General features: G+C 34.7%; 1 protein-coding gene and 1 pseudogene across 1 annotated transcript; one reads left to right on the top strand and one right to left on the bottom strand.

Annotated features, from left to right (window-relative positions):
* Positions 1-55111: 55111 nt before the first annotated feature.
* On the bottom strand, positions 55112-55225 carry LOC116523101 (annotated as a pseudogene).
* Positions 55226-63212: 7987 nt separating this feature from the next.
* On the top strand, positions 63213-117036 carry MEOX2 (mesenchyme homeobox 2). The gene is made up of 3 exons (XM_032237656.1): positions 63213-63973; positions 98367-98539; positions 115778-117036. Exons 1-3 carry the CDS (start codon positions 63439-63441, stop codon positions 116000-116002), a joined length of 933 nt encoding a protein of 310 aa, XP_032093547.1. The 5' UTR covers positions 63213-63438; the 3' UTR covers positions 116003-117036.
* Positions 117037-117480: the final 444 nt, after the last annotated feature.

Here is a 117480-nt window from a genome sequence, read left to right as displayed (position 1 = left end):
CTGCAACATTCTGCCAATGAAAATGCCACCTGCGGCCTCCCTAGCTCCATTTTCACTGGCAGAGGCATTGCGGGTCAGTCCTTTGCTGTTTCCAGGATGGCCCTGCGGGCCAGTTCTAAGTATCCCGGGGCCAGATCTGGCCCCTGGGCCTTGAACTTGACACTCCCTGGACTAGAAGAATAATGGTATGATAGGTCAGGATTAGTGGCTTATGTTTCTATTACAAGAAAGCATTTTTCTGGGGGCTCCCCACAGGTTTCCCCATTTCTTAGGGGAGAAATGATGATGAAACCATACTGGTGGAAATAATATCTGGTGATCCTAACCTCAAGTCTAAGGAGCAGCTAGAATCAGAAGGAATCTTTGCTACTGGTTTAAATATCTAAACTAAAATACAGATTTAAATTATACAACAATAGTTATGGGTTTGACTTTGTTAAAAATGAATTGGAAAGCTTATTGTGTGATAGTGATGAATATATTATCACGATTGAACTTAAATTTGGAAAGTGAACATGGAAAGCATTGTATAATTCAATGGGCAAGGAACTATGGATATAATGTAATGCCTGAACAATGGGAGAACATATGAAAGAAAAGTTTAAATTACAATTTAAAAGAAAAATTTTATAATATGATGTATCATTGGTATTTAACTTCAGACAAGTTATTGAGAATGTATAAAGGTATTTCAAATGAATGTTGGAAATGTAAATGTAAAGAAGGAACTTTTTATCATTAATGGGGGACATGCGATAAAGCAAAGAAATACATGGCACGACAAAACCGCGGTCCACTAAAGTGCGCCCGATTAAAGCGTGTACCTGATGTCATCAGCAGCGCGACAAATACGACCGCGGAGAAAAAAGGGCGCTTTAAAAAGCGCTTTTAAAGCAAGCTGATTCACGTAAAGGTAAGGGTTAGGTTTAGGGTTAGGGTTAGGGTTAGGGTTAGGGTTAGGGTTAGGTTAAGGGTTAGGGTTAGGGTTACGTTAAGCGTTAGGGTTAGTTTTAGGGTTAGGTTAAGGGTTAGCGTTAGGTTTAGCATTAGGTTAAGGGTTAGGGTTAGGGTTAGGGTTAGGGTTAGGTTAAGGGTTAGGTTTAGGGTTAGGTTTAGAGTTAGGTTTGGGGGGGTTAGGGTAAGGTTTTCGCGTTAATTTTAACTTTACCACTCACAGCGTGATGTTTTCGTCGCGCTGTGATGACGTCAGGTACGCGCTTTTGTCGAGCGCGCTTTAGTCTACCGCGGTTTTGTGGTGGAACCAAGAAATATTGTAGTAGGATTCATATACTAATAAGAACATTCTTAAAGTAAATATAAAGATAAAATCAGAGACTTTTCTTTTGCACTTAATGGAAAAAGATTTGGATTTTTTTTTAAAATTTTGATGCTTAATATGTTGATAGGCAGCAAGATTACTTTATGCTCAAAAATGAAAGGACACTTTGACCCAGACAATGGACAAATGGTTTGGAAAGTTAATGGAGTTAGCAGAGATGGATAAATGGACTTCTTTGATCACGGAAAAAAACGAAAAAAATGTTTCTACCTGGAAACCACTTCAGTATTTTGTGTAGAAAAATATGTAAATATACTTTGATTTTGGGCTTTACCGAGTAGATAGATATGTGTTACGGAAATAGCTAGTTTAAACTATAATGTAAAAGTAAAAAATTGTGGTTTGAAGCTATTATCCTATTATACGGCACCAAAGGGAGTCGGAAGTCAATACTTTTTCTTTTGCCCCTTTCCTCTTTTCCTTTCCTTTTCCTATTTCTTCTTTTTGCTTTTGTATTTTTTTGTATATTATATCATAAATTAATAAAATTGTTACAAATAAAAGTATTTTTTTAAAAAGAGTCTAATGCATTTCCTTTTGATGATTGCAGCATTTGTTGCAAACATCTTTCTGAATATTTTAATATGCATAATGTCATTTCATCCAGTTCTACCTATGCGGGAGGGGATTGAGATTTTTCCTCCCCCTCTCTCTTTCTTTCTCTTTCTCTCTCTGAGACAATGACTTTCCTTAATTTTTTAATTTTAGTTTTTGCTGACTAGAATTAGAGAATGCACTCAGTCAGAGAAGCTTTTGGGGCATGAGTGACAGTTCCTTTTCCGAGCGGGGTCCTTCACATTTATCATGTCTCTTCCATGTCTCTTTTGCCATATTCTTCAGAATGCAGAAAGCCTGATCCTGAAACTGAATCCCTGATTTTGGAAAGGAATGTGCTTGGAAGGACTCTTTTGTTAGCCAATCTCTCCCCTTCACGAGTACCATAAATCTCCATCCCCCCATCCACTGCCTTGCCGTGAATCTATGGCATTCAGTCAAGGGGCTCCCTTCAACAGTGTGGAATGTCTGTAAAGCAGCAGCTATACCATCTCAGCCCCATTGTCAGGGTTCCAAGTAACACCCCTAATGAAAGAATACTCTGATACTTAAAGTTCCTCAAAGTTACTTCTCCATTTGCTGGGAGAAAGTGGCAAGAAGGTGACAAGCAAGAGGGAGAAAGCAGAACTATTTAACTCACTTTTTTGCAGCTGTTTTTACACAAAGGGAAAAAAACAGTCCAACCTATCAAAAACAGCCCCACAAAAATCAGATTAGGAACACAAGTTGAAATAGGGAAGAAAATGATAAGTGAGCACCTGCCTACCCTAGATAAGTTAAAATCACCAGGACCGGATGAATTACATCCTAGGATTCTGAAGGAACTGGTGTACGAGATCTCAGAACCGCTGAACTATATCTTTCAGAGATCCTGGAGCACCAGGGGACTATCAGAGGATTGGAAAAGAGCTGATGTGGTTCCCATCTTCAAAAAAAGGGAAAAAAATATATCCAGGAAACTATAGAACTATCACCCTGACCTCAATACCAGGGAAGATTCTGGAAAAGATAATCAAGCAACGAATTAGTGAACACCTAGAAGTAAACAAAGTAATAGTCAAAAGCCAACATGGGCTTGTCAAAAACAGATTATGCCAGACTAATTTTATTGCATTCTTCGACAAAGTGACAAAATTAGTCGACCATAGGAATGCCATTGATATAATTTACTTGGACTTCAGTAAGGCATTTGATAAAGTAGACCATAACCTACTACTGGAAAAATATGAGAAAAATATTAGGCAGCATCACCACCAGATGGATTCGTAACTGGCTGACCAACCACGTTCAATGTGTAGTCCTCAATGGAACTGTATCTACATGGAGGGAAGTATACAGTGGAGTACCCCAAGGCTCTGTTTTAGACCCAGTACTCTTCAACATCTTCATCAATGATTTGGATAAGGGCATAAATGGGGAACATCAAATTTGCAGATAACACCAAGCTGGCAGGAATAGCCAACACTCCAGAAGACAGGCTTAAGATACAGAAGGATCTTGACAAACCTGAACTTGGGCACTATCTAACAAAATGAAATTCAATGGTGAAAAAGGTAAGGTTCTACATTTAGGCAAGAAAAACAAAATGCTCAGGTACAGTATAGATGGCACCTTGCGCAATAGTAGTAACTATGAGAGGGATCTTGGAATCCTAGTGGACAACCATTTAAATATGAACCAGCAGTGTGCAACAGCTACCAAAAAAACCAACACAGTTCTAGGCTGCATACACAGAGGGATAGAATCAAGATCATGTGAAGTGTTAATACCATTTTATAATGCCTTGGAAGGCCTCACTTGGAATGCTGCATTCAGTTTTGATCGCCATGATGTAAAAAAGATGTGGAAACTCTAGAAAGAGTGCAGAGAAGAGCAACAGAGATGATTAGAAGACTGGAGGCTGAAACATATAAAGAATGGTTGCAGGAACTGGGTATGTCTAGTTTAATGAAAAGAAGAACCAAGGGAGATAGCAATAGCAATAGCAGTAGACTTATATACCGCTTCATAGGCCTTTCAGGCCTCTCTAAGCGGTTTACAGAGAGTCAGCATATTGCCCCCAACAATCTGGGTCCTCATTTTACCCACCTCGGAAGGATGGAAGGCTGAGTCAACCCTGAGCCGGTGAGATTTGAACCGCTGACCTGCTGATCTAGCAGTAGCCTGCAGTGCTGCATTTAACCACTGCGCCACCTTGGCCACCTTGATAGCAGTGTTCCAATATCTCAGGACTTGCCACAAAGAAGAGGCAGTCAAACTATTCTCCAAAGCACCTGAGGATATAACAAGAAGCAATGGGTGGAAACTAATCAAGGACAGAAACAACTTAGAACTGAGGAGAAATTGGATAGCTATCTGTCTTAAACAATATAGGGTTTCCTGCCTAGGCAGGGGTTGGACTAGAAGACCATCAAGGTCCCTTCCAACTCTGCTATTGTATTGTATTAAAGTTCCATTTTATTAGAGATGTCATATTGGCACTTCTGGAAAAAACTGAATCTGAAAGTTCCAGGTTTTCCTCACCCAAAAGAAAGTCAAAGATCCATCCCTTGCACCCACAAGTCATCACATGGGCCAATGAATTCATTGTCCCAACTGGAGACAACCCCCAGTCACTCCCATCCAGGTTCAGGCCAAATGCCCTTGACTCCCAGTAAAAGGAATGTTGTTATGGCCAATCCTCCATATCTTCTCACAATTCCCCCTCCCATTTTCCCAGGCACTAAATGTGGCAGCCCTGAGGGTCCAATGAAAAAGATGGCTTCCAGAGCTGACACCCCTATGTGCACACAATAAGCAGTGGATTATATTATTCTGCTGCTTGCCAGGGGAAGCAACACATTTGTATCCCTTCCCCACTCTTTCTATGGGAAGCAATGGCTCAGTGGCTAAGACGCTGAGTTTGTTGATCAGAAAGGTCAGTAGTTCAAATCCCTACTGCTGTGTAACAGAATGAGCTCCTGTTACTGGTCCCAGCTTCTGCTAACTTAGCAGTTTGAAAGCATGTAAAAATGCAAGTAGAAAAATAGGAACCACCTTTGATGGAAAGGTAACAGTGTTCCATGCGCCTTCGGTGTTTAGTCATGCTGGCCACATGACCACAGAGATGTCTTTGGACAGTGCTGGCTCTTCGGCTTAGAAACAGAGATAAGCACTATCCCCTAGAGTTGGGAATGATTAGCACGTATTGCGAGGGGAACCTTTACCCAATTCTTTCCAGTTCCCAGTTCAGGAAGGGAGTAAAAAAGGGGCTGCTTCTAATAGGAAGGCAGAGCCAGGAAGCATGGATACTTATCCTACACTATGCATTGGTCAAAAACAAGTATCCTTGGAAAATTGCCCTGGAGGACTACCAGTCAACCATTGGTAGAGAAGAGTACTGGCAAAGAGCCAGTTGAGGATAAATGTCTGTGATGGGTCAGCTGTGGTGGGGCTCCCGCAATGAAGTGGACACAACATGTGCCCATGATTAATTGTACTAAACCCTATTAGAGTATCATGATCCAGGGAAGTTCATAAGAGGTGTAACATCCTACCTGGGAGATGCAACCTCGGCTATTGTTTCGACCTAATGTGTAAATCCAAGACAATTCTCAAGTGATGAATCACATTTTCTTTGGGATGAGGGGAAAATGTCTGGAGTAGCTACAGGAGATGGTGTTTCTAGAATGTTCAAGTGTCTACTCACATACAATTAGCCTTTCTACGATTTAATCTGAACTTTTTGAGTGGAGTACATTAGAGTAGTAATTTACTATCAAGATGCAGCTTTTTATAGTGCACGAAATCCATTCAGAAAGGTTTCTGGTTTCTTTGAGAGTGGTTTCTAGAGCAGAACAGGAAACTGAATGGATAGTAAATAAGTCATTTTAATGCTTAAGAGATCGTTTCCATTTTGTAGAATTTAACATTTTGTGCAAGAATGAAAGTATAAATAATGTCTTTGTATTATTGCTAGTTAAATAAATTACTTCCTTTTTATGAAGGGTGCATGACCAGTTTCTTTATTCTTATTGTACAGTGGGATATTTCAACAGAATTATTTTTTAAAAAGGTTAGGTCTCTGATGATCATTGTTATAATTGCTATCATCATCATTAAAATTGCTGGCTCTTTCATAAGTACTATTTTGAGTACCAAAGTTATATATTCTTTTCTTTGTTCATATGATGTGTGTCTTCCTGATTTTCAGCAGACCAAAAAAAAAAAAAAGCATCTTGAGAAATCCTGGAAACCAAGAGAAGAACAAACTGTATAACTAGAAAAACTAGGACAAAGGAAAACAATAGAACAGACACACTTTTCTCCTGCCTTTCCCTGCAGGGAGTTGTTTTTCATTCATGGTTTAAAATATTTCTTTGATTAAGAATTGTAAAGGTTGTGGGTCCCCAATAGCATTCTCTGATTCTTGCCAAAATTCTTACGTTCCAGGAGTTAGAGTTTCACACCTACTGAATATTGTTTTTCTTTAGGCCTTAAACTTTTAAAAAAACAAAGGAAATTAAATGACAAAAACAAGCTAAAATAACTCTGAAATTTCTGCTGTGAAATTTTCTTCCTTTCACCTAAATAATGTAATCCATATGGTCTTTCATTCAACCTAGCACCAGAATCTCAGCTTTTTTCAATGCCTGGCAATAGCCCCAGATTTGAATTTCCTTATGATATGGATTTGGACTCATTATATTGTCACTTAAAATGCACCTTTGAATTATGCAGAGACAATGAGAATAGGGCTTCCTAGTAAATTATCTTGCATTGAGAGATGCCAAAAATAGAAGCCTAGAAAGAATACCTCTACTTCTGATTCTCCAAGCTGTCTGTCAACAGCTCTCCAAGAATTCACAAAGGTTTCTTTTTTGGGTTCTACATGAAAAACTGAGATGGAACATATATTCTATTCTTTAACTACAGCCTTTCTCTTACTTACAGCATTTATTTCAGAGAGGTAGAATGGATTTTCAACAGTATAATGCTACAATTGTACTGATTTTTCTTTTGATTGATAGCACCTGGCAATGAAGTGATAAATAATTGACTAAAACTGAGACATATTTCAGAACAAGGAAAACTGTTTCAGAGTTCTATGATTGGTCGCACCATCGCTGTATAGAAACATTATTTTGATTTTTTTTAAAAAAAAAATCTAATTCAGTTGAATGGAAAACAAATTACATTGGTTTTGTTTAGCAAAATATAGGGAAAGAAATGCTTCAATAAACATGGTTAGCATAATAACAAGACAATTGAGGGATGTGTAGTTACATTCCCAATAAGTTTTTCATTTGTTGGCAGCTAAACTGGTTTTAAAACTTGAAGTTAAACATACTTGTTTAATGTAGTTATGGTTATTTTAGATCAGGAAATGGAGGCCATTCAGTATGCTATATAGAGGGGTGGAGCAAACTCTGATCAAAAAAGACAAATAAAGCCTACACCTCCTTTGGAATTATATATTAAGTACAAAAACATTCCCAAACAAAAATATAAAGAAATTATAAAGTACACTGGGGAAGAACTGTATGAAAATTGGACCAAATATTTCAGCTCACTAACATAATCCATATGGTAGCAGCACTCTTAAAATATCTTGCCAATGAGACATTTGACACAATTTAACTCTCTAGCTGATGTTAGTGGATAGAATAACAAAACTGACCTTTCTCCTTGGTTTGACTTAGAACAATGCTGATTTCCTGAGTTATCCACATGACTATCAAAGAAGCAAAGGAATGCATTGGTGGTCCTTCCCCTAATAGATCCTGTCCTCATGTTCATAGCTCATCCATACAGTCATAATGTTCATGTTCATACATTGCATACAGATTATATATATAATCCATATTCTTTTCACCCTTGTATGCAAAGAATCCTGCCTATTCCTTGTTCAAATATCTAGCATTAACTCTTAGTGAATAGAGATGTTGACCAAAAGCTATTATGATTTTTCATATAGATCATTTTTATGTTAGGGCTTTATGAATGAAGCTTTGGTCTGGAGATAATTCAAAATTGACCTCTCTTCATTATCTAAGTCTAGGTTGAAAATGTTCTCATTTTCAACTTCACTGATTAGAAAATAGCATATATGAATGGCAAGATTCGGGCTTTCATATTTAGAGTAATACAGCTTTAGAATGTGTTCTCCATATATTTTCCATATGGTTCACTTCTGCACAAATATACAAGCAGTATAGGCATACTTGCACTTAAAAATAACTTTACAGCATTAAAAATATGGTTTCCACATGGATGAAGAAAATACTTCTATCCTCTAAACAGCTTGCATGCCACATTTGACATAGAAGAAAATGAACTTGGAGGAGATGCTGTGGGTGAATCAACACCTGCTTTACATCTTTTACAAAGTCAGCAACTTTACATTTTTACTATAAAAATTCATGCCAAGAGATAATCAATATCTCCAGGACCACACATGAAATCATGAGCACAATATTTGACATGATGTAAATATTTTTACTTGTTTTCTTTTCATCAGGGAAAAACCTACAAATTAAGATAATCACATTACAAGGAGTATCAAATAAAAAGAGAAAGGATGGAAATATTAAATGAATTCTTAAAAAATATTGACAGTACTATATAGTATTGGGTTAATAATCTAAAAATTATTTTGGAAAGTATCTGCTATTTGAATACTGAATTAAAATCCTTATTTCATTAATATTCAATTATGCAGAAATATGTTTCTTAAAACATTTTCAGGGCTACTTATGAAAAATGTTTCTTTAATCATAAAGAAATGTAGCCTCAATTTTATATTGCAACTCCTTGTCTTGTTGCCCTGCCTGCTACCATAGTATAACATCAATTTCCTGGTCTTAGCTAGGCTTGTGATATGCATGTGATAATAGTAGCCACCTATAGAGGACAGAAGAAATGGCCTTGTGGAATAGGAGGAAATGTTGTTATCAAGGAATAGTCAAATAAAAGAGTCTAGAGCAAGAATGTAGTGTGAATTAATTCCCCAGTACCCACCATGGTTCTCATGAACATAACAAAAGCAAGGTAGGAAGCTGTAATGGGATTGAGAACAGCCTTGGGAAACAGAAGGTAGAGCTGCAGCCTAGAAATTAGTCTGGTAAATGAAATCTGACTCCAATTGAGGAATGAGAATAAAGAAAATATATTAGAAGGGATCTGCCCTGGTTTTCTAGAGAGTAAAAACAGAGAAAGGGAGAGGCACTTTCAAGTTTGGTCTGGACTACCTCAAAGAGCTGACATCAATCTCTCAAGACAAAGTCTTTTATCCCTTCCAGACTTCCAAAGCTCACATCTAAATCCTAGTGGATCAGAGTTATTTTCCAGCAAATTTCTTACAGTGAAAAATTATACCCATACTTGCCTAACATGATCTGGATTCTGTTCAAAAGAGACTCTGGATAGTAAATTGTGAATGAAGAAGGTGCATAGAAATACTGATATTTTGCCACTTTTATGACCATGATATATATCTAAATATAGTCCATTATCTTGTTCAGTCTTATTTACAGTATCTATGCTTTAGGCATATATTGATTCACTTCATTTTTCAGAACAACTCAGAACAACCACAAAGCCTATCTCCCACATTTGAGGAATCAGGAGAAGTCATTCAGACAGAATTTTGTTTGTTGATGCTGTTCCATCTGCCCCTCCCTCCCTACACTGACTCCAGATAAGGCCTTAACAGAATTGTCTACAATAACTTCATAAATTTCTCAATTTATTATGATTATTATATTAGATTTCTCATTGGTTTGATATAACAGTTCTTTAGTTCTCTTGCAAATAAAACCCTTCAACACACAGTGTATTCAGATACTTTCCAAATGCTGTATTGTGTCTGGAATTTCATCCTACAGTCGTTTGTTCCAATCCATTGGTGTTTGTCTTGTGATCTTCTTTTTTATGTTCATCTTGTTTTGACATGGTGCTAACACAATATCCTGAAGATGGACGAAAATATCAAAGAGTGTCCAGAAACCTTTTATTGTTTAAGTATTTGGAGCCCAATCTAAACTCATCTGATAACTGAACTCTTTCTTTTTTTGTGATTTTTGGAGCAGATAGGCTTTTTATCCAAACTATTTATCCTAATCAGCAGTTGGAAAAGAAGAACGTTAAATAAACTATTTGATTCAGGTTTTTTTTTTCCTGGATGTTTACCCGGCTGTTGACAAAAGCCAGAGTATAGTTAATGACTTGCTGGAGTTATTTGAGACGGAAGTGGAGAATCTTTCTGATATGTTTCATTTGCTGATGTTAACAGATGGAGGAAAACCAAAATGATGACAGGTTTCCTCTTGATACCCAGTTTGATTAGCAAAATATATCATGTACCCTGTTAAAAGTTCAAATCTCCCATATTCAAATGTATAAATATTTGTATGAAAGCCAGATAAGAAATTTCTCCCAAGAATGCATCGGATTCTGTGCTTGTAACAAAGAGGGGAGAGGAGGGAATCCAAATTTAAAAGTGTATGAGGTGGGGAAAACCTGATGCACTTTAACTTTTTTTTTTTTGCATTTCCAGAATTCTCTAACTATTACCATATTTTTCTTTCTCTATATTTGGAGAGGGGAAATATATAAACTATTCATGCATAAAGTGTAAAATGTGTTTAACATGTTTTTAACCCCACCAATAACCCATAAAACCCCAGAGGCAAAAAATCTTGTTCTTGCCCCTGCTCCCATTTTACTTCTTCACCTAACTCACTCTGTATATTCCAGACTGATAAATGCAACCACCTAGCATTCAAGAATTTGCTTTTTCCTGTTATAAATTTACCAATGTAAGCAGGTAAAACATGACTTATGACTGGTTATTTAGAGACTGATCAGTGTTACAACAGACGTCCCCAGGGATAACTTACAACCTGGTTCCAAAATTACAATGGCTGCCCTCCTCACCCTCAGATGAGATGTTTGGAAATTTGCCCATATTTATAGCCATTTGCAGTGTCTCGCAGTTGTATGATCATTTTTTATAATATTTTTGCCCCGAACTATCATTTATACTTTCAGTTTTTGGCAAAACTGGGCCATTAGAAAATAATTGGTTGGATTAACAGCTGGCATTTTCATAATGACCACAGCATTTGCTTAATAACTGCTGTAAAAGATCAGTTGGGTCACCTAGGTCACCTTATCATGCAGGGCATAGACAAAAAGAGGAGAAGATCAAAGGACACGAGGCAGATGCAGAAGAAGATGGAGAGACAACATCAAACACAGACTACAATAACATCAATTGACAATGGTTGAGACCACTGGAAGAACAAGAGCCAAAACTTCATATTTCTTTCAATGTTCAAAGCAGTAAAAGTGCTAAAATAAGAAAAAGAAGGAAGAGGAGGAGGACTGAAGACAGATATTGGGCAAGTAAACTTTTTAAAAAGTTTTTTAATTTTTAATTTAAAACAAATACAACATTCTTCTTTACATGCTATAGAAAGTGTATCAGTTGGTTACAGATAGACTTTTGCGCATCTCTTCCACAGTCAAGAAACCTAGTTCATGTTAACTCGAGCATTTTAACTGAAATATTCATACATGTCACCATCATCATATATCCATTTTCATTTGACTATAATTATTATTTTAAAAAAAAGATAATGATAATAATTTTTGTTTCTTAAACAATACATGCCCACACCAGTAGGGAAAGAAAAAATCGAAGAAAAAGAAAAAAAAACAAAAAAGACAAAAAGAACAAAACAAAAAACAAAAGAAAAACCAAAAAAAAGGTATATATATATATAAAAAAAAGTATATCAGCTGGTTACAACATGTTTTGGTGCATCTCTTCCATTAATTCATATTATAATTAATTCATATTATAATTCATATTAATTCAAATATCTTAACTCATATGTTTACCATATTGACATCATTATACCTCCACTTTTAGTTGACTAGTTATTTAAACATCCTTCATCCTTAACTATGCCAAAGGTTTAGTCCATAACCACATGCTGACATCTCATTTACTTGTTTGTAAAATCCTCTATTAACATCAAATCCTCATATCCTGTTTTAGCTGAACATCCATAATATTTAATACCAAAAATTCCATCTTCCATGCAATGTAGTTTATTATCATTCTCCCTTCTTTATGTAATTATATCGTATATCGTAACATTTTCCCCATATTAGTTAACATTTAACTGTATATATTTTATTTTATTTTTTAATAGTAACAATTATTGTGATTAATAACCTTTGTATATGGTCCAAAAATATTTCCAACCTTCCCTTCTCATATCCAATTATTATTTATCATATCAACTCCACATTATATACATTACTATCAATATCAATTATTATTCAGCTATATCTATTACAAATAAGAGTAATTAGATTTAGCTAATTTCAAATTGTATTCTTCCATCTATCAGCCTATGTCTCTCCAATAACAAAACCTTCTTAATCCTATTGCCATTCGTAGAACAGATTTACCAAATGTTTTTATAAGCAAGTCCAAACAGGGATATCTTCGCACCTTTTTAGGCAAGTAAACTTAATGCATTCAAACTTTAGAATCTTCAAGGAATCCTGAACCTTTGTGGTTTCCTATTCCTTCCTCTCCAAAATGCTGATAAAAACTAAACAAAAGGAAATGAAACAATACTTCCAGTCAACTGAATTCTAATGACAAAGGTAGAAAATGTTACAAAAAAGAAGAAAATTGAGTCTATAAAAAACATATAGAATTTAATATATTTTTTATATTTAAGATCAATAACTTAGAAAGGTTATCATTTTGAGACAGACTTTGAAAAACAGGGACCATTAGGTTTTGGAAACTTGAAAATACTTGAGGCTTTGGAGGTCCAATATGGACTATGCTTTTTTGGAGGTGTAATATGGACTTGCATGACTTCAGTTATTCAGTAAGTAGAGTTATAAGAACCTAAATACTGCAAAAGCTATCATTAGTCTCCAAAGAGAACTCTTTCCAGGACAAAAAAAATCAACTAAGCACTTATCCAAGGATATTTCAGCACGCTGGAAATAGGAAAAAACATTACAATATTTTTATGCGTTTGCTCCATCATGGCAGCATCTAGCTAAATTTGAGAATCTAAGTTGAATTAAACCTGGCTAATACTTGGATGGACCTCAACATGAAATCCCATGGTTGTAGACTCTACTGACAATTACTTTTCAAAAATATCCTAGAAGAAGGCAATGGCAAACTTTTTTCACATGTTGCCAATGCAACTTGAAAATGCCTATACAATCTCCAAGAGATGACCTTGATTGGATTACCTTTATTTAATAACTAAATATTATTTAAATTATATGTTTTGTATTAATTATTTGATTATTATAAGGCATATGTGAACTTGCAGAAATGGTCAACACATGGTAATAGAAGAAAATGCTACAAAACTCATACTGCTATGGAGCTCATAATAGGCTATCCTTTAAACATATTCCAGCAAAACCAAGACAGAGAACTTCCTAGCCATGGTTGGTGTGGTTAAATAGTGGTGGAAAAATCAACACAAGCAAAATATTTTTCAGCCTATAAACAGTTCTGAACATCATCCAATCCTTAGCTCTGCTCACTGGATAAGCTTACACTCATTTTTACACCCCACATTTAAGCAATGAAGCCTGAGATATCCCTCCATAATGACTTGAGACAGAGACAGCTTGAGACAGAGTCAGGATGCCTGCTGGACTTGAAAAAACGCCAGAAATTTCTGTGTTCAAATACATATAATTATACAAAGTACTATAAAGATTAACATTCAACTGAAACCAAAGGTTTTCTTTCCAGTAGACTTTGAATTACTCAAGTACCATAAAATACTATTTTTATATTATTACTACATGTGAAAATGGAAGGATTCACAATGGAGGAATGAATGGTGAGGATGATGGAAATAGCAAAAGTAATAAAATTAACCTAATTTATTAGTGATTGGAAACCCCTTATGGATTTGTTGCTAAAAAAAGAGGGAAAGGAACTTATGATTTATGGGAAGAGTAGAAAAGGTAGACTACTGCATGTATAGGCTTTGAAGTATAGTTTACTTTAATAGTATAATTTTTAAAGTATATTTATATTTGTGTGTGTGTGTGTATGCATGTGTGTGTGTGTGCAGGTCTTGAGTATTCGGGTCTTTTCCCATGTAAGATTGACAGTATCTTGGTGACGTTTTGATGAGGTCACACTTGTCATTTTCAGGCTGGTGCCTTTGGCTTCATGCTTGTGCGAGCAAAGCGTGATCGGAGCTGCCGTTTTTCTATAAATATAGGTGGGTGGGTGTGGAATGTTGGCTTTGTTGCTTTAAACAGATTGGTTGGCTGTGTTGTCACATCTTGATTGGTTGATGGAATTGATGTTTGGTGAGGGCAATTGGTGATGGTGTCCTGTGTTGTTCTGGGTCCTGTGTTGGTTTTTGTGGCTGGAACTCATTTATTGACTAGAGGTAGTTTCCAGATGTCTGAAATCTGGAATCTACGAAAACAAATACATACTGTACATACATACATATATACACACATATATACATACACAGAGAGAGAGAGACAGAGAGAGACAGAGAAAGAGACAGAGACAAAGAACACACCATTCTTACAATTGACAAAGGAAAACTGATAGACATAAAGAGGATTTTGTTTTCCAAAGTTCTCATGCTTTGTGAGGTTTAATGCTATGCCAGCAAAAAAGATGATATAAGTGAAAAGGTTTCTATTAAAATCAATGTGGTCTCGTGAGAACAAAAGGGTTGGGAATCCATTTCTCTTTAATGTTGTCAGAACTATTTTGCAGCTGATACTGTTGCATAGAAACCATTGCTGACTTTTGTTCTTATTCTGCTTGTGATACTTACTTGTCCTATTAATTTCTATTTCACTAATTCTTACTTAGATTGAACATATGCCTCTTGATTGCACAGAACAAGTTGGAATTTTTATACATCCCTCTTATGGAAGTTGATGAACTGAAGGCTCAACTTCAACACTCACAATCTTCACTGTCTTCAAGGGCAGAAAGGTAGTTTAATTGATGCTTTAGGGATTTAGTTTTCTGCTCAACTAGTCTACTAACCTCCCAACATTTACACACACACCCCAGGCAAAAACAACATTATATACCTTTTTTCTCAAGGAGTTCCAACATCTCTAAAAAAATTGAAACATAATTCTCTTGTTTTGTGCTTTCCGATTAAGGTAGAGGATTCCCATAGCGCTTTCTTTAGTACATTTCCTGTTACCTGAAGCAAATGATTCCATTTTTATTGCTTGCAATCTCTCTCTCTCTCTCTCTCTCTCTCTCTCTCTCTCTCTCTCTCTCTCACACACACACACACACACACACACACACACACACACACACACACACAGCATAATTAATCTGTACAATTTACTTAATTTGTGTTTGGAACATTAATTTTTAAGACATGGGCCTACAGTGGTTGAACTTTTCTCATGATTCCCATACTACTCATATGTCACTATTGGCCTTTGGGTTACGTATATAGGCAACCTTCAATTAGCTGGCTGATTGAGAAGGAATGGAAAGCTTTTCCTTTTTTGAATTTCCCTTTCTGGGTCTTGTCAGGATTTTACTGAATTTTCTACTATTGTGCTTTTGCTGCCAGACAGTTTGCATTAAGGGAAAATGATGGTGTTTGTGGTATCCATATGGATTGGTGCTTTCTATGCTTGGGTAATGTTAATTGTGCTTGGTAAAGAAATTTACCTATAGTTACTAAATTGCTAGGGATGCTGCACAAATATTTATTTGGTTTGCTGCATTGTTTCTACAGCAGTTTTCATTGTTTCTTAAGAATGTATAGAATGATACCATGTTACACTTGCATTAATCCTAATAATATGACCATCAGTCTTGCCTGCCCAAGAAAGAAATTGAGACATTATCAATAAATAACCAAAAGCAAGTTAAACAAATATCGGCTTAAAGGGAACATATGAAAGACTGAATTGCTGGGCTTTTAAAATTCATACAAAGGAACAATGGGATAATTAAGATAGCCCTTCTTATTACAGCCTGAGAATGTATAAATGTTTAGTTTTGACATTTTTGCTAACCAAAGGCTTTGCTATTTCATAATCAACCATTAAGCATATTGGTAATACCTCTAAAATCTCACAGGTTTGCTTTTGCCAGTATGATTTGGAGTTATTATTTTATTTTATTTTTTAAATCCCCACTGCTTTTCTAGAAAATGAAATCTATTTTAATTGAAGCAGTATGCGTGTGTGTGGTCTGGATCTGAACTTGGTAGAACAATGGCTTTAATAATTGTGCCAAACTCTTAACTTTTTTGGTGGTCTGATAATATGGATTGTTTCTGTTTTGTTGTTTCATGACAACTGTTTTTCTTTAGCATCTCAAACCTGGCAGTTATTACTGTTTATAATTGAACTGCCCAGGAATCAAGACCGAGCAACACATTTGGCACACATGATTAACCAGAATGAATTAATATTGTTAATAATGTGAGTGGAATTTATGTATTATGAAAAAAAAAACCTTCTCTGTCTGACAACTATTCAATGGTCCCTAAAATTGCATGTATTTCTCAGTCATCACCACAAGCCTCAAAGTCAGCCGGTTTCCCTTAAATGCTATGTTAAGCTTAATTTCATATGTCTTTCATAGATTGCCCCATTTGTGCTGTGGGGCCAGTTGCATTACAAAGAGCTCTTCTGAAGAAATTAATAAGATAAAGTGCCTGAGGGTAATGAAGCAAAAGGCAATACTTCTCTCCTTCCATATAATGGCTCATTTTTTAGATGTTTACCTATCCTGAATTCAAAGAAAGCAAAATGTTCCATTGCCTAATTTTCTCTTCAATTCTTTTCATTAGCCTCATAAAAAGTAAAAGAAAAAAAGAAAATAAGGATCCCGCTTTTTCCCCAAAAAAATATTCTGTTCAGATAATAGTGCATAACCAGCATCATGTGGTACTAAACACTGCATGATGTTTTATAAAAATATTGTCATGTCAGCAACACTATAAGTGGCATGGAGTGATTCTGACATTTAAAGTTGGCCTTTGATTATAAATAAAATTGAACCAATGCCGGTGTTCTGTTTATCAGGAGTGCTGATGCTGCATTGGTTAGAATGCACAATTGCAGGTAAACTCTGCCCACAGCCTGGAATTCAATCCTGATTGGTTCAAAGTTGATATAGTCTTCCACCCATCTGTAAAATGAGAACCCAGATTGTTGTGGGTGGGATATGCAGATAATGCTGACAATTGTAAACCACCTAGAGAGTATTGTAAAGTGCAGTACATAACCCTAAATTATATTGCAATAACAACTTGCACAGAATACTCTCACACCATCAGTCTCTACCAACAACAACATGGCAAGCTGTTAATGGAGATCAATCCAGGTTTCCCCCTGCTGTTTAAAGTATTGTGATTAAAAACAAAATAAAACTGTTCATGTTTCTTCACACAGGTGTACAATGCTTCTGCTTCTCCTGTTAAATTTCAATTTTCCCCAAGATCAGTATATTTTATTCTAAATATAGGCACAGATGAACTTTGATGGAAAGAAAATCAATTGTCTGCTTGTTTAACTTTATAATTTAAGGTGATACAAGAGAAATGGCAAAATTTACTGAAGAAAATTTTATGTTCCTGCTTTCTCATGTAAAATTTTATATAGATAGGGGAAAACTGTTTTTCCCACCCAAAACCAGTTGCCACATTTTACTCTCCCTAAATCCATTAGTAGATACTATTCCTAATATGAAACCTGATGCAGATTTCTTTCAGCAAACAATATAACTGAAATTAGGAATGCAGATCCAGAGATATAATTTTATTGAAAGCACTAATGAAGCTGTTACAAAAGAATTCCAAAATCTGCTGTGTTCCAAACACAGGCCCTATTTATAGGGAATTGAGGTTCATCTCTGTTTATTTTTTATCCCATCTGCTTGATGCCACAAACCTAAAGCTGTTTTTTTTTTTTTTTTGGCCTGAGAAGAATTGGTTTAAACTGTATTTTTTATTATTATTATGTTACTGAATTAATCTGATTTTAGGATGACTCATAAGAACTAGTTCTCACATCTGAACATCTGAATTGTGACAATTCTTGAAATATTAGATCTGTCTCAAGGATTATTAGATCACGTGAAGTGTTAATACCACTTTATAATGCTTTAATAATGTGGCTACACTTGGAATACTGCATCGCCATGCAGTCGCCATGATGTAAAAAAGATGTTGAAACTCTAGAAAGAGAGCAGAGTAGATCAACAAAGATGATTAGGGGACTTGAGGATAAAACAAAAAATGGGTGCTGGAATTGGGTATGTCTAGCCTTATGAAAAGAAGGACTAGGAAAGACATGATAGCAGTATTCCAATATCACAGGGGCTGCCTAGAACAAGAAGCAATGGATGGAAACTAATCAAGGCAACCCAGAATTAGGGAGAAATTTCAGTTAGAACAATTAATAAGTGGAACAACTTGCTTCCAGAAGTTGTGAATGCTCCAACATTGGAAGTTTTTAAGAAGAGATTGGATAATCATTTGTCTGAAGTGGTGTAGGGTTTCCTGCCTAAGCAGGACTAGAAGACCTCCAAGCTCCCTTCCAACTTTGTTATTATATTCCTGTGATGGCAAAACTCTGGCATGAGGACATATGAGCCATTGCCCCAGCTCAGCTCCACCATGCAATTGTTCCAGTGGTGGATTCCGGATCCCTTTCAAACCGGTAGGGTTGGAATGGGCCTGGTGCTGCGTGCACACACGCATGCAGCAAACTCATGCATCTTAGCACCTCCATAAGCCTCCGCAATGCTCCAGCAGAGTGTTGAGCAGGCAATGTACATGCCATACACATGCGTGGAAGTGCTGAAGACTTAAAAGACTGGTGAGGAGTTCAGGCAGGTGGGCAGGCCCTCTAGAGCATGGGACTGGAACGGTATCTGGTGCTCATCTGCAACCCAGCACTGATACGTGCATACGTCTCACTGGCCAACTGTTTTTCAGGTCTGTGGTGCATATGCATGGGGGGAGGGAGGGGTGCATTTGGGAGACACACATGTATGTGTGGAGTGGGGCACACATGCAAGGGTCACACATGCTTGCATGGGAGGTGGGGCATGTACAGGGGAGTCATGTGAGCATGCACAGGGGTTGGGGCATGCACAAGGGGGTCGCACACGCTTTGCATCATGGGTGCAAATGTGTGTGCATGCGCGGTTGACACACAGCGACAAAAAGATTAGCCATCACTGTTCTATTGTTTAAAGATTGCCCTCAACACATTCTACATTCTTTAATCAATCCTAATGAAAATAAAAATATGTATGGCAAGAACCTCAAAATTATACATCAATTTGTCCTATTTCAAGAAAACAGAGTTACCTTTGCAAACTATCAAGAATCATCTTTTATTTCAGTTTTCAGAACAACTTTTGAAGGACTCCTTATTTGTATGTAGAAAATAAGGAGGTAAAGCTGTTTCCGTCTACGAGGAGGAATTTCAGAAGAATCTGCTTAAAATATAAAAGGCCATTCCTGATTAGTCCACTAAAATTTCTATGCCTCAGTTATATGTCAAATAGATTTAGGATAAAATATTAGAGTGCAATAATATAAAACATTTTTAAAAATTACATTATGTATCCACTAAAAGATGTGGAAAAGGAATAATGAAAGCTAAGTGGAAAGAATTCATTCAGAACTCATAAAGGGTAGGGCCTGATGAAATCATTGCTGATAAATAATTCACATGGTTTAAGTGAAAATATAAATACTTGGTTTCTCATATTTTTCCAGGAAAAACACTTGATAAACCACAAGTAATTGCAGAATGATACTCTGCAAATCTCAGTGAATGAAACAGAACTTCTGATGCTCTTAGCTACTTATTAAATATATGTAATAATTTAGGATTTTAATCATTTATGACTTTGGTCATTTAGTCAAGATAAACATAATTTAGAACATTATATATGGAAAATATAATCTTGAATCTGGCTCACTAGCTAATTGGCAACCAATGAATTACACATGCATGGCCAGGTGCTGTATTCAGAAGTGTGTGTGTGTTTGTATGTGTGTTGTGTTGTGTTGTATCACACCCAAGGGGTATTTCAAAACTGACACCAGTTGTATCTTCACTTTGCTGGTGGTTCTAGCACAATAGCTGGTACACCACACACTGTAGAGCAGAGGTGTCACACTTGATTTGATTGAGGGTTGCACCAGGATTGTGTTTTTACTTGGGGGGGGGAGTGAGTGTGGCCAAGCTTGATGACACTCATGTAGGAGCTACTTGTGGTGGCCTGGGTGCTCTGCCAGTGAAAATGGGCTTCTGAGCTCCCTTTTTGGCTGGGAAGGCATCCTGCAGCTCTCTACCAGTGAAAACGGAGGTTGCATGCGGCCCTTCCAAGCTCCATTTTCAGCTAGGATGGCCTCCTGCAACCCTCTTCCAGAAAAAAAATGGAGGTTGGGGGGCCGTAGGCCAGATCTAACCATCCTGCAGGCCAGATCCCGTGGGCCTTGAGTTTGACACACCTGCTGTAAAGCAAACATTTGAAATATGACAAAGCTGTTTTAATGTTTGTAAAGAACCATTAATTTGCTCTTTTTGATGCTTTGCACAGCTCTGGTACTAGTAAAACTATGAAGAGGAAAATTTCTACATAGACATTTCATCCCACAAAACAGGAGGAAATAAATATATATGTAAGCATTAGGCAATCACACCATAACTTTAAAAGTTAGTCTTTAAAGCATATAAAAAACCCAGAGGACAAAAAAATGGCAGTATGTCTGATCCAAGGTAGGAAAACCTCTTATTTCAGCTAATTGTTCTGCAGTCTTATAAAAGGATACTTTTCTAATTAATTTTCTTTGTTTAAAGCAAGAGGCATCCATTGGACAAAAAGACTATGGAACTATAGCAACAATAATTCTGTCCTTTTGAGGTCTACATGCAACATTATAATGTACATACAAGAGTAGAGATCACACAGGGCAACTGCTGACCTGCAGGATTTTTTTTTCCAAAGTGATATACATCACTCATTTATGAAAAAGATAAATCTAATGTAAGCAAGTCTATGCAGTTGGTGTTTGGAATGGAGAACTGATTTTTAAAACTTAATTTGTCACACATGCATTCATACACATATATCATGACACTTCTGTTTAAAGAGGGAAAACTGTTCTGTCTTCTAACATTTTGTAATCTAGTATTTCACAGGTATTTTCTGGAATTGAATTTCCAACTCAATTACCCTAGTTTGTATGAAGAGAAAAAAATGGAATTCAATTTCTTGTACCCAGTAAGTGCCAGTTTACAAAATAACTAATTGAGATCTCAGTTCGTTGGTTTGCTTTATGGTAATCAACAGTTAAAGGTTGTTGAAATGGGAGTATTTTCTATTCTTTTTCTCTTTAGTTCAATTGGAAAGTGATTCTGGCATGCTAAGTAAGTCCTAGTAATCTGGCAATGAATCTGGATTCTCCTTACTTCCTCTAATAAGAATGGTCAGCCAGGAAAATATGATCCATTTTCTTTAGAGATTCCTTTCTCTTCTCCAACAGTCATTCAGATATTGCATTTGTGTGCATTTTTAAAAATGATCTGTACTTCTTAGCTTCCTGCCTAAGGGGTCCATCACCTCCTCCTCACTTTTTTTTGACCAAAAGGTCATGAAGAGGTTGTGGACTAACACATTTGCTTCCAGTAATCATCATACTTTCCATCTGAGGCCATTTAAACCCACACTGGATTTTTTTGGAGCTTAAGCACTAGTTTTATTTATGACTTCTATATTGCCTTTTGTTCTGCATTGTTCTCTTAACAGGCACAAATTCTACATATTTTCTTTGAAACAGAAAAATTATAGATGTACAATACAATATCCTTGAAACTAAGTTAAGACAATGTGGTAATTAGAATGCTAAGGCTACAGGAACCTGGGATCATATTCTTGTACAACTGCAACAACAATCAGTGGCTGCTTCTTAAAAGCTTGTATAATTAATTAAAGCACAACTTTTTGAGCCAGTTTGCTCAATGAAACACTAAATTTACTTTCCAAATAACTTACTTACAAATATCCATCTATTGAAACATTTGAGTGGCTGGCTGTAGAATTTCAGCTTTAATTACAAGATAGTTGCATTATGCAGTAGGGGTCCCCAACTCCTGGTCCACGGATTGGCACCAGTCTGCCGCATGCCAGAAACTGGGTTGTGTAAACAACTGAAGCACCATCCAAAGGATGTGGGCAACACACAAAACTATGCCCCTTCTGGTCTGCGGAAAAAGCTCTCTCCACAAAACCGGTCCCTTGTGTCCAAAAGGTTGGGGACCACTATACAATAATACAATAGCAGAGATGGAAATGACCTTGGAGGTCTTCTAGTTCAACCCCCTGCCTAGGCAGGAAACCCTATACCATTCCAGACAAATGGCTATCCAACATCTTCTTAAAGACTTCCAGTGTTGGGGCATTCACAACTTCTGGAGGCAAGCTGTTCCACTGATTAATTGTTCTAACTGTCAGGAAATTTCTCCTCAGTTCTACGTTGCTTCTCTCCTTGATTAGTTTCCACCCATTGCTTCTCTCAGGTGCCTTGGAGAATAGTTTGACTCCCTCTTCTTTGTGGCAACCACTGAGATATTGGAACACTGCTATCATGTCTCCCCTAGTCCTTCTTTCTATTAAACTAGACATACCCAGTTCCTGCAACCGTTCTTCATATGTTTTAATCTCCAGTCCCCTAATCATCTTTCTTGTTATTCTCTGCACTCTTTCTAGAGTCTCCACATCTTTTCTACATCGTGGTGACCAAAACTGAATGCAGTATTCCACTGTTGTATAGTATGTGAGATTTTGGTGCACTTACCAAATAGTCTCCCATGTTCTTATTCATATTTTATGTTAATTGCTTAATTGTTATTTCAAATTTATTTTAATTGTTTAGATAGGTATATGAGAGAGATACAGAGTCAGAGACACACAGAGATAGATACATACATAGATAGATATAGATGATAGGCAGATCAGTTGGCCTTAGGTGGATAAAGAATAGAGGTATAATTAGGTTAATATTGTTTCCTCAATGGTTTGTTTCTTTTAAAAGGGAATTATTCCTGCAATCCAATACATGTTTTATCCATTATTTAGTATCCTGGTCACCTGTCCTACTTAAGGTGTTCTTTAATAATTAGGCTGCAAAAAAAAAAAAGGATAGCTTATATGACAGAAAAGAAATACAAAAATCCCTCTTGCTAATGCGTGTATTATTACATCCCATATAGTCACATTCTTCCTTTGAGATTTAATAATGTCTGGGAAACCACTGGAGATGATTATAAAAAGGGTGGGATACTAACACACATCTCACACTCACTGTGAATACATTAGCCCTGCACCAGATGCATGAGAATTTTTCAAGTTCTTTTTCTTTTCTTAAGACATTTTTCCTTTAAACTGAACAATCTTGTTCTTTTAAAAAATGCAGACTTTTTTTGGCAAGCTCTAAAGCACAGTAACTTCAAGGATGGACATTTTAGTGCCATCCTCATATGCACAAATGTCATTATTGATTTATGGTGAGGAAGAAGATAAATTACAGAAATGTAGTCTCTCAGATGGCGGTATTAAATAATGTTCTCTAGAGTTTGGATTGCAAACATGAAACTGAAACAATGAAAACTGTTGTTGGCTAGGAACTGTATCAGATTATTGACATTGGATAGAAGAGACATAGGGACAGCCACTGAGAAGTATTGAATCATATAATCTGAAATGATGAGGTGTTAGGGCCTACATGGAACACACAAATGACATTTTGCTCTGGAGTTCTGCTTTTCACCTTCTGATATCCTTTCTCTGTTTTTCATTGCCTTCTGGAGGAGTTTATTGTTGGCAGGCTGCAAAAAAGTAGCTACTGTGGGGGCCCTAGACTTAGATTTTGGACAAACCTGTAACGGAACAGAGGAAAAAGAAAGTACACTTCTGGGTATTAAACCTGTGATTGACTTCTTCAATGGGAATCAAAACCTGTACACTTTCATCAGGTATGCAGTTAATAATGTTTCCAAACAATCGCACACTTTGGGTACTTCAATGAGTTTATCAGATCTTGTCATATTTATCATGCCCTTTACCTAGCAGGTAGTATCAAAAGGCCATATCTGCTGAAAGTAATAAGAATCTCATATTCCAGTTATTTTTCAAGGAAACACTCTGAAAATATTCATATACTATTCAAGGCACGTGGCGAAATGACTTGCCACACCGCAGGGATGGTCAAAAATCAAATCAATTCCAAATCAGTCTTCCAGAAAATGAAAATGTAAGAGACGTAGAGGGTTAGTTCCACTATTAGTACAGTGAAGTAAAAGTTTGGGCTTTGACCTGCTGTCATTTACTGACATCAATTTGCTGCTACAGCTGCTGCAGTGATTCATACAATCTTTCTCTGAGATGGCCAGCTTACGCAAATGATAGCATTTAGAGATATCTGCAGAGAAAGGTAAAAAATGTCAGGAGAGTAGTTATGATAGTGTAATCAAATTCCTAGTACTCTTGTTCATATGTATTACGTGTGCAATGCATATATACATTTTTTTTAAAAGACAGGGCTGTAATTATGGTATTGTGGTCATCATTCCTTTTTGAAACTCTCTTCCCATGATACTTCAGTAACATTGTTGTTATTAGAAGGGAAAATATGCAAGGGAAGTATACTTCCAAATTTACATAAGAAATCATCTTGGTCTATCCTTGACTGCAGATAATATTGCAAAACTTCCCCAACTGCAGGTTTGCAACCTTTGAGTTTGCTGGCTTATTCAAGGAGGGGTATATCCTTTTGACCCATGATAGGGTCCTTCATATGTATTTCTTCCTTCTGAGTCGGGTCCTTACAAGGCCCAAACTACAGATAGGGCTCCAAAATGTGGTCACATTTTAATGTGGAAAAATTTTTCGGCTAACTTACAGGTCAGTTCTGTGCCTCTAATATTTATTTACCCGTATATTCCAGAACTTTGAGGATTGTGTAACTTTCCTATGTGTTGAATAACCTTATGGAATAGCATTGAAGGGAGGGGAGCTGCAGGAAATTGGCAAAATTGAGGAACCCCTTTCCTCATGGGTCAGTGGAAGAAAAGGGGACCTTTGGATCCGAGCCATTGACTTTTTGCACGGAAGCTATTTTTCTTTCTAAACTGAGATTGCAATGTAAACACCACCCATTGAAATGCTACATTCTTGTTGGCTGGCTGCAGTAGTAATGCTTGTGGTCATCAGATGTGTTATCCTAACAGGCTTTAATTCCCAAGCTTAGCTTCTGGAAGCTGCTGCCTGAGATTTATGATGCCCTTTCCCCTGATTTCAGCAAAGATAATTGGAAAGGCACATGTACCAACTTCCACTGTGTTCTCAAAATCCCCCGAGCACCTTCAATTAGAAAACAACTTTTTGACTTAATATCCTTCAATTGTTAAAAATCTGCGTCACTGAGAGATTGCAGTGAAACGTAGTGCTTCCAACACATTGGCATTTGATTGTGAAGGGATGTGATTGTTCCACATTTAGACTGGAAAGGGTTAGGAACTTTGCTTCCCAATGTGCTTAATGAATAAAAAGAAAATTGGACCCTTGAGCCAGAGTCAATGATCTAGTTGAGTGAAAAATGTGTGCAGGTTAACAAGGGCAACTGTTCCTTGCTATAATTCCCACTGGGGATGAATGACAAAAAAGGCTAATAAACCTCAGGCATAGTATTATTTATTAACCTGTTTTCTTCCGAGAAAATAGATGTTACACTAGATCTTGGAAGGCATAAATTTTTCAAAATGAGCTTTTTTGGCAAAGAAATGGTCATTAGAAAATACATTTGTCCTGTTTGTAAAGCCGCCAAAATTAACACTTTGCTAGCAATCAATAGGAATATTTCAAAATAAGGATAGTTAAAGATTTCAGCATTACTCCTTGGTTAAAGTGGCATACAAATATCACTAGCAAGTGGGTGTCATAAGCAAACAATCCCTAAAAAAGGAAATGTACACAAAGCACAGAAGTGGAGAAAACCAGAAAGCCGCCTTCTCTGCAATTGAAATTAGATGAAAATAAATACCTCTAGTGTATCTCCAGTGTATATTTTTGTACTACTCTTCTGTAATATCTCCTTTCTGCTTTGTACTTTGATGCTGTTTTAAAATTAGAATTTTGTTATTTCTTTGTTAATTTCTGTAATTTATATCAATAAAATAAATTAACCAAAAAAAACCACTAACTAAACAGGTGCCAAATGCACAGCGGAAAGAATCTGAAAAATAAAACACCATAAAGGTAGTCCTCGATTTACAACCACAGATCAGCCCAATTTTTTTTAAAGTGAAACATTTGTTTTGTGAGTTTGCCCCATTTTACAATTTCTTGCTGCAGTTGTTAAGTGAACCATTACAGTTGCTAAGTTAGTAAGTTGGTTGTTAAGTGAATCAGGCTTCCCCATTGACTTCACTTGTCCAACGATTGCAAAAGGGATGACCCCGGGATACTGCGGCCGTCATAAGTATGAATCAGTTGCCAAGTGTCTGAATTTTGACCACGTGAGCATAGGGATACTGCAATGGTTGTAGGTGTGAAAAACATTCATGTCATTTTTTTCAGTGCTATTGTAACTTTGAACAGCCGCTAAACAAACTATTTTAAAATGGGGACAACCTGTAATGAAATACATAAAAAATAACAAAGTAAGACCAATCAGCTGTAGCTTTATGAACCTGTTTAAAACCATGCCAAACAACACAAATGGGACTATCAGCCGAACATTAACAAATAGAAGGATGAACAAGAAACCAAAGACAGATGTCAAGTTGATAGAGGTTAGAGGAAGCAAGAGAACATCTTTATTCTAAATTCTGGATGCCAATGATTTGCTTGTTATTTAATGCTGGTCTTAAGCTAATATAAATGTCAATGCACCATCAGTATCCCAAAATCTTTCAGAAAGTTTTTATTAGGTTTTATTAGGTCTTAAAAACATCCTGAGCATGGGTGCCATCCTCACTTTGGAAGGCAGGCTGCTCAACAGGAAGGATGCTCTCATAGAAAATTAGAGTAGAATAACAGAGTTGGAAGAGACCTTGGAGATTTTCTAGTTCAACCCCCTGCTTAAGCAGGAAACCCTACACCACTTCAGACAAATGGTTATCCAACATCTTAAAAACTTCCAGTGTTGGAGCATTCACAACTTCTGGAGACAAGTTGTTCTACTGATTAATTGTTCTAACTGTCAGGAAATTTCTCCTTAGTTCTAAGTTGCTTCTCTCCTTGATTAGTTTTCACCCATTGCTTCTTGTCCCGCCTTCAGGTGCTTTGGAGAATAGTTTGACTCCCTCTTCTTTGTGACAACCCCTGAGATATTGGAACACTGCTATCATGTCACCCTTAGTCCTTCTTTTCATTAAATTAGACATACCCAGTTCCTGCAACCGTTCTTTATATGTTTCAGCCTCCAGTCTCCTAATCATCTCTGTTGCTCTTCTCTGCACTCTTTCGAGAGTCTCCACATCTTTTCTATATCATGGCAACAAAAACTGAATGCAGTAGTCCAAGTGTAGCCTTACCAAGGCATTTTAAAGTGGTATTAACATTTCATGTGATCTTGATTCTATCCCTCTGTTTATGCAACCTAGAACTGTGTTGGCATTTTTTTTTTGCAGCTGCTGCACACTGCTGGCTCATATTTAAATGATTGTCCACTACAAGATCCCTCTCACAGTTATTACTATTGAGCAAGGTATATTGACCATATTCTGTACCTGTGCATTTTGTTTTTCTTGCCTAAATGTAGAACCTTACTTTTTGTTGGATCCTTCCTGACAGTATTCTGGTAAATGGAATTGCTCTGCCTTGCTCTGTGACTCAGGAACAGAGAAATTGATCTGGTAAAGATGGTATAGCGTAAGTGTTTCTCAATCTCAACAATTTTAATATGTGTAGACTTTAACTGCCAGAATAGTAGTTGAGGAATTGTGAAAGTTGAAATCCATAAATCTTAAAATTACCGAGGAATACTCTCCTATATACCATATCCTGAGCCAAAGAAGACTTTAATGGTAGCAACCATTAGTTGCTAATCCCTTGCATTGCATCTTGGAAAAATATTTATAACCAATGCATTTTCATGCAACTGTAATATAACGTGCTATATCATGACTGACCAGGAAGCATTGCAAATTGCTGTGTTTTGGACTTGCTAAAATTTATAGTTCTATGGTTCGGAAGCTTTGCTTTCTGTACAGGATCAATCCATTATAATATAATTAGTTTACTTCCTCTATAAATTAATAGAAATTTGAAGAATATAGAATTCAAGCATAGAATCTGTATATGATTTTTGCATCTTTATAATGGTAGTCTGCAGTGTACTAGGACTTATTCCTTCTGAAAAGTGGCAATAATATAGGAACCATAATCAATCACAAAGAATAAAAGTAACAAAAGCATCCCATATCAGGTTTGAACTAACTCTTGTTCATAACACTAAATCTGCAACGATTTCTCAGTAAAACAGATATGATCCTCACAACTGGTTTTTTGTCCTGAATGCCTCTTTGATCTCTGTTTTCCACACAGAGAAAGTTTAAATATTGAACTGTAACATAAAGCATATTTCTTAACTAATACTAGCTTTCCTTATAAATCAGTGCCAGAATTCCTATCACTGTGGGTTCTCATCTTGTATCATAAATTAAAGGAAGGGCTGGACCATGTCAAGTTTTGGGTAGAACTCCAAGGAAAATACAGATGCTGCACAAATTAAGCAAAAAGGCCACCTACTGAGTCAGTACTGATCTGTACTGTTGAGGTAAGATATAATACTATTAGAATAAATGCCAGGGATATTTTTGATGTTAAAATTAGCATTTAGATCACAGTTGTTGTTGTTGTTATTGTTGTTGTTCGCAACAACAGAATTGTATCACAGCAGCCAGTTGTTTCGCCGGATTTGGCATTGATTACTAGTCAGGCCCCACCCAGGGGCCTAGGACGTCGTAACATATTTTCATAATATGCATGCAGATCCAAGCAGTGCGGCTTTTTGCATTTGACTGATGGTGATTTTGTCAATTTTTAACTGTTTTAAATGTAATTCCAGTGCTTTTGGAATAGCACCCAGTGTGACAATTACCAATGGAATTACCACTGCTGGTTTGTGCCATAATTGTTGAATTTTGATTTTTAAGTCCTGGTTTTTCATGATTTTTTTCATATTCCTTCTCGTCGATCCTGCAATCACCTGGTATTGTGATGTCTATGATTGTAACCTTATTTTTCTCAACCAGTGTGATGTCTGGTGTATTATGCGCCAGTATTTTGTCCGTTTGTATGCGAAAATCCCACAAGATCTTGACCATCTGATTTTCGGTGACTTTTTCAGGCTGATGTTCCCACCAGTTTGTTGCTGTTTTAATATGATGATTTTTGCACAAATTCCAATGGATCATTTGTGCTACTGAATTGTGCCGCAATTTATAATCAGTCTGTGTGATTTTTTTACAGCAGCTGAGTATGTGATCAACAGTTTCATCAGCTTCTTTGCAAATTCTGCATTTGGCATCATCAAAGGATTTTTAGATTTTGGCCTTAATGGCATTTGTGCGGATAGCTTGTTCTTGCGCAGCCAGGATCAGTGACTCTGTTTCTTTCTTTAATGTACCAGCTGTTAACCATAACCAAGTTTGTTCACTGTCCACTTTATCTTTAATTTTTTCCAGAAATTGGCCATGCAATGCTTTGTTCTGCCAACTCTCCATTCTTGATTTTATCACATCTTTTCTGTATTCTTGTTTCGTCTGTTGGACCTTCAATAGATTTTTGTTCTTTACTTCGCTTAATAGATGTTCTTGACTTTCTTTTAAATAATCAACCAATGCATGTTTTTCTTCTTCAACTATTTGCTTCACTTGTAATAATCCTCTGCCACCTGATTTTTGGGGCAGGTATAATCTATCAGTATCACCACGTGGATGTAAACTGTAGTGCATTGTCATTAATTTCCTGGTTTTTCGGTCCAAAATGTCCAAATCAGCTTTTGTCCAGTTAACGATACCAGTTGTGTATCTTATCACTGGTATTGCCCAGGTATTTATGGCCTTGATTCTATTTCCACCATTCAATTTAGATTTCAAAATTTTCCTAACTCTGTTGGTGTACTCTCGTCTGACAATAGTTTTTACTTCTCCATGCTTGATGTTATCCAACTGCAGAATGCCTAAAGATTTGTAGGCTTCATTTTCATTGCATTTAATTAATTGGCCATTGGGCATTTCAATTCCCTCACATGCAGTGATTTTGTCCCTTTTTATGGATACAGCGGCACATTTTTCCATACCAAACTGCATTGAAATATCGGTGCTGAATACTCAGACTGTGTTTGTCAGTTATTGGATTTCTATTTCTGACTTTCCATAGAGTTTCAAATCATCCATATATAATAAATGCGAAATTTTTTCAGCTTCTTTGGCTGTTTGGTAGCCTAATTTCATTTGGCTTTGATGCTTTTTCCATTGTGTGACTAGGTGCTTTAATTTTAATGCCTAGTTCTTTAGTGACTATTACAGCTGCACTGTACATTAACTGATTCGTTTCCATGATGGATCCCGGTTTGATTGTTGAAAGCACTGCATTAACCATTTTCATAATAGGGGCCAAACTTTTCTTAGGGACAGTTTTTAATTATGGTAAACGTTGTTGTTGTTGTTATGTTAATCTTTGGTGAGATTCACAGCCTTTGGGGCTGGTTGGTAGCTCAACAGCTCAAGTCCTAATCAAGGACCTAGGAACTGTTAAGGTAACGTCGGAGGATATAAGCTGTTCCGAGTAGGGTGGATTTTTGTAGAATCAGAATCTGATAAATTTAAAATTTCCAAATAGTGAGGTAGCCCTTTAGGTATTGCTCCAAGGGCTCCAATTACAATTGGGACAACACACGATTTCTTTTTCCACAATCGCTCAACTTCAATTTGCAAATCCTGGTACTTTGTGACTTTTTCTTGCTGTCCCGTTTAAATAAATAAAAAAAGGAGTTTTGTGAATTAAGACTGTGGGGGAAGAGACTTTAACTCTTCCTGTTACATATTCCTGTTATTAAACCTTTCCAAATGCTCCTACAGATTAGAATCCCAATCACTGATATATTTAAAGTCACAAAGAGCTTGGCACTTGTCTGTAATCTACAAATTTTGTACAAAAATATAAACCTGTTTAAATGTTGTGGATTTATGTCTATTCACTCACTGTACCTGTGGCTTCCATTTGCTTGCATGGTGACTTTGGGAGGCAATGAAATGTTTTTAATTGCCTCTGCATATATGCCTGCCTGCTTGCCTATTTATCTATTTATCTATTTATCTATTTATCTATTTATCTATTTATCTATTTATCTATTTATCTATTTATCTATTTATCTATTTATCTATTTATCTATTTATCTATTTATCTATTTATCTATTTATCTATTTATATATTTATATATTTATATATTTATATATTTATATATTTATATATTTATATATTTATCTATCTATCCACCTACCTACCTACCTACCTACCTACCTACCTACCTATCTATCTATCTATCTATCTATCTATCTATCATCTATCTATGAGGCAGGGGAATGACATATGTGAATTTTCTTGTGTGAAAAAAAATCCCGTCTCTGTTAACATTACAAAAGAACAGTGTTTTAAATTAGCCAAATAATAGGCAAAATTAGTTTTTAATTTTACACTTGTGGGAGAAGGGTTCAGATATGCAAATAATACAAATGAGACATTCTGGAGAATTATATTCCTGGATGGTTTATACGATTATTGTATCTAAATTTACATTTCCCACCCTCCTGTATTTGAATATTTGTTCCAAGGGGGCATGACTATTTCAAACAATTCAATCCTAAAACACTGATCCTGGGGTCTGCCGTAATTAAAATAGGATATTCTCCAAAGGCGTATTTTCATTTTTGAAAAAAAAATGGAATAATAAATATTGCTGTAAAAGTAGGATTTAGATTGAAATAAACATAGATGCATATTAGAGATGAGAAAGTCTCCTTTCAGTCTCATTGAGCTTTAGTTCTGATGTTTTTATGGACATATGAATGTCATTTTCTTCATCACAACATGGAATTGGCTTACTGCTACCTTTGGGGCAGAGATGTATTCAGCTGGTTCTCTCCGGTTTGGGCGAACCAGTAGCGGCAGCTGTGGGAGGCTCTGCCCACCCACATCAACGTAATGTGTGAACACTGCAAATGCGCAGAAGTTGGTGCGCTTGCACAGTGCTCACATTTACGAACTGGTTGGAAAGGTAAGTGAATCCCACTACTGCTTTGGGGGATTTTTTTTCTTCTCAATGTAGTCTATAGCCTTGGGTTTTTCTAATATCCAAGAATTAACCAAAGACTGATCTGCCAAACTTTCTGATATTTGTTAAGATTAGTTTAGCTACCACCTAGCCAGACATTTTTAGTATCACATACATTATATGTGTATGCATATTATTATCATTATACAATTATTATACAATCATTATACAATACATTAAACAAAAGTAGTCAGTGGAACAGGAAATCTTAGACCAAAACTAAAACATTAACAGTAGTGCAGGAAATATAATGTGACAATAATAATTTTTTGATTTTTTAAAAAAACCACTGCAAAGAATAAATGTATGCATTTTATTATATGAGAGAGGATCAAGGTCTCATTACCATGGCAGATGGATTTTGTTGAATATCAGGGTAGAGATGAAAAAAGGACATTATAAATTAGTTATTAGGTTTTGCCATAGTTCTTTTCTCTGGCTATTTAAACCTCTGTACAGCATTGTAATGCTAGATCATATATTTTAACAGCAGAACAGCAGAAACACTCTAATGATTTGGCATCCAGCCTTTTGGAATAAAAGCTATAGTTAATCAAGTAAATCATTCCTCAACATGATTGCACTGGAATTACGACTGCACTGTAAATTTCAGATAAATCTGTTCTATTGTGAAAAGCAAACTATAGAAAGAAAGAAGAAGAAAAAAGGAACAGAAATAAAGGAATGGATGGAAAACCAGTGGCATCATTATGAAATAAGATATTTGGGAAATTACGACGTTTCCAGGTTCATTTGACAATAGATTTTCTCATTTCTAACATTTAAGATTATTTCAATGATCAGTTATCAACCCAATCAGATTTTTTTTAAAGGCATGTGGGAACTGCAGCTCACTTCTCTAATCAAGATACCGATGGTGATGTAATATTTCTACTCCAGTAAAAACCTCCCATGTGTTGGATTATACTTGAGTATGTTCATATTCACTGTCATCTATTCACTGTCATCTATTGAATCAAGTAATTTTGGCCAGTCAATCTTTCTTGGCCCAACCTACCTTATAATGTTGTTGAAACAAAATGGAGAAGGGATATTATGCACATCACCTTGTGGGTCTAGAAAAAATGGGTTAGAAGTCTCAATGATGATGATGATGATGATGATGATGATGATGATGATGATGATGCTATCACTAACAAAGAATGTTCTTCTTGTGTAATTTCAGAAAGGTCATATTGTTCAATGATCTGCTAATACAGTTTTCCAGAGGAATTACTGACTCTGTCATTTGTATCTCTGTAACTTTCTGGTTTGGCACAGCAACCAAACAAGACAGGTACATACTTCAATGGATAGTTAGGGCTGCAGAAAAAAAAAACAATTTCAAACAGCCTACCTTCCAGAAAGACTTGTATATTGCATGAACCAGAAAGAGGGCTGAGAAAATATCTACAGACCTCTCACATCCAGACATAAACTGTTTCAGCTTTTGCCCTCAAGATGCTGCTATAGAGCATTGCATGCCAAAACAACTAGATAGTTTCTTTCCCCTGTCATCACTCTTATGCCTACAGATATTTATCCAGGCTGTATTGCCATTATCCTTTTCATCTTCTCATCCTTCTTATCTTTTCATCTTTCTCACTTCTCATCTTTCCTATTACCTTCTCATATTGGTACATTGTAATTTATAAATTCTTGTATCTTATGATTTATAATTATATTTTATGATTTATGATCTATGGCTTATAACTTTGTTGTATATATGAAAACCTATGCACCAGAGAAAAATTCTTTACGTGTCTAATCACACTTGGCCAATAAAGAATTTTATTCTATTCTGTTAATTAGAAATATTCATGCAATACCAAAAAGATTGGCCGAATATTTAAACTCATACATGTTGAAGTGAAGAGTGCTAATTTTTCAACACCATACATTTTATGGTAACAACACCATAATTCGTAAATCTTTAGCTAGGACTCAAATAACTGAAGTCAAAACTATTTGATTAGGTTGTAGTAATCATTTTGACAAAAAGAAACAACTCTTTTGAATATAATATAGATGTTGTTTATATCTATGTGTCTATTGATAGCCGATTTGCCATAGGTCTAGGCTTTCAGGAATTCTCTTGCAGTTATGGACTTGGACTTGCTCCAAGATAGTCATGATAGGTTCCCAGCTGAAATCCATAGACCAACAACCACGAAACAAACAATAACTCAATCAAAGGACTGAAATCAAGCTAACAGTCTAACCAAAGAGCCACCAAGACAACTCCCACCAAGACTGAGAGAACAAGTCACTAGAGAGAGCTCCCCATTCCTATTAGCACCAATGATGTTACTATTTTGGGCAATGAAATGTCTTCAAGAAAACAACCGAGCTTAAAAAGCACAAGGATCCTTCATTGCTACTCTGAGTTACAAATATTCTCTTCTATTGATTTAATCAAGTCTAATAAGGAGGTTATCTGAATCAGCTTTTGAACTGCTTATATCCTGAGACAATGCCCACAATATTATTAAATAACATCTGTCTATCCTAGGTCCTCAATAAGAATGAGATAGGTGAAGAAAAATATCAAATCCAATCTAAACATGACAGTAGGACCAACTATAATAAGGAAAGGGTAAGGTTCCCCTTGCACATATATGCTAGTCGTTCCCGACTCTAAGGGGCAGTGTTCATCTATGTTTCAAAGCTGAGGAGCCAGCAATGTCCAAAGATATTTCCATGGTCATGTGGCCAGTATGACTAAATGCCAAAGGCGCACCAAACACTGTTATCTTTCCACCAGAGATGGTTCCTATTTTTTCTACTTGCATTTTTTACATACTTTCAAACTGGTAGGTTGGCAAAAGCTGGGACAAGTAACAGGAGCTCACTTCATTATGCAGCTCTAGGGATTCGAACCGCCGAGCTGCTGATCTTTCTGATCGACAAACTCAGTGTCTTAGCCACTGAACCACTGCATACCTTAAACTATAACAGCAGTAGTGATAGTAATGGCATACAGATCAAAACTGCAAAGAAAACAATATTTAAAGCCTCTCCAACCTTTTTTGAGCCAAGATGGCGCAGTGGTTAAATGCAGCACTGCAGGCTACTGCTAGATCAGCAGGTCAGCGGTTCAAATCTCACCGGCTCAGGGTTGACTCAGCCTTCCATCCTTCCGAGGTGGGTAAAATGAGGACCCAGATTGTTGGGGGCAATATGCTGACTCTCTGTAAACCGCTTAGAGAGGCCTGAAAGGCCTATGAAGCGATATATAAGTCTACTGCTATTGCTATTGCTTTTTTCAAACCAGGAAACAGCATTTAGTTATTCTCCTTGGTCTTCCTAACAGACCAGACAGTATTGTAGGCAGAGGCTCATGTGCTTTGAAAGAAATGCAAAGGAAGTAAATAAATAGCAGATCCTAAGTTGTAATCATGTATCTTCTGCAATATTATGTGTTCAGAAACAAATTGTGTGATGTGCATAGGCCATGGGGCAGAAATACCACACCACAGCCAGAAGAAGAAGTTAAAGGCCTTTCAAGAGTTAGGAATGCAGATACTTTAAATCCAAAGGATATGTATAGAAGTCCCCTTGCTGCCATCTTGTGGTTGTTTAAATTTTTGCAGCCCAGATCTGGTAGCCAGAATGTAAGAACATGTTTCTTACGAAGACTCATGAATTTGTTTTGGTAGGCTAAATTGACAGCAATTATAGTATAGATAGAAAATTGAACAATAACAAGGAGGCCAAGAAGAAAGTGATATTTAATACAGGTTGGATTAGAAAAATTCTTATATTCTAAAAAATATTTTGAAAAATGAGCATTTAGTAGCTATATCAGTGTCCCTTTGGTTCTCTAATACTAATTTCCTTCCTTCTTGCTCTGCATATGCAGAATAAATGCTGTTATACACTTTGATATTTCCATGCTGCCTGAGAATTGAACTTGTAGTTTCAAATTAGATCAAAGAATTCCAAAACATTAAGTCTATGACATTTGATATTGACTTTGTTGATAGTGATGGTACTTCATCAGTGATAACAGCCTTCCATAAGGAAATGTTGCTGTTAATTTCTCTTTAAGCTATTGTTTTAGCTCATGAGATGCTGACCCTACAAAATGAACCTATAAGAGTTAGTTTTTATCTAAACACTATCTCACTTGACAGAAATTTTGATATTTCCTTTATGGAAAAGAAATACATAAATGGAAGATGGGAAAAAATCTGGAATAAATGTGCACAGCATAGATATCAATGAATCAGTGTAGAAGTTTATTGTATCATATGTATGTATTATGTTTTTAGCATGGCTATGCAGACCGTTCTGGAAAATAAATCACTGGTGAGGCACATATTCCATCTCTTATCCAAGTTTCCCCTATAATAAGTAGGAATCAAAGGTTTCTTTTTCTAATAATGGACTGTATATTTTGACCTCTCTATTTTATATTTTTAAAATCCTATTAGGACAGTTTCTAGATTTTAAGAAAATAATCCACCCTATCCAGAGATACCAAAAAAATGCTTCAAATCTCTGATGCTGTTAATAGACCAGTAGTTTTACATACTATAGGAACTAAGAGACTTCTGACTCTTTAAAGATTAGCAGAATTATTCCAACACACTTCTATAGCAGATATATGATTTTTTGAAAATGTTCATCACAAGAGTTTCTATTAAACTTCCATTAAAGTTAATATAGTAAAAATGCAAGAGTTTAAAAATAAATAACACAATATGTACATGTACATACATACATACATACATACATACAATTCTCCTGTCTATTTGTGACCTTCAATTTAGTGAAGTGGTGTATCATGTGGGAACAATTTTTGAATTAAGGAATCTCAAACAGGCAAACTTAAGGAATGTGTCCAAAATCTGGGATCCATTATTTCCATAAGATTGAATTTTCAAGGATCTTAGACTAGTTATATTGGCAAAGTTGTAGCTGCTACAGTGCAGCTGAATTACCCTGCAATACTGCAACACTGCTGCAGTCAGCTGCAGTGATCTGATCATAATTTCCAGTGCTCCTTGCCAACTTGCCACAAGCAAAGTCACTTTTGAAGAATGCAGACTTTTAATGTTCATCCCATAACACATGCATATTGGTATTATAATGTGAAGCCAGGTCTTATAGACATTCTTCTCCATCTAGAAGGTTAAATAGATTCTACTCTACCACCTGCTAACAATGTAGTTTAAATTGGTCACTATTTGGTGATGCATGAGCAGAAATATATTCACTCTTTACCTTTTGGTAAACTGATTGTCACTGATCTTAAATGAGTGACCCTTTAGTAGATGGTAACCCAACAGTTCTTTAGTAACTTATTTCCTAAATTGGATGATACACTTATTATATGGAAATATTTTCTGACAGTGCTCCTAATCCCTACACTAATATTCATCTCTTAAGAAATTCTTTTTCTGAAATGAATCTATTTCATGGTCATATTCTGAGCAGTATTCAAAGAAGTATTACAAAGAAGTTGTAAATTAAAGCAAGTGAAAACAAAGTGATTTTCTGTAAAAAAAAAAAAACAATTACATGCATGCACTGGTATTTTGATGTTAGAAAGAAACCATTTTTTAAAAAAATGGACATTTTCTAAAAAAAAATAACTGAAAGCTTGTAAGTATTTTTACACCAGCTGTGAAATTCATTCATATTATTTATTATATAGTGTTTCCTTTAATACAAACAGTTGTTGTTTAAAATTAATTCTCTCTCTCTCTCTCTCTGTCTCTCTCTCTCTCTCTCTCTCTCTCTATCTCTATCTCTCTCTCTCTATCTATCTATCTATCTATCTATCTATATATATATATATATATATATATATAGATATAGATATAGATATAGATATAGATATAGATATAGATATAGATATAGATATAGATATAGATATAGATATAGATATAGATATATATAATATCTATCTATCTATCTATCTATCTATCTATCTATCTATCTATCTATCTATCTATCTATCTATCTATCTATCTTGGTTACCCATCTCATGGAAAAGGAGTTTGAGCAGTACAGCAATCCAGTAAAGCAGTACAAATACAAAGTAGTCATTATCTAAAATCATTATATAATAATTATTTTTAAAAAAGCATTAAAAACTATAAAAGCAGAACTAAAACAGAAAGTTTCCAATGTAATTCTGTAGAGAATCCCTGAAAGCCATGATTTTCAATGATTAAATTGTTGGACAAGGACTTCAGGTCAATATTTTATATGAAGAATTATGACATAATATTTGAATTTTGCTTATCTATATGCTATTTGTGAACTGGCTCTCCACAAGCTGTGTTACATTAGTTATAATACTCTGCAAGATTAAATATATCAAAATTAATATTCATGTAACCATGTACATGTAGATTAAAGTAACCATGTGCATATAGATTAATATAAATGAATAGAATAACATCTATCCTAGCATATTGCCTGACAAAGTTCTTATAACTCCCTTGGTGTGTTACAAAAACCTTTTGATTTTTTCAGGCCTTCATCTTACTATATGAGTAACTTCTGGTCAATGGAATGCACAGAACTATCTTCTGGGTATTACTTAATTAGAAAGGCTGCCAGAGATCTATTTTTGCAATAATTAATGTATGTATTGTTTCCTAGTTTTTTTATTTTTAAAGAAGAACAATGTTTCAAACTCTTTTACTTTGGGTTAAAAGTACAATGGGTTACACCCCCCCCCCAAAAAAAAGGACTGAGCCAATATTAGATCTGTACATGTAAAACATCTTTGATGATATTTTTTCAAAATAGTTATAATTTTTATGAAATTATACCAGAACACATGTTTAGTCATTTATATGAACCATGTTCAGTAATTTATAGCTGATATACAGCAACACTATCTGAAATCTACATCTACTGATTGAGTAATAGACTGTCTATCATCATCATCATCATCATCATCATCATCATCATCATCATCATCATTTAATGACCCCATAATCCCTTGCGGCAGAGTTGAGTATGGCAACTGAATGGAACTGAGTGTTTACTGGCCCAGATGCCCTTCATGTTGCCAATGTGGAGCTTTATTCAGCAAATATATTCTCATCGTGCCCAGAGTGCACAGCCTCCTTATTGTGAGGTGAGAGCTCCACCGCTACACCACTCAAGTAATAGACCATCTATGACCATAATAAATTAAACAAACAAACAAACAAACAAACAAACTGTTAAGAGTTTTTCCCAAAATCAAAATTTCAAACCAACATTCAATAGATGTGGTGGACAAATTAATTCTGTTATGAATGTTTCTCAGGAAATTGCAGTAGAGTGGGAACACCTAACTGACTTTGTTTTGTCTCAAAATGTAGTCTAGTTAATTTATGAATAGAAAATTACTTAAAATAGATTTTTTTTAAAACTGCCCCTAAAGACACCAATCAACTGTGCAAAGAAAATTGCATTGATGAACTTATCATGAGTTAAGCTCAACTCATAGGATACGTTACCTTTCAGTGTCTATGGGAGTCAGATTTTCCCACATTGTGAGGTGTATCTTCCTTGGGCAGCTGCATACAAATACATCCCCCTTTTACAAAGTTTTATTGTACTGTTTTCATTGGTGTTCATATTGGTGTTTTGATTCTTAGGGGAACTATGCATATTAAGATTACAGCAAAAGGAGACAACAAAATATTATGAACTATTACTGTAAGTCAGGACATGTGAACATGCTTGGCTCTGTAAAGCTAGCAAAATGACCGTATATACCAGTGATGGCAAACCTTTACAAGCGCTCTACATGGGGCTGCCCTTGAAGAGTGTTCGAAGACTTCAGCTAGTCCAGAATGCAGCCGCGTGAGCGATCGTGGGTCCACCCAGGTACACCCACGTTACACCTATCCTCCGCGAGCTGCACTGGCTACCCATTAGTCTCCGGACTCTCTTCAAGGTGCTAGTCGTTACTTATAAAGCCCTACATGGCATTGGACCTGGGTACCTGAGAGACCGCCTCCTGCCAATTACCTCCCATAGACCGATCAGATCTCACAGACTAGGCCTCCTCCGGATCCCATCTACCAGCCAATGTCGGCTGGCGACTTCCCGGCTGCAGCTCCAGCCCTCGGGAACAAGCTCCCCGTGGAAATCCGGACCCTTACTACTCTCCCAGCCTTCCGCAAAGCCACTAAGATCTGGCTGCTCCAGCAGGCTGGGGGGCTGTTGAAATAGCCAGCCCCACGGTAACTATGAATGTTGTGTATTTTAAATCGTTGTTTGTCTATTTGTCTATTTATCCCCTTCCCTTGTTTATTGGAAGCCGCTCGGAGTCCTTCGGGAGTGGGCGGCATACAAGACCAATAAAATACAATAAAATACAATAATAAATACAAATACAAATTTTTGGCACCAAGTGCCAAAAAGGGAGCACTTTGCGCTTGCTGCTGGCCAGCATGCATGCTCACACTGGAAAATGGACCAGCTCTTCCGGTTTCTGGCACTGCTGCATGCACAAAGGCCAGCTGATCATCATATGCGCATGCGCGGCAGAGACTCAGAAGAGGAACAGGCGATGCCGCACGTGTCAGGTGATGTGGCTTTACATGCCACTTCAGACCAGCGTGCCATGGGTTTGCCATAATGGGAATATACTGCTATCCTGAATATGTCTTCATTTTTAAAGCAATGGTACACCATTGTCAAAGTCAACTGCAATTACATATTTCAGTACCATTTAAGTCACCAGCTGGTGAAAATCAGGATATTCTGATATTGTGTGGAGCCAAAGTTGTGAATAATTCAATCCTTTCCTTATCCTTCAACATGATTCTTCAATTTTTCAAATATGTATTTTTAGTTGGAATAAAAGAAAGAATTTTACTAATGATGGCAATATCTGTATTATCAATTATAAGATTAAAATTAAATTATTAAACAGAAAAGATTACTCAAATGTGTATAGGAGATGAACTAGTCCATTTAAAGGAAATAGCAGGGCTTCAAACAGATGAGTGATTAATCCTTTATGGGTCTTCTCAAGCTTACATTGAAATAGCAGCCAATGTGGCCTTTGAAAAAATGGATTGGAAGAACAGGTTTTGCATAGTCTGACTTATCTCAAAGTTTAAAGCAGTCCTTGGGCATCTTATGATTAAATTAAGACATAATTATAGAATTATAGAATCTCTTGAAAAGATCTCGTGAAATTTACACCACAAGGACCTTGTCTTATATAAGATATCTACAGATTGCAATGTCTGCTTTTAGTCTGCTTTATTTAGGCCTATGCAAAAATGATACATTTGATTATTTAAATCATTGCTCAGTTTTTCTCTACATATGAATTTGTGAAGAATCCAGAAAAGATCTTTTTAGCAATTCTTAAACCAAAACAGATAAAGAATATGTAACTGTTACTTAATTGCTTTGGAAAAGCAAAGTTTGTCTTACATGGATATTATTTGACTTATGTTTGAGGCAATCCAAATATTGGCTATCTGGTGGGGGGGGGGGGTTTGGTCCATTCCACTGTTTCTTCATCCTGTCATATTGGCCAATGATACCTCCAAACCACAGGAAATAACAGATATATTCTATATATATACTTTCAGTGTCCTTAGTAAGCCAAATAGTAGGGTGCCAATTTATAAAACCACATGTAGCATTGGGGAAAACATACCACAAGAGCAGTTACCAAATCAGTAAGCTACATTTTCTAGTGTCTGGCAGTGAAGAAAATAAAAACAGAAGCCTTCATTCTTTCTTTTCTCATTAGCATAGCAATAGAATAATACTGTAGCTGAGCCAATGTGTGGTAAGTGGATTTGATAGGAGGAAACAGAGTTGTGAGGCTGTCAGGATTTTTAAAGTGTAACATGGCAGTAAGAGGAAAGACATTTTAGTAATAAATAAATAGGGAAAGGGTTGGAAGAGGAAATCTCTGATTTGACTTACATTTCAAGTCAATGAAAAATTAATAACTGGGAGTTTCTCATTTCATTTGTTAGACAAACATAAAAACCTTGAAATGTGAAGTTCAGAGTCTAAAATGTAGTAATAACAAATTGTTAAGGTATAAAGGTAAAGATTTCCCCTCACACACATGTGCTAGTTATCCCTGACTCTAGGGAGCAGTGTTCATCTCCGTTTCAAAGCCAAAGAGCCAGCGCTGTCCGAAGATGTCTCCATGGTCTTGTGGCCAGCATGATTACACACTGAAGGCGCACAGAACACTGTTACCTTCTCATCAAAATGGACCCTATTTTTCTACCTGCATTTTTACATGCTTTCGATACTGTTAGTTCGGCAGAAGTTGGGACAAGTAACGGGAGCTCATTTCATTACCCAGCACTATGGGTTCAAACCACCGACTGCCAACCTTTCTGATTGACAAGCTCAGCCCCTTAGCCACTGAGCCACTTATCAATTAAAACAAGACTTAGCCACTGTATTTGCTGCTCAAAATGAAGGGCAATAAAGATATCATCTTATTTTTTTATGGAATGGCTATTACGATGATAACCAACTTGCTTGTTTTCAAGCACAAACAGTGTGTATAATCGAGACATAGAAAATTGGAAGTTTCGAGGAACCTATGATAGGCTATTATTGTGTGAAATTAAAAAGGGGAGAAATTTAACGTATCACAATGAAATTTAACGTATCACAAAAAATATAAAGCTGTTCTGTTCTAGAATAAAAAAAACAGTCAACTGCACTTACAAATCACTAATAAAAGAAAAAATGGAAATAAATATGAATACATTACACAGGGACCATGCCTAAAATATAAAGTCATTAAGATTTTAATAGCCAGTGAAAAATGAGCTGTTTATTTTATTCTGAGATATCAGAGTAAAAACAAAGTGCTTAGGTCTGTAAATCTCACTTCTTATCAAATAAATCAAGAAAGGGATTGGGCAAGTCCTGCAAATATTATTTTGATGAAATATATTACAGCTCTAATATTCTTTTCCAGCAAATACATTTTCCTTCTACTGAAAGTGATTTTTAGGGTGGAAAAACAAGGAATAAAGAAAGTTAAAAGTCAAGATAATTAAAATCAGAAAGAATAATAGATTCTTATTAAAAAAAAACCTTAGAAACTTGGAAACATTCCAAGCTTTTTATTGTTTTCCAAAAGGCATAATAAAAAAAATTATTGAAAATGATTGTGTAGATAAGTATATACCTACAAAAATATTTTCTTACATTACAGTAAGTGCTATATTAACATCCCATCTTCCTTTCCTCAAAACAGGCAGTTAGGCCACATAGTAATCTAGTATGAGAAATTGAGCAATGAGATAATGGTTTATCTATAGCCAACTAGATGGGTAAGTAAGAATTTTATCCATGTTTCTATTCAAACCATATTTTTCTTTCATAATTTATTTTGTTTTTTAACTCTCAGTTTTGATTTGATACTAGCTGTTATTGGATTAAATATTGTGTATGTGTGTGCATTTGTGCATGTGTACACTTTCCACTCACTTTTGACTTTGGCAACTGCCTAGACTAGTCTCTGGTGTTTTCTTTGCAAAAATGTTTTGAAGTGATTTGCCATTGCCTGCTTACTAGGGGACAGAGAGAGTCAATGGCCCAAGTCATTCAGCTACTTTTATGATTTTCTGGTTTCTAGTTTAGTGCCTTTAACCTTTGCACCAAACTGGCTTTCAGCACCTTCAAATACCATTTTCTAGCAAAGCTCAAATATGCTTAACTTAAATGTCTGAACCAGGGAGGATCTTCTCAGAAACCTTTGAAATTACAAGTTGAGCGGAGATTATTTGTTTCCTGTTCCTTTACAGGTAGTCCTTGACTTACAATCACATTTGAGCCCAAAGTTTCCATTTCTAAGCAAGACAGTTGTTAAGTGATTTTTGCCCCATTTTACGAACTTTCTTGCCATAATTGTTAAGTGAATGACTACAAGTTGAATTAGTAACAGGATTACTTACACAGTGGTTAAGTGAATCTGGCTTTCCCATTAACTTTGTTGATAGAATGTTTCAAATTATGATCACATGACATCTGGACACTGAAACTATCATGAATCCATGGATCCAGTTGCCAAGAATCCAAATTTTGGTCACATGACAATGGGGATTCTGCAATGGTTTTAACTGTGAAAAATGGTCATAAGTCCCTTTTTAAAGTGCCATTATAATTTCAGTCACTAAACAAATGTTCATGTTGAAAAATATCTGTACAACTTAAAAGCACATGATAAAACCAAGGATATCTGCAGGTTCAGTCTAAGATTAAAGGTTGCAAATTAATTCAGGATAAAATTTTATTTGTCCAGATAGAACAACCAGGCCAGAGCTTCCTCTATTCTATTTACGATCTGCTTCCTCAATGTACAGCATATGCTGTGAATAGCAATGCTGCAGAATTCACACCAAAAATGAAATTAAAATGAGATATTTACAAAAAAATGGACATGCGGGGAAGGAAAGAGAGAAGTCCTTGGAACTTAATAATAAATAGATTATGGATTGCTTTACTCACAACATGCAATGAAAGCTTTTAAGTAAGAGTAAAGTATCATACTGAATGACAAGCATTATCTTGCTGCTTGATTTCCCTTCAGCATGGAGCCTAAAAAAATGTAAGATGGAATGAATGGGAAGAGGCCTTTAAATATTGGTTTTCTTCAACAAAAGTTTACCCTCAAAAATCTCCTTGGCTGCAAAGGGAGCTCCTATTTATGTTCAAGGGATTGTAGAGAGATTTCTCTCTCCCAATTTTCCATTCATGTCCATATTAATGATATTAATAGAAAATGTTGTCCTTCTCTCCACAGCTATGGAATAAAATAACATGAGACCAAACTGGGAAGAAGCACAATGGGGGATTTAAATCAGATCTTTTTTCTCATCTCCTTTATTCTCACTCACTTGTTGAAAAAAACTCCTCCCCCCCCCCCGATTCTTGACCTTTTAGCTTCCCTTCCTGATCGTCTATGAAAAGATTTTGTTTCTTTCTCCTTAGGGAGAAAGAATAAGAGAGTAGGAGGCAGCAAGCTGGGAAATGACCTATTTGTAAAATTCACTGTCCTGCCTACTGCAGATTATCCATTCCAAGACTTCAAAATTATTGTAGAGAAAACCAAAAAGCTAAGATATTTTACCCAAATGAAATTCATCTTGCAGACTGAAACTACTCACATCAAGGCAAATCAATGCATCCAAGATAGATCAGTAATTTGCTACTGCTTAACGACTCTCAGAAAGTATGGCATCACCATGTATCAGAGGTGGTATTCACCAGATTCTGACAAGTTCTGGAGAACTGGTAGTGGAAATTTTGAGTAGTTTAGAGACCCAGTAAATACCACCTCTGACTGGCCCTGCCCCCATCTATTCTCTGCCTCTTGAGTCACAGCTGATTGGGAGGAATGGGGGATTTTCCAGTAATCTTCCCCTGGAGTGGGGTGGGAGTGAAGATTTTACAGTATCCTTCCCCTGCCACACCCACCAAGCCATGCCCATAGAACCGGTAGTAAAAAAATTTTAATCCCACCACTGCCATGTATGATTGCATACTATGAATGGATGCAAAGTTTCTACTTTCTCATAATTCATCTAGAAAATTTGGTTAACATGTGTTGTTAAATTTAGTTAACTTGGGTCTTTGCCTTTGGAACGAGTACATTGACGTAATCATACTGAAAACCCAGTGTGCTTCTAGCTCAGCCACTAATATTTTGTCAGTCATTCTTTCTCAGCCCAACCTGACTTATAGTGTTGCTGCAGGAAGGAAAACCATGGGTTCTGTCTTAAGCTTCTTGGAGAAAGAATATAATCAATCTAATAAGAAATCACAGTATTGGGTCCTACTGGAAACAGTCTCCCCCTTGAAGAACAAATCTGCCTGAAACACCATGTCATTTTAAGAATATAATTTAAGTCAATATTATCAAAATTATATATACAGCCAGAAAAATGCAAATGGAATGCTGAGTGATTTCTACAGCTGAGATTAAGATCATCACAGAAAAACTCTTCTTTTGCCCTGTTTTGTGAAATACTGTGTCACAGAATTATGATAAGGCTAATATCCACTACTAATGCACTACAGAATATCACTTCTAGTTGACAGCTCCATTAAAGAGCAGCATTTTATAGTACTGACAAAGAAAACCTTCACTTAGTTTTATTAACATAATCAGGCAGCAAATACTTGGGTTATCATTAGATGGCAGCAGAGAGGTACACAAAATACACCTCTTTGCTACCATGCTTAGTGGCAATCTAGAGTTGTTTAGTTCATTTCTGATATGGTCAAGTTAGATCCTGTTCATTTTTAAAGAAAGAGTCTACTGGATTGAGCAGTTAAACAGAAGAAGCTACAAGGTTGCATAATGCAGATGTTGGGGCATTTCTTTATTGTATGGAATTTATTTTTTTAGAACTTTTGGAAATCTGGAGAAACTTTAAAATATTTCAGTGCAATTCAAGGAAGCCTTCAGCACAATTAAGCTGAATCTATTTATCAAGTTGTTGAATATGGAACATTCACAAGTTAAGTAACCATGCGGGGCATCAGGATGCTTTGAGAGCTTTACCCTTTCCTTCCTTCCCTTCCCACCCATGACCTGAGAGCAATATATTCCCCACAATAAATTGCCTGGTATAATAGTCTTATGACTCTGTCATTTTATCTTTCTATGAGTCTATTCTGTTACTAACGTCAGTGAAATGCAAACATTATGCTGGACTGAGTGATGGAAGTAAAATGCTTTACGATAGGCAAAGTGGATCTGAGAAGGCTCAGTTTCTTCTAAGGATAGGTTTTCAAGACATGTGGTACAAAAAAGAGGTTGGAAGCATTTTCAATTCCAATCCCCCCCCATTCCGGATAAGAGAGATCCAGCTAACACCCTTGTGTATTGTGGTACATGCATATAGCCACGGAAGTAATGCTACATTGGAATTTATGGATGCTCAAGATTAGTTGCTAGGAGGCGCTTCTCAGTTATATACAATAAATGCCTGAAAGCATATTCCTACATCAGATGCAATATGGTTTTGTTTTGGTTTCTTTGGAATGAAGTGTTGCAAATATCAGTAGAAAAAAACTATTTTTAGTATGCTGTAAAACAAACAAACTGTGTTTACTGTATTTAATGAGATCTAGTTAGAAATGTTTGGCTAACTACAAACATTTTGCCCACTTCTCTGGATCAATGCCATTTCTGACATATCAGCAGTGAAATGTATCTCCTATTTTTAGACCCAAATATTCTCATCCTCAAGTCAAGGTATATTTTGAACAAAGAATCTAGTTACCACAGCTACAGAATGATATATGATTAAAAAGGATGATTATATATTTAGAAAGATTGCACAATGCTTGAAGTGTATAAGGATGTGTGCTTTCGTTTGTGTGTGTGTGTGTGTGCGCGCGCGCGCGTACACTCATGTGTCCACTCATGTGTGTATATGAAATTTGTATCTGTATAGATTTATTGAACAGTAAACAAACAAGCAGTCAAAAATACGCCATAGATTAGCAGCTATCCCCTATGATTACCTCCATGGAAGAAGAAGCAGGCTAGGAAAGGTATTGATGTTTTTGAACTTTGACATTGGGGAAGACTCCTGAGAATGGAAATAACCCCAAAAAACAAATGAATCATTAACAAATAAAATCCAGAGTTCTCATAAGAACTACAAGAGGCAGGATAAAATTATCCTGGTTTGGAGATTTTATGCCAAGATTAAAAATTTAGAGGAGGTCTAATGCTGAGAAATGTAGCACGAAAGATAGGGCAACTGGCATTAAGGTAGATAGACTGAGAATGGCAATGGATTGTGCTATTATAAGACCTGAAAGACCTGATTCAGTATAGATTGTCATGGAATAAATATATCTTTGTGGTCACTAAGAATTAACCCTGATCTGATGTCACATAATCAACAGATTTATACAGAATTATGTGAAAGGTAATGTAGGAATGAATACTGTCCCTGATGTTATGGCTGAAACAGACATATCTGAAAATCTATTTTGTAATACCATTTGTTGAAATAAATTATTTGATCTGCCTGAACAATAATCTATTATTTTCCTAACTTTCATAAAATATTGGGTGAAATATTTTTAACAAAAATTAACACTAATTATAACACATTCCTTCTGGCAGTTCCAAAGAGTCTTTTTTTCTAGTTCTTGTAAATGTGCTTGAGATAAATAATATCTCAAGAAGCAAATGTCCTCATGTTATTAATTTGTTATTATATACATTTATTTATATTTAGATTGTAAAATTTTAGGCCAAGCCTTTAAAATATTTTTTTCATCAATTAGATTGTTTGTCAAGAAATATTAAATGAATATTCTAGTTAAGGAACTATTTTAATGTTCTTGTAAAAATATTTTGAATCTATTCCAACTTCTATTAAAATCAAAAGGAAAAAATTCCAAGTAACATTGCCAAAATGAGTCTTCATTCAAAATCCATCTGGGGATTTGTTTCAGCAGGCCCCAAAGCAGACATTTGAAAATATTTAAGGTCATTTGCTTTCTGTTTAAAAGCAGTACAAGAGTACAAGGATGGAATTGGTATATTATTTTCCACATCTCTCCAAATTCACGTGTCCGTAAAAATGATATTGGTGTCTAGTCATTAATGGAATTTTGATATTTGATTTACTGCACTAATCAAAAATATATGGTCTTCATTTTAAAATAAATTTAATTTCACAAATAGATGTCATCTTTCAGAACCCTAGCAGAATTACTTTCCATCACAATATTCCAAAGAATGTATTTCAGATGCTATTTTCTTCCAATTTCCTTATTCAATGTTCAAGGATAATTCTGAAATAGGACAATTTGTTAGACAGGACAAGCCACCACTACCACCAACACCAATACCACCACCAAATCACTCACTCACACACACACACACACACACACACACACACATTGTAATGGTAGGTGTGACCTTAAAAGTTCTTGAAAATAGGGTGAAGGGATACTGCCTAGGGAATAGTCAGATAAGAGACAGTAGAATGTAGTTGGATTGTGAATAGAGCAAGAGGTACAAAAAAGGCTCTTCCTATTTTCTTGGACCTGTAGATGGTACATAAATTGTATTTTTATACTTGCAAGATTTTGTTAATGTAATTTTACAAGTAGAATTAGCTTATCTGATCATTCCTGAAAAAGGTCTATTTCCCTGTTATAGACATTGTTAAAGTTAGGTCAGCCATTAGCATGCCTTGGCTACAAGAGGCAACCAGGCAACCATCATTTCCTCCATTTTAGACTGCTTCCAGTCTTACATTCTCTAATTCCTTATAGAAAGCAATTAATGGAAACAAGTTTTCTTGCCTACATTCTGAAAATATTCACATGCTTTCCAAATGCTTCTCAGTGCAAATAAATGAGATCCCAATCAATGCAATTTGGGAATAGTACTTTAATATATATCATAAGTGATCAGAAAAGGAGCCTGTGTCGGTGACTCTGTTTTCCTTGTTCTTACAGGTGATTGTTTCTTTAGCATTGCATTTCTTCCTCATTAACAGGGCTTCTTCTTCTTCTTCTTCTTCTTCTTCTTCTTCTTCTTCTTCTTCTTCTTCTTCCTCTTCCTCCTCCTCCTTCTTTATGAGTTGGAAGGGACATTGGAGAGCGTCTAGTTCAATCCCTGCTGCTCATCCAGTCCCTTCTTAAAAGCTTCCAGTCTTGTAGCACCTTCACTTCTGAAGGCTAGTTGTTCGACTGATAGATTGTTCTTCCTGTCAGGAAATTTATCCTAGGTGGCTTCTCAGTTTCCATTTGTTGCTTCTTGTCTTGCCTTCTGGTCAGTGGTGGGATTCAGCCGATTCACACCAGTTAAGGAGAATCATTACCTAACTTTCTGAATAGTTTGACAAACCAGCTATTGGAAGAAACATCCTTTTGTTTTTCCCACCTTACAGAATTAATCATGTCAGGAAGGCAGGAAGGAGACATTCTGGTGTGTTTCTGTTTTGCTTCTAGCCCAATCCTTATCTTTATTGCCCTGCTTAAGTGTTTCAGAAACTGCCTCTGAGGTTAAGCCTTGTTACATTGTAACAGCTAATGGTTCTTGGTAGTATGCCTAGACTTAATGTAGTCTGAGCTGCTTCTCTGGAAGTCACCCACCCCTACCTTGGCTGGTACTTTAATTGGGGTCTTAAAGGGGAGGCGTTGTTTTAACAACCCTTTTACACTGTTTTACTGGCTCCTGGTACTGTCCTTTTGGTATATACTTCCAAGAGGCAGGATGCACGTTTGGCACGCTGTCTGATTTTTTTTACTGACTTTCTGGGGGCATGTGCTCTTTCCTTAAATCTGGATGATTTCCTTAGGATATCTTGTGAAGTAAGTGAGACCAGTTGGTATCTTTAACTGGTGCAAATGGATCTAAAGATTGTTTCTCCTGGGTGGGAAAGGGTGCTTTGTCAGTTCACCAAGCACAGAAGTCTCTTGTCTATGGTGATTCTTCAGTCATCCAGGTCATGGTTGTCCCAAAGGTGCTTTTTCAAGAGGTAACTGGACTTTCTGTAAATTAAGAAAGTCCAGTTGCCTCATGAAAAAGCACCTTTGGGACAAGAGTCTCTTGCTTTGCTTCAGAGTGGCCAAGGTACATGATTGCTCACTGAGAGTAAGATTTTTTTTAAAATAGGAGGGTGCGTGTGGATCCTCCCTCCAATTCATTTTAGTTTTCTCTCATAAAAATAAGGCTTAGTAACATGGCACCAGGCTTGAAGTTTATTTAGATATCTGTGGCATGTACTAAGCTTGGGAGGGCAGAGACTTGAACCTTGATCCCCTATATACTTCTTTAATTTATCTCTGTAGTTTGGCATTTTGTAACCCAAGTGTGAACTCTGTGCTAAAGGATTTAACTTTATGAGTAAGTTAAACTTTATCATTAACTATTTTAATTCCTCAATGTGCTCTGGTACCGTGCCTGATTTGTAACTCTGGATTGAATATATTGCTGATGAAAAGGAAAGTATTTAGACAGAATTGTTTAGATGGCTGTGACTGTCATTGATCTTCAATGTGTATTTTCCCATTTTTAATCTAATGATTGATATTTAGAGAAGCTTTTTGCAAGCAAAAAAGCTTTTTGTATTTTTATATAGGTAATCCTTGACTTACAACAGTACACTTAGTGACCATTCAAAGTTACAATAGCACTGAAAAAGGCACTTCTGACCATTTTTCATACTTACAACTGTTGCAGCATCCCAAGGTCATGACAGGCCAGGCGAGATGAAGCACCCCTCAGCATGAGTGACATTAAATTGGCCATGCCTACCCAGCCACTCATTAGGACAGAGAACCGGTTATTAAGTTATTTGAATCCCACCACTGCTTCTGGTGCTTTGGAAAAAAAAGTTTGAACTCCTCTTCTTTGTGGCAACCCCTCAAATATTGAACTGCTTCTTCTTTTCAAAGAAAGTGAACATTTTTCTTTTTATGAGCCATTCTGAATCAGAAACTGTCTGGATAGTTTGAGAAGCATATGAGGGACAGAAGATTCCATCACCCTTTCTTTGGCACCTTATTTCTTTTCTCTGTGATTGTGTTGAGGAAAGGCAGAGACAATTCTGGATATTGTATGGGGGGAGGGGGATCTTATGGATTTGGTCCTTGAAAAGGAAAACAGAAACTAGAGTGAAGGACAATATAATATAAGGGTAATATAAGGCGTTGTGTTAATCTGATCTTAAAGCATAGGCGACTTTCCTTTTCCCATTTTCTCCCCTTTTGTATGGCCTACAAGACAAAGTTGTTTATATTATGAAACTCCTATAAGAACTCATATCTCTACTCCAGAGAATTTTCAGAGAATCTGGGTTTTTTTGTTTTGGTTTATAGTGGTGTCAGTACAAACAGTCAGTTAGTTTCTGGTGCTGACTGATAGAAGTGACTGTTTCATTTCATTTCTTCACAGACTCCATACGCAGCTTTGTTCTGCTGCAGAACAAAACCCCAGGTTTTTTGGGGGGGGGGGAGAGGGAAGGAGTTAGCAATTTTATATCAGAATAAAGTCACAGATTTAACAAACCTTGAATATGAAATAAAACCACAACCTTGCATCCTTAACAGTTTAAATAGAACATATTCCTTTTAAATTAATTTAAATTTTATTTAAATAATGTCCAAAAGTCCAATTCTATTCAGCTTATTGCAGATGAAATAAGTGAGTTTATTATCCAAACATTGTCTCTTCTTGTCTGCACAATGAGAATCTGTCTTGATTGTAATTTTATAGGCATTTAGCAGAAGAGAAAAACCTTGAAGCCAAAACATGAAATGAAATGCTTGGAAGTACTGCCAAATGGCACTGCTCTTGGGTGTTAGTTCTGATATTTTAATTGCAGTTGTGATTGAACATCTGTGAATTTCTGTACCACATATCTTAGATAGTGAAATGCTTCCATATGAGCAACTAAAATAAAACAAGCAAAAGAAGTTTCAATTCTCTATTTGAAAATGGAATTAACATGCAGCTGAGCTAGTCTTAATCAAGCAAAACAGTGTATATCAAGCCCTAAAACAAACTGGTAGCAAATGGCACAATCTAACAAAAGGGAGTATTTGCGACATACAAATATTTTAGCTCCTTAAATCACCAAATGCTAACAATGCAGACAAAAGGTAAAATGGTATAATTCAATCATTCTGTTTTAATGGAAAATGCTTGAATCTTCACTTTCTTTTCAAATAATAGGAAATGTGTACCCCAGTGTAGTACTCCCCAAATTAAAAACAACATTCAACAAAAATTATGAACAAAAACATTTTATTAAAATAGATTTACACTCCATTACATAATAATTTATTTTAAAAGAATCCCATTGTAATGTAAAATTTGGTGTTACTAGAAGATACATTATACTGTATATAATTTTAAAAGTTAAAAAACATTCCAATATTTTGGGAAATACTGTATGTATACATAGCTTAAAAATTCCTTTTTAGAGTAACTTCCACAGTCAATAGAAGTTACATCACTCCATTTAATCAACAGACTACCAAGAATCAGAGACATAACAACCAACTAGTTTTCAACAATAAAACGGATACACATACTATTTTTAGGATTTAACACCTTATCCCACAAATTTTCCAATGCCCTCTGTAAACATCTTCCAAAAATATACAGAAATGTACCTCGATTGCTATCTTTAAAAAGAAAACCTCCCTAACCTTCCTAAAAAAGTTTCCTAACCTGATTTAAATTGACAGAACAAATGTTATTAAATATTATAGAATATTATGTAAAGGTAGCTTTGTGTGAAGATATAAAATACAATTCCTTTTAAGAAATAAATACTTTATGTTTTTAAAGTTAATTCAAAACTAAAATATATTTGATTTAACCAATATTATCAATATTAAGGTCAATCATATTTTAGATTACATATTAGGAAAAATCTACTACTATATTTTTGTTTTGGGTATTACAAGTATTCATATATATTTTTAGAGATAAATCCTAAATGTAAAGTTCATCTTCAAAAGTCAAATTCTATTCTACCATGATCAGAAGACATACATTATGATTATATTTTTTCTTATATAAATCACCAAGCATACATAGTATAATTTTTAAACAAAAAATCTTACTTATTTAAAGAGTATATAGGTTGCTTTAGTCAACCAACTTTGAACAACATTACACACCTTCTAAAACAACCCTTATAATGAAGTCTATATTCCATAAACAGAATGAAAAAGACCCACCAATGAACAAAGATAGTCATATTTTCAATACTTGGATAGAGAGTCTCATGAACAAGAGAGAAGGAAGCACCAGAATACTGGCGTGATATTATTCAAATTCTGTTCATTCTACAGTACTAGATTTGTAAGAGAGTTATATCTGTGGTATAAAGGATAAAAAACTAAGCCTTACACCAAATAATATCTTAGGCAAGTATTGCTGATAAATGGCAGTGCAAGTAATTAATAGAATTAACATTATTTGCAAATATTTCAGGACAATAAAATATAATTATATTTCACTTCTGAATTTTCACCACTATACATACACTGTATATGTATGTCAAATAACAGGGTCTTATAAAACAGCAGTCTCCAAATGCTGAAATTTTCTTCATAGAATATGGTCAGAGAGTATGCCTATACCAGTGATGGCATACTCCCCCCTTTTTGGGGGGTTCCAAACCACTCCCGTGCACGTGCCCACACCATAATCTAATGCCCACATGGCCCACCCCTGCACATCTGTGTGTGACACCTTCCATGTTCCCCTCACCCCATGCGCATGTGCATGCAAACCCCCATACGCTTGCCCCGCAGATCCCATGCCAAAACAGCGCTGTGGGAGAGGGAAAGCCTCCCATCCCAAATCAGTGCTGAAAGAGGGGAAAGTCTCCCTCCCCCCTCCCCCAGTGGTGTTTTGCAAAGGGAGGATTTCCCATTCTCAGCCCTCTTTTGAGGAGAGGCTTCTGAGAGGGGAAAAATCCTCCCTTCGCAAAATAGCATTGATAGGGGGGAAAGGGAGGATTTTCCTCCTCTCAGCACTGTTTTGAGAAACCTCCCTTCTCAAAACAGTGATGAAAGGGGAGGGGAAAGCCTCACAACTCAAAACAGTGCTGGGTTGGAAATCTCTGGAGATCTGAGAAGGCACAGGCTGCAGAAAGTGAGGAGAAAGGTATGTGCGTCCATCTCCCACCTGTAGGGTAAACCCAAAAATCAGCTGGCCAGTGGGAGGTGCAAGTGCTGGACAACGGCTGACGTGTGGGACATGTGCCATAGGTTCGTCATCACGGGCCTATACTGAGATTTGGTAAGCAAAACAGTTTGGCATCATGAAGCAATAATAGCAATTACTCGTGTACTATTGGGAAAAGTTTTCAATTAACAATAATCGCGCCTGGGTAAAACCTCATTGGGTACAATACTGCCACTGCGCAAAGCCATGCCTTTGCTTATTTAGGTAGATTATGAAAGTTAGCTATTATGAAACTTATTTTCTTCAAACTTTGTGCATTGAAATATCTGTAGATATTTAAGGGCAGCTGTATGAAAAAGATATCAAATTATTAATTTATCTATAGATAAAAAGTTGAATGTGATGAGTAAGTATATTATACCTTCTAGCAAACATTGCTTATAATATAATAACAGAAATAATTAAACAGGAATACAAATATCTGAAAGATCCTGACTGTACTTATTTGAGAGCAAAGCCCACAATATGAACTTTTTTTTTGCCTTATTACTTTTTTGCCCTATTACAATTAAAACATCACTGAGTTTAATGAAATTTTTTAAATATTTTTTTAAAAAATATTTTTTAAAAACATTTTAAAAATAACATACATTGCATTAAACAGTCAGTTATGCTGACTGTTATAATTTTGTTTTTATTTTAATAAGGTGCAGTTTCATCAATTCTAAACAGATACATGGAATAGCAAAATGAAACAGCAATCCTATATGTGCCTATTCAGAAAAAAATTCTATCGAGTCCAATGAAGATTACTCCATTATAAGAAAATACAGAGATGCAGCATGTTCACTATTAAATAACTGATTTATTAATTGCAAAAATGACCCATGATGTTTAAAAAAGTACAAATGCAGGACATATTTTGCATAAGGTGACTTTATTGTACAAAAATAAACAATAAAACAAATTTATTCATAGTAAGAAAACATTTTACAAAGTAAAAGAATTCAAATTCATATTAGTCTTCTTGGAATTAAGAGAACTAAAACTGTAGGCTCCTTAGCAACTCATTGAACAATCTTCCATCTTTAAAAGCTAAAAATTAGTCAAAATCCAGATGTGAATTTGGAGTCCCCTTCTGGGTAGTTTATAATACACATACAGTATATAAGACTATTGCTGTTGCTGATTCTGGATGGGTATCAATTCCATCTGGCATTTTTCTCTTTTAATTCCTACTTCTTATGGTGCATTATAGTCATTCCATTTTTCAGAATATCTTTTGAATATTATAAGTAGTTGTACCTGGAAATGCAGATGCAACTAGTGAACATTAGGAGGACTCATTTCTCTGTACTTATCCAAATCAAGTTCTATAGATAAGATTACAGAGACATCAGAAGTGTTGGTCCTAAAAAAGCAAACAATGAAATAAACTTGCAGTTGCTCCTTATTAAATTTCACACATTTTTATTTATATTACTTATTTTTTAAAATAATGGGTGTTCTAAAAGTCTTTATAAATCATAACCTTTAATAAATCTATAGTTAGAAGATGCAGAGGCATCTGTCAAGATCATGTCTTCAGATTAAAATAACCTTGAAGAATACAAAATTAAGTGGGTAATTTATACAATTAACAGATTGTAAGTAAGTTATGATTGTACCTGTTATTTCTGTAATATCCTTGTCAATTGTATGTGAAGATTTTTTTAAAAAGGAATCCATTCAGTGAATCCTATAAAAGTCCACTATTATTAAGTAAAGCTAGTATACAAATCTTGATAGGAATATGTGATTATTAGGAATTTGGCCATATATGAATATCTTAATTTATGGATTAAAATAATATAGAATTTAAGACATTTAATACAAAGGCATAACAAAAAATAATGTAATTTTGATTGGCATTCCCGAACAATAAATAAAATCACATATGTGTATGTCTTTCTATGTGTATATATGTGTGTGTGGGTGTGGCATGTATATTTCTCTAGCTTTTAATGGACATCTGCTGATTAAGATTGAAAGATGGGGTATTATTAGTTGCCAATAAATAAAATAAATAAATAAAAGATAAGACATGAGATGAACAGAATTTTGATTAAGCTATTGAAAAAGTTTATATTTGTCTTGTTGAAGGGGTAAATGTCCATTTATTTTAATTTAGTTTAATTTTTCCTTTTCTCACCCAATTCCTCCTTTTCCCACTTTGCACTTTCTATTATTTTCTTGTTTATATTATTTTGTATTAGTAATTTTAAATCAATAAAGACCACTGTATAAAATATCACACACACATGTGTGTGCATGTATACACACACACATATATATGCAGAGACACATACATGTATATATACCCGTATGTGTGTGTGTATGTTTGTGTGTATAAACACACACACACACACACATACACACACACACTTGTTTTGTCTATTCTTTCATAAACATCACCCAATTTTTTTATAAATAATAAATAAATTGCATTTCAGAAACATAAGATATTTTGCTCTGATTAGCACTGACATTTAGGAATATTCTAAAATAGGAATACATCAATACATTATACTTCATACATTTAGTAATTTGTCCTACACAATTGGACAAACTGTACAAAAACAATATTAATATTATATGTATGTATGTATGTATGTAAATATAGATGTTTATATAGATATATGGAAATTATTTTCTTATATATTATTTTGTATATATTTTGTAGTTGTACAATTTTTTATGGATTCACCATAATAAATAATCCTATCAAATTAAAATAAATTAGACCCTCCTTAAAACATAGAGCATTCCTTATGACTGATACGCTTATGAAAGACCTAAACAAGATGCACACAACACATTTAAAAACTGTTGTTGTCATTTTACTTTTGTGTATCTCTCACTGTCCATTACACAAGTATTAAAAGCTTAGTTCAGCCCCATTTTTATCTCTTTTTCTTATGCATAATTCGTTTTAAATATGACAGTATCCTTTCCATCTGTAGTGCTAAAGTGCCATATTTCATTTGTCTTTGATCTGGAACATTAACTATTTTAAGTAACCCCCTTCACTTAGTGGCTTGAAGCATTTTATAGCTCAAATGAATGGTCAACTTTGTTGCTTTTTCTATCCCCCCCACCTTTCAAAGCTCCTTCTCCCACATCAATGATGAGTGATTGACAAGAACAGGTTGGGAAGAAATTTCAAGGTACATTAACCATGGAAAATAAGGGAAGATAATTTAGCCCAAATCATGGATGCATTCCATCTATCTGAGATTAAAGCCAATCCTATTTAAAATTCACCTGAAGCACTAGAGAGATATTTGCCTTTGAGATGCCCAGTTATTTCTCCAAACCATCTTAATGAAAGTTAAAGTAATTGTGGTAAGATTTTGTATTTTACCATAAATGGCAGAGGGGAGGGGAGTTGCCTCAATTGCCAGTGCGTCTTTACTCACATCAGTTCAAAAATAAGCCTCGCTTTGGTGGAAGTTTAACTGTTTATACATTTGCAGCCAAATACAGCTTTTCCAGCATACCACAACAGTACAGAACAGGCAACTTTAAAGCTGCTACATATTAATAGATATGAGAAGGGAAGGAGAGAGCGAAGGAAGGAAGGATTTTCCTCAGAAAGATCAGCAATAGAGAAGGCTGCATTTCATTTCATCCCGATATACTGGAACTGCCAACTGAAATGATAAAACATAAGGCATACAAAATTCAATCAGGGTTGTTAAATTCTTTTGGAAAAAGAAAGGGACAGAAAACTAGTATTGCAACTCCGGCTTTTTCTCAGATTCTATAGCCATCAACAACTTTTTCAGAAAGAAATACTAGAAAGAATTATCACAATGATTTCAGACGATTATAAACATGGTAAGAAATAGGATCCAAAAGTGCAGAAAACTCTTACCAGCCCCAGACGATCCGCAGTGCAGCGGGGCGACCTGAAGAGCATCTGTTGAACAAAACTTTTTTTTCAACGAAAGTCTGCAAAACTAATTTCCCACAGAATCAGACTCAATTGCCGTTTAAGCCACTGCCTCTTGCAATTCACATACACCCCCCCCCCCCGCCGCCAATGGTAGATGAAACTGACGCGCGGGTGCGTGTTTTTAACCAAAGCACTGGAAATCTCATGGATTGGGTCTAAATATCTGAAACATCAAAGAATCAAAACGAGACTTTTGGAAGTGCGTGAAGGGAGCAAAAATAACCACGAGTCCTTCATTTATCAAGTTACTTTGTTGAACTAATGTGAAGTAACGTTCTTTCGAAGCGCACTCGAATTTTTCCAGACAGCTGGGACAATGCAAACGCGGTCACGAAGGGAGATGAAATAAAAGTTTCGCTAAATGGGACGGTGTCGCATATACGAAGGCGGAGAACGTTGTTTTGAAAGGTCAGGAATCGAGGGTGCCTTGCGCTGCCCCCTCCCCCGGGATAAGCGGGATTTTTCAATGAGGCACGTGTTCTTGCGACGAGTGTTTTGTGGGTAAATGGAAACAGAGAGAGGCACGAGACAATTAGTTTTCCTGGATATTGCTTTCGAATCCGTCTTAAGAGAGAGTCCAGCGTGGGGGCGCAGCATTGGCTTCACCCGATTTGTCAAGGGCAGTTTGTTACCTGGGTATTTTCGGGGGATTTGCAGTAATTTCTAAACCGCCGGTGGGCCCGAGTTTTCGATTTGTTAGGCGTGACAAAACGGGAGGAGTCCAATCCTGCTTCTGGGACACTCCCGGCTCTGCTGAAAGTGAATCAAACTGATCTGGCGGGAAACGATTCTAGCGCGGTTGATGCACTTCGGCTCCGGCATTTCCCAGAGCGTCCCGCATATCCTAAAGTCACTTTGTCTCAAACGTGTACCTTTCTGGAAACCTCCCCCCCCCCCCGCACTTGCTCCCTTTTGTACTTATGCTTCATTGGCTTAATTTCACCCTATCCACAGCTTGCCCTTCAAAAAGAGGTCCAGCATAATAAAGGCTCAAAAGCTGAACTTCCTTTCTGTTTAACGATACGGCACCCAAATCTGTAGAAAGAGGTGCCTAATTTAGAATATGATTCCACAAATGAATAGAATGGGCTCAGCAATAATTGAATTATTTGCACCTGATGTTTTGAATGAAAAGGGTATGTGTCTATGATATGTGTGGGTCCAGACATCCTTAACAATTGCTTAGCTTATACCAGGGTTTTTCAATCTTGGCAATTTAAAAAGGTGTGGACATCAACTCTTAGAATTTCCCAACCAGCATGTTGATAGCTGAAATTCACACTTCTTTTAGTTGCCAACATTGAGAAGCACTGGTCTATACAGTTTCATCCTGAAAACTCCACAAACAGAACTTCACAAGTCCAGGGATGATTTCATAGGAAGATCATTTATTTTATATCATAGATGTTATGCCATTCTGCACCTGATACAAAAGCAGATGCCACAAATGTATCCACAAAGTAATCTGTATGGAGAATGTAATGAAAATAATGAATTGCCTGTAAACTGTTGGACTCATGATCCACCAGTTGTCCATGACTTCACCCTACAGGCTTCAGGTCTCTATTGGGCCAATGGATCAGAACTTTTCCAAATCCAGATGCTTGCTGCAAAACTGTAGACCGGTTCTTGTTTTGCTCAGCCCAACCATTTTATAGAACTTTTTTAAGGGGGAAAGAAATGGAGCCAGAAATATTGAGAAAAAGGAGGATATAAATCAGTCAATCAAACAATGAGGTCTTATCCAACCCGATTTGTATGCTTTAATTGGGTTGGATAACTTTTTGGGAAAACATTCTGTACTATTTTTCTCTACTGTAAATATGTAAGCCCGAATTATTTTTCTTCTAGTGTAAAATGACACTTTATAAGAATTCGTTTATTGGTTCATTCATTGCATTTGTATCCACAGAACCAAATGCAGTGTAAATAGGTTACCTTTTTCCTAATTTAATCATTTATAGGAAGTAGCAATTTATATAATGAATTGACACTGAAGCAGATTTAAAATAATTCCATATTTGTGGCACACCCTGAGAATTACTGTTTGGACATTATAATGAGAAAACCTGAGGACTCTCTTATATTATGAAAACCTCTATATTCATAATTAATACAATGATCGCAATCAGTACTAATATAAATGGAAGTATTATTATTCTTATATTGTAAACCATGACAAAAAAAATTTCCTTGGCATTATTTTGTAATGTCAAGCCTTTTATAGGTTTTAAGTCACACAATTCTAGATAGCAACCCAAAAACCTATGTAGTTTTATTAAGATACACTATCCATTGATGCTTACTCTATAATGCTTGCGTAATTCCATGGAAAATAGTTGTGAACAAGAAAAAGAGAGAAAATGATGCAAGGAAATATCTATTTGCTAATGAAGAGATAATCATAATGGTAATATGATACATTCTGTGACAAACCGCTGCCTCTGTTCCAGGTATATCATGAAATATACCTGTTCAATCTGAACATTTTAGAAAATAAATTAGCCAATGTGATGTGTTAAGAATATCTAACATTGGAAACAAGGACATGAAACTGTTATTCAGAACTTTAAACCAATCCATGGACTTTTAAAAGCTCCTTCATTTTTATGCCATAAAGTAGAATCTTAAAAGAGATTCTACTTTATGGGATGTTGTTAATTTGACTTCAACAGTACTATTTTCAAAATCATCCAATTCAGAAAAAGCTTGCCACCTAATGATCCAATGGCAACCTTCTAACAAAGTCACACACCTGGGACCTCTTTTGCATCACAAATGATATGTTTAAAACTATGGCTGATCATGTTAATACATTACTATGAAGGTTGCTTTTTAAATGTAGTCATTGATGATTGAAAGCTGCAATCATACAAACTTTTCCTCTGTGAATAAACAGGCTGAAATAAATGGATGCTGTTAATTTGACTTCAACTTTGGCTTGAAGATTGGTTGGAAATGAATTGAAATTTTACTTCATTCTCAGCATTGTTACTTTCTGTGTGAAGATGTTATAAGTCCATAATCAACATGAATGTAATGCTCAGTGTGCTAGCCAGAACTTCCTGCAACTGTGTTGTATAGATAGAGAAATATACTTGAGCAACTGGATCACAAAAGCCTTGGCAAGGTGAAAAATGCATTGAATAGGAGATATTTCTGATTTGGATATTCCCAAATGATACAGATTGTTTTTAAATGTTCAGCAATCAGGATCATACAACATGATGACGCACAGTAATGCTTGAGCTGTAGGAGAAGACTCCTACAAGGTATGGCACTTTTAAGGTGACAAAAAGTGGAAAGTAGAAAGACATTGAACCATGCATAGGAGCAGCTAGTCCTGGGCAATATGGATTCACTTTCACTCTCCAGATCATTCAAAGTTGGCCAGAGAAAAAGCAGGCAGCTGTAGAGTCACTTGGTGCTTTCACTTATACATTCTTCTTTTTTCTGGGTGGCACAATCAGAACCTTGGCTCCAATGCCCCTATTTCATATCACTGCACTACTTAATTGGAGGTGGATAAAAGAGAAATGATAAGAAAATGGTCTCTAGAAGGTCTAGTGAGAAGACCTGGGTTACACCAAGAAATATAAGCAAAAATAGTCACCTTTCCTTGCTCACATCTGGAATAAGCCAAATCCTTTCCTTCATGCTGCTCAGAAAGAAAACTTTACTGTGCATCACAAAATGTCTTAAAGAACATGGTAGCTAAATGTTGTCCTTCCAGGCTTTCGTAGTTGCACTTTCTGGAATATTTCTTGTATATCCATCCCTAGCCCAAACGAGGTAATAAAGAAGTAGAAGGAAGTTCCAGATGGGACAGGTGTGCTTATCTTACCTGCCCTCTTTGTTCTGCGCCACATAAAGGCAACATCTGAGCCTTTATGGCACGCACGTTATGAGGGGCGTGTTGGGCGGAGCTCGGCGCTGGAAGGGCCACGGATGAGGGCAGGCTGGGCCCCCTAAAGGCTTCTCGCGCAGAGCTTATTAAGGTCCTGAAAGTGCCTGCTTTTTGGGACTGGCCCGATTCCTGGCATGCAAGAGCGAGGCTAAAGTGGGGTCGGGGATGAGGGCAGCTGCAGGTCGTTGTTGGGGTGGCTGTTGGGCTGGCGTTCGTATGTGGTCAGCGCCGCGCCGCTAAGCCAGCCCCCGGCTCACGTTACACACTCCTGTATTTATAACTTCGGCGAGGCGCTTCCCCCTCCGAGCATTAGCGCGGACCACCTCTGTTCCGCCGCCTGCGAGCCCCGAGCGGCCGCTTCTTGAAACATCCGAGCGAAGCCACCGTCGGGATTGGTAGCCAAGCGCAGGGGATCTGGATTACACCCGGGCGTCGCGGCGCGCAGCCACCGGCCTTAGAGGTGGCTGGGAGGAGAGGGGAGGACCGGGTCGCTCCTTATCCTCCGGCGGGCGTTCGCTGGCAGTGGGGTGGCCGCTCGGAGCCCTGCCGCATGCCATGGATCACACACTTTTCGGCTGCCTACGCAGTCCCCACCATTCCCCTGGCCAAGGCTTGCACCCATTCTCACAGTCTGCGCTTGCCCTGCACGGCCGCTCCGATCACATGTCCTACCCGGAGCTCTCCGCGTCCTCCTCCTCTTGCATCATAGCGGGATACCCCAACGAGGAAGGAATGTTCGGCAGTCAGCATCACAGGGGCCACCACCACCACCACCACCACCACCAGCAACAACAGCAGCAGCAACACCAGCAGTCCTTACAGACCAACTGGCACATCCCGCAGATGGCTTCCCTGCCACCGCCTCCACCGCCTCAGTCCGCCTCATCCAGACACAGCCTGTGCCTTCAACCCGACTCGGCTGGACCCCCGGAGCTAGCCAGTAGTCCCCCAGGACTGTGCTCGAATTCATCAAGTTTGGGAACAGGCACCCCGACAGGAGCAGCGTGCGCTCCAGGAGATTATGGCAGGCAAGCGCTGTCCCCAGTGGAGACCGAGAAAAGAATGGGCAAGCGGAAAAGCGACAGCTCAGGTAAAGCCACCTCCCTTGCGTTTCATCAGTCCGGGAAAGTGGTTCTTATGTGTGTGGTTCGTGTGTGTGTGTGTGTGTGTGTGTGTGTGTGTGTGTGTGTGTGTGAGTGAGAGAGAGAGAGAGAGAGAGAGAGAGAGAGAGAGAGAGAGAGAGAGAGAGAGAGAGAGAGGTGATGATGAAGAAGAAGAAGAAGAAGAAGAAAAATAAAATAAAATCTGGGATGGGCAATTGGTCAGCTCTGAAACAACATTGGATCGGCATTGGATTTGTTTTGGAAGCCTTCGGCGCATGAGCGCTTGATAGCTCGCGTGGTAGTGACAAGACCCCAGTTTTAGCATGCAAGAGCTTAGCCACTGGTCTATAACTACACTAACTAAAAGACTATACTTGCCGCTTGATGCCGCATGATATATTCACAAGTGTTAACGACTTGGATTAGGACACCTTGGAGTTAGAATCATTGAACTCCTGTTCTAAGAGGTTGCTGAATCCATGAAATCATAGCCTTTCTAAAGAATGCCAGGGACATCCAATATTCAGGGTTATTCTTAAGTCAACTATATTGTTTTCTATAGATTCTACCTAAGGAAAAGGATAGGGCTGTATTCATACTCACAAAAAGTATCATTCCCCAGTCAAGGAGTAAATTTCAGTTTCTTTTTAGGACTTACCATCCAAAGTATTTCTGGGACACTGGTAGAATTGAAATAGAATTTCTGCTGTAGTTTTATCTTGGTTAGGCTTATAGAATGAAGACAGATTGCATAAAAATGCAAATCATTCTACTTTTCAAATGAAGTTGTAGATATGAATGCCTAGGCCTCAAAAAGTACATAAAAATAATCAAATGAAAGTGTATGTGTATAAATATGAGTGTTTGTATGTTCTTGCTCTAAGTACAATTATTTCATGTAACTTAAGGTAAGTTAGCATATTGGCCCACTAATTTCACTAAATTTGTTTTGTCATCCTTAGTTGGATGCTTTTGATTTATATTTGTACTATTAAATACATGTTTAAATTTGCTTTTATATATATATGTGTGTGTATCTATGTGTGTATGTGTGTGTGTGAATACTTATGTGTGTATCCACACACACGTTTGTATATATTACAGTATGTATATTTATTTAGAAAAGAATTCCAAGTTTTGATCAAGTAGAAGTCATGGTCTACTTTGAAATTTAACAGTGCAAAACTATCCATAGTTATATCTGAATTGTTAGGGCTGTTATATAGAAATGTATTTCATTGACAGTTTAATGCAAAATATTTTGAGTCCTACGCATTTTGAAACTTGTTGTACTCTGTCTTGTAGTTTAGGAAGACAAACTGAAAAGCTGATTTGAATTGCTTTTAAAAAACTATGTTACAAAATATACTTTTCTATAAAAATGGTTAAATGGGTAAGAAATCTTCAGGCAGTCCTGGATGAAGGACGTTTCATTATAACACTGCTAAAGGTAAGAAATAGATTTGTATATATGCACACACATTTTCACACACATGCAATAGTGTGGTATAATGCTGAGTTTAGACAGAAATCTGAAGGATTTCTATCTATGAGTAAAAATAAGAAGGAAGCTGAATCTTTTACTAACAATTCTATTTTTTTTTAAAAAAATGGCTTTTTCAATGGTACATATTTGATCAATTTAGAATGGTTTCAACTATTTTCTGTGTTAATTAGATGAAGAAAACTAGAATTATAATGACTTTTTAAATTTTAGTATAATTGTTGCCTTGTAATTGACAAAATAAAGTGGCAGGCTAAATATTTGAAAGAGACATAAATAGGCATTTATTTGAATTATAATCATCTGTCAATCAAATAAAAGTAATTATTATATTCTAGAGGCATACTGGTTGGTTGACTTCTAAGGATAATGCTACATAATGCAGCATGTAAGAAAAGTGCTATGTAATAATTAAAAGGAAATCCTCATAAATATTAAACATTAATATTAATCTCCTTTAATATTTATTAAAGCTTAGATACCTAGATGATTGAAAGTTAATTACATTATATCACTGTATGTTATATTAAAAAAATATTAGAACACAATTCTATAAAACTTTGGGAGTTAGTCTTAATTATCATTTTATGCTTATGTTTTACAAAGAAAAAATTCAGTCTGACTAACTTTCCAATATAAGGTTATAATATCAATTGGCATTCATAGGTATATATCTATCTTTCATCTTTCTTATAAAGTGTAAAATACACTACCATATACTTTAGAAAAGTATTTTCATTATATGTAACTATGAATTGAAAATATCAGATTTAAGATAATCATATATTTTCATATGCCAAATGTTTCTGTATCTATTATCATAAATAGAAATATATTTATTTACATATCTGAATATTTTATGGAACTGTATAATACTTACCATATTTGTATCTTATAATTTCTTATATTTACATAAATATATTTAAAATAAAAGATGTAAAGCCATAAGAGATACATAAGAGGGTATTAATTAAAAAAACATTTATAACATAAAAAAATCAAGAAAGAGTTTCACAAGACATTTAAGTATATTGAATTACAATGGTTGAGATGAAACAATAGAGAAAATATTCTTTAGTTATTTCTGCAGTACAATAATCTCTGGTGCTAAATTATTTGTGGAATACGTACAATCTAAATAGCAATGTGTTTGTACTTTGCTAAAACATTGGCATAGAAGCTATATAGAAACAGAGATAACAAGGCAAGCCTGGAAACTTCATTGTTAGTCTTAGGCGTAGGGACCGTGATCTTTAAAAAAATCTTATTTGTTCTCCTTTAGGGCCAACATGATCCCATAAAGAAATCTAGGCTGTTGTACAGGGTGACATTGTGGTTTGTGGGTAGCACGAAAATGGAAAGAGGCTTCAGGTAAGTAATGACAGAGAGCCTCAGTATATACAGATAGTCCTCTACTTTCAACAGTTAATTTAGTGACTGAAGTTACAATGGACTTGAAAAAGTGACTTAAGACCATTTTTCTCACTCATGACTGTTGCAACCTCCCTGTGTTCATGTGATTCACATTCAGATGCTGTGGTTCATATTTATGATGGTTGCAGTTTCCTGGGATCATGCGATCCCCTTTTGTGATCTGAGAAGTAAATTCAATGGGGAAGCTATATTCACTTAACAACCATGTTACTAACTTAGCAACTGCAATGATTCATTTCACAAATGTGGCAAGAAAAGTCGTAAAATTAGCCAAAACTCACTTTACAAATTTCTTATTTAGCAACCTAAATTTAGGGCTCAATTGTGATCGTAAGTCAAGGACTACCTGTACCAAGGGTGCAGATTCGGTACCAGGAGATAATTCCAAAGGGAAATAGACAATTCTCTTTGCTTTTATCTACTTGAGATTTTGGTAGCTCAGATTTGATAGCTGCTTCTGATGCTGTTTATTCCTGTGATGACTGATACTGAAAGTGGACATCCAAGAGTATTACTTTAGAAGCCAGCAACCTCTAATTATGCCTCTGCATCCCAAAGAAACTCAAAGAAAGCTGAACAAATATAATTTTTAGTCTGTCTTATGCTGATGTTTCATGGACAATAAGGATTCCCCAGCATATAATAAAATATAACAGAAACCCAGTACAGTATGATGTCATAGTAGATAATATAGTAATCAAAAGCAACAGACCATTGCTTGTATTTGCTGATAAAATATACCCATTTTTTCTTAAGATAATGCAACATAAGCAAAAAAAAGTTGATCATTTTAAATGACACATATTGTCTATAATTTCTTTTTTATTCCTGGAAATATTGTGTAATATTTATAATAAAATCTTAAATATCACAAATGAATTTAAATCTTGTAAAACTGACAACTCTAAAGGAAGATATATGGTTAAGAAATAGGAAATTAGATGATAAGAGAGGGGAGGGATATATATTTTCACTTCTTTATTCTTCTACCATTATTCTGTTATTGGAATTCCAAAATATTATGTAGTATATGTCTATCTTAATTATTTTCTTGGGCTGATAACATATTCTCATCTTCCTTTCATGTGATGCTATAGTTTGTATTAAGGTCCCAAATTAAAGTGCTCTGATCCTACAGCCCCTATTTAAATAAAACCTTACAAGGCCAATTGAGTTCAGGGGCAATTACATCAGTTTAATAAAATGATGATTAAAAGCTAAAAATATTTTAGCTTTTATTTTGGATTGCTTGTTAAAATATTTAACAATCTGTCCATAAATCACAAAATTAAAAAGAAATGGATAGATTTTTAGATATATGTTTTAATTTTTTTTTCAAAAAATAAGAAAATAAAACTTTTCTAAAATTCTGAGTTATATTGTTGCTATCCCATATTTAAACATCAGACAGAGAGTTTATGTGCTTTAATGTTTTATATAAATGGTTATAATTTTGCAATTCTATGTAAGTACAATTGATGTACAGTTTTCTATACTGAAGTAGCCTGATATAGTAGTCCTATGGATAGAGATTGTCCAGAAGTAATGTTTGATGGATTATTTTGTAAATATTTAGTGTGGTTTCCAAGAAATGCCTTTGAAAAAAACATGTACGTTCAATGATATACATGTTGGAGAAAATGATTTGATAAATGTGTGTTAACAAAATGAATTCATTGCTTTTAGTAACTTCTAATTACTCTCCAAACAGTTCAGTAAGAAAAATGACCTGTATATCTTTTCAAAATGAACACTGTAACTGATTCATCAAAGTTCTTAAACCTTTCAGCATGCTGTTAAGTGTAAACAAGCAAATAGAATTCTTTGTGATTTTCTACTGGAGAGAGTTAATTTGTTAACGATACTAGGTTTCATTATCAACATGCCTGATGTCTATTGGGACTTGGGGTTCCTATTTCTTAAAAAGCAACTTTCCATGCCACATGGTGAATTGCTTTTGAACTATTGTTAGGACATGGGAAATGCTCCTATATTGAAACAGGGAAAAATTTCCATAGGAAATGTTTTGGTCATTTAAGTTGAGCATTTGGTTCCTGGTTAATATTGGTAGCACAAGCCCTAATATTTTTCATTCCATTTGTCTAAATGGTAGACACCACTACCAAATACAAGCTGCTTCTGCAGTCTCTCCAAATTAAAATGCAGTTTTCCATGTGGTACTGGGTGTTGCCTTATCAGAATTCCTGCTTATGGGGATGTGAGGGCGGAGAAGGAAGGGGGTTTATACTATATATTTTTGAATCATAACTGATGATGATAAAAGATGATTTCACATTTACTTTAAAATATCAGAAAAGATAAAAGTGGGTCCCTTCTGCAGGTAGCTAATTTGAAGTTTAATGCAAAGGGGGAAAAAATCTTAATTATTTAACATATTGCACTTATTGGAGAAAAGAGTTAGTTTCAATTAGCAGTTAGCTTCCTCCCAGTAATTTAGCTTTAAAATGGGAAGTTTTATTTTAAGAATCACTGGAATTTATCTTAATTATCATGGGTTGAAACAAGTGTGTTTTAGTATTTATTGCTTCAGTTTATAATCAGCTTCTCCCACTCATAAAAATTATAAGGTAATAAAAACAGGTTGTAGCCTTTTATTGTAATGATTAAATCCCAGTGGAAAAAATATAAATATATTATAAATATATTTCAAAATATATTGGTTTAAGGGAAATTTCTTAATTTAAGGTTGAAAAAGTCAAGGCCAATTGTAGTTTTTCAATTACATAGCTGGAATAGATTCTTTTAAAAGAAGCAATATACATATTTCCGGATTCTAAGCAAGACATATTTACAATCTTCTGTTCTAGTCTCTTTCATTCTCTCCTCTCCTCTCCCTTCCCCTCTCCTCCCTTCTCCGTCTTCTGATTTTGTCAGTATTGATTATCAACTTGTTTCTGAATTTCATTCAGTTCCATGGCATTCAGAATTTACAAGTGCCATCCTGCAAATGGCACTTGTAAATTTTTCTTTACCACAGAGGAGAAAGTCATGTTGACCACCTTTTCCAAACATGATTTGGCAGCAAATTATGGATCTCCCAAACGTGGGCAATTTAACTTAACACCTTGGCCATACTTGACAGGAAGATCACAGCTTGACTTGATTAGAAATTTAATTTTAGACCAAGAATAAAGCCATATATTCTACACCAACACTCACTCACACATACAAGAGGTGATTAACACTAGCAGTCAGAAGATGTAAATGGCCGTTATAGTCTTCAAGCTTAAATGTAGGGCTTATGCTCCTGTCTTCCTGAAATAGTGGATATGGTATGTATTTGATGGTTTTGAAGCCAAGCAGCTAAACACCATCTGTAGCCTGGAATCCGTGGTTCTCATTTCAGCTGTTACGCTATTATATCTTAATATGTTCTTGTGTGGCTATATCATAGGTGGTTTTTAGCAGGTTCTGACCAGTTCTGGAGAACTGGTAGTGGAAATTTTGAGTAGTTTGGAGAACCGGTAAATACTACCTCTGACTGGCCCTCCCCCATCTATTCTCTGCCTCCCAGTCCCAGCTGATTGGGAGGGAATGGGGATTTTGCAGTAACCTTCCCCTCAAGTGGGGAGGAATGAAGATTTTACAGTATCATTCCCCTGCCATGCCCACCAAGCCACACCCACCGTCATACCACGCCCACCAAGCCACATCCACAGAACCAGTAGTAATTTTTTTTAATCCACTATTGGGCTATATGTCAGGCCCAAGACTAGAGATAAGACCAATCAAGGATCATGTTGCTGATGTAATCTAGTTAATTAAACAGGACATCCACTAAAGATTGGTTTTCATATGTCTGATATGTCATTGTTTCATTCCAACGTAAAATATAAAAAGTGGCTTCAATTAATAACTGCTGAAAGTGCTACCTTATTATTTAGAAAATATCAATTATAAGTATTTATAATAGCAATAGAAGAGCTTTTCTGATTACTTTTAAAAACAAGATAAGAAAAATCTTTGTTTTCCAATGAAAGAAATTAAAAACTTTCCAAGTTTCATTAGTTCCTCACTTCTCTATCCCATGACCCATAATTCTTACTACTTCTTATTCATTATTTGTTTGCATTTATTCCATTAAAAAGATGACTAAAAACAATAAAGAGCTATGCAGCTTTGTTGTGCTCAATGAAATCCTGGCTTTTTTATTGCCTTGTTTGAAATGTCTTACTTTCATGTGTCCCTTAGAATGTTGGACTGTAAACTCCGAGTCAATTGGATGTAAGCAATGGAGACTTCCATGGCATTTAGGTGAAGCTCAAATGAGCATATAAATTAAATATTAGCTGGTCTACTACTAATCCTAGGCGTCTTCGGCCTGCTCCCATTTCAAAAATGCACCATACAATTTGGCAAAAAATAAAGACTCCATTCCAAATACTTCTGTTTTAAGAATGAAATGAAGGGAAAAATAGGTGTCATGAATGAGTTGCATATGCACAATTCTTTTGGAGATATTTTTACAGCTTTTTGTCCAAGTTAGCCTACCTCTAGCCATGTATAAATCATTTAATTTTTATGAATGCTAAATTAATCTTAGTTATAAAAGCCAAATTTCAAGGCACTTTTGTGAAATAAAATAATAATCTTATGAGTATTAGCCTAGGATAGTAAATCATGATATTATCCAAAGATAATAAAAGGATTTCACAGATGTTTAAGAGTCTGCAGGACTCTTGTGCATATGAGAAGTACCAAGTAAAGAAAAAATCCTTAAATATTATTCAAATATTCAAACCATACATATTTACTAATTACTACTAATTACAATCTTATCTACCATCTTAACTTTATTTTTAAGCCAGTATATTATTTGCTTTATGCATTTCCCTTTTTGACGAACACATGTGTTTCTCAAAAAACCATCTCCACAGATTTCACTGTTTCTTATTTGCTGCTGTTCCTTAGTAGACTTCCAGTGGCCTCCCAGTTACAGTCTTTTTTCAGTCTGTCCGGACTCCTATTTTCTTATCCCATCATTTGCCAAGTGAGACAAAGGTAGGCTGTTTATATCAGTCTGTGCACCTCTGAAATACTTATTTTGGAAGACTGCATCTATGTAACTGCATCTATCTATGTATTAAATTTTACTTTGGATATTAGGCAGGAAAGAATAAATAAATGTTTAGCAATATCTAAAAGACCACGCCAATTAAATATTGTTTTTTGTGATATTGTTTGTATTCACTTTACATTAAAATATTTAGAAAATTATATTTAATTAAATAATTATATATAATTAAATTATATTTTAAAAATGAATGAGACTAGAATTTAAGCAATTACTTAAATATTTATATTCTAATGAATGTAAAAAGTCTTTACCAAAATTACAAGCAGCAGCTTTGGCAAATATTTTGTCTTATCTTTAAGAAATTAGACAAGCTGAAACAATACCATTTAGATTCAATATTTATGTCAGATACTTTTAGCCTGGTCCAGGCTAGCCTGGTAAACTAATTCAGCATATTTGATAGTTTACAGTAAATGACCAAGATTGTTTATTGAACTGAACAATAAACTACTTTTCAAATTTAGTCTCCAAATAGAAAAGCAGAAGCTAGCTGAATCACAAAAAAATGCTGCTAACAAAATTCAAATAAAAATCAAGACCACAACCTTAGTTGATGTTAGAGAAAGAATGAGACCTAAAAAATGAGGATTTGTCTGGAAACCCTATTTGTGCATAAGAGGATGAATTCTGACTCACCTCTCTTGAAAACCATTGAATCTTATCTAGACTTACCTCGCTGCAAATCGCCAATCTGAGAAGAATCCTATATATAGGCTTTAACAATAAAACAGCTTATTGAAATCTTCTTATGTGGATCTGGTTGTTTGTATCTGACCGGTATATCTGTTACTTGTATATTTTTCTGCTATTTGGCCTGTCCTAATAAAGTAAGGTTTAATAAATGTTTGGAAAATAGTCTGATTACCTGCAGAGGTTTTTTTGCTTAAAAAAACACTACCACCAAACTAGTTAATGTTTCAACTTGAAAGGGAGGGATTGTAACCCTTAGATTGTTCATTCTTATTGTTACCTGATCAGTCTTTAATGAATCACAAAGAGTAGGAAAATCTGATTCTATTTCTGCCTTCAGCACACTCACCTAAGTAACCTTGGGTGGTTCATTCTCTTGGCCCCAGAAAGAAGGCAATGGCAAACCACTTCTGGAAACATAGCCTGGAAAACTGCAGGGACAGGCAGTTACCAGGAATAAATGTTGAGTTGAAGGAACAAGAAAAGATCAGGCAGAAATATATTTGAATGTTAATGGATTTCTATCTGTGTAAGATACTGATATTATTCAATTAATTCTGTCTATAGATATGAGGCAAGACTATTTTTTTTTAATTTTGATGAAAGTAACATATATTTTCCAAGTGACCAATTTTACAGATGTTTGGCTGAGACATCGGATTTTAAATCAAAATTAATCTGGATCAAAGATTATTTCCTGATTGGATTTCACTGCTTGCTGCAATCAAATCTTTCATATATAATGGAAAATCAGCAGTTAGCCAAACTTGCTGATGCTGTTAGGATTCCTTTGCCTTTTTCCAGTGATACAGCTATTAGAATAGTCACTATGCTTTCTGCTTACTGGCAGGCTATGCTAGTGGTATAAAACTCAGTTTTTCTTCACTAAAAAGGACTTGTGCTGTCTTATTATAATATACCTTTATTTTATGTTTAAGAACAGCTGGGTCTGCTCTTCTTTTTTACTTTTGTAGTCTAAGTCTGATCAGCCACAGTGTTCAACATATCAATGAATTTTCATATCATGATTAATAGATTGCCCCTTTGTAACAACCGCCTTTACAATTCTGTAAGCAATAGTAATTATCAGTAACATTTTAATAGACTACAAACTAAGCATGTCCTTTATAGCTGTGAATTTTCAAATTACTGGAGCATTTTAATTCCTAAAATTATCAGAGGGTTCCTTGTCAGTTTTTAGCTTTTAGCTAAGTTAACCATGATAACTTAATATAATATTCAGTGATATGTGAAATAGACCCAATTATAAAAAGATAACTTAAAGGTTTATTTTCAGCATTCATGGTATTATGTTGCTGGAAAATTCTGGAAATTCTGAACGAGAATGATTGGATTTTAGTAATGCAAACCCTCATCTTTTATTATGAATTTCTGCTTAGAATCTAGCCCATACAGCATGATTGGGTGTGTGAGAGAGAGATGTTCACATAACTAATAAATCTGTCATCACTGACTGGCCTGAATTTCCTTTGAAATAAACAAATCACTATTTGTCTCTTTGAAGCAGAAGGCTTCCAGGAAACCCGGAAGCCACTTTGGTTCAGCTATTGAGATAAAATAGTCAGAAAGTGGAAATGAGGTGCAGCTGAAGGAATCCTCCTATGCTCACACCTGTTGGACAGTGCGGTGGATTTCCACACAAAAGGAACTGAAAAAACCTCAGAGCACTGGGATGGTCAAAGTAAAGGTGACTAGTAAAAGACATTAATTTTCAAAATGAGTAAAATAAAAATAAATCTGATATAAATAGATAAAATTTAAAATTAGAAAGAGATAAAAAAAGAAAATGCAGCTAGCTAGTCACATATAATAAGGGAATTGCCCTTTTTAAAATAACTAAATAACTTAAAATAACTAAAAATGCTCAAACACCTATTTTGAAACAATGCACTGTTAATCTCTGTATGATTATCGTCATCATGATCATGTGTATTTGTAATGCACACCCTGTGTTATATAAAAATGTGGAACAGTTTAATTCCTTCCTTGAAAAGTTATTTTATGAAGCTCAAATGTTTCCCTTTCCTTAATTTTCATTAGTTGTATCACCATGAAAATTTTACATATGGGTTATTTGCTCTGAAGCTTTATTTCTCAGTGCTGCTACATATATAAAAATTAAATGCATTTTTGCATGCCTGTATGAATCTTGAGAAAAGTAAACATTGATTATGTTTTCTTATCACTAAAAGGCATGTAATTGTGGAACAAAAGTCAAAATAGTGATTAACCAATTTTATTTCAGTTAGATTGCAGTCCTAAAAAGAAAAGGAGGGAGAGCTAAACTTTTAGCTAGCTTTTAGCTAGAATTAAAAGTGTTCAGGTCAGGCCTTTATAACATGTGGCTTATTAACAGCATGTGGTCTACTAAGGAAACCTTGTCCCCTACTTTTTTTTAAAAAAATAACTCATTGCCACCAAATGTTGTTGCCACAATAAAGGATCTGGCATAGCAGCCTAGATTTTTGCTGCTACTTACACCCTGAGAAGTCCACTTGCAAGGCCCCCCCAATATCTCCAGCCTTCACTGATAGCTCTGTCGCTACTGCTGTGCTCTAGCTGCCAAATAGTTGATTGACGAGCCTGTTAGTTCTTTGTGGGCCATAATTATTTTTAAACTATTAGTCTGCTCTCTTCCCGTCTACAGGCCTGGTTTAGGAGGTGCTTGATGAAATACCGAAAACTATTAGGAAAATTGAATGGCCGAATATGAACTTCATTCTTTGAAAACGTGTTGTAATTCTTTATTCTCCTACTTAGAGGTTGTATTCATTTGATGAGTGAAATTGGACTAAAAAAAACATATAAAATGCATTTAATTAACTTATTAATATTACAATTCTCTTAGGTTCAGAATTTTGAGTATTGTGAAGAAAGTTTGTATACCGTAATATTTTTTTTAAATTTAGAAAGTACATAACTTTTTAAATTACTTTATTGATATGGTAACAATTGATGGATAAAATAAAGTACAAAATATTACTGGCTTAGCTCAGTGTGGTGAAACTCATATTTTTGCAAAATTAAAATAGTAATTGGAGTTTTTTTTCTTTTGATATATGTTATTGCACAGATTTGTAATGTAAACAGCAGGGGAAATTGAAAACTGCTTGTCTTTTTTACCACAACACATGAAATGTAGTTCTTCAGTACAATATATATCCCGTAGGTGACCAACAACAACCGAGAATATATCCTTATTTTAATAGATGCCCTTCTAATATTCTGTAATACGTTTAAGATGTCAAAACATGACTTTGTAAAATATCCTGCACATATTACTGCTGAAATAAAAAGTTAATCTTTAGCAATATAGTATAAGCTTGGGTGATTAGAATTAAATAAACAGATTAAAAAGCTAATGATGTCTTATATGTGTGTTTGTAAGTTTTGTCAACCTCCATAGATTTACTTATATTTATTTTTATGTAGACTTCTAGTCTGAGCAGTTGAGAGTTGTATGGTATATAATGGATGTTATCGCACTGAAAAGAAATTTGCTATTACTTTATATAATTTCCCCATTATATTAATGTCCTTGCATTTTAAAAGGAATTTGTTTTTCTATTACTTCTTAAACATAGGATCTGAAGATTTCTAATGTTTCATTTATTTTTCATGTTTAAAACTTTGCGTCATGATAGATCCTTTAGTCTACCAAATTGTAGAAACTGAAACACAATTCCCTTCTTGTCAAAGTACAGGTAGTCCTAAGCTTTGATCACTATTGAATGCAAAATTTCTGTTGCTAAGTGAGACATTTTAAAAGTGAATTTTGTCCAATTTTATGACTTTTTTTGCTACATATAATAAATAAATCATTGCAGTTGTTACGTTAATAACATAATTGTTAAACAAATCAGGCTTTCTTACTGACTTTGCTTTTCAGAAGGTCTCAAAAGCTAGCCACAAGACCCTGGAACGCTGCAACTATAATAAAATTGCTCAGTTGCCAAGCTTCTGAATTTTGATCATGGGATCAGAGGGATGCTACAATGGTCATAAGTGTAAGAAACTTTTTTGCAGTGCCATCATAACTTTGATCAGTAACTAAATGAACTGTTTTAAGTCAAAGACTACTTGTAGAACACAAAATAATTATGGTAGAAATCCCAAATAACACAGTTACAAAACAAAGTATTTCTTTTACTAATGTGCATATATACGCATGTGCATGCACACACATAGACACACATGCACACCTCCATATCTGGATCTGGATTTATTTAGGAATAGTTAAGATATTGCCCTAAACTGTCAAATTTCTTCCTGGACTCTGGTAGAAAAATAGAGATTGAAGAAGATACATAACACCTATAATGATAGGAAGATAATTTTTTGTTTATTTTTAAATTCAGTTAGGGAAAGATTTTAGTTGTTGAACATGATTCATGGTTCTCTTTAATTATATATCAAGTAGTGATGTTATTAGTAGGAATAAATTCAAATGCATTTACTATTTAAGAATATAATTAAACAATGCATATTTTAGGTGAATGGCAGTTTAAAATATTTATATAATTAAAGGCTATTGTGTTTCTTTATCACAATTTAATGTATTTGATATTTAAAAAGCATTTAATTGGAATAATATTTTTGCTGAAGTTATTAGGAAGAGAAGTCTGAAAATGCTTAGTGCATAACATTGCTGGATGGCTTAGGCATATGATTTCATTTCTTTGGCATTTGCTCAGGATGTTAGTGTATCTATTTTAAGTTTCTTTGTTCTTTTACATTTATTTTTATTTCTATGCAGCATTGATAATCTTGCTATGGGCATTTGCAAATATGAATCATCATTTAGGTTAATATTTTCATACCTCTTTAAACTGGTTTGAAAATAAATGTAGAAACGGAAGCAAAGAAATATAAACAAGGACAGGTGGACCTCTCAGGAAGTATAAAAAAGATCTTTTAGAAGTTTTGAAGTGTGTTCTTGGCAGATTTATTTATGTAAAAACTAAATCACCTTTTGCAGGAAGGAAGAAAAAAATTATAGCCTATTTAAACACTTAGCATTCTACTTTATGGACTGCAGGAGAATTGGCCACTTAACCGCAATAATGGAACAGTCAGTTTTAGTTTTGAATAAACCCAAATGTGTTCATTTTCTGTTTACAGTTTCCTAGCAAACACTTCTATAATTTTGGATAAGACAACTGAAAAAATCTCAAATTGTTTAACCAAACTTTTTTTGTTTTCTTACACAGTATCCTAGTGAAAGTAGTAATGGATTCCTAGAAAAATTAATATCTTAGCCTTCTTCTACTATATTTCCAAAATTAATAATTTAAGAATGAAAGTATGATATTTGGTGTGGAAAGGGAATGTTTTTGTAGATGTTACACTTTATCTGTAGTAACCAGAATAATGCTAAGAACATTAGAATATTATTTTTAAATAAAGGACGGCATTTAGCATTCACACAAACTTCATTTTAAGGGACAATCTACATTTTCTTTTTAAAATGGATGTTTAAGATGTATTTGCTTTATTTTACTTTTATCAATTTTGCTGTCAATCGCAATCCATTAATTATATGGATTTTATATTGCTTTTGCTTTATGGTTCTGTTGGATTTGTCACACTGTAATTTTAAATTCAGTGGATCATCTGTTTCACTCACAAAGTTACTTTTGAAAAGCATAATAAACATTGCATAAGAGAGTTCCAGCTGATTACATGCATGCAAACCTTTGGGAATTTATTGTTTTGGTTGTAGCTGGTATACCTGTGTCCTTTGCACATTTTATCCTTTGTGCTACTGTACACTTTCCTTCAGATGTCAGTTTCTCCGTGGAGGAAAATGAGAGTGAATAAAATAATTGTATCATAATTAGATCACCTATGAATCATAATTTTTGAACAACACATATATATATATATATATAATGAAAAATATTTGAAACAAGCAATTGGAGGACATTTCTTAAGACAATTTCACCTGTAATTGGTTGGTTTTAATTTTTTTAAAGTTAACTTGTTCGTATTTATTTTATTTCCACTTAGGTATAACACATTTATTCTATGTTTAAATTTAAATAACTATTTGTGGAAATTTTAAATTTTATTTTGCTTTTGCTTTATTTATTTTTTGGTCTTAATTCACGCCTCCCCCCTGTTAAAATGGATTATTTTATGAAGTTTATTTAATTCCATTTATATGAATGATGATGATTCAAAAGATGATGATAATTTTACAGAAATGTTGAAGCAGTATTAATCAGTGAGTAAAGCAAGAACGTGTCATTTTCCCTAATTATTTAATATAGCAATAGCATTTACTTACAGTATATAATGCTTCATAGTGCTTTACAGCCCTTTCTAAGTGGTTTACAGAGTCAGCACATTGCTCCCAACAATCTGAGTTCTCACTTTACTGACCTTGGAAAGATGGAAGGCTGAGTCAACCTTGAGCCAGTTAGGATTAAACTTCTGACAGTCTGCAGAGTTAGTCTGCAATACTGCACCACGGAATCTGTGTATTTATGAATAACTGTAAGGAATTAATGTAGCGTTACAGGTGAATTGCATAAATATGAGAAGATGTGTGTGCTTTTCTCAAGCAGCAATTCAGTGTTGTTTGTTGACAATGGATGTTTTGCAATGATCAATAGATAGATTATGTGATACAATAAGAGTATGGATCTAAAACGTAATGCATTAAATATCAGTGTAGTTGTGATTGACAGGATAAAAGAGTGATTAATTACCAAATATACATTATTGTATAAAAATAGTACAAATGGATGAGTGTATGGATTTGGTACTGTAGAATTATAATACAGATGGCAAAATATACGGGAAGATTTTAAGAAGTGCAAATATTGATATGAATGTGGTGTAGGCAGTACATTGTTTCCTGTAGGTTGAATATTTTTCAAAAAAGTCACAATGGTTGTGTATAAGTTCTAAGAAAATGTATTTGATTTAAGGAAGTATTAAGGAGGTGGAAATACAATGCAACTACAGTGTTGAACATATATTTTTTCAGCACTGTGGAGTTATCCTGGGTATTTAAGAAATGATGCAGATTGTTTAAGGAGGCACTGACAGGTAGAGTAGGTCTGCCAGTAACTCCCCCAAACACAATTTCTTCTTGTACTGATTTGTGTCTATGTTCCTGTGTATCACCTTGTTTCTCTTTAAGAACAATTTATTATAGGGCAATCAATATATTTTAGAAATAAGCTGTTGTTGGGGTAATAACTTCAAATGATCCTAGTTTAAGTTATAAAACCCTGGCTTAGTTCCAGCACTGTGTGTATGTAGAAACTGAAAGATGAACTGAATGAAAAACTAGGGGGGGAAAAACCCAAGCAGACCTCAGACATGATGGTGTTGCCAGGAAGACCTCTGTTGTTCTTTTTATCAGCAAGAACCTTTTCAGCATCTGTGGCTTTATTTCCAGATGTGTGCTTAAAAATGAAGCCAACCTATACTAAATCTTAATTACATATCCTGGGCATATATCCAGAGGCATGGCATGCAGTAACTTAGAAAAATTAGACATCTTTCATGCCATGTCTAGCAAATAATCTAGAGTTACCATAGAACTTTAAATGTCTCAAGTGTTGTGTTTTGCATCAGGCGTTCTACATCAAGAAGCCATTCTTTTCATTCTTACTCTTGTTTATTCTTTTTCTTCCCAGTGTCTGTCAGCTGACAAATATGAGATCAGGAAGAGTTGTTTTTACTTTATAAAAACTAAAATCCAAAGCATCCCTATTGCATCAGCATGCATATAATTCCGAGAAATTTTGATCCAACTAGCTAGAACTTCCTGTTGAGACTAGAGAAAAATGACTTAGCAACATTTCCAATGTTTCTTCTTGTCTGAATGATGAGGTCACTGTGCCTTTCTTATAAAAAAGCCCCTTAGAGTTGCAAATCTTCTTTTATCATTTCTAAGAAAGACTTCTTATCCTTTTTGAATTAAGCATATGCCTTTATTTATAAATCAATACAATTTATTTGTGTTATATTCTTATAATCAGTTTTTAATATAAAAAAGAAAAGAAAACTTCCTTCATTGCACTGCTGTGAATGCTGGCTCAGAATCCATGTTTGTGTCTGAAAATTCTTTCTTGTTTCAGGATGCAGTCTTTAAAATTCCTTTTTTGTGGACCATGTAATCCTTGAACTGATTTCAGCTAATGGCAGAAAGCACACAAAAATATAGTGCAGGACTTACGTATGCAAAAACTCTACTCTTCCCCAATACTGGAGAAAAATATGGGAACTAGTTTAGAGACCAAAATACGACAAACAATTACCCAAATTTGTTAGACTTCTTTAAATTTATTTGGAATTAATTTCTTCCAGCTTTTTTCCAACCAGAGATTTTGCTCTTTTAAAAAGCAACTGTTAATTAATGTTCTCTTTATGTTCAAGAATGCATTGTTGCAGTTTCAAGAGAGGTTTAGGGCTAGTCATTTCTTTCAGCCCACTACACCTTAACAGTTTTTTTGTTATGATGATATAAGAAGCATAAAATATATAAAGAATGTTTGCCACCTTGAGTTATTTATGAAAGTAATACAGACAGAGTAAAAAATATCAATGAAACTAAGAAATGGCTCATTAAGGTCTCTACTCCTGAATTTTTAAAATAATATTCCTAGAGTTGAGCCGAATAGAGGCAAAATGAAATAGACTAATGCTTTATGAGTTTCTGTCTGACTTGTAGCAGCCTTTATTAATTATCATTATTTTTAACTAGAGAATCCTTGAGAGAGAAAAATGCCATGGAACTTAAATTCTTTTTTTCCCTATAAAATAAGTAATTAAGATTTTTTTTAAAGTCTATCTAATAAGTTCCCACCCCTGTGACTTTGGGATGTAATCTTACATTCTCTGACTAGCAAAGACTCTTCAAAAGAAAGAAATGTTGAAAATATAATGATGGCTGCAGACATCATTGCTCAAAAAAAGAGGTGTTTCTAAGGACCATCATCTCTTGAGGGATGTAGAATCTGTGTTATCTCTTTCTTTTATCTCTGTCCTTTCTTTTTCCCCATTTCCGCCCTGTTCATCTGTGAAAATAGTTTGCCTGTCAGCAAGATGTAACATTTGATATATTCAAATGGAGATTAATTTATTTATAAATGAGACTATTTATAGGCAGTTAATTTTAATATATAGATTAAGCTATGTTGATTATTTTTGCTCTAACCATGCTTTTTTGTGAGAATGTAGTTTCTGGCAGAAATTTACAAATATACATACACATTAAACTCATACACTGTATATATATTTATGCATTAGCATTCTAAAGCTTCATGTGTAGTAAGCAGTTTTGGATTAACAAAAATCATGCTGCACAAGACAGTTTTTTTATGTACTTTACTCTGAAAAATGGCAGTTGAAAAAAAGATAACAAGAGACTAACTATTCAAAGTTTCTTCAAATATATTTATCTTTCTCAATTGATAACAAATTCCTGATTTAGCAATTTTTGAAGAATTTCTTCATTTAAAATTAGAAGGTAGGAACTGTGACCAATTACTGGTGATTACTGTTTGTAACATTTAAAAGATTTCAACTGAATCACAATTCAGTTGAAATGATAAATGGCTTGGGCATAATATAATTGGATTGAAAATAAGTTAAAATATGACTTTTCTTTTCCGTATAATTTATTTCTTTATAAAGATATTGACAGATGGCTATTGTAAAAGAATTACTCTGAATTAAGCCAACATATGAAAATGATCTTGCAACATAGAAAGATATGTTAGATTAGAAATGTAAATGAAATTAAAGCTTGCATTGGGATTATATTTTAGAATTTAAAAAAATATTGAAAGTAAATTTTATATTTCTGGGTTATTTTGCACACCTGATACAGCTTTAGGTTTGCTTGTTTTTTTTTTTTAAATGGCAGTTGCTAGTTAAATGAAAAGTATGAATGTTTATATGCATATCTTAGTTAAGACAAAGTATTTGTGTTGTAGGAATAACATAAATAATTTTTCTTTCTGTCTTAGTATGGTTTACTTGATGCTTTTGCCCTTATTTAGTCTGATTATCTATATTTTTTATACATACAGTATATAATTACTTATACATATAAAAATATTGGATGGGACAGTTGTTTATGTTGAGTTGTATTATTTGAAATTTTGCTAGTTTGAAAGCCAGAGGACAGCAAAGTAAATACACACATAACTCTGATATCTTGAACTAAAATACAGCTTCGGTTCAGTTTGTTAAATATTTTCTTCCGTAAGAAAATTGTTTCATTGATGTAAGTAGATTTATGCCAAGGAAAACACACTTTCTTAGGTTCCAGCAAGTAACCCCTCCACAATTTTAAAGGAAATATGGGCAAAAGCTGGTTGAAGGGTTTAGTTAGAACAGTAGTTCTATTGTACCAGTGGTCAGGATCTTCGGATGTAAAATGACTCGTCCATTACAGAGGCCATAAGTATACCTTCTGAAAGCACCACATGCACAATTGTATCACCAGCAGTGTTTCAGCCAGAAACAGAGGACAAAAATTCTAGATACACGTATATCAGGGCACGTATTTGTTTCATTCAATGCAAAGTGAAATGTCAAGACCCTTAATGTTTAGATCTCATACTGTATTTTTTCAGCAGTATCTAAGACCATGTTTGTATCAGAGCTAGTTCTTGTGCAGTCTCTTGTATAATATATGTTACAAAGCCTGGGCTCCCATCGACTTGTCTCGAGAACACTATTGTTGAAGGAGACATTTTGATTCTCCTTTCACTTATTGATATTCCATTTATGGTTGCATTTATTGATATGTTTTGATTTTTTAGGATATTATTGTGTCTTTTACACATACTTGCTTTTTTGGTAGTTTTTGGGGTTATCTATTTGTGTTTAATTTTTTAAGTTGGGTCTGTGATAAATTTATATAGAATAAGGTCTTAAATTAACTTTGGGGAAACAATTAGCCCAATGTTCCTGATCGTTTTTTTCTGTTTCTTCATCTTTTTTATCCCAGTTTATTAGATGAAATATTTCCTATTGAGATGAATTCTTACAATATTGTTTAATCTGCAATACTGTCTGCAAGGGTTTTCAATTTGGTCTATTCACTTAATAGTAGATTTTCTTTCTAATCCCAAAACTTTTATTAAACTAAGATTCTTAAAAAATTATACTTCCAATTTTTTACTCTTTTCTGGGAAGTAATGGACTTTCCAACAATATTGGAATACTGAACCATTTTTTTAAAACAGCTTCTTAGAATGTGATTATCCAAGCTGAGAGTTGGTTTATTGTTAAAAGAATCATACACATATTTTATCCAGCATGTACACCTATTATTGTGAAGTTTAACTGCTGGTTACAAGTGGGCTTTTTAGGTAGCTTGTAAAATTTCAGGCACAACATTTCTTTTTTCTTTTAGTTTCTTTTTTCTGCTGGCTTTCAACTCGTTTCTTTCCTTTTAATTTTTGAGGAGTTTTTTCCCTGCAGTTTTGAGTAGATTAATATTTAGTTTTATCAGATATGTGGCGATCTGGGCAATATAATGTCATTTTAAAAAGTGGAATACTTAAGTTTGGGTTTATTTTAATATTTTTTCATAAATAATAGAGAAATGATTAATTAGACAGCTATGTTTACTTCTACAGAAAAGGTTGATATATATTTTAATTATTCTTGAGTGCTCTAAGTCTTATGTAAAACTTTCTAATAGTGGAAAACAAGCCACTAATATCAGCTGGAAAAACGCAGCTTCATAAATGTAGTATTAAAAATCCAAGCAGAACTGTAAACAAACTTTAGAATTAAATGATAGTAGAACAGACAAAAAAGGAAAAAGGAATAAGAAATCACCATAGGATTAATTGATATACACATACATTCAGTGAATTTATTTTAAAAGTAATAAATTTTCAAAGTGAAATATATGCATAGCACTTCTGATCAGTATGTAGGGAATATACTGATAATACTACATCTCATGCTGATGTGAACTACTGCATTTTATCTAGTGTTACAGGGTTTCTAGTACAAGATTTTAACTTCTAACCGCAAATCTTAACTGCATTTCATACAAAATGTCTATAAGGGGTTTTAGTCAGCCATAAATATACTGTTATTTCTCTAATCAGAAGTGAATTTGCCAACTATATATCCGTTATGGGTATTGTTGAACCTTTCCACTTTTGAATATAGTAATCTCTCTGCAGTTGTCATTCATAAAAACAAAGTTCCTTGACATTTTTCTAGTTACATTTCCATTAGTCCCAAAAGTAAAGTATCTGGTTTCAATTGTACATTAACCTTTAAAATCTTCTGAATTAATTTATGTATTTGTATCCATTTTTTAAAATCTATATGTCCACCAAGCATGATAAAGTTTTCCTTCATGTATTTCACATTTCCAGCAAAAATTCTAAGTGTTTTTATACATTCTAGACAATTTTTCTAGTGAAAAATATCAACAATATATTATTTAAATATGATTTCTTTGTCATCATATGCACATTTAATATTGATAGGTATCAGGAATGGTCACCATTTTAGTCAAGGGTATTTATTTAATTTTTTTAAAAGTTGGAATACATGAAATTAATTTATAACTCTTTTTAATTTTTTCCAATTAGAAAATTTAAAAAGAATACTGTATTATTTATTGAAAAGAAAATAGACAAGTTGGGGAATATTCATTGCTGATGCTTCCAATAATAAGGAATCTTAAAATCTTTCTGAACCCTATTCACTCAATGTATGTAATGTCTTATATTACAGGTATTATTGATTAAACGGGTCTATGAGTTAATATTGCTATATGATTTACTTGAGCTACCTGTGTATGTTATAATTCTTGCACACTTAATGGAGTTTGCAAAGCAAACAGCATCAGGAAACTCTGCTGTTAACTCAAGTGTCTTTTGTTCAACAAGGAAAGATGATACAACAATGTACATATTATGGCTCCCTTGTTGAATGTTTCATGTTTCTGAGAATTGAGCCATATCACACTTAGTCCAATACTTGTTACTATATAAGGCTGATATTAACTACTGGTGAATTGCTAATACTAACTGCCATTGATTGTCCTTTGCGCAAGCTGCCTATATAGTTGACTTTCCAAATACATGAGAGTTTTCTTTCAGCAAAGCAATAAAAAACTCTGAAAATATTCAACCAGTCTTTATCAGTGTTTCAGTTTAATTGCTAAGTTTAGGAAACTTAAAATACGGTTAAAATTGAGCCAAAAGAAGAGTGAGCAAATTTATTCAAATCAAATCAAACCTTTATTGTCAATGCACAACATGTGTTCCAATCAGTTCATGGCATCATTCAACTTTGAATTATCTTGTGTTTTCTTTTAACAAAGGTATGTGACAAGGTAGTTTTTTGTTGCCTGGGTACTCTGCAAACAAATACTTTAAACACTTTTTTCTATTCAAAAAGTGTCAGATGGGGATGGAAAATGGAATTTAAGAAAAATAACAGAACTGAGTGTTGGAGAAAGGAAGGAAGTGGTAGGTAGACGCTATATGAAAAAAAATAAGGAAAAAGAAACAATGATAATCTTGTGACAATTGCTTTTTTTAACTTTGAATGCTAACAAGTTGTAATCACGAGATCTTGCTAATTTGATCAAATGATGAAAGCAATGTGATCTCATCTGAAGCACAACTCCTTTGGGGTATGCATGAGACTTCACATCATACACATATTTCCAGCATTTTTCAGAAAATGAATCATTTATTTTAGGAACCAAAATGGAATGATGTATGGTGGTAAAATATCCTACATCTGTTTTCTTTGAGTATGATATTTGAAGAAAATATTTTCCATTGAAATCCCACTTTACTTCTCCATTACTATACTCAGATTTTCCATTTAATTATACAATAGTGCATTGCATTGGCTTATGAATCATATTTCACCAGTAAACTATAGATTGTGCCTAATTGTTCAGTATTATGTATTGTAAAAGTTTCAAATTCAGTGAAACCTTTTAGTATTTGCTTTAATACTGATGACATACATTTAATAAACAATAATATTTCCTATTGTTTATATAATTCTTTTGTTGTTGTACTACTTAGTGAAAAATACTGGAACCAAGAGAATGTAAGAAAAGCACTATGTAGCAAAGTATCTCAACGTCTGTTCACAATAGTTTGTAATCTAAGTAAGATGATGTCTATCTTGACATTTTTAGTATCTTCATCATCATAAATTTGCATTAAAAATGAGCAAGAGGAAAGAAATCTGTATTCAGCTTTTTATTATATATGTCCCAAATATTTAATAAGTTGCTTAATATTTCATTGCCTCTTGCAAATTGTTTGTGTGTGTAAATATAGGGCAAGATATATCTATGTAAAATCTCTGATAGACCTCCCTGTCCCTGTAAGAAAAGGAACTGTAAAAAAATGAAATCAATGTTGTTCACTAACGTGATAACCGAAATTTGAAATTGTTAGACATTTTGGATTTTTTCTTTTAAAACTTGCAAATTCTTATATTTGAGCCTTTGTTGTGTAATGGAGCATACATAATTCACTACCTGTACATGCCATTCATTAAATCCTTATTCTCTATAAAATTAGACTTATTTAAAAGATAAAATTTAGTTTCTGTATAATGTTTTATTTTAACCTTTTAATTCTTTATCACCAATTGGTCCTTTGAGTAAATGGTCTTCCCAAATACATTCCTAAGATATTATACGGCCAAGAAAAAAAACTGCTAAGAGAGCATATACTATGTGTATGAGTTGATGTTTAGGATTTTGTTATTGTAGTTATAAGATTTTGAACTATGTTTGTTTATTTTCAAATTACACTTAGAAAAATTATGCTACTTTTGAGTAAATGAATTATGTTTTATCACCTTGGAGTTTAAGTTTTTTTTTCAGGCTTACCTGAAGGAGGCAGAGTTAGAGCTAGTCTGCATATAAATATTTGCTCTCATTTTCCCCCATAATCTGTCTGCTTTTCCAAGGGCAAACAAATTAACATAAAAATTGATTCAGAGCCTTTTTGTGAAGAATAATCATCTGTGAGAATTTATTCATAGATAAGGTTGTAAATGCTTATTTAAATGCTTTTACAAAAGTAAAATGAATTGCTTACAATGACCATAAATTTCCTCTGTACTTCAGTATAACTGGTAACCCACAGTTATGTCACACTCAAAAATCAGCACAAATTGTAGTATAGAAACCAAGATAATTATTCACCTTCACTGAAAACAATATACATGTTCTGAAAAACAAAACTTAATATGATAGAGACGTGAACAATAAAATTCTTCGCTTTTTCTGTTCAGTTATACAATACGTCTTATTTGATGCAACATTAAAACAAATATATTATTTTTCTACACAAAAAGTAGTTCTTTTATAGAAAACAATATGTGGTTTTTATATATATATATAATATGTATATGTATACATACATATACATATGCGTGTGTGTCTGTGTGTCTGTGTGTGTGTCTGTGTGTCTGTGTGTGTGTTTGTGTGTGTGTGTTGTATTTGTGCTGATAAATAAATAAAGCACAAATCAGCACAAATACAACACAAATGTAACAAAGGCAACAGTAAAAATATTGGGTTTCTGTCGTGATGGTCTCTTGTGGCGAGCCGATAGACAGAGAATGGAAGCAGTCTGCTTCCTCCCATATTTGGGCATACCAGGGGTTGTGACACTAAATACATACATACATACATACATACATACATACATACATACATACATACATACATAATACATACATACCATATATATACATACATACACACACACACACACACACACACATTTCTTAACATTTTTTATGTTATTTTAACTTAATTGAATGGAAGAAAAAGATGTAGGATATATTCCATTATATGAGTTTATCTGTGCAGCAAATTGCACAGTAAATAATATAAATTATTAAATTTATAAAATTAATAATTTATAAAATTATTCAATAATCTTGTAATCTTTTAATTGATTTCAGTTCTGTTTTTAATATTTATTTCTCTCCATGTCTTTCTCCTTCTCTTCTGGACCAATTGATCCTTTTAAATAGTTACATTATTTCTATTTAGACAAATATGTACAAATATTAGAAAACAGTTCACAAATTAGTTTAAGGCAATGTTCCAAAACCACTGTGAGACTTCCATTGTATCTATTTTAATAAGGTACACATAGTCCTCAACATAACAGTTCATTTAGTGACTGTTCAAAATTACACCAGAATTGAAAAAAAGTGATATATGACCATACTTTTCATACTTATAACTGTTGCAGCATCTCCATGGTCATGTGATCAAAATTTAGATGCTTGGTAACTGATTCATATTTATAATGGCTGCAGTGTCCCAAGGTCATCCGATCAGCTTTTGCAATCTTCTCACAAGCAAAGTCAATGAGGAACCCAAACATGTACAACCATGTTTCTAATTTAACAAATGCAATAATTCACTTAAGAATCATGCCAAGAAATGTCATAGAGGGCAAAATTCACCTAACAAATGTTAAAATATAAATATAAAATATAAAGATATATATTAGATAAAGAAGGGAGATTAAGGACGAGACAAGATTTAAAAGAACAGATGGTAGATTTGGAGTGGTAGTCGTAGCTCCAAATCCAATCACACTACTCAAAAGGTAGGAGAGAGTGGGGCATTAGCGGGGAGTTGGTAGCAATAGAAAAGATTCTTTTGGGGACAAAAGATAAATAGATAAAGAAGATTTACAAATTCTTATTGGAGTACAAGATGGAAGGAGAGCAGGTCAAGGAGACAATGGCTGCATTGGCGATAAACTGTGGTTATAATATACATTTGGACAGATGGCAAGAACTATGGGAAAGGATCAGGAAAATAACATTGTCAATACCATATATGGAAAACTTATATAAAATGTTTTAAAGGTGGCACCTTCTGCCCGCAAGAATTGCAAAATGTTTAGAAATCCATCACCAAATTGCTGGAAATGTGATCATGAACCAGAAACGTACTACTATATGTGGTGGTCGTGCCAAAAAGCAAAAGTATATTGACAGAATATCCAAAAGTGGTTGATAGAGATAACTAAAGAGGAAATAGAATTAACACCAGAACTATTTCTCTTGGGAATTATAAACAAGAAATACAACAAGGGGGTATCTTTTTAACAATACACATTATCACAGCAGCAAGAATGGTCTTTGCCCAAAATTGGAAAAAAGGGAAACCCTACTAGAAGGGGAAATAATTAGAAAAATCTTGATCTGCGCTGAAATGATAAATTGACATGGGAATTGAAAAATAAAGATGAATCAGAATATAGGATCTGGGATAAATTTTATCAATGGTTGGAACATAAAAGGGAAAGCCCAAAATAGGGTAGGGCTAAGATACATAGAATGGAGACTAGAATTACATATGAAATGATAAATGTGAGAATGCACAAGATAAACACAAACCAACACAGCTGGAAATAGGATACTTTTTTATTTATAAATACGGTTTGGATCAAATGTTAAAAAACAGGGTGGATACAATGTATAACTTGATATCTTAGCATGTATGGCATAGATTTTGCCAGAATGGTTTACACCAGTGGTCCCCAACCTTTTTATCGCCGCGGACCAGTCAGCCTTTGATAATTTTACCGTGGCCCGCTGAGCGCGCGCAGGGGTGGAAGAGCGTTGTTCGCGACGACACATTGATTGCGTACCTGCGCGGGGCTCTCTTCCCTGGAGCCTTTGCGCACGGCCCAGGAGCCTTTGCGCTGCAGCGATCATGGCCCCCGGCCGCTGCAGCGATCATGGCCCCCGGCCGCTGCGCAGCCCGGTGCCAGGTACTCCACGGCCCGGCACCGGTCCGCGGACCGGGGGTTGGGGACCACTGGTTTACACTATGTCCAATGTTTTAATTTGTGTTTAATAAAAAAACTTTTTATTAAAAAAATGTTAAAATATTTCACTTAGCAACAGAAATTTTGAGTGCGTGTGTGGTCATATTCAAGTGCTACAATTAACACTTTCCTGTGTATGTAGGGTTGCTTATCACAATACTATATTATATATATTATAAAAAAAATTGATGATGTACTTGGTCTGATAATATTCAAGAAAACTATCAAGCTCAGAGAACAGCAAGAAACCAACAATTCAGTCTGGAACTATATATAACATTTATGGGAGTGAAGAATATGTTAGATATTACCTAATAATGTGTGGAAATACACAGGTAATCCTCAGGTTATGAGTGTTCCCTTAACAAATATTCAAAGTTACACAATCAATTCCCATAGCGTTTCCGAACAAGGCCCGAAACTACTAATCTTGCAGCACCACAATAGTTGTTCGCCCTTACAAACAACCACAGAGGCTCTGCAACATTTGTCTTGCATGTTCCTGGCTACCAAAGGCCTTACCTTTTAAAGATTGGGTGGATGGAAACGCAGGAGCCATGAATACACAACATTACCCAGCACCTTGCCTACATAAATGGGGCGGATCTGCCTCTCCGAAGTCCCATTTGGCCCTCTGAGGCTCCATTTGATCCTCCACAGGCCTTCCCTGGCCTGTTGCAGGATGAAATGGAACCTCTAGGGGCCTGCTCCTGGAAATGTCATTTCAGCCTGCAATGTGCAGGGAAAGGCCTGCAGAGGGCCAATGGAACTTTGGAGAGCCAGGTCCGTTCCCAGAGGCTCCATTTCAGCCTGCAATGGGACAGGGGATTCCCATTGACGCTGAAAGGAAGAGGCTGGAGAGAAGATTGCTTGGTAGATCTTCACAAGGTAAGCGATCCAGGTTGGAGGAAAAAGAAATTTGGGGAGCATGAGGTATTTAAGTGGGTTGGGGAGCCTTGGATGATCTTAGCAGGTGGCCTGTTCCATCAATCCCCCACCCATGCCCTTCCCCACCTTGAAATACCTCATGTGCACTTAATGAGCCTTGCATTCGATTAGCGAACGCATGGGTGAAAGAAGCAAGTGATCTTGTTCAAGGTACAAGATTTACTACCATGAATCTTCAGGTTACAAATGGAATGGGCAGGCTTCATTACATTCCTAACTCGAGGACAACCTGTATAAAGTCATATCAGATTAATTTCAAGTAGTGAGTGCTAGGATAATATATGACATCACTAGCTCAGTTTGGCCTAGTGGTTAAGCCCCTAGACTAGAAAATGGATACCCTCCCATCTTAGCTGTGAAAGCTAGCTAGGTGACTTTTGGCTGGTGATGCTATCTCAACCCAAGTAGAGTTGTTGTTGTAGGGGAAGGAAGGGAAAGCAAGGTGTGTTGGATATATTTTCTGGTCTGAGTTACAAATAATTCAGACCAGCAAATATATCTTTATTTTTTATCTTTGTAACAATAATAAAGATGTGATATAAATGAATATTGCTGCATTGAAATATAAGAAATGTTGAAGTACATAAAATAAATATTCTGTTAAAGTGATTTTTGCACCAATATTGTCAATGACAGACTGTGTGTGTGTACATTGTGCTTTTGATACCAATACTGTCAATGGAAGACACTCTCACACACTCACTCACTCTGTGTGTGTTTGTGTGTGTCTGTGTCTGTGTGTGTGAGAGAGAGAGAGAGAGGGAGAGAGGGGGGGAGGGAGGGAGGAGAGACAGACAGACAGACAGACAGACTCTAAAGCTAATCTGAATCTAATTCTATGGTTTAATTCTCTCAGATAACATAATTATAACCAGGTGTCTTGCAGTTTCTTTCTGTGTCTATTTGTCATGTGTGAAAAAAGAGAACAGTTGAATATTTGCCTAGGTATTGAAAGGTTCATTCCCATACTAAAAGGAGCCTTCTGTCCCTTAGCAAAGGCTTGCAATATCTTCTCTTGCCATAGCAGTTAAATTTTAAATCCCCCCTGAGCATTCCAGAGCCTAAAGAGGAAACAATTCTTGGAAGCAAGCTGGTATGTTTCCTGATATTTGTTGTCTGATTGAGTTAATCACAGAGAACAAAAGTTTGGTAGAACAAAGGCTACCAATTGAACAATCATTCTGACAATTTATTTACATTTTATAAAAATATATGCAAATTGGAATAAGGGCAGGAGTACAATATATCCTTTACATAATGTCTTCCTTTAACCTCAGGTGTTATATGCCATATGTTAATACTTAAAGTATTATATGGGGAGAGGGAGCAAGTTACGTGGTCTTTCCAAATTTTTCCTCTTCTACTACCGCTACTAAACCTACCATTTGGCATATGATGGAGGTAGAAGAGGAAAACTGAAGGTTTTGCTTCAATTGCAACAGCTGCAAAACATATGGGAAGCTGACATGAATCTTTCTAGAAATGTCTTCCAGGTTTTTTTTCAGCCATTTTCCACCAAAGAAAAAAAACATTCAGGTGATGCTCAGTATAAATTCTGAACTCAAAAAACGAATGAAATCTTTCAGTACCTGTTGCCTAGAAATGCCTAAGGATCGAAAGGGCAAATTACAGCAAAAAATCATTGACCTGTTTTGAAAAGTAAAACAATAAGTAGAGCAACCCATGGAATGATTATCCCAAGTAATTTGGTTTTAACTGAAAATGAACATGGTACAAAATAAAAGACAAAGGAAACAAAAGTAGGGTCCTAAAATTAAGTATCACGTTAAATTCCTCCAGAATTTATAATCTCAAGAGTATTTTTACTCTTAGTTTCTCAGATGTATTGCTCCACTGGCATCTCTGAATTATATTACAATAATATACCATGTAAGTGATTATACCAGAGTGAATTCTTAGGAACAACTTACGCAGTTCCTGAAGGTATAATGATTAGATTAGTAGCATACATTATATCACACAAATAGTGTTTTGTTATTTAAGCAGATGAACTATTGAAATTGTAAAAGACAATCTGTATTTCAGGGAGGTTCAATAATTTCATGTCATCCACTAAGCAGCAGCTGAAATAATCACCAGATGATAGTTCTAAAAAAGATTTACTGAAAATGAGAAGAATTGGTATTTTTTTTGGTCTAGCCACATTTTTTTCAGCTGTTCCAACTAAACTGGATCTGATAAATTCATATTTTTTGTAATAATATTCAGGGCCATACTATTAACTAATACAAAGGGAAAGTGTCTGCCAAAAGTATATCTAGAATGATATACTAGTTTAGTTTAGAGAACTAAAGATAATAGAGAAGAATAGGCACAAATAAAATCAAATTTAGCTTCCCTTATGAAAGAAGAATGGATAAGAACAATCCTGAATTTTTTTATCTGAAAGAAAGATTTAGCAAAAGAGCATAGTGTTTATTCTGCTTAATATAGATATTAGGATTCTCACTTCTTTGTCTCTTTTGGTATCCATTTCATTCTATTATAAGCAATATTTTTGGTAAGTAATATTACAAATCAGCTATACAAATCAGCCAAAGGTTTTCCACTTTAATTGTAAGTCAGGTTTAAAGTTCTGGCAGATCACTTTTTGTTACTTTAATTTTCCAGTTTGTATGAGATTTTTATGAGTAAATGATATAAATTTCCACATGAATTCCTTTCTGTTGTATGGCTATATGTAGATAGTTTTTTTTTAAATATACCTGGAGCTATTTTATTTTATCATTATTAACTGTTCATCCTGATTAAATAGTAAATAATCTTGTATACTCTTTACCACTATTCTTAATTATGATTAATTATGTATGAAAATATATTTCAATATCTTTATAAATATTTCAATTAATGACATAAAACAAATTACTGAGAATAAAACAAACAATCATGCAGAGATGAAAACACTAAGATGAACAGTCAGGTTATAAATTCTTTGCTAAGCCTTCAAGTCTATGAATATTTGGTGATACACAATGAAACTGCAAATTAAACATTGCTCATAGTAAAGGCAAGTAGGTGTAATGAGTTAGTCTTCTCATAATGTGACCTATTCTGCATTCATACCTAATCATTTGGTTTACAATGCAAATAATTTTTTTTTTTACTATGACTCATATTATTCAATGGAGAATAATTATTCAATGGCTTATTACTGGCTGAAGTTTAAAATGTGAAACTTTCACCATTGCTTTTTACTGGTCTTTATTTTATGAATAAGTGTAAAAGTGTAAAACAAGTGTAAAATGTCTTACCAAGTTGGCATTTGCTTTGTCCGGCAAGCTATTGTAAGTATGAAGAAATAATCGCATCAGAAACTTCCATAATTAAGGAGGTTCAATATGGTGGACCCAGTTGCAGATTGAAATCCTTCCCGTTTCTATTTGTGATGCTGCTGTATGTTTTAAGAGTGGGTCTTTGATTCATGGCTGTGCCTGTCATTTTGTTCCCTTGCAGGCATGCCTGACCCACATGTTGGTTATATAATATAAGTATAGCCAAGGTAGCTGATAAAGCAGATAAAGTAGCTAAATCATGAGAAAAGTTATACAGGCTAGAAAAATACGCCAGATTTTTATGATACAAGACAAAGCTTAAATTTCATGACTCCGACATCCCAAAATAATTTCTCTGAGAAACTCAGAAACAGATCATAACGGCATTAGTCTATTCGTACTATCTTTCAGCAATTTTTTAAATGAAAGAATAAATTATCTCTGAGCCGAAAGATTCAATAAAACCTTAAACAAGTAATCACTAAAGAAAAAAAAATTTCTCTGTGAATTTTCTTGAAAGCTATCCAGGCTTAGTTGTGGATGTCATGAATTTAATGCAAGTGGCCTAAAATAGTGCTTTCCTTGGCAGCTCGGTTTTATTAGTTTTGTCTGATGACTTGGCATTCTAAATTTAAAAAGAAAAAAAAATCTTTTCTGCCGTCATTAATTATATACGACCCCTAATTTTATCAACATTTTTAAAAAAATCAATCAATTATTCTGTCTTTTATTTTTATTTTTTAGTATTATTACTGTTTTAATGCTTTTATTTGCTGGTCTGTGACTAATAAAGTTTGATTGATTGGTTGGTTACCAACGTTGATCATATTCACTTTTACATCTCTTTTTAAAACCAACAAAACCCAAATATTATATCTCCTCCTAATACCATGTATTGCTAATAATACAGGGAAGGGAAGATTTCTTTGGGATGCTTATCTTGCTTTCATTATGTGAGTGTCCAGATATTGTCTGTATTGTATTCTAAAGTTTATTTTTTATACATTTAATTGATTACTTTATTATTTATTGGAGTTTATATGATTCACACACAAGAGATCTGCATCTATACAGAACCACAGTCAGAAGTTAGAAGTTAAAACAATGATTGGCAAGCATCCCATCTTGCTTGACCCACAAACAGGCAGGGGTCCTACTGAACATGGTTGATTTGTTGTTGATCTTTTAAAGTTAGCATATGCATTTTTTCTTCTAGTAAAATTATTTAGTTTTTCTTCCTTACTTTCTTTCATTCATCTCTTTTTCAAAATTGCTTAGAGTTTCTTTTCAGAATACATTTCTTCTTTCCCACGCAAGAAATCAAGATTTCTGACATGGTCTTATTTCATACATGAGAATACTTCAGAGGCAAATGTTCTTATCTAATTTGTTTGGCAATGACTTATGTAATTTTGTGTAGGTAAATATCATTTAAATGCATACTTATAAACATTGGTACACATTTACTAAACAATAAATTGCAACATTTTTTTCTTATTTGCAATATTTCCAAGTGCTTAATTTGCATTCAGAAGACCTTCAAAATATTAGCATATTTTCTTGACCTTGAGGTTTAGCTCACATTGAAGAAATACTGGTTAATCACTTGTTACTTCAGTTCTTTGAATAGTCCATGAAAATTCATATACTCTACTTCCTATTTCACTTGATCTCAGGTGACCTCCTGGTCTTTTGGAACTCTGTGTTATCAAATTGAAAGGCTAGGGCAAGAACCTAGTAACATGGTATATATAGGGAATGAGATTATAGAAGATTCCTAATGGGCTTTATATAGGTACATAAGTCATGGTGTGAATTCAGATAACCTCTTTAAACTACAGTTACAGGTAAGTACACAATTATTTTTTAAATACATAAATGGACCTGTGGATTTTCCATAAAATATTTCCTCAATGGCTACTACCAATGATGGTTAGATTATCATAAAAATATCCTTAAACCTATTATTTTTTTCATTGTTTCTCTAAATAATGTTATTTAATATGGATCCAAGTCTTTTACAGCTTAAAAGAAGTTGCGGTCGTTAAACATTTTGTGGCCAAACAAGATAATCTGCAGAATTCTGATGTTGTATCCTTCAGTGACATAAAGATTCTACTTATGAGGCTGTCTTTTTGGAAGCTGAAGCAGTTTCTATTTAAATCATCAGCCGAAGTGTGAATTTATCTGTGACATTTTTAAGATGGTTGAAGAAGCCAAAGGTTTACCAGTGATTCTCTTGTGGAACACTAGCTAATTTTGGATTTACAGCAGATAGCATAGCCAAGATTAGAAACAAAAAGCTTTTAAATTTTGGGATAAAGAAGACAAAAAATATGATAACTAAATCATAGTTTGATTTGAGAGCATGTCGTATGGGGGACTTCCTAATTTGATATAACTTCCATAAATTAACAATATGTTGTAAAGACCAAGGGTTCTGTTCTTATCTTATTCATAGAAGCAGTATCAATCAAGTTTAAAAAAGCAAAAAAAATCAAAGAACTCAAATAGTCAGAAGCACTCTTAAATTGATATATGATACAATTTCATGTAATAATTGATTCTGAATGAATATTTGTTTAGTATAGGACTGTAATTACTATTATACTATGAGATTAGAACTTTCACAGCAAGTTAATATAATAGATAAAAAATAACAAGTGCACTCCTGGAGGACTGAAGGGAAAAAAAACCTAATAATATTATACTCTAATTATTAAAAGCATTTAAAATGTTTTTTTCTTAAATGAATTTTCCATAAAAGCATTATAAAATTTTTGACTATATTCCCTTTTGAAACTGATGACATAAACAATTATAATGAAGGGATAGCAGTTTGGTATAAATTATGAAGGAATAATTAGGTTCATATATTAGTAGTTTTCGTCTTTGCCCGGGTTGACTATAGAAGTTCTTATTACAGCATTGAAAACATTTTGTACTGAACAAAAGAATTACATCTAGATTTAATAGATTTAATAAAGGAGCATTGAAATCATTAATCACTACTGATTTTAATTGGCATGCACCAATTATCCAACCTAGGATTGATATACTCTTACTTTGACAATCCAATGAATTGCTGAGAAAAATTCCAGTTCACCCTCTGTTGCTCAAGGTTGTTGGTGATTAAAAGTATAATGTGGCCAAATAATCTTATAATTTACATATGATTGTCTCCTTAATATTTTGACATGGAATGTGTTGTAGATTCATTTCAATGTATTTATTTAAGCAACTCTGGGTAACTCACATTTATAATCAAACCAATAAATAAAACAATATAAAATACCGAAACAGTGAAAGAATAACTAAAGTGATATTTAGTATTGACATCCGTAATGCATTGGTAGAGTTGGTATTCTATGATAATCCAGTCAACTTTAATAATTTTAAATTAGAAACATGTTTATTAAATTTATTTTATAATAAAACATTTACTATATTGTTTTAATCAATAACAATATTTTCATCTGTAATATTTCCTTGCCAATAAATTGTAGAATTTTCCTGACTCCAGACCTGATTTTGTCTTTATTTCAGATTCTCAAGAAGGAAATTACAAATCTGAGGTCAATAGCAAACCAAGAAAAGAAAGAACAGCTTTCACCAAAGAGCAAATCAGAGAGTTAGAAGCAGAATTTGCCCATCATAACTACCTCACCAGGCTGCGGAGATACGAAATAGCTGTGAACCTGGATCTCACTGAAAGACAGGTATGGATAGAGAACAAACTAATGGTGTTCCAAGCGAAGTTGTAAGTCACCTCATATTAGATCAAACCAAGTTAGAAATAGACAAGAATATGCAAAATAAAATACAATTATAATGCAACATTTGTATAATGTATATCCGTACTGGATAACAATATTTACCATTTAAAAAGATATTTCTAGAATTAGCACGCTATAGCAGCATGGTGAATTAATTATCTTAGTTTTTGCCTGATGGAGACACTGTCCATTTATTCACCCTGCCTTCTTTCTCTTAATGGCAACATGATTCCTTTTATTTCTTTTATCAAATCTCTGTAGTGTAATCTCCATTCATACACTTCACTTAATTCTGGCATTTAAAATAATTATGAACAGAATTGATGTTGATGTTGCTAATAAAAACTGAGCCAGATGCTTGCTAAATATATACACCTTTGTTCATACATGAAACTGGCTTTCACATGCTCAGGAATAAGATCTTCTGAGACAGACAAAATCGGAGGAAGGATTATGCTATGTTCTGTGGCTTTGTTTTAATTAATGACTTATTGCTATGATGCTACATAGTTTAAATAACCAGATACAGTATAAAAAGAAATAGTATAAATAAACAGAAACACATATAATCTCATACGAGGTATTAATTATCTAATTTTTTTTTATTTTTTTGTATTGCATTAAGCTATTAGATGCTGAGCTTGTTGATCAGAAGGTCAGCAGTTCAGTGGTTTGAATGCCTAGTGCCGCGTAATGGGTGAGCTCCTGTTACTTGTCCCAGCTTCTACCAACCTAGCAGTTTGAGAAAAATAGAGACCACTTTGGTGGAAATGTAACATCGCTCTTTGTGCCTTAGTCATTTAGTCATGCTGGCCAAATGACCACGGAGAAGTCTTTGGACAGTGCTGGCTCTTCGGCTTAGAAACAGAGATGAGCACTGCACCTAGAGTCGGAAATGACTAGAATGCATGTGCTGGGGAAACATTACTAAGCTGTTTATTCTCTGTTAGGAATGAATTTTATTTAAGTAACAGAGAGCACACTTTTCATGCAATGTCATTAACTAAAACTAAGCTCCAAAACAGTAGCATAATGCTTCCTCTAACAGTTTCAAAAGATCTTATTCCTAAGCATGTGAATGTTTCAAAAATCAGTTCCTGAAAGACCCACATATGAGATCCTACATAGCTGATATTTATCAATATAGACAGCACTGAGCTAAATGGCCCAACATTTCACTTCAAGTTTTTCCAACAAATTAAAATTGCATTTAGGATTAATTCAAGGGATGCCTTGAATTAAGCTAGACTCTTAGTGATTATGGATGTATTTATATTCCTTTCTTGATTACAGTACTGAAGTGATTTGCCATTGTCTTCTATAATCTTTATTTTTATATTCCATCCGGCTCTCATCCACAGCCCCCAATTTTATAAATTTATCCTATTAAATAAAAATTTAATACTAACCAGGACAGACCTTACTTTGTTTCTTCAAAATTAGCCAAGGTCAGCCACCTACTGGTGGCTTATTCAAATCACAAATCAGCCATGAAATGACTATAAAGCCATTGATCTGGGATTCATACTGTCAAATATAAATCTATTATCTAAATCTATTGATATTCAGATGATATTGAAGCAATTCAAAAGGTGGTTTTAAAGGAAACCCATTTATTTATATTAACGATAAAAAAGAAGATAATGTCTAAAACAGAAACAAATCACATTAATTCTCTACAGTAACAAAAACGCACCAAGGGATCTTAGAGGAAAAAAATGTATGCAGCATAAAGAACAACGTATGTATTATTAAATGTAATGTAATTGATCTTAGCCCATTACATCAGATACAACATTAATGAACAAATTGACTTTAATCCAAAATATTATTAGATCAACAAGAGAACAATAATAGAAAGGACACTGAAAGATATAATTAATACAGGTAGTCCTTGCTTAACAACCTTAATTGGGAACAGAATATCCATTACTAAGAAATGCACTCAGGTAAAACATTATATGACTATATTGCTTAGTGATGATAGTTTTGGTAGTCATTACGCCACGCCAGGATCTCACACTTCTTCTGCCCCACCTCTGCTTGCCTCTACTTCCTCTCACCTACCTATGTATCCCCCAAACCTATTCCCTATTGGCCATCCTGCGTGCTGCTGCCCTGAGTGTTCTGGTGCTCTGCACTGTCCCCTCACTGTCCTGGTCTCTACCCACTGTCATAAACCTTTCTGCCCCAGTTTCTTTTGCCACCCCACTTTTGCCATTTGCTTCCTCCTGCTGCTGACATCAGGTCTCAATTGGCCTTTTGTGAGGCAACTGATAGCAATACAAGATCTTCCGGAGGCGACGTGCAGCCTTCCCAATGCCTCAGGAAGACCTCAGGCTGATTCATGAAGGAGAAGGCCAGGCTTCCCACATCAGCAATGGGAGGAAGCAAAAGTCAGCTGGGGCAGTTAAGAACGGCAGGAGTTGGAGTGAGATTGGCTGGGGTAACAGCGTGCAGGGCAGTCAAAGGAGCACAAATGGAAATAGGTATGCAGAAGGAGTTAAAATCTGAATCATTTGTGTGGATGGGCTCCAAAGAACCTGAATTTGGTCCCATGAATATGTGGGTGCTGTAACAATCATAATGTCAAGGACAGATTATAATTATCCTGCGCTCAAGCTTTTAATAGGAAAGTTATGGTCACAAACACACACCCACATGCACACACACACACACACACACAGAGACAGAAAGAGAAAGAGAGAGAGAGATACAGAGAGAGAGGCAGGGAGAGACAGAGACAGGGAGAGAGACAGAGACACAGAAACAGATGCAGAGACAAAGAGATAGACAGACAGAGACAGAGAGATAGAGAGGCAGGAGAGAGAGAGAGAAGAAATGAAACAACAAATGAAGCAGCAGAAATGATTGCAGTGTCCCCAAAGCAATCATTCATTTTTTTGTGTAATCTTTGATTACACAATAAATAATTGATTATGTTGCTGCTGCAACACCACCAGCATAATTTGAGATATATCAGAACTTTACAAGCTCTCAAGGGAGGAAGTGAGTGAGAAGAAAAGAGTCTATAAACTGCTTTTTTGCCGAGATATTTCTCTCTCACTCTCTTTTTGCTGTATAATTATAGAATTCTTCTAGAGGTGGAAGGAGATTTTTAAGATGCAAAGTATATATATATTTAATTTCTTGTAATGTTTTTCTTGGATGTATACCTATAGAATTCTCAGATGGGAAAGTTATATGCAAATTATTTTTTCCTTTATCTTTTGGGGGAGTGGAAGCTGTTGCATCAAATTAGCTGCAATTATTGATCAATACAGGTAGTCCTCGACTTACAGCCACAATGGGCCCCCAATTTTCTGTTGTTAAGTGAGTTTGCCCCATTTTATGACATTTCTTGCCACAGTTGTTAAGTGAATAGTTGCAGTTGAGACATTGTTAAGTGAATCTGGCTTCCCCGTTGACTTTATTTATCAGAAGGTCACAAAAGTTGGTCACATGACCTTAGGAGAGTTGTCAAGCATGTGAATTTTGATCATGTGGCCATGGAAATGCTTCAATGGTCATAAGTATGAAAAACTTCTCAAAGGCCACATTTTTCAATGCCGTTGCAATGTTCACTAAATGAACTGTTATAAGGTGAGGACTACCTGTAGTAAAATTTGTGGGGTTTCAAATAATTTGTATTCAAAAGTTACTATATTCATTTCCTGCTTTTTCTAAGGACAAAGCAAAAAGATTCCCATCCGTCTTTGTTTGGGCATCTTCCATATGCATAAGAACTATTTTCCAGAATTCTGAATTCTGGTGTGCTATTCTAGAAATGTTGGGACCAAATATCTGAAGAATGCAGAAGGTCTGGACTTGTGAAAAAAGAATTTTGGACATTTTTCTTTTGGTTAGAAAATTTATGTCAGTTAAATATAATAAATATGCAATGAAACTTTTGCTTTATAACATCAAATGTAAACAAGCTTTAAGTAGCTTCACAACTCTGCATTCACAGAATTATTTGTTTTTGTTGCATTAAATAATGCGAATAATGAGATAAAATTATATGTACATACCTGCTGACACTGATCCATCTTCAGGCACCTTTCTTGGAAGCCATTTAACCTTGCTATAGCAAGCTGGTATACTTTGCAAAAGAAAGCACTGGTCTCCAATTGTCTTTATTTGAAAGTCTACACATGGGACCTATTTTGCTAAGGTTCATTATTATTTATTTTTTCACAGATCAGAAATGCAAATAGTGTAAATAAACAACTGGTATTCAAAACTGTGTGGAAAAATAAAGACCAGGTTATCATGTCACAGAGAGAACCATGGGAAGAGAAGCTGTTGGGTTTGAATCCAAATAGAAGAAACTCACTAATTACTTCCAAGTAATAAGCCTAAATGGCTTATTACTATCGTAATAACTATGATTCTTCAATTAGAATAAAGATTGTGTCCCAGCCATACAGACTCTCTGGAAAGTTGTACTTGCCTTGGGGGAGTCTGACGTAGCCATAATTGTTCTTAGAAAAATAAAATAAAGCAAAACAAATTGATGCCTGCAGCCCAAAGTTTTCTTTGGAAATGTGCCAGCTGCCTAGAAAAAAAAAAGATAAGATGAGATGGTGGCCAATCCCCTAAAGGGATAAAGTAAGTGAATAACATCCTCAACATAGCTTCTGATAAATGGGAGTTTAGAGAATTGCAAATTTCAGAATGGGCCATCTGAAATTTTAAGCATGCCTATGAAATCCCATCATATTACAACCAGTAGAAATATGTTGATTGTCCTGGTTGAAGAGATAAGTTAGACTCATGTGAGACTTAGACTTATTTTGAGACATTTTCAAGTAAATTAGATATATTGATAACCCTTGCATGATGTTTATATTAGACTGCATAGAAGCAATCTAATATCTGGACATGATGAATCAGAAAATAATTTTAAAAATGATTATATAAAGGGACTCATGGTTCTCTCCAAATTTCAAAAGCGTATAGTCCATGCTACAGGTAGTCCAATTACAACCATAATTGAGTGCAAAATTTCTGTTGCTAAATAATATAGTTGTTAATTGAATTTTGCCCCATTTTATGACACTATTGCCCCATTTGTTAAATAAATCACTACAATTCTTAAGTTAGTAACATGGTTGTTAAATGAATCTGGCTTCTCCATCGACTTTACTTATCTGATGTTTGCAAAAAAAGTGACCCTGAGACACTGCAACCGTCATAAATATGAATCAGTTGCAAGTATTTGAATTTTGATCACATGACCATGGGGATGCTGCAATGGTCATAAATATAAAAAACTGTCATAAGTCACTTTTTTATTGCTGTTGTAATTTTGAATGACCATTAAGCATATGGTTGTAAGAGGACCCCTCATATACCTATCTAAGGGAAATAACAATATAAATTGGAATAAAAAAGGCTTGTTAGAATATATTTCACTAGTTTTAATGAAGAATCAGCAAAGGATAGACTATTCCAGAATTCTTCAGCATTAAGAATCTATACGTAACCTTTCCAGATTAAACACACGAGATTCTAAGTATATTAGAGTAGATTTTCTGGATTGGAAAAGTTGCAAAATAGGATTTCATTAAATCAACAAACTTTAAAAGTATAAGAAATATCTCTGGATGAAACATTAAGAATTGGAAAAACTCTATAATGAAGAATAATTATATTACTTCTGTATTGGCTGTATTAAAAATGTTCCTAATAATTTATCAGAAACCTATGGGGCCGTCTATCTCTAAGGGTTACAGATTTATACCTATTTTACCATGTTCACAGACTAGATGCACTCTAGATCCCTTCTCCCTTAAATTATCTTATATATTATCATCTTGTGGGATCAAGGAAGCTTTCTTTAAGTATTTCAGCACTTGCCACATAGAACACCTTGTCCCAAGATATTCTGATGTTCTTACATTCCCAAAGGTGGTTAAAAGTGACCTTTTCTCCCCTGATATAATAGATATGGACATTTGATAGGACTTTCTTTTTGGTGCTTTGATTATTTGCTTGTGATTTTATATAATCTTTAAGGTAAGGAGTTTTATATTTCTTATATATAATTCAGTTCCATTTCAATGGTATTTTTTTTAATGATTGCTTTTCAAATTAAAATTCTTTATTATAGATCAATAATTCAGACTACATCATACTCACTACATAAAACTTACAACATAAAATAAAATAGAACATGCACAATAAAATAAGGCATACATGATAAGAAAATATAAAATCACACATTGATTTTACAGCCACGATATAAAATGATAAAATATGTATGATTATAAATATAAAACATACATATAAAAATCACAATGCAACTGTGATTTTTATATTTATAATCATAAATATTTTATCATTTTATATCAGGGTTGTCAAATTTGCGGCCCATAGGCCAGATGTGTCATGCACTGGCACGTCCATGCCCGGTTTAGCGAAGGGGAAAAAATTCCCAATATACCATGTGATGCCACCTTGATGACACTAGTTTTATATGATCATGTATATTAGTTGTAAATATTAGTAAATACTCATACATTTTTTTAAAAAGATGCATACTTATTATTGCTTTGGCCATTTATACTTTATTTAATATAAATATTTAAAACATATATGACTTAATCCTTTGTACAATAATAGTAGCAATTCAAAATGAAAATTGTTTACTTTTTCATTAGGTTTTAACTAGGAGTACCATACTTTTCATCTTTTTTAAAACAATTGCTGGAGATCTTATTCCCAGTTTTGTTCTGCATTGGTTTAACTCTGAATATTGTGATTGATTTTAAAAAAAAAGATGACAAAAGGCATTAATCCATGTAATGATTTTCCCTAATTAATTATTGATTACCTCACAGAAAACGTATTTTTAAGTATGAGCTACTTCCTGCTGGGAATAATCTACTGTATTCTTTTTCTTCAGTTTTAGTTAGGCTGAAGCTGCAATAAAATTGTAAATTTTCAGAAAATACTGTAATGAATAACAATAGCATCTCCTCTTCCCAAACTGATAACTTTATAAGTCCACAGAATTTAAGATGCTTTCTTTTCAAAAGATTGGGTACTTCATGGACTTTTCCTGTTTAGGATGTTTTTTAAAGTGCTGCTAGGAGGATTCAGAATCAAGTTTAAGAAGAAAATAATGAAAATCGTGGATAATAGTTTTTTTATCTTTTATTTGTGAAATCTGGTCCCTCTAGAAACATTGTAGTTTTTCAGACATAACCCTTTTTACACTTCCATACGGATTGTATATTGAGGACATTAAAACTATTCTCAAATAAAGAACTGTGAAAAATTAATTTCAGGCTGATTTCGCTTTTACTTTAGGAACAAAATCCCACTAAACAAATATATTTCTATAGAATTGTGGTATCAGGTTTGATTCTTTGTCAGATTCACAAGCAATTTTTATAAAAATAGTTGCATTTAGAATAACTTATGCTAATAACCTGGTTTAATCAAAAGTAGATAACCAATAACCAATTGTGGTTATTCCCAAGTAGTAGCACAAATGTGTAATTTTATTTAGGGTTCTAAATTACATTGGCAGAATCCAAAACAATATTAAATCAAAATTCAATGTTGTTCTGTAAAAAAAAATAAGGCTCTTGTTTTAAAATAAAAACATTGTTCCAGAGGAACTTTTGTCTGAACGTATTGTGAACAGATTATAAATACAAACTAAAATTTATACTAATCCTAGCAAATTAGGATCTAGAACACACTGGATTTTAATTCTTCCTTCCTCATGCTGCACATAATCAAATTGACTTAGGAAATCTTTTGGACTAGATTTGGGACAAATGGAATAGATAAAAAGGAGAGAAAAGTGAAAAAGGTTCATAAGCAAAAGTACATCCTGATAAAGTTGACTATAACTTAAAATATTTTCCAACTATAAATGTAAATATACCGGTACATAACTGTCTTGATCCATAAAGCTATGAAAAATCCATAGTTGGCATTACTAGGACCAATAAAAATGGCAGAAAAGGTGGGTAAACATTTAGTTTCTCCAGAACTTTTCATCAGATGCACAATTAAAAAAAGTTAGCATGAAATCCCAAAACCTAAAACCATGTAGTCTGTATTTCTTGTTAGTTTTAAGATATAATTTTTACCTTTGTTAATGGTAAAAGTGTAATTTAAACATTTTAACATGATTTTAATTATTTTGCGAATTGCTTTAAAATGTAACTGATTTTAGAAACACAAATTAAATTGTATTTAACTAATATATAATCTGGCAGTATTCAATGTGGTGGCCAGAATTTTATGTTGATATACTTTTTATATTGCCCCAACTACATGATTCATGTTTTAGTTCCACTAAAATTCAGATAGTCCTTAGCTTACAAGAGACCATTTAAAGTTATAATGGCACTGAAAAAAATGACTCATGTCTGTTTTTCATTTATAACTGTTGGTCACATGATCAAAATTCAGATGCTTGGCAACTGATTCATATTTATAATAACTGCAGTGTCCTGGGATAATATGGTCACCTTTTTTTACCTTATGACATGCCAGTCAATGTGGAAGCCAGATTCACTTAACAACCATTTTACTAACTTAATAACTGCAATAATTCACTTCACAACTGTGGCAAAAGAGGTCAACACTTAAGTCACTCAGCAACAGAAATTATGGGCTCAATTTTAGTTGTAAGTCAATAACTATCTGAATATGGAATATACAGCAATTACATTGATTTGTGCAGGATAAAGTTTGACTAACTAAAGGGATCAAAATATTTCAAAAGCAAAACAAACTTACCCATTTATTTTTCTAAAAATAAAGAAAAGGAATGCATTTTTTTCTTCGATTATTCTTATTTATATAGTATTGATCCTGATTTTCAAGTATTAAAGATCTGTAGGAATTTAAGAGAATTCATTAAAGCATGTATGAATTCTGAGAATTCATACATGCTTCCTATTTCTGACACGTTACAGTATCATATATCCATTCCATTATTGACTCATCATGAAATCCAGTGGAAGTTCAGATTTAATCTCTCTAAATTTGATCTCTGGAGGAAATAGTATATGAAACATCCAGGATGTTATATTTAGTACAAGTGATAAATGGAGTTCAAACCTATTTATTTCCAAAGGAGATTTATGTAATTTGTTCTCTAATAAGTAAGATGTAAGAATTTGGCAGTCTAACTACCTAACATCTACTTGAAAGTAGATCCTACTGACATAAGACTTAATAGTGTTAAATAATTATGTGCAGTATTGCAGATTTACAAAATATTTGAAAGCCTATATTTTAAATGACTAGCTCAAGCCACTAATTATAAATTCAGTTTAAAACCAATAATTAGCACGTGACAGCCAATTTGTTATAGTAGTTAAAACACCAGATTAAAACTGGGAGACAAAGAGTTTTAATCCCATAATAAGACCCAAAACTAGCTGGGCCTGTGACTCTCTTTCTTTCAGGCCTAGAAAGTAGGAAGCAGCATACTACTTCCAAAAAGCTTACCAAGAAGACTGCAGTCATAGAATATTTTAAGAGGTTAAGGTGAACTATTTCAAGTTTACGAGATATAGATTAGAGGTGGATTGCTCCCGGTTTGGTCCGGTTCAGCTGAACCAGTATTAGAAGTCAGGCCTCGGTCGCAGAATCAACAGTGGCCCAGGCCTGCCACACTCCTGAACTGGTCCCCTCGCCACTGCTGGGCCACCACCATTTTGTTTTTTAATGCGCATGGGCGAAGAACATGCGTTGTGCGCAGGTTACGAACCGATAATGAAACTGGCAGCAACCCTCCCCTGATCTAGATGCTTTATGATGTCAATATAATTTTACAATAATTGTTAGAAGTTTTAAGAAATAATCTATGAAAAGGTAGTAGTAATAGATCAGAATGGGTTGAAACGTATGAAAATATGTCTGCTAAGAGAATGCCAGGCAGCCTCGTAATTGACTTAAATATCAATTTAGGTTTCTGTGTTTTAATTGAATTCCAAGTGGAGAAGATTGAGAAAAAAATAATTTTTATTATTGTAAAAATACCATTACTTTATCCCATTATTGGTTACCAGCTGGAGTCAGCACATATTGCACAATGTAAAACACAATAATTCACTATTTAATTTATTCTGTGCTGTTCCATATGATAGTTCAATAGATTTTTTTAAAAAATCAAATTATTAAACCACCTTTCAAAACATATCTAACATAATAGCATTTTAAAAGACCTGGTTGCATGGTGAGCCTTAATTCATTTTCTAACAAAGAAGAAGACATAAAGTTCTTCCATAGTGCGGGAATTATCTTCAGCATGTTGAATGAGTTGGCTTCTGAAAGCAATTCCATCGTTAAGATAATTCTTAATACTTTAATTCTTTAATACTTAATACTGGATATTACTTAGTTTGACTTGATAAATGTGGACTTTGCAATTACTCTAATAACCCAGTTTGGTATAGCGGTTAAGACATCAGACTAGAAACTAGGAAACTGTGTGATCTAATCCAGCTAGCTGACCTTGGGCAAGTCACTTTTTCTCAGACCTAAGAAGGAGGTAATGGCAGACCACTTTCAATATATTGCCAAGAAAATTATATGGAGTAGTCAAGGCATTCACCAGGAATCTATACTGATCTGAGAGCACATATATAAAATTGTTCAAATAATTAAGATTATAGTGGAAGTGGCTTTTCAGCTTTTTATTAGAATGCAGAAAGGTTTTACTGATCTGTATGAAAGAAGTATAAAAAGGACATGGTGGCTCAGTGGTTAAGATGCTGAGCTTGTCGATCAGAAAGGTCAACAGTTCAGCGGTTCGAATCCCTAGTGCTGTGTAATGAAGTGAGCTCCCATTACTTGTCCAAGCTTCTGCCAACCTAGCAGTTCAAAAGCATGTAAAAATGCAAGTAGAAAAATAGGGACCACTTTGGTGGAAAGATAACAGCAATAGCAATAGCAATAGCAGTTAGACTTATATACCGCTTCATAGGGCTTTCAGCCCTCTTTAAGCGGTTTACAGAGTCGGCATATTGCCCCCACAATCTGGGTCCTCAATTTACCCACCTCAGAAGGATGAAAGGCTGAGTCAACCCTGAGCCGGTGAGATTTGAACCGCCGAGCTGCAGAACTAGCAGTCAGCTGAAGTGGCTGCAGTACTGCACCCTAACCACTGCGCCTCCTTGGCTCTTAACAGCGTTCTGTGCACCTTCGGCATTTAGTCATGCTAGCCACATGACTACAGAGACATCTTTGGACAGTGCTGGCTCATCGGCTTTGAAACGAGATAAGCACTCCCCTACAGTCGGGAATGACTAGCACATATGTGTGAGGGGAACCTTTATCTTTACATTTACCTATGAAAGAAGTATTCATTTTTATTATGGGTTTATTATTCTCTTTATCATGGGTTTATTATTAGTATTTCAATTTATTATGGCTGCCTATAAAGCTCCCATGAAGCAAGCTGTGGCAGTTCATACTAAAGATAACTATATCTATAAAACATGTCAGGGGTTCTACAGGATACTACTTCCAGGCCTGTGAACAGAATCAGGAGGAAGACCTAAAAGATCTTCCAAAACCCCAGGAGACTGGATACCATAGGTGTCTCTGGAATGAAGCTGCTGCAGAGAAGGTATATTTCTTGGCTTAATAGGAGGACAAGTTTAATTGAGAGAATCTCAGGTGAATCTCAGAAGTGATTGGAAATAGGCAGTCTGTCAGATATTGCATTCCTATGCCATGGTTCAATTATCAGACTGATTTTTATACCCCTTTTGTCCCTTATCCAATTACAAGGCTTTAAAGTCTTTCTCAACATGGACCCTTGGGATCTTAAAGTTCAAACCTGTAACTTTAGGCATGCAAAGCTTATGTTCAACCATTGAACTATGGTTTTTCCACTTATCTCCCTTTGGCTCAATATATACTTCATAGTAAAGCAGGATTTATTAAACAAGGGTTGATGAGTAAGCCAATGGCTCAACACTTGTGTGATAATGAGTCGCAAATAAATCATAATATGCTTTTGTGCTATGTGTGAATCTAACCTCTGTGTCAGCTTTGAAATCTAATACATAAGTTGGACAATTTAGTCTCTAAATTAGAGCACTTGCCCTTAAATTCTCTTCATTAAATATGAAAGTACTGAAACTCATACCAAGAGAATAAGAAATTAATTGACATTATGCACAGCCTGGTCTAATGGAAGTAAACGTGAATAAAAGGCGTTAGGGAGAAAAGGATTGTCTTGTTTTACACAAAGTATGTCTTGATTTTGCCAAAAGACATCTAAATTTAGAGACAGCTCAGATGGTTTAACTTATGCTTTCTTCCAGGCGTTGCTTGTATGTGCTGGCCAACCTAGCTTCCCTTAGATTGACTTAGACTCCCTTAGGCTTACTCACTTCCTTAGATTAACCAACACTTGCCAATTTACACCTCTTTTTACATATGACCTTTGCAGTTTGGCCTATTATATTTCAAGAAATTTTATCTGTTTTTCCATTCTCTTTGTGATTCTTCTACAAAAGACAATGGCTGAGATATGTACTCTTATGAGCAGAAAAAAAAACTGAAGTCTGATTAGAACTGACCAGCCCAATTTTTCTTCCTCTGGAGAACATTGCCATAAAAGATTATTATTAAAAATTTGGCAGAACTTGCTCTTCCACTTCAATTTCCTTGGGTCCTCAGAGGGTCCTTGCCTTGATTCTTTTTATGTATGTGCTTTGCTAGAGTGAATTCAGCTAAGATATGTCTAGCTGCCCTGTCTTTGCCCAACTCTACAAATCAGCTTGGACACATAAAACACTCCATAGTGCAATTAAAAACTCAGAGTTGCCTCTAGACAAGATGGGTGGCATATAAATATAATAACTAACTAAATAAATAAACGTTAATAGTATTTGCTACTTTGCATGCATTATTATATTTGACATTAGTTTACTCATGTTTACATTATATTTCAGGCTTGTTTTCTTCCCCTATTTAAATTTCTCAGATATACAGAATGTTATTTTTCCTTTCTCATTAACAATACTTCCTTAAAAGTTGCAAAACTGAACACATCTGCTCTTCAGCTATCAGTAATTAAGGCTGAAATTTAGCAACTGATTCATCTGAAAGCTATTTAGTTTGACCAAGCATCTGTCCTTTTGTATTATTTCTAACTTCACTGTGCCAAAATACAAGTTGATCTTATATTCTTTTGTGATACAATTCAGATTTTATAGGGATGTGCCTTATATTTCCTTCAATAAATCCTCATAAGATTATTTTAGAGTTTCCAGTTTAGTATTGGGGGTGGGGCGCTACATTTTGACATAATGGAAGATTGCTGTTTTTGTATCATCAGTTTTTGTTTCCACTAGAATTCCACTTAACTTACAGTCATAAGGGAAACCAGAATTTCCTAAGCAAGGTTGTTGAATCACACATAATTTTAAAATTATTTTTTATGGTTGTTAAATGAATCATGGCAGTTAAGTGAAATGTGGTCACTTTTCCCTACTTTATGGAAGCTGGCTGAGAAGGTCATAAATGATAATCATATGTCCTCAGCATGCTGCAACCCTTATCAACACATACCAGTTGTCAGGTGTTGACTTTTGATCCTATGACTGTAGCAATGCTGTGATGTTCATAAGTGCAAGTCATAAGTTACTTTTTTCAATGCTATAACTTTGTAACTTTGAATGATTGCTAAATAAATGGTTCTTAGTTGAGGACTACATATGCTGAATAAGGATATAATATTTTCATTTATCATAGTGATAATAGAATAGTTAAATTTTTGATCTTGATTTGCTCATTTCTCTTGAGATACATTGCTACATTGTTCATTTTATAGAATATTGTATATATTATATTAATTGTATTCTGAAAAGACAGGCAGTTTGGTTTAGGGTTAAGGCACCAGGCTAGAAACCAATAAATTGAGTTCTAATGCTGCCTTTGGCATGAAAGCCAGTTGAGTAACTTTGGACTAGTCATTCTGGCTGAGACCCTGACATGATGGTTGAACAATAAGCCGCTTGGTCAATTTCTGTGACAACCTGTGGATTAATACTTGGTTGATCCAAATAAAAAAGCAGATTTGCACTTGTAAGAAAATGGTAAGAAAAAAAAACTATAGCCTGAGAAGTTTGAATAAATGCATATGATGTCATTTTGGACACAAATACATCACATACCTTTGATTTCTAATTGCTATATATATTCAAAGGGAATACAACTGTGAATATAACTTTATCATCACTCCAAAAGAATAGTACATATAAAAAAGTAAATAAACACAGTAAAAATGGTTTAGACAATCCACTTTTTCCATCTTATCAATTTAGAGCTGACATTCCAATTGAAATCCAACTGTCCTCACATTTAATACTGCCATGGTCACATGATCAAAACCCACATATTTGGCAACCACTACGTATTGCGATGATTGTACTATCCTGGGTTATTTACTGTTACCAACTGGTAATACTGGTAATATGTTTAATGATCCCAGTAAAAAAAGTTGTAAAATTGGAGCCATATCACTTAACAACTGCTTCATTTGGCAATGCAGTTCCAGTCCCAATTATGTTTGTAAGTGGAGGACTACCTGTATGTGTATATATATTTGATGCAATATATAAGTGGCTGAGCATGCCTGTCAAGTGCCACCCTTCAAAAATGTACAGACCAGGAAACAAAAACAATTGAATTAATAACTGATTGTTTATTAGCAGTAGTCTTTATATATTTGTTTTGCGCAACTATCCTATCCTAACTCATATATCCTATCTTCTCCTATCTTTTATCATTTCCTATTTCCTATCATCTCCTGTCAACCTAACCTAATCTATCCTATCTCATCCAATCCTACCCTAATCTACCTTACCCTAGCCTATCTTTTATATTCTTTCATCTTGTTCCTCCTCTCTTCTTCTCTCCTCTCTTCTTCCCCCTCCACTCCCTTCTTCTCTTCTCTCCATCCCATCCCTATCTGCTATCTTCTAACATATCCTATATCTTATCATTTCCTATAATGTCCTATATCTTATCCCCTATCTTATCTCCTATCACCTATGCTGTTCTGCCCTGCCCTGCCCTGGCTTGTCCCATCCAGTCTCACCCCACCCCATTTCCACCTATCCCATATCATCTCCTCCTTCTAATTCACAGTATGTGGAGGAGGAAATTATGTCTTTCTATCTGATAAATACAGCATGTAGCGATAGATAGACAATGACAAATGGATGTCTCCCTCACTTCTCCAAACATTTTTGTTCATTTGTGGATGAATGCATAAACTATCAAAAAAGGATTTGATAAAATACCAATAATCAACCCACAGTTTACTAAATTCACTGATTTTACATCAACATAATCATCCCAAGCATTATAGTTAATGCAGGTAGTATTAGCCAATACATCAACATTTTACTAGAGGAAATTCACTGTGAAAAGTAACATGAATAATTTACCCAAAGAAGTACATGAAGAGAACAAGCATTATGAATCTTTTGACACTGTTTCTGTGAAAGCTTTTGACAGATGGTGTAACAGTATTTCTTCATATCAGAACAGCTAGCAATTAAATACATGCCTGCTCCTTTTGGCTCTGGCAACCTGTATAGAAGAAATGGTGTATTCAGCGGGTGGAGAAGTTTTTTTTACTAATCTGAAATAACTATGCCCGATTTTTAGATACTTAAGGTAGTCTAGTTACAATAGCAGCCTGACATAAATAAGTGAATTATACAAGCTTGCCTTATACATTTCAACTTTAAAATTAAAGTTAAAAACATCATCATTTTTAATAGAATTTAAATGAATTTCCAAAATGTATTCTTGATCTATATACATTTCATGAATATAAAATATGACTTTAGAATATAGAAATATTGTGGTTATTCAGCTCACAATACATCATGCTCTAAAAGTCCTCGAGGTTGTTTTTTTAAAGCTCCAAAACATGTATAATTAGCTATAACCAGGGATATGGCAATTTTCGCTTTCCACAAGTTTCCACTGTGCAGAATTTTATATACAACACTTTCTCCCTTAAGAATGACATATTCTGGATTTCCCAGGACCACAGTATAAATAATATATATTTAAGAATAATAAGGCTGTCTGCTTTTAGGGGTGCAAATGAATGTCTGTGCTGCAACACTTTATAACAGTGGTGAGCTAATCTGTCACTTACTGAACGGTGGTGAAACTAATATTAATAATGGCATGTTGGTTCACTTTGGCAGAAAACCCAATAGGATCTTGGAACACTTTTCAATCCTCAGATGACTCAAATGTATTTTATAAATTCTTGATAATAAATACAATGCTTGCAACACCAGACAATCACTTGGAAACTATAAATATAGAAATGGAAGCCCACAAAAATAGTTAAATAAAAATGTATTCAGATTGGGTTATTTTAAATTCAGTTTTCTGTTACCAATCTAAGGTTTTAAGCAACATATCCTTGGCAAGGCTTCTAACATGAAATAGGCATGCAATTTTATAAATATTTCCTAATAGATGCAATAGTTGCAATACCATAAAACCACTTGAAAACTATAAACACATAAGTACAAGAACCTTTATACAACAAGCATTTATTCACAATGACTTTATCCTAAATAGTTTCTTCCAGTGCATTTTTATAGGATACCATATGATGAGCCAGGTTGAAGAAAAATACCTCTTATTGCTTTGACACCAAGTTATGACATTTTGGTCTAGTGGTTAAGGTGCTGGCCTACGAACCAGGAAATCATGAATTCCAGTCCTTCCCTAAGGATGAAAAAACAGCTAGGTGACTTTGGATCAGTCAATCTCTTTCAGTCCAATCCACCTCACAAGGTTGTTGTGGGGAAAGTAGGAAGAGGACGGAGTATTAGGTATGTTAATTGCCTTGCATTATTTATAAACAATAGTAAAGATGAGATAAAAATCAAGTAAAGGTTTCTTTTCTCTTTTCAACAGGACATAAGGACCAACTGATAGCTCTTACCAGAGATCTGAGTGGATCTTCTGAATATATCCCAGAAATTAATCATAGGCCCATCAAGCCCTAGGGGCCATAGGTTGCTTATTTCCCATTTTAAGTGATTTAAAAGATAAGGAGTGAGCACCTACTGTTGCTTTTTCCCCTGATAAGAGATGTGTGGCCATTTACTGATGGTGTTCTTGTTTGTTTGCATGTTCTGATTAAAGGTAAAAGTTTGGTTCCAGAACAGACGGATGAAATGGAAACGGGTAAAAGGAGGGCAACAGGGAGCTGCAGCCCGAGAGAAAGAATTGGTAAACGTGAAAAAAGGCACTCTGCTCCCATCAGAGCTTTCTGGCATTGGTGCTGCCAGTCTCCAACATACAGGGGACTCCCTGGCAAATGACGACAGCCACGACAGTGATCATAGCTCTGAGCATGCACACTTATGATAAGGCAGGAAGGAATCCTAGGTCTGTTCTCAGGAAAGCCATGTTTAACACAGCGAGCTTATGTGGACATTGATATATGCAAGTGACTGACTTTCTGACAATCAAAACGAAAGTAACTTAGGACTTACTATTTCTGCCACTCTTGAACTATTATTATTATTATTATTTGTGCTTAGATTCAGTAAGTGCCATGCCTCCCATGTGCCTTGTGAGTAGAAGCAGGAGATACATTTGCTTTTCAACATTCCAGATTCACTTGTCCTTTCAGTGACAATGGAGCAAATATTGTTGCTTTAGCTTGCATCAAACAATGACGTTGCTTTCCACACAGTGCCAACAGAAACACTGTCTCAAGAGGATAAGAATTGTATTTTAATTTGTATATATCTACTTTTCAGCATTTTTACTTTTCACTCATTTTTAGCAGTGCATTCATATTAGCTGACTGCAATAGTCACCCATGAGAATAAATGGCTTTTTAAAATCTTTTTTTTTAATTTTGTGTTTCAGAGTTGTAGAATACATGCAGACATTTGCATTCACATAACAAATAGTATAAATGAGTCTGCTAGTTGAAATCCTTATACCATAGACAAAACAAATTTTATGTTGCATTTACTATCAACTGCTGCTAATGGGAAATTATTAAACCTTGTTCCTCAAATCTTCTTACTTTCTAAAAGCAAAGTTTTGCTAACAGCAAAAAAATATTCTTTTTTAAAAAAGAATCATGCCTATTATGAAAAGAAACGAAATCTTGATTAATAATTGAAATTTATTACTACAGTAATATAACAGGCATATGATTCTTATAGCTGGATATTATTCATAGTAGTACCAGTACATCTAATAAAGCTGCTTCAAAATGAATTGTGAACAGTATTTTCTTACAAATGAGAAAGTTGTTACCTTCCATTATTTTGTGTTAGTAATCAGATATTAATTTTCCAATATTAAGTATTCAAATTAATAAGGCAAAGTTCTCTGTGTAATGATCAAGTTTTATTAAATATGTTTGTGCATAGAACACAAAAAATAAGGATATTTTCTGCCCTTTTTTAAGCTTTTGTGTATATACAATGAAATAGGAACAATCCAAAATTTTAAACAAAACATTGATTGTACTTTGTAAAGGAAATGCTTAATAAATATTCCTTTTGAATAAGACTTGTTCTTCTTTAGAGTTTTATGGACAACTCAAAATATTAGAAACATAATATTCTCTCTATGTTTGCATTGTACAAATGGGGCACTTTATATTGGATAAAGCTTGATACAGTGGGGAAATTCTTCCCTCTAATAGGAAAAAGCAATCCAAAGGAAGCCTTTCGCCAAGAACAACATGGACTAGGTTAAACTATTTTACCAGATTTCAGACAACTGAGAAATGGATATTTTTCTTGCACCTACTTTCTGGAAATGGAAGGAGGGAAATGGCAACTTTAAAACATGGTGTAAATTAAACAATCATATATTAT

Source organism: Thamnophis elegans, chromosome Z (genome assembly GCF_009769535.1).
Source record: "Thamnophis elegans isolate rThaEle1 chromosome Z, rThaEle1.pri, whole genome shotgun sequence".
NCBI lineage: Eukaryota > Metazoa > Chordata > Lepidosauria > Squamata > Colubridae > Thamnophis > Thamnophis elegans.
Note: the sequence above shows the minus strand (reverse complement) of the source record. Positions and strands in the feature narration are given on the sequence as shown.

Bases quoted from the DNA above. Each gene is read 5' to 3' on its own strand.
- MEOX2 (XM_032237656.1), top strand. From the start codon at position 63,439: ATGGATCACACACTTTTCGGCTGCCTACGCAGTCCCCACCATTCCCCT. The intron at 63,974-98,366 runs GTAAAGCCACCT...TCTTTATTTCAG, and splicing joins GCGGAAAAGCGACAGCTCAG to ATTCTCAAGAAGGAAATTAC. The intron at 98,540-115,777 runs GTATGGATAGAG...TTCTGATTAAAG, and splicing joins TGGATCTCACTGAAAGACAG to GTAAAAGTTTGGTTCCAGAA.